The following is a 144179-nucleotide window of genomic DNA, read 5'->3' as shown; positions in this document are numbered from 1 at the left end:
TATAAATTAAACCAAATATTTCTCGAGTGGGGATCGAACCCACAATCGGTCGATTTTGCAGTCACACTTTGTGCCTCTGCGCCACGACTGCCATCAAAGCCTTTTCAGCTTTGACACATCTATCTATTTATTTTGCTTGTTCTTTCAGTTGTAGTACTTGTAATTAATCTATATTATTTAAGTAAACAATATTTTAATTAACGAATACGGAAAAAATGTAATTAAAAAATTTAATTGACACCATCAATGTTTTCTTATGTTGTTATGACGTAAAATTTTCGTTAACCGACTTCACAGAAAAATAATTTTTAATAATGCAACCACACAAAATCACTCTATTACATTAATTTACTCAAACATTTCTAAATTAGCAACTACTTTTCTAGCAAAATTTCTGCGGGTAGAGCCCCAATTTTTTAATGGAACCTGAGAAAATATTAAATAAGAGTCATTGTCGTCGTCATTATCATCAACCTGTCTCCGTCTACTACTGGACAAACACAAGGCTGATTGTTTTGTATAAATAAAACGGTTCAATATAATTCTAATAAAATAATAATAATATTTTTCGTAGCAAGTAATATTCAAGGAATTCCTCTATAAATCCCTCGAGGTAATTATGTTTCTTCATTTGCACGAGTCTTGAAGCTTAATAAGATATCATGACGTAGTATAATTTTGTATTTTTTTATTTTTGCCTTATATTATATTGATTTGATATATTTGTTTAAATACAGACATTTTGTCGTCGACTTTTCTGCGTTCTCCGCTTTACACTCGAATTTGAGACACTGTGTTATGTGGCAGAACTTAACGCTGTTATCAATCTCAATGAAAATACTCAAACGTTGTGAAAGTGGTAATGGGTTCAACAATGGGTTATCTCCGAACATTATCCGTGTCGAAATGTATGAATTAAGCTGAAAGAGTCGCAAAACTTGTTCTCTACCTTATTTATCTTGGAGAGTATTCTGGGGAACTGTTAGACCTGTTACCTGCCCCCGAATTTTCTAACCGCACAGTACGTCACAACAATCCACACCACCTGGATACGTGGCACTCCACTACTGTGTGGTTTCGTAGGAACTTATTTCCACACGCCTCGCAACTGTGGAATGGCCTACCTGCCACAGTGTTTCCACGACGATTATGGACGATATCACTAAGGTGCCTTCAAAAAGCCGGCAACCCACCTGTAGCTCGTCTGGTGTTATACGAGGTCATGGACGGCGGTGATCACTTACCATTAGGTTAATCATAAACCTTTCATATATGAAATAATATTAAAAAATAAATTTATCATTATTGTAATAGGTAAAAGCAACTTGATGCATATTATATACATATATGAATTAAAAACTCAGAAGAAAAAAGTGTAGACTATACTAAAAAAAATAATAATAACCTATTCACAAATAAATTGTACAGCTAGAAGCGTATACTTAAAAGTTTTATATTTTCTATTTAACCTGCTTGTTAAAGTAAACTGGCCTGAGTGCTAGCCTAGTTACCTTGTTTACTCGACCCGCGGCGTCCGACGTCAACTGGGAAATTGGAACTAATTAAAGTGAAAACCGCGAATAAATAAAAAAATAATTCAACAGCTGCTCTATGTTTGTTTGTCGACTGCTTTGATTATTTTTGATGGATTTTAAAGTAATGTAAATTTTGATAAGTAAACGAGGATCGTTGTGATTGATTTTAATTTATATATATTAAATACAGAAATTGTAATTTAAGTAAAATAATGGTAAAAAAATATCTTTTTAATACTAAAACAATTACAATTTAAAGAAACAATGTGTGATGATAACAACATCCATTTTTAGTTTAAATTTCAAAATCTACCACTCAAGCCTCCAAATATGGTGGAAAGTGGGGAACGTAGTGCTTTAACACTATGTTCCTTGTGGCTACCCTGCCAGGCTTTTGCCCGTTTAAATTTAAATTTCGAATAAACTATTCGAAAATGCAGTTCAAATGCAAGAACAATCACTCATCACAAATAAGGTCACGGGTGCTTAAAAGGAAGCGTCACACAGTTCTACTCACCCGCGTTCCACTTCTGAAAGTGTAGGCTGTAGTTTCACATCTCTAAAGACTTAAGACTTGAGAATTTAATATTCTAGCCTTTTCATTTAAATTTTTAGTTGTTTTCTATAGTACTAGAAAGAGAATGATAAATGAAATAAACTCGCAATGTAAGTGATAAACAGAGACGTAGCAGCATGACGTAGAATTTCGAATTTTGCAAATTAAAACGCATTTTATATTTATTTATGGAAAATGGTATATAAATCAATAAAAGACAGACTATATATTTGAAAGATACGTCTTTTCCATACACACTATATTGCTCATAAATTAGCTGCTCATAAATATTAAGTAATATTTAAAATAAATTTCATTAAATTTAACGTCCCTAAGATAAGTAAATAGAAAATTCCATTCTAAACTTTGACCTGACTCAACATATTTGTTACTCTCCTATAAATAAAACGTCAGTTTCAAACTTATAAGGCTTCTTTTGTTTCGAGACTGCGAAAGCGGATTCCACTTTGATTCTAAACTCGGACAATCATTTTTAGTTTCATGAAAGTCCATTCTATTGCTGATTTATATATTTTTAAAAAAATATATTAGCTTCCCGCTGTATCCCGTACACAGCAGGGTAGGCAGAGGGAACCTCGTGTTAAAACACTCCGTTTCCCATTTTCTGTCGAATTACAAACTTAATATAAAACCAGACATTTTCTAACAACACCACGATTCTATTTTTCAAACAAATCGATACAACTTCACTTATGTCAAGAAAAACATCGGCGCATATATTCTCTTTACGGCTCGTGTTCCATCATCCATCTATATGAAGCTTCAAATCCGGTAGATTGGAAAAAACGTACGCTAATCCTTTTGTGAGAGCTTGTAAAGTGGAATGGACGTTACTTTTCATATAATCGTACGAATACTTTCACCGACGCTTCTTGATAAATATGGAAAGTAAATAACGTTGAGAGCCGCCTACATAATATATGTATGTATTATTTTATTCGTTCATTGCATATGTAGGGAATGTTGTATAATTCTTATTCGTATTATATGTCTTTAATCAGTTTAATCTATTAAAGATACTATTGTTCTAGAATATTAATATCTTTAAATAAAAATGTTTCCTCTTTATAATATTGGCATAGATAAGCAACGAAATTGTAAACTCAATATTTATAAGAGCAACTGTTGAGTTTGTTATCGGCTCTTCTAGTGTTTATGTTTTTTGCTTCCGAGCCGGTGGTGGCTTTAGGTTCAAAAGTGCTTGTAAAAGTCTATTTGGATAAAGAGTATATTTAATTTTAAAATGTATATAGTTCAACCGGCAGGAATGCTCTAAACATTATTTTACCTTCATGCCTTTTCATTGTTATTATTACCCGACTTTCTCCGCTTTTTATCCGATTTTGAGAATAAGCGTGTTGTGTGAAGGAACTTAACTCTGCTTAAGCTACTTAGAAACATAAAAATTATTTAAGTGTATTCGATTAAGTTGAGATCGCGCCCCCAACGATCTTATTTACAGTAATTAGGTTACACTAGTGGCGATAGGCTCTACAACAATAAGAAAAATATATCAAACAAGGCATTGTAATAGAAAATCACTGAATATGAAACTCCTTTGAATTTTCTCTTAACATAACGAAAACAATAGACACGTTTGAATCGCTTAATAATCAAAGAACAAACGAAGCTACGAAAGGATATTTACATAATAGCGTTTGATCTCGCGAGATGCATCAAAACACCGATGATTGCGTAAAAGCTAAATTACCTTACATATAAGTATAATTCAAAGAAAATAATTTTCCTTTTATAATATTTTTATATAACCTTAGAAAATTCTTGATGTGAAACTTTTAATATTTTTTAGGATTCGGCGTATACATGAATTTGAATCTGTGGCCTTTATTTTCATTGTTTAAGCCGATTCTAAAAAAAATGAAAAGTACTATAATTAATTTCTCAATATAAACCTAACACTTCCGTATTTAATCAAATAGATCCAGGATTGCTTCAAAATTACATAAAAATAAAAAATAAAAACTACAAAATTTAAAAACTATTTTCAATATATAAAGGAGGTGAGGACTAAGGATGACAGACCTCGCCAGCCAAGGCTCTTGTGGGAACTTTAAATGAAATTGGATTGTCGCTTAGCGGCTAGACTACGCCAACACCTGCACGAGCTGTCTGCCTCCGGTTTAATAAAACTACAGAGATACTTGAATTTTAACTCTAGCAAATTTCAGATTTCTTTCTTTATTATGTTCTTGTAGCAAGTCTTGTAACTTGTTAACAATTGTTATTAAATTTTCTACCTTAGAAAACAATTTTCATCAATTTTCGTAAAATTATCGGCCATTCCCGAAACACTTGTCTTTAAGAGCTCCACATATTGGATGCATTAGTTCGATTACATTTCGAATTCTATCTTGATTCAACCGCCCGGTTGACATGTCGTTTGCAAATTATCACTGAAATAGTATTGGTATTACATACAAATTCTTCGACTACCCATGCCTAGGTAGTTATATTTCGCAATATTTCTTTTTTACTTTACTCTACAGTTAAGAGATTCTTAGAATATAGGCAAAGCTTTTAAAATCAAAAATGTAAAAGATTACTTTAAGTTTAAATTTACTACTTGTCTGGCATTCAGGTCTTTTCTCTTGTAATCAATTAATTATAAGTAACTATTTTAATTACATTAAAATGTGAAAAAATGAAAGACTTTGTAAAAGTAGTACACTATAAAAAAAATAAACTACTAAATTTATAACATCCAGCAAAACAAATAAATATATTAAAAAATAAAAATTAACAAATATACTTAAATGTAATTCCTTCATTTTATCCATATAAAATATCAACAATATTAAAAGTTGGATTAATTTAAATTTAAATAATTTAACTTTACTTACTTGATGATTGAATTGCAACTGATTAAGTACAAGCTGATAAAACATTCCATATATATCAAAATTTTAAGAATAAGCATATTTATTTTGAATTTAATTTTTAAAATAAATTTAAAGAGAGAAAAAAAGCAATAAAACATGTTTAATTACATCTATTTATTAGCAGTAATTCCGTTAATTCCGTTAATGTTTGTGGTTCACAGTAAACGCTTTACGATAGCGATTGCGCCATGAGGTTAACGATACCTCCGGGATCGAATACGAATTTCCACTTTTGTTTATATCTGACCGACCCACTTTATATTTTAGAATACTGATTCCAGCCACAAAAAACACTTTTGTTTCGACATAGATTTTATTTCGAAATCACTAAAGCGATTTTTACAAGGGTTCCTTTTTTTCTTGAAAAGTACGGAACTCTAAAACACTCCATTACCCACTTTCCTTCCTTTCAATAAATGAAATTATAAATTAATTTTTAAAATCGTTTCAGTAGTTTTTTGTAATAGCATAGAAGTATAGATGTGTAATCTGTTTCGAAATAAGAAATATACGTATTTTTAAATTTGTTACAAAGCTACAAATTTAAAAATATACCTTTTATCGTGTGTACACGAAGCTTTATTTAGATTCTTAAAAAATATTTCAGCTTTTTACCGTGTTCCCGAATAACGTACGATATCGAAGAATCGAAAATAGTAGTTCTTTGTGATTGTCGAATTTATGGATGGAAATAAAGTTTACTTCTATTTTAAAAAAGCCAGTGTAAAACTTTGTGCTCACAGAATTCGATTGAAAATAAGCAAAAAGTCATCAAATTGGCTATGGAACGGAAAAATGAACCTATTTTCTAGTGTACTCACAAAGAATTCTATTGACCTATTACTTTCGACGCGGCACTGGCTGTTTTTTCAGTTCCATGCTGTGTCCTGCACATAACAGGGTAGACCGAGTGAATTTAGTGTCAAGATTCTCCATTCTTCTTTAGTGGAGAAAATCAGTGTTGCTTTTTTTTTATATATGCTATTTCTTCCTTACTTCTATTGAGTGTTTTATTGCATTTCTCACTTTATGTCTCTTGCTTGTACGTTTTTAGCACTGATATTGAAATTACACAGCGAGTAGATAAATGTACGTATTTAGATTACAAATACCGGAAATGAAACCCTTGCCCCTGTCTTGCTTACAAATTATTAACTGAAACACAAAGTAACAAATTTGAATTTACATAAATGCGCACTTGAGTGTTTTATTTAGTGCAGGCTAGGTTCGGTTTTGTATAAAAATTACATGACCTAAACTGAATTTCAAAACTGACAAATTTGCTGCGGGAATTTTCTATATTCGTTTTTTTAGTATTTTTCTTTCCCAAGTGAGGAATATCAGTTTAATAATGTTAAAAAATAACAATTCATTCCCCCGAGTCAGGATCGAACCCATAACCGTCGTTTTGTTGGGTCCGCCTCGACGGCTTCAATTCTTGCCGATTTTTTTTTCAATATTAGTCCCAAATTTTAATTTGGAAAAATATATTTTACTCTGAAACATTAATGTTAAAAAAATGTATACTTGCAAAGTTTTCCATGTAATCTTCGAATATATCAATTGTTATTCGAATGCAATTGTTATTCATATTTATATTATCTATATATATATAAAAGGACTTGTCCTCACTGACTGAGGTAAGACGCACGCACAGCCGTAACTGCTGATGGTAGAAACGTGGAATTTGGACAGATGTTTACTTTTGTAATCTGGACATCCACTAAGAAGGGATTTTGAAAAATGTTAACCCTAAAGGGGTGAAATAGGGGTTGAAAGTTTGTATGGAAAAAATCTTTAAATCGCCACCGATTTTTATAAAGTTAGAAATTTAGACTCTTAAAAACATCTCATTGAACACATGTTTTATGGTTTATTAGAATTCAGCCCCAAAATACGCAAGCGAAGCTGCGCGCGTCCGCTAGTATTCTATAAGTAATCAGACAAAAAAATCTCCAATAATACTTCATTATATCAAATAACTACCAATTTTATTGTATGATTTGCCTTATCATTAAATTTTTCTTATTTTTTTTTTATTTTTTATTTTAAAAGCTACATCCACGGGCGCATAGTTGCCCGTGCCTTTTTTTATTTTAAGAAAGTTTTTTTTTTTTTAATGTGGCGTACTTGATTTTGGGACAATTTGAACTGCACTTATATCTAGAGCTTAAACTAGAGGGGTTGGATGAGACCCCTACCGACAATTTTTTTTTTTTTTTAACATATATTATTATAGTATATTACATATATAATTGTCTTTGATATAATTATTTTATATATTTATATAGCTGTGGAATTTTAGATTTGGCCTGGTATTATAAAGATGGCTAAGTGTCTAAGTTTGGAACCTAAGGATTATCCGAAATTTCGGAGTTAGTTTCAAAAGTCATCAAACATCCGCCATGCCATCCATGATAAGGGTGTAATAAAGCAATTTCCTAACTGTAATCAACCTTCAAAATCACTGTTTCCGCTTCTCAATTGGTTTAAGACAAGGCACTAATTTATATCACATATTTAAAATAAAAGGCCGTCGTGGCAAAGCGGCACAAGGGCGTGACTGTAACGCGACGGTTCTGGGTTCGATCCCCACTCGAGGGAGTGAAATATTTATTTACGTTTATATTTCCATTTGTTCGCTCTAGTGTCGAGGCGAAACGCGGTGTTGAGTTCTGCCCCTCAACACGCAATGCCACCAGAATACGGCAGAAAGTGGGGAACGGAGTGTCTTAACAATAGGTTTCCACTGCTTACCCTCTGCTATTTAAAATTTAAAATTAAATCTATATCTCAAGGCTACGTTTGTTGTCACAAGTGAAATAAATATTTCATCGTAAAATTGACTTAAACTCTCGAATACTTTTTCTTTAACTTTTATTCCAAGCGACCCGCTCACGGCTTCGCCCGTTTGAAGTACATAATTAATAATTTACATTAGTAAATTATTTATTTAATTATGCATAAATTTTGTTTTCTAATCAATCCAGAACTATAGAAGAGTAAACTTTTAGTCAATTCAATGAAACAGTTGTTTATACAAAAGCCAACATTTTAAAGATATGATCAAATAAATTACTTAGAATAATTTATACATATAATATTTTTCTACACTATAATAAAAGAGAGAAGAAAGAGTCTGTACACAAAATATATAAAGAGAATTATTTGATATTATTTTTCAAATAATTACATAAATAAAAATTTGTAATTTTTCATAAAATATTACATGACGATGTTCTTTAAACATCGTTGGGTTATTCTAATTGATTGATTTGAACTTGAACCCTATAGTTACTTTGACCTCATTTTTGAGTCTATTGTATTAAACATGATAGAGATCGAAAAAGGCCCTGTAACAAAATTCAAGATGGGCTTAAATCGACCTTTTGAATCGAAATTTTAAAATGGTTTGTTTAATTCATTAATTAAGACATTAGTATATGAATTAAAGATCTAGCAATAGATAAATGTGTATCATTTAAAATAAGTTTCCCAGAAGTGTAAATTTAATTTAAAAATGGTTAAAAGATAAAAAAAATATTTCGTATAATATTATCGTGTTTATTAATTTTTCGTTTATCTATATATATAAAAGGACTTGTCCTCACTGACTGAGGTAAGACGCACCCACAGCCGTACCCGCTGATGGTAGAAACGTGGAATTTGGACAGATGTTTACTTTTGTAATCTGAACATCCACTAAGAAGGGATTTTGAAAATTTTTAACCCTAATGGGGTAAAATAGAGGTTCAAAGTTTGTATGGAAAAAAATTTAAATCGGCACCGATTTTTATAAAATTTGAAATTTAGATTTTTAAAAGTATTTAATTGAATACGTGTTTCATTGTTTTCTAGGATTCTCCCCATAAGAGTGCAAATAAGGGGTTGAAAGTTTGTATGGAAAAATTCTTAAATCGGCACCGATTCTTATAAAATTTGAAATTCAGACTCTTAAAAGTATTTAATTGAACACATGTTTCATGGTTTTCTAGAATTATTCCCCTAAGGGTGTAAATAAGGGGTTGAAAGTATGTATAATTTTTTTTTAAATCGGGACCAATTTTTATAAAATTTGAAATTCACACTATTAAAAGTATTTAATTGAACACATGTTTCATGGTATATTAGAATTCACCCCTAAACACGCAAGCGAAGCTGCGCGCGCCCGCTAGTGCTATATATAATCACATAGTAGAGCATATATCGTCTGGACGTCTTGAACGGCTGGCAACACTGGCCTAGGCAACATGTCAGATGAATAGTTCCTTGATTTTAATTATAAAATTTGTATTAATTAGTATTAAAATATATAATTTAGTGTATATTTTGTGAAATAAACCAATTAAGTGTCATTTGTATATAAAATAAGAAGAAAAACAAACAAACGAAGAAGAATACGAACGTTAAATTGTGTAACCGCCGTGAGCTATCGTCTGTCAGTGTGCTAACGGAATGACTTTTAAAATTTCTAAAACCCGGGGAGTATTTGTTTCTTAGTTTCTTAATTCCCACAAATATCTTCACAAAATTCATTTTTATAGTGAGCTACGTCCCTTCTCACATTTTGGCATTGTATTATATATAGTAATAACATTTGGTTATTGTCTCACTTTGCTTGACAAGTTGGAAGCTTAGCTGCAGACATACATATTTGCCTCAGACAAATACACCAATACAAAAACTATACAGTGCTCAATTATGTATAGACACTACTATAAGTTCATATCAATTTTAAATAATATTCAATTATAATTAACATGTAAATTGGCATCCAAAATTTTACTGTATTAATTTATTATTTGCCTACCTACCAGTAATATTATTTATTAATAATTTCTAAAGTGGGCTAATAATTGCTACCATTGTTAATATTTACTAATTTTACTACTTAATTTTCATTTTTTCTAACTATTTTTTTTTTTTAAAAGTATTTTATTTATTTCAATTTATTTATTTTCTTTGTACTTTTTATATATATAAAAATAAGTTTCCTCTTCTTTATTTCCTTATAGCCTATTGCTTTCCATTTTTCAGCATATTAATAATAGATAAGCAAATCCTGACCCGCAAAGCCTCTGCAAAGGACCTAGAAGGCAAACAGAAGCAAGCCTTACAAGAACTTAAATCTTCCCAAGACCTTTGTAAGCAGCTTCTTCAGGAACGTGAGGACAGTGAGGAGGAAATTGCCATTATCATTAAAAAAAATAAAGAATTGAAAAATGAACTCGCTGAATTGCATGCAAAAAATTTAGAAGTAGTGGCACAGCGGGATCAACTACATAGTATCTTGGGTACATTTGACCAGTGCAGCAGTGAACATGAGAGGGCTCTGGACAGAATTACAGAGTTGCAAATTCAATTAGGGGAGGCCAATGACTCAATTCTGAAATTTAATAGTCATGAAGCAAAAAAAGATTTTGAAAATACCTCATGTTTATATGATGAGCTGGTTTTACTGGAACTCAATTGTGAGTTCCTGCCTAAAACCAGTTTTGATTGATTTGACAAAGGATGATTCACATGTTGAGCAAAATATTAAGTTTTCATCAAAAAATAAATTCAAGAAATATTTTAAAATAAATAAATTCATTAAAAAAACTAGTAAACTTCTTAAATTAAAATTTCCGGCTAAGCAAATAAACATATTAAATAATAGTAAAATAAAATTAATAAATAAACTAAAATCTTATAATAATAGATTGATTCAAAGCAGGTTTATGTATGACCGAGACACATTCCAGCTGCAAGATGAAATAAACAACCTAAATAGCTCCCTCAGAGCACTAAGTGAGAAATATGATTTCTCAGAAAATCAAATTAAAGAACATATTTTAGCTGCAGGCGATTTGGTTGACCTTTGCAATTACAACATGGAAAGATTTGAATCACTAACAAATAAACATAGTTGTGGTTGTTCAGTTGTAGGTTCCACTGAATCAATTGCTTCGCAAAATATAAACAATTCTGAGGTTGTGAGTGACTCGGCCATGCATGATATACTCAATAAAAATAAGAAAAATAATTTACATATTGTCAATTCCTCCCGCTCCTCATCAAATAATATTATTGTTATATCTGATAAATTAGGTCAAGGCTTTGGGTCCCTACTTAGTCACCACTTTTCAAATGTATTTAACGCATGTTCGCCTGGAGCCAGTTACCAGTTTAATATTAAGAAAATTATGTCCATGAATTTAAATGAGCATAGTACTGTTGTACTATTACATGGTCATAGTTTGTCAGTGAGGAAACAAGATATTATAAAGAGTAAGGTAAGTGACGGTAACTTCGTGATAGTACGTGGTTTCGTGAGTTTTGCTTCTGGCAAAAATAATAAGCAATTTAAGTATTATTTACGGAAACTATATATTGGTATATAATCTTTATACTTTCAACTGTCTAAAAACTAAGTAACAATATTTTAATGATAAAATTGAGCGTATAGCGACATTTTAAACGCAGAGTTGCCTACAAACTGCATTGTAACGTGTCTGCGATGCTTGCGACCGTAAGACTAGCGTAAGAATTTCTTAAGGTTGTAGAAAGACAAAGGTAAATTATTCGAATAAAACATCGAATATATGCTTTTTTGTATTCTATAAAAAAACATTTTATTGAAAAAAAAAATAGATGGAAGCATAAAATTCTTTTAAAATTGCAATAAATCGATTCACGAAATAGCAGACATTTTATTTATCAAGTGTCCGCTATTTCGTGTAACTACCGAATTAGGGAAATCTTAGATACTTTTTAATAAATTTATATTTATGTTATAAATAAGATAATTTAAATTTATAGCTTAAAATCAGTTACTGTATTTATTAAAGTTTCTCGTGATCGAAATTCGGTATATGTTTTGTCCACTTAAATTTCTATATTACTATTTTAAAGGTAACCTGAATTGGTAATTTTAAGCTAAATTCGTATAGGTACTGCCAATGTAATTTTATTTTTTAATCAACCTTTATAATTTATTTTTGTGTATTTTATCGAATATACGTGGTAGTTAATGATTACTTTACATAATGTAAAAAATACTGAATAAACAGAACTGCGGAAGTTACTAAAATCAGTAACACGAAATAAGATCCCCTACATTTCATTATTTTCTCTAACTTCGTGACAAATAAATCTACGTAAAATCAGCACATTGACTTCTTTGTCTTTGTTAATAGTGTTTATCTTAGTCTTGTTATAAGTCTAAATAAAGATCTTTTTATTTTTTCAAGAATTTTTCAGGAATATAATATATACCTACTAAACACAAAACGCCGTACAAACTGGTTGCGAAAATATATAGTTCTATAAACTGGCATACCTAGCTTCAAAAAATTTTACTTGAATTTTGAGTTTTTTTATATATTTTTTATAAAAAAAATATATAAACGTTCAAAAATGTAGTTTTTTTAAAACTGAGCTTATATAATTTGTAAATTATAAAAGTTGGGGCTACTCGTGGCGCAGGAGTACAAAGTGTGACTGTAAAACCGACTGGTTGTGGGTTCGATCCCCACTCCAGGAGATGAAAATAGGAATAGTATAGAAAATAGAAAATATTTATTTAAATTTATATTTCAGGCAAAGCACGGCGTTGAGTTGTGCCACTTAACATGCTGTGACTCCGAAATTCCGCAGAAAGTGGGGAACGGAGTGTTTTAAAAACACTAGGTTCCTACCTATCTACCTAGGCCTATCCTGCTGTGTGCGGGATACAGCGTGAAGATGATTTAATTTGATTTGATTTTTTTAATGAAAGTTTTAATGTCGTTAAGCTGATCTACCTATTTTTTTTTATTTACAAATTCTTTACAATCCAAACCAATAAAGGTGTTAATTTTTTTTATTATAAAACCTCACTCGCGAGGTAAAAACTTGTGACCCGAAATAGGGGACACAAACTCACGAAGTTAGAAACAGAGCTAAATTTTATCACGAAGTAGGGTTCAATTTAGAGGTCCACAAATAAATTAATATAAAAATTAAGCTTAAGTTAAACCGCATAATTCACACATTAAATTACTGTCAAAAGACCCACTTTGATCACACTAAAATTTGCAAATTCATATAACCTTTAATAATGTATTTACAATAGTTTAAAGTTATGATAGCCTTAAACTGCCGAACTCCCGTACATTTACCTTATAGAAAACTTGCTTGACGTACATAGTAAAACTAAATGTAAATTTATTATATGCTCTTTACCATACTCTTCTTCCCTCACAGAAAAACAAAATAAATATATATACAACCTGAACTTGACATTATATAATACGACAGAACGTCATAGCGACGCATTATTTTATTTAGATTTAAATAAATTTATTTTTAATAGCTGTAAGTTGACAGAAGATACATTGTATCTACCTTTATATTTTAAGAAACAAATTGCTACTTTAGTAGCATATAATATACAAAACCCCGTTGTACATGGTATAACAAAAGAAATTAAATGTACTAATAATACTTCTATAAAGTATAATGATGTAAGTTCCAATTTAAACTAGACAATAAGACAACGCCTAGGTCATTTAAATTTAACATTGTACATCAGAATATGCAAGGCCTAGGAGGCAAAGAACTGGAACTAGAATAATTTCTGAAAACAATTAATATACATATAATGTGTATAACTGAGCACTGGATCTCGAGATGTAACAATACAGTAAATATAGAAAACAATACATTGTCAAGTTCATTCGTTAGAGGCCATCCGCGGCGGTTCGCTTATATTAGTGAGAAATGACATACGTTATAAATCGCGACCAGATGTAGTAGCTCTCTCCGACGAAGGCTCCATTGAATTGTCCTGCGTTGAATTCAATAGACATTATAGTATGCGTGTATCGACCCCCCTCAGGTAGTTTTGAAGTATTTGAAGAAAAAATGGAGGATGTTCTGAATAACTTGAGTTCGAATAGTAAATCTTCAATCGTATGCGGAGACTTTAATATAGATATAATACAGGTGTCATCATTAAGCCTTCGTCTTCTAAACTTATTTAAATCTTTTAATTTGTTTAATATTTTCTCTGAACCAACTCGTATAACGAATACGTCCGCTACTTGTACAGATAATGTTTTTTGTCATTGTGAGACTGTAGAAAAACAAATTGTCACTAATCTTAGCTCGGATCATTGTGGTCAAATGTTTTCGGTAATAGATAAAACAGTCGCAGAACGTAAACAAATATCAATTAGACCAATTACCGAAAATAAAATTAATCTTTTTAATAATAAAGTGAGTGAAAAAATAGCAACTTTAGAAATGACCGGATTAAATCCGGATCAGGTATATTGAAAAGTTTTTAATTTACTCACTACAGAGTTTGATAACATTTTTAAAGTTAAACAAATATATAAAAACTCGAAGTTAACTTTTAGCGACTGGGCAACTGTTGCTATATACCGAAGCAGAAACAAACTATATGAATTATATAATATGAGGCAATGGAATCAAGATCCGGCGTTCTTGTTAAAAGTTAGAAATTTTTCAAAAATATTTAAAAAGTTATGTGTCCAGGTTAAGTCTATGTATATAAGAGCCAAAATTTTAAACTCTAATAATAAAATTAAAGCTACATGGGATGCTATTACTACTGTAACTGGGAGATCTAGAGCTGTCAGTGAACCTATTAAATTAAAAGTTAATAATATAATCTTAAATTCAGATTTAGAAGTGGCAAATACTTTTCAAAAATTTTTTTCGGATATACCTATCGAAGTAACACGTTCACTGCCATCACCTCCTTCGGAAGCAGAATTAATACTGAAAACCCATGTAAATAGTTGTAGACAAAATTTTATGTTTAAGAATGTGTCACCAGATGAAATAGTTAAAACTTTTAAAAGCCTTAATTTAAAGAAAACTGGTGACCTATGGGGCATAAGGTAAGTGACGGTAACTTCGTGATAGTACGTGGTTTCGTGAGTTTTGCTTCTGGCAAAAATAATAAGCAATTTAAGTATTATTTACGGAAACTATATATTGGTATATAATCTTTATACTTTCAACTGTCTAAAAACTAAGTAACAATATTTTAATGATAAAATTGAGCGTATAGCGACATTTTAAACGCAGAGTTGGCTACAAACTGCATTGTAACGTGTCTGCGATGCTTCCGACCGTAAGACTAGCGTAAGAATTTCTTAAGGTTGTAGAAAGACAAAGGTAAGTTATTCGAATAAAACATTGAATATATGCTTTTTTGTATTCTATAAAAAAACATTTTATTGAAAAAAAAAATAGATGGAAGCATAAAATTCTTTTAAAATTGCAATAAATCGATTCACGAAATAGCAGACATTTTATTTATCAAGTGTCCGCTATTTCGTGTTACTACCGAATTAGGGAAATCTTAGATACTTTTTAATAAATTTATATTTATGTTATAACTAAGATAATTTAAATTTAAAGCTTAAAATCAGTTACTGTATTTATTAAAGTTTCTCGTGATCGAAATTCGGTATATATTTTGTCCACTTAAATTTCTATATTACTATTTTAAAGGTAACCTGAATTGGTAATTTTAAGCTAAATTCGTATAGGTACTGCCAATGTAATTTTATTTTTTAATCAACCTTTATAATTTATTTTTGTGTATTTTATCGAATATACGTGGTAGTTAATGATTACTTTACATAATGTAAAAAATACTGAATAAACAGAACTGCGGAAGTTACTAAAATCAGTAACACGAAATAAGATCCCCTACATTTCATTATTTTCTCTAACTTCGTGACAAATAAATCTACGTAAAATCAGCACATTGACTTCTTTGTCTTTGTTAATAGTGTTTATCTTAGTCTTGTTATAAGTCTAAATAAAGATCTTTTTATTTTTTCAAGAATTTTTCAAGAATATAATATATACCTACTAAACACAAAACGCCGTACAAACTGGTTGCGAAAATATATAGTTCTATAAACTGGCATACCTAGCTTCAAAAAATTTAACTTGAATTTTGAGTTTTTTTATATATTTTTTATAAAAAAAATATATAAAAGTTCAAAAATGTAGTTTTTTTAAAACTGAGCTTATATAATTTGTAAATTATAAAAGTTGGGGCTACTCGTGGCGCAGGAGTACAAAGTGTGACTGTAAAACCGACTGGTTGTGGGTTCGATCCCCACTCCAGGAGATGAAAATAGGAATAGTATAGAAAATAGAAAATATTTATTTAAATTTATATTTCAGGCAAAGCGCGGCGTTGAGTTGCGCCACTTAACATGCTGTGACCCCGGCATTCCGCAGAAAGTGGGGAACGGAGTGTTTTAAAAACACTAGGTTCCTACCTACCTATCTACCTACCTACCTATCTACCTACCTACCTACCTAGGCCTATCCTGCTGTGTGCGGGATACAGCGTGAAGATGATTTAATTTGATTTTTTTTATAAAAGTTTTAATGTCGTTAAGCTGATCTACCTATTTTTTTTTTATTTACAAATTCTTTATAATCAAAACTCGCGAGAACTCACTCGCGAGGTAAAAACTTGTGACCCGAAATAGGGGACACAAACTCACGAAGTTAGAAACAGAGCTAAATTTTATCACGAAGTAGGGTTCAAATTAGAGGTCCACAAATAAATTAATATAAAAATTAAGGTTAAGTTAAACCGCATAATTCACACATTAAATTACTGCCAAAAGACCCACTTTGATCACACTAAAATTTACAAATTCATATAACCTTTAATAATGTATTTACAATAGTTTAAAGTTATGAGAGCCTTAAACTGCCGAACTCCCGTACATTTACCTTATCTGTTAAAGTTCTTAAAACAATTATACCTAATATTGCTCCTTATCTAGCTTTAATTTTTAACAATTGTGTAGAATCCGGTACTTTTCCTGATTTAATGAAATATAGTAAAATAGTGCCGCTTTACAAAAGTGGAGATAGAACGGACCCTGGAAATTACAGACCGATCTCTGTTTTGCCATCTCTAAGTAAAATATTTGAAAAAATAATATTTAACCAGCTCACAATTTTCTTAAATATTAACAATTGTTTTCATAGTGAGCAATATGGTTTTACCAAAGGTAGGTCCACTACGGATGCGGGTGCTGCACTCCTAAAGCACATTTATGACGCATGGGAGAAACAGAAGGAGTCACAGAATGCTATTGGAGTGTTTTGTGATTTATCCAAAGCCTTTGATTGTGTAGACCATGAAACTCTGTTACTAAAACTATATCATTATGGTATACAGTAGACTGCTCTTGATCTTATTGCCTCATATCTAAACCGAAGAATCCAGAAGGTTAGTAAAAATAATGTAAAATCATCTGGATCTCCCCTAAAGATGGGCGTTCCACAACGATCTATACTTGGTCCCCTTTTATTTCTTCTTTATATTAACGATCTGCCTTTTTATGTGAAGAACATATGTGATATTGTACTTTTCGCGGATGATACCTCTTTAATATTTAAAGTTGACAGAAATAAAATAAACTATGACGAAGTGATTAGTGCATTATCGCATATTCTTCGTTGGTTTGATGTTAATAATCTATTGTTAAATGCAAAAAAAACGAAATGTATCGAGTTTGCTTTACCAAATGTTAAAAAATATAATTTTAATCTAATAATTAAAGGAGAACCTCTTAATGTGTCGGAATCAGCTATTTTCTTAGGTGTTACTATAGATTCCAAACTCCAGTGGAACGCTCATCTGGAAGCACTTGCAGATAAACTCAGCTCTGCCGCGTTCGCAATTAGAAAGTAAGACAAATGACGGACGTTGAAACTGCCCGACTAGTCTACTTTAGCTACTTTTATAGTATTTTATTTTATGGAATGCTGTTATGGGGCAGTGCTTCAGATATCAATTCAATATTTATTCTCCAAAAAAGAGCCGTAAGATATATTTATAATCTAAGAGCTCGAGATTTTCTGCGAGATGTTTTCAGAGATGCAGGTATTATTACAGTTGCTTCCCAATTTATATACTATAATATTCTCTTTGTCCGACAAAATATACATTGTCATAGAAAAAATTGCGACAGTCATAAGATAGGAACGAGAAATAAAGATAAGATTATTACTCCAAATTTTCGCCTCCAAAAAGTTAATAAATCTTTTATGGGGCTGAGTATACGTGTATATAATAAAATCCTCAGTGTATTCTTAGTTTGCCACTACCAAAATTTAAAATATTTGTAAAAAAAATTCTAACAAGTAAAGCTTATTACACTGTTCAAGAATATTTAGAGGATAAACATGTATGAAATTAATGTCTATTGAATGTCAGGCAGGACAGCTGCCAACTAATGTAATAGTAAAATATACCATTGACTTTGAAAAGAGCAACTGTTGAGTTTCTTGCCGGCTCTTCTCGGCAGAACTGCCTTCCGAACCGGCGGTAGCTTTTTGTTGACATGTACATTCGACGATTCAAAAGTGCTTTTATAGTTTATTTGAATAAAGAATATTTTGAATTTAAATTTGAATTTATAGACATGAAAAAACTTAATTATTTAAATACTTATTGTATATTAGTTTAAATATTTAAACTATTTGCAGTCGTTTCATTCGTTGTGCATTGTTTGGTTAAAAAATTAAAATTCTTAGAAGGAACATCTGTTACTTTATCAAAAATATTATGCTCACACAACTTTTCTTTTACAACATTTTATAATGTAGATAATAGGACGAATACATAACATACATTTAAATTTTAGTACAGTAATAATTTTTAAAATAATAATTAATAATATTTTTAAATATTTTTTTAAAAAAATATATAAAACACATTCAAGAATTTGCAATAGTTGCTTCATTTATTATATCGGCTCCCATTTACCCGCTTCATTGTTCAATAAATGTTAATAAATAACAGAATTATAACATTGGTAAAATATTAGGAAAAAACGTATAAAGGTGGTCGATAAATTAGTCATCATTATTATCGGTTTCTTCATTCGCTTTTGAGTCGCACAAATGTTCCTCTTTGATCATATCTGCCCCCATTTCGCCTATCATAACTGATGGAGCTTGAGTATTTCCACTGGTTAGGCTTGGCATAATACTAGCGTCTATAACACGCAGCCTTTTGGCACCATGGACTTTCAAAAAGTTATCTACCACTGCGGTTTCAGCACTTGGACCCATTTTACATGTCCCCACAGGATGATACACGGTAACACCTACATTTGTCACGAAGCATTGCCAATAATCGCTGCTTGGAAATTCAAATTTATTACATTGGGATATATTTACTCTGTGAACAAATGCATTAATAGATTTAAAATAAGGTGTGTCTACTATTTTTACTAATTTTTCAACCCCTTCCACTGTTGCTTCCACGTCTCTTTCATCTTCAAAATAGCTATATTTAATGATAGGCTTGTCATAAGGATTTTGTGATCTTAGATATATTGCTCCTCTTGAAAATGGATGCAAAAGATGAAAAGCAAATAGATATAGCGCTTTCTGTTGAATATATTCCAAGTAAGAATTAAAAGTGTCATCTTTGTAGCCTGGAATGTGTTGTTTAGCTGTTGTTGAATTTTTCCAGATAATTGTTAGATGATTTTGGAATTCAGGATATGTCATATTTTTGTCCCGGGAATAAAATGCACATATATCGCTTAAGCTATTCTGTGCAAGCAACCCGCTTTTATTATACATATATTTTATAATCTCAAATTCATAAGCCTTTGGATGCTCAAATCCAGGTTTATCTCCGTATATAGGAATAGGAATATAACTATGATCTTGTAAATTCTGGCCTACATTACCTAAGTTAATTTGGCATGAAATATTTTTAGACAGTAAATGCTCTTTGGGCCCTATTCCAGATAACATTAATAAATGCGGAGAGTTAACAGCTCCGCCACTTACTATAACTTCTTTATTGGCATAAAATATTTTATTTTCACGATTTATAGTTACTTCTACTCCAATTGCTACATTTTTTTTATTAAGAAGAATTTTAGTCACGAAAGCTTCAGTAATTATTTTTAAGTTTTTTCTTAACTTAGCAGGTTCTATATACGATGCATATACACCACGTCTTTTGCCATCACCAGCAGTTGCTCTCATTATTCCTGATATACCATTTCCTTTAAATTTTGCCGAGTTAATATCTTTCACGTTTTTGAATCCAATGTGTTCCCATGACTCTAAAACTTTCTCAGTAATTTTTCTATATGTACTATTAAACGTATTTATGCTCAATGAACCATTATGTCCATAAAATTTTTGTATATTTGGGTCTTGTAATAAATTAATATCCTGAAAGTTTTCTGCTTTTTTATAGTGTAAATTAACATTTTTTGGCGTCCAACTAGGATTTCCCTCGTCTACCCAAGATTTAAAGTCAGCGTCTCTGCCTCTTACGTAAAACATTGCATTTATAGAGGAGCACCCACCTAACATTTTCCCTCGTGGCCATGGTATCGATCCACTTTTTAAAGCTTGATGAGTTATATTATCATTTTCTGTTGCATACTGCCAATCATATTTGGTATTCTGAAGTAGAGGATCCAAGTTGGGTATCTACAAAAAATATAAATATATTAAGAAGTCAATAAAAGTAAAACAGGTTATTTTAGTGTGTTTTTTAAATTATATAATATTATAAATAAAAATATAAATAATAATGTTATTATATGTAATGCTTACTTCAGATTCTATAGGTGGTTTGTAACCTGCTTCCAACAGTAGGACATTCCAATTTTCAATTTCGCTAAGACGATTGGCTACTACACCTCCAGAGGTTCCTCCGCCCACGATTATAAAATCGTATTTTTCTAGGTCTGAAATCAGAAAAACACAGTACAGTGATCAATAAGCAGTCGTTTAACTTCAACTATGAATAAATAATTGTGTATCTTAATTTATTTATTCCAAGTATAAGAGGTCGATCGTTGCCACACAGTATGACTGGAAAATCAACTGGTTGTGGGTTCGATTCCCACTCAATGGAATAATTGATAATTGTATTTCTTCGGTCTGGTGTCGAAGAAAACCACGCCATTGAGGTCCACCACTCAACACGCAATGCCTTAAGAATTCGGAAGAAAGTGGAGAAAGGAGTGTCTTAACACTAGGTGCCCTTTGCCTACCCCGCTATGTGCGGAATACTGCGTGAAGCTGACTTTTTCTTAAGTAAGTACATACGTAGGATTTGTTTATGGGCGTTCTATATGTAACTGCATTTCTATATAACTGCATTTCCCAGCCTCAAGAAAAAGTTTTTGTTGAGGAGAACATTATCCATAGCTCTCAAATATGAACTTAATTTTACATTCTGCAAAACTAAGAATGTGACAACACAAAAATACATTTTTAAGGAATGTTTAGGAAGTCATACATTTTTCAACATAAAATATTATCAATATAATAGCCCAAGATCCCAGACCCGCCAGACCTACGTCATTTTAGCAAAGCTGAAATTTTGAGGGCTTTTAGTATAATATGTACTTTAGACAGTATGCCTACTCACTAACTTGAAAGTCCTTTTCAAAGATAGCGCCAAATAATGAAATATCTCTGTCTGGGAAGATGCTTGAGCCATCGGATTGGTCTGGGTGCTTGAGGGGTCTAGAAATAGTCCTTAAGTTATATATTTAAAATTAAAGATTGATAGTTTAATGTAATTTGCCCTAATTTTAAACAACCTTTAGGATGTCTGGCAGGAGTTAAGGCCGACATAAAGGGTCTGGTGTTAATAAATATACATTTTTTACATTATTCTTAAAAACATATAAAAAAATGAGCGTTTCCACTTTAACACAGCTATACGTATACCTTAAGTTGACGCTATATCTGAAAGGTGAAGATCCTCAAAATTTCAGCTTTGCTAAAATAACGTAGGTCTTGGGGCCCTGGGATCTCAGTCTATAATATTTTTAATACTTACTTCCTGTATAATTAGTCGGTGACTCCGGTACGAAACATTGTGTTGCAGCTAAAAAATTAATCGCTGATTCAAAGAGAAGGGAAGCTGCTCCTGTAGTCACGGAGCAATGTTTTGTGCCAGTGCTAATAGAAAAAAAATGTTGTGAAAAATTCTAATTTTAAACAAAATTCTGAAAGTGGAGGACAGGGTGTCATAAAATTGTCATCATGTCATCCCAATGTCTACCCTGCTGAGTGTTTGTGAAGCGTGAAGCTGATTCATTTTGATTAAAATAAAGTATGAAGAGAAACTTAATGTATTTTCATATATTGATATTAACAATTTTAGTCGCGGTTCACATTTCACTTGGTAAGACGCATTGAATGCACTATCATGTATTCTAGTAGAGGATCTTGATGTACTAGGTTTATTTTACTTACTGTCGCTTACGTGATACCGTTATAAGAGAAAATTAAGCAACTATATTATAGTAGTATTAATGTGTGCTAATTTATTTTCCCTTTATTTATTTATTTGTTATATATCTTACGTATATAATCAGTGTATGTATAGGAATTTGTGTATGTTTGTGTGTATATGTATGTATATATATGTGTATGTATGTGTGTATGTATATGTGTATATATATATATATGTATGTGTGTTTGTATGTATGTATATATTATATAATTTATTTATTTATTTTATTTCTTTGTTTTCTTATTTATTTATTTAGTTATTTTTCGCGTCACTTTGCACCGCATTATGCCCGCACTTTTAATTATATCCTTCCGGAATTTGGTTGTCTGGAAGAGATCACTTGTAGTGATAAGGCCGCCTTTGTGCATTTTGTTTTAAGAATTTATTGTATTGTATCTTTTTAAGTGTGCAATAAAGGTCTTTATCTATCTATCTATCTATCTAAATTATATTTTTTTAATTAAAAAGAAGCAATTAATGAAAACTTGCAATTTTTTCGATAACAGCTTGCCTTGCTTACTTTAGTAAATTTCATAATATTTACTTTGGGATAATACAGCCAACAAGCTTTTAAGTCATATAAATTGTGTAATTACTAGTAATAATAAGGCGGAGTTCAACGCCGGGGTTTTTGTCTTGGTGCCAGAGCGGAGATAATTGATGATGATTTAGTTGTACACGTTACACACGTCTTAGGATAGGATATTTTAAATTCCTGTCTATTTTAAATTCATTTAATACTTAACTATGACTGTGACTCTGCATTAACATATTGTAATTTCTGATGTAAATATACATTTAAAAGTACAAAAAATACAGTCTTCAAGTGCAGGTGTATGAGGCACACAATTAATTAAAGTAAATTTATGAGTTACTGCTACATTTTAAATAACAAATTTAAATTAGTACATGTTTAATTTTAGTATATCTATTATTTATTTACTTTTATTGTTATTTTTTTTAGTTTAACATTATATCGTAACAGGGTAGGGGTGCAAAGGTAACTTAATGTAAAAATATTCTGTTCAGCGCTTTCTGCCGAATTTTTGAGACATTGCTCGTTGAGGAAGGGATTATTTTTTTTATTTTTCCCAGCATCCCGCATGTAACAGAGATTGCCTAGTGTTAAGACACTCCGCTCTCCACTTTCCGCCGAATTCTGGAGAATGCCTCTAGCGTGTGGAGTGATGGACCTCAACACCGGGATATTGCCTGGGCGCCAGAGGGAAGAAATAAAAATATCATTATCATTATTTCGTTTCTTTGAGTGCGGATCGAACCCACAACGCGTTGCGGTATTATTAAAACAATAAAAATAATTACGTTCACAGAACCTCTTTCACGTTAAATTGTATACAAAAATAAAATGGATAATTAATAATTGTAATTAACTTAAATTTCACTTTGATCATTGTATTGAGAAAAGAACCGATTTCTCTTCTCTCAGGAATAAATAAAGAAAAGTTTTTAATGTCATTAAAATTATAAATTTTAGTTAACAAATTAAAAATATTTCAAGCACACAATCGGGCACTTACAATAACATTTTGAAGTACAGCTACCACCGACAAGACACGCGCAACTGTAATAGAATAACATACCTATTCGTTTATATTTTGTAGAAAAACAAATAAATCGCCATTTAAAGTGTTTTATAAATTAAGTTTTTATGAAGGTACATCTGTTTCGTGACCTAAAATTTTGGTTTCTACAAAAAACTAAGTACGAGATATAAAAAACTAAAACTTAGTACATATCAAGTTTTTGATATGTCCTAAATCAATGCGAGAATTGGCGCAGGGGTACAAAGTGTGACTGTAATCGACTGGTTGTGGTTCAATCTCCACTCGAGGAGATAGAATATTTATTTAAATTTATATTTCGACTTCTTCGCTCTGGTGTTGAGGTAAAGCGCGGCGTTAAGTTTCGCCACTCAACACGCAATGCTTCCAGAGTTCGGAGGAAAGTGGGGAAATGGAGTGTCTTAACACTAGGTTCCCTCTCCCTACCCTGCTGTATGCGGGATAGGTCGTGAAGCTTGATTTAAGTTTTTGAGGAGTTTTTGTTGAGATATGATAGCCCATGCAAAAGTATGGTATGGTATGCTATGGTAATTCAAAATGTCTGCAACGACGTTTGCGGGCATATGATGAAAAGGGGTGATTGTAACGCTGTAAAAACTGCCTTGATTCTTCTGGGCAGGATAGAAGAAGACCATAGGAAACGGGCAGAACCATCGCGAAAGATATGGCGCAGTCACACTTAAATGTAAATAAAACCCAAGATCGTCCCCGGAATTCGAGTAAATAAAGGGAAATGTTAGTTAATGCTAGTTTAATATACGCAAGCGAAGAAAAAAACCTCATTAACGGATAACGACCAAATACACCGAATAAAATTTAAATCAAATAAAATAAAAAATATATACCTAAATAATATGGCACTGCAAAAGTTACCCAAGCGTCAAATAGACTCATTATCATTATCCTTAAAGTTAATTATGATTCCTCAATCGATGCAGACGGTGATAAAACGTCACCTTGTTAAACAGGTTCTGTTAAAAAACATTAACGGATATCACCTTGCATTTGTCTAAATTCCAATTTTAATTCTGAATAACTTTTTTCTAAATTAGGCCATCGGGAAAGCACAGGAATTAGGCAAAGATGGAAAGAGGAGAACGAATTTTAACAACTTGGGATATATTATCGATATAGATAGATAAATAGGTAGATAAAATTCTTCATTGTATACACAAACTATAAGTATAATAAAAAAAGAAAATCGATAGCTATAGTAATATAACCTTATCTTAGCGATATACTGCACTTACATTCAATAATTTAAATTACACAGCTTACATTCAATAATTTAAATTGAAATTGCCGAGGACATTGAAAATGTACCTGTATCTAATGTGCTAAGTAAGTTGTGATATCGAGAACTGTTGTAAATTAGTTACTAAAACTAACAACAGCTTAAAAATAATAACGCAAAATATACGTAGTGTTGATCGGAACATGTCTGAATTAGAAAATCTAATAGATAATAATAATCTTAATATTGATCTAGATATTATTGTACTGACAGAATGTTGGATTAGCGATTCTTCATTTATACCAAATATAGATGGTTATACATCTTTTAAAACAAAATGTTACCGAATAATTATAATGATTTTTTATTTTTTCATTAAGATTTCAATGCCGATATTAAAAATATGCAAGGTAGGTCCGAAAAAAATTGTTCTGATGCCATTGTAGAAACTCCCCTGTATTTTTATTAAATGGATGATCTCTTATCAAAAAATTCTTCAATGAAAATGTTTTCAGTTACATAAAATATAATAGATAGAAAAGACAATATAATAATAGATGATTGTATCTATTTGTGTGTTTTAAGCTCACTTTTATATTAGATAGAGAAATATTAAAAATAAAAAACAAACATCCTTACACTATTTATTAGCAAAATACTCATTCATCAATAGTTTACATATAATTATAATTTTTACTTAAAAAACTTCGTGTATTTCATATTGAAGATTAATATTTATACATTTTGTTAATTCTAATTTAAAGTTAAAATAAATAACTGGTCTATAATTGCATATTTTTTGTTTTTATAATACAATTAGAGACTGTTTATATTAAATATCACTTATTGTAAATATATACATAAAAACGTTGTTTATATTTATAATTTCCCAAGATGATCATATTTAATCATATCAGCTCCCATTTCACCTATCATAATGCACGGAGCATTGGTGTTTCCACTTGTCAACGTTGGCATAATACTAGCGTCTATAACACGTAATCTTTTTGCACCATAGACTCGTAAAAAGTTATCAACTACTGAATCTTCTGGATTCTTACCCATTTTACATGTTCCTGCTGGATGATATACTGTAATACCAACATTTCTCAAAAAACATTTCCAATAATCGTCACTTTGAAATGTTAGGTTATTACACTGTGATATATTTACTCTGTGAACAAATGCATTTATGAATTTAAAATAAGGCGCATTTACTATGTTTACTAATTTTTTAATACCCTCTGCTGTTGCGTTCACGTCCCTTTCGTCTTTAAAATAACTGTAATCAATTATGGGCTTGTCGTATGGGTTTGATGATCTTAGATATATTGCTCCTCTAGAAAATGGATGTAAAAGATGAACACCAAATATATACAACGCCTTGTCTATGTTATGTTCTAAATAAGATTTTAAAACTTCATCTTCATATGCAGGGAAGTGTTGTCTGAATGTTGTTGAATTTTTCCAAATAATAGTAACGTGATTTTGGAATTCAGGATATGACATATTTTCGTTACGTGAATAAAATGCACATACATCGCTAACACTGTTGTGTGCGAGCATACCACTTTTATTATACATATACTTTATTACTTCAAATTCTAATGCATTTTGGTCCTCTATTCCCGGTTCATCTGCGTAGATAGGTACAGGTATATAATTATGATCCTGTAAATTTTTTCCAACACTTTCCAAATTGATCTTACAGGAAATATTTTTTGACAATAAATGCTCTCGAGGACCTATTCCAGACAACATCAATAATTGCGGTGAGTTAACAGCTCCACCACTTACTATAACCTCTTTATTAGCATAAAAAGTTTTCTTTTCGCCATTAACATCTGCTTCGACTCCATAAGCTTCGTTTTCTTCATTAATAAGAATTTTCGTAACAAAAGCACCTGTGACAATTTTTAAGTTACTTCTATGCTTAGCAGTCTCTATGTACGTTACATAAGTACTACATCTTTTGCTATTAGCAGCAGTTGCTCTTATTATTCCTGAAATACCGAAATCCTTAAAGTGTGCTGAGTTGATATCTTTGACTCTTTTAAATCCAAGGTATTCCCAAGAATCTAATATTTTCTCAGTAAGTTCTCTGTATGTACTATTAAATGTATTTATAACTAAAGGACCTTCGTGCCCATAAAAGTTTTTTATGTCTGGATCTTGTAATAAATTCATGTCTTGCAAGCTTTCCGCTTTTCTGAAATGCAAGTTAACGTTTTCAGGCGTCCAACTAGGATTTCCTTCCTCTTCCCAAGATTTGAAGTCAGAATCTCGGCCTCTCATGTATATCATCGCATTAATTGAGCTCCCTCCGCCTAGCATTTTGCCTCGGGGCCATCGTACTGATCCATTTTTCATTGCTTGATGGTTTATACCATCATTTTCAGTTGCGTACTGCCAATCATAACTAGAGTAGTAAAGAGAATGATCCATATAGGGTATCTATAAAAATATATTTTGTTAAATAAATAGAGAGATACAAAGGAATATAACTTTATATACCAGAAGTTAATATAATTACCTCAGATTCTATACTTGGTCTCGGACCTGCTTCCAAAAGTAATACATTCCAATAATCAATTTCACTGAGACGGTTTGCTACCACGCTACCAGCTGACCCTCCACCCACAATTATAAAATCGAACCTTTCATAATCTGAAACATAAAAGAAAAATATAATTTTATGGGCTTAAAATGTTTATTTTAATTTTATTTTTTTTGTAACAGTTTTAGCTACTACCTACTTGTCTAATAATAATCAATTTAAGATTTTTTTTTAGTCTCTATTTTGATTCACTTTTTGAGATATATTTGTTTAGTAATTTAGAATTAGTATAATAGAATATTATATTAGAATAATAGAATTAGAATAATAAAGAATTTTAATCAAATATATATAGGTCCATGTCTATTCTCTCTGCTTAAACCATTCCGTGTAGATAAAGGCACTTAGAGCTACTTGTGTTAAATAAAGTCCAAAGTAAAATACTTACTTCTGTCATCGTTTTTGGGGTTTTCTGATACAAAGCATTGTGCCGCTGCTAGAAAATTGATTGCCGATGCGAAAAGTTGTGAAGCTGCTCCTGTAGTGGTGGAGCAACCACCGATATCTCTAAAAATACAAAAAAAATATGATAATATTTCCGAGATTTGCATAATTAACAATACCATATATTTAATAATTTTAGGAGTCCGTACCTCAAAAGGTAAATACGGAAACTGAAGTTTGACGACTATATTTATCGCAAAATCAAAATCCATAGGGTACTTCCCGTTCACTTCTAATTATGAAACGTCATAAATTCATCCAAACAGAGAAAAAAGTAAAAAAATGTAATTCATTATAGCTCTTAAGGGTTATATAAATGTATATATAAAAAATAAAGATAATTTTGTATTATTATTCCTTTCCTTGTTATGTTGAAATTGACAAATCAAGGTATAATTTTAATGAGGTATTTAGTTAGTAGTACAATTAAGAACGAATTGTTGGATTAAAATTATAACGACCTCATCGATTAGCCTATAAGAAATGCACTTAATTTGCATTTTGTATATAATTATTAAATATCAGTTTACTGTCATAAGTTAATAAATTCCTTTGAATTGAATAATTCAAATGATAAATAGAATAAAATATCAATTTAGATATAAATTATCTTAGGGCACGTAACTATAAAAAAACGGTTAAGTGCGAGTAGGACTCGCCCACAGAGGGTTCCGTATCAATTTCAGGTTTGGTAGGTCATCGGAAAGTAGAACTTAAAAAAATCATACAATCTTTTTGGTGTTTTTCCTTTTGTCATAATGTAAATTCTCATTTTATGCCAAACCTGATAACTGAAGGTTTAGATTGGCAGGCAAATTTTATATAAAATGCAGCAAAAACGATGTATAAGTGCTCACATCTTTTGATCACATTGACTTACAAGCTTAATTTTATTCTGTGAGTACAGGGAGAGATCTGAGTAGATCTAAAAATTTAATGTTATTTAATCTTAATATATTAACTTAATCTCGAGATAAATGGTCTTAACAGACGGATTTACTTTTGCTGTACGGAACCTTAAAATACTGAAAATAACGTTTGGATCGAAATATATTAATAAAATCTTCTTCTTGAAGATAAATCGATATCAGCTTTACGCCGTATCCCGCATACAGCAGGGTAAGGCAGAGGGAATCTAGTGTTGGGACACTCCATTCCCCACTTTTCTCCGAATTCTGGAGGCATTGCGTGCTGAGTGGCGAAACTCAACGAGGCTCTTTGCCTCGACACCAGAGCGAAGAAAATAGAAATATAAATTTAAATAAATATTTCAAGATATCACAAAAAAAAATATTACATATGATAAAAAACTATTGAAATAATGTTAGATAGTTACACTAATTAAATAAACCAATAAATATTGAATTTGTTTTTAGACAATCATAATATATATGTTAAACTTGGAGCAGTTATTTCTTATTAAAAAAGTAAAACCCGAAGAAATAAAAAGAAAATCATATTAAAATTACTATAACTCCACTGCACATGTAAAGGTATATCATTAACATTAGTTGAGCTATTCTTTCTACAATTACAATAAGAATTTCACAATAATTCTGTTCAAAACATAGAAATTGGAATTGGTTTTAATTTAATATTATTCATTCAAAATACTCAACAAGAAAATTATGCAATTTTAATTAATAAATATAATTATTATTTACCGAGATTTTATTGAGGCCAATCGTGCCGCAAGGGCACTATCGTGGTATTGTAAACGCGGCAGGATGTAGATTCGATTCTCGCTCGTGGAAATAATAACTAGTTATTAGCAAAGCGCGGCGTTGAGTTCCGCCACTCAACACACAATGCCTTTAGAATTCGAAAAGTGGGAAACGGAAGTGTCTTATCACTTAGGTTCCCATGTTCCCTCTACCTGACCTGCTATGTTCGTAATATAGCAATTACAAAGCTTAAAATTCAATAAACGTATAATTAATATGAAACAGTTATTAATAACATGCAAAACTGATTTAGGCACTTACAATGACATTTTGACGTACTCGTAAGTACGGCTTTGGTCGGCGAGATAATAAAAACAACTGTAAGAGAATCGCTTGTCTTTCTGTTTATATTATTTCAAAAATAATTAAATAGTCATTAAATATGAGCAAAAATTATGCAACCTTACAATTACAACGAAAGTTCAAAACTTGTTGTTTGGCCTAGAAAATTATATAAAAAAAATATTTTTTAATCTCCAAGTTTACGCTTAGCTTTATAGAGAGTTTGAAAATTAATGGATACATTAGAGTAATTATTTTCAACATAACGCTTTGATTTACTTACATATTATATAACGAAAACTAGAATAATTAAATATACCAATTATTAATAAATGTATTCATTAGAGAAATAAAATATTCAATAAAATAATAATTAAAATATCATCATCATTAAAAAATATTTAAAAAAAAATAGCAAAATATAACGGAATTGCATTAGCCAATTATCTAAAATAATATTTAAAAAAAACAATATTTTATTGCAGTTTTGTGCTTGCCGCCTCATAGTTGTTTAGGATGGCTTTCATTTAAAATGATTAATTAAATTTAAAATAAACCGAGTACCTTCTCTTCTTTTCTTTCATTATTCTCACTTCAATTGGGAAAATAACGATTTTATTTGCGGGCAAGTGGTGAATCCAATAAAAGAAATAATATTTATAAAAGTAGAAGACAAATTATTTAAAAAAATATTTTTAATAAAATATCTTTACACTTAACTTTACCTTCGAGTGATTCCGCCTAAATTTTTTATTGTGGCACAATTTTTTTTTAAATTGGATAATGTGTAAAACAATTTCACGGTACACTCGGTAAACAAACATTTGACATTTGAATTTTAAAAAATTGTATTTGGAATCATATCTACTTTATGTAATGCAATCAAAGTGATTCTGTTCTCTTTATCACCCCACTTTATATTAATATCACAAAATATTTTATAATATTTTGGCGTGAAAACAAGAAAATACTATGAAGAATCATATAAAAACTATAATAATGACAAAAGCGATATTTTTTTTATTTTTAATTGTAACAGTACTTATTTATTGCCAGACTGCGAGTATAGTAATTTTTTTCTTATTTAGTTTCATAAATAAAATTGTAAAAGATTTTTTATTTGCATTTTTTTGGCAATTTTATTTTAAGATTTTTGTAACTAAATGTTTCCGGCTGTAAATTTATTACATAAATACCTAAGTACTTTTTAAAATAGAAATAAATCTGTGTATAATGAAGACACTCCGTTGCCCACTTTCTTCCGGATTCTGGAGGCAATGCGTGTTGAGTGGCGGATCTCAACGCCGCGCTTTGTGCTTTATTTAAAAAAAATGTTAATTAATTTATCTATCGGTAGACGATAGTACAAATGTATTTCCTGCCGAAATTTTGACCCTACGGACAATTCTGCGATAAAGAATAGTATAAAGATGTTGCTCCATAACTCTCTCTTTTACAATCTTTCATTGAAAGCCCCATTAAAATTGATTCAGTTGTTCTGGTGATTAGCCTGGACAAACAGACAAATATTTATTTATTTATTTATAAGGCCCACCAACAATTGATACAAATATATTAAAACAATTTTTGCTTGTGTTTTAGGACTTACATGAACTTGCAAACTCACAGACAAATACTTTTAAAATATTTAAACCGATAATAATTACTAGATAGGTGTGATGTGTGCCAAATTCAAACTAATTTGAGTTTCCAAATATAGTTATGAAATATATTAAGCTACAAATCAGTCACTATATTTCAATGATAAATTACATTATATTTTTAGAATAGGTAACATATTACTTGTTAGTTAAATTTATGAAAATTACGTTACAATCGGAAGTAGCTATACATTAGTGCTAAATTACGGTGACATAAACTTCATTTCATTGCGGGGTTTAGATTTTAATCCACTTTATGTAAACATTGGCAGCGCTGTGTTCTCTACGCGGTTCATAAAATGGACGTTTTAATCTTATAAGCTTGACTTAAGCGGATTTCAGAATAGTTTGGAACTATATGTCAGGTGAACGGAATGTATTTCATTCATTTGATGATATTGTTAGAAATATTTTAATTTACCTACTAGTGTTATCGATACAAAACACTACCATTTCATAGTTGTATGAGTTTGAAATATTTTATCCTATATGCTGCTCCCGTAAAACAAGTGCAGACGCTTCCACCCGTATATTTAAAAGATTAACCTGTAACTAATAATCGTGAAAAATTGTGTCTGTCTATCAGATGATAACTACAAAAAGCAAATATATATTTTTATAAGAAGTAAAACAAAACATATAGTATGTGCATTTAGACATCCCTCAATTTCCATGGGATTTCACCATCAGATAAATTTCAGTTTAATTTATAGAGTATCTCTAATACTTCCTACAAAACAGACTTAAACAACTTCTTACGTAATACGGACGGACATAAAGTTTGAAAATGGGTTCTATGATATTTGTCCCGAATATATTTATTTATTTTATGTTTTACTTTGATATCTTCTATGTCCGATCATTTATGATTTAATTATAAGTATATGTATAAAAAAAATAAAGAACACTAAAAAAGATTTAAACTTGATTTAATTCACAATAACTTTTAAATTGTTTAAGCTAGCTTACTAGCATTGAAATATTAGTTGCTGGAATTTCAATGATTGTAGGTCAATGAAATACTATATTAAATTAAATTTATGTATATTTGTGTAGTAACAATATTATATCATTGATGAAATATTAGGAAAAAACTAAATTATGTATAAAGGTGGTCGAAAAGTTAATTCTTACTGCTGGCTTCTGCATTCGCTTTTGAGCTGCCAAGATATTCCTGTTTGATCATGTCAGCTCCCATTTCACCTATCATCATTGATGGAGCGTTAGTGTTTCCACTCGTTACGTTAGGCATAATACTAGCGTCTATAACACGAAGTTTTTTGGCACCATAAACTTTTAAATAATTGTCTACAACTGCATTTTCAATGCTTGAGCCCATTTTACATGTTCCTACTGGATGATCTACAGTAAGAGCAAGGTTTCTCAAGTAACATTTCCAGTAATCGTCGCTTTGGAATTGGAGGTCATTACACTGAGTTATATTTATTCTCTGAACAGACGCATTGATAGACTTAAAATAAGGTGCGTCAACTATCTTTACCAAGCTTTTAATACCTTCTGAGATTTTTTGGACGTCCCTTTCGTCTTCGAAATAACTATATTTAATTATAGGCTTGTCGTAAGGACTTGATGATCTCAGAGATATCGACCCTTGGGAAAGTGGATGTAATTGAATAACACTAAATATATACAAAGCTCTTTGATCATTAGGTGCTGCAAAAGATGCTGCGACCTCGTCTTTATATTTTCCAAAACGTGCTTTTAGCCCTGTAGTATTTTTCTTGAATATAACAAAATGATTTTGGAATTCAGGATACGAAATATTGTTGGAAAGAGAGTAAAATGCACATACGTCGCTAAAATAATTCTGTGCAAGCAGGCCACTTTTGTTATACATATATTTAATTACTTCGTATTGGTTAACGTTTGGATCTGCTTCTAAAGCGGAGTCTCCATAAATAGCTATGGGTGTATAACTATGGTCTTGCAAATGCTTGCCTACATTGGGTGAATCAACTTTTACAGTTATGTTTTTAGCCACTAAATCGGCTTGAGGCCCAATTCCCGACAACATCAATAGCTGTGGAGAGTTAACAGTTCCACCACTTACAATGACTTCCTTATTAGAATAATATGTTTTGTTTAGACCATACACGTTTGCTTCAACTCCGTAAGCTTCGTTTTTATCGTTAAGGAGAATTTTAGTCACATAAGCTCCGGTGACTATTTTTAAATTACTTCTTTGCTTAGCGGGTACTAAATATGAGGAATACACACCACGCCTTTTGCCACCAGCAGCATTCATTGATATTATTCCTGAAACACCAAATCCTTCATATTTAGCTGCGTTAATGTCTTTCACTCTTTTAAATCCAATGTAATCCCAGGAATCTATAATTTTTTCGGTAAGTTCTCTGTAAGTGCTATTGCAGTTATTAATAGCTACAGGACCATCACTTCCGTAAAAGTTTTTAATGTCGGGGTCTTGTAATAAATTCTGATTTTGCAAGCTTTCAAGCTTCTTGTATTTAGAGTTAACATTTTCAGGCGACCAACTAGGATTTCCTCCATCTTGCCAAGATTTAAAATCAGCATCTCTGCCTCTTACATATATCATAGCGTTAATTGCACTGGATCCACCCAACATTTTTCCACGTGGCCACCGAATCACGCCATTCTTTACTGCTTGATGGTTTACACCGTCATTTTCAAGATCGTATTGCCAATCGAAATAGGTATTGTAAAGTTGAGTACTCAGATTTGGTATCTAAAATGTAAAAAATAATAAAAATTAAAATTATATCCGCTAGCTCTTGTTTGGTTCAATATGTTTTAAGTTACTAACCTATACTAAATAATCTTTCTATTATATAAAAAATATCTTACGTCGTCGCGGTAGACTTTTATAAAATTTTATATTGAGTTTAGGACCTTATTTTATTTTTTTATAAATTCATTTTAAAACTGCTTTACACCCGAACATCTGTGTATGATGTACTTAAGATGTCAAATTAACGCGCTTTATTATGTTAGTGTAGATAATAACTATATATTATTATCGATTATCATGAGTCTTACCAAGTACGTCGCGATGATTTACACGTATCTACTCGTTCTAAAACTCTCTCCCTTATTTTAATACTGTGATGGTCTCTAAAATATTCATGTTATTGATACTCTGTTAAAGCCCAATTTGATCTATATAAAACGTACAACGTATCTAAGGCGTTTAAACGAACGTTTTAAATAATTTCTGGATATAAGTTATTATTTTTTGATCAATGAGGAGTTCGCGAGCTCCTCTAATAATTCTATAAACTAATGAAAAGGTAATAAATTTTATATATAGCTCTTACTTCAGATTCTATGGGTGGTGTGAAACCTGCTTCTAGCAGTAGCACTTTCCAGCTACTAACTTCACTGAGGCGAGCTGCTACTGCACCTCCGGCAGACCCGCTTCCCACGACAATAAAATCGTACTTTTCACTTTCTAAAATAAAAATGGTACTTGTAAAAGAAGAAAAAAAGACGGCAAAAATAAAGAAAATTAGTAAAGATGTGGTTATTTTTCTTTAATTATTATTTTTAAAGTTTTTGTTTTATAGTTAATAAACACTGTTACAATTAAAAATAAACAACATATTAGTGACGAATTTGGAATCTACTATTTTTATATACGACCCGAGATAGTTCCTCAATTCATCAGCGCTGAGTAATGCTTGTTCTAAGCACCATGATGATTTAGAGTCCCTAAAACAATCCATACGATTGGTAGTGAAAATTTTTCCAATAGAAGAAGTACGTGTTACTATTTAATAACTGGCCTCAATGCTTAAACGGAAGATTTTACAGCCAATGAATACCACTTCGAAAAATCTTTATATATTTTTAATAGTCTTACATATAATATTTTTTTTTTCTTTCTAACAATATTTATGGCAAGATTTAGTAGTTTTACTTTAGTCTTACCTCCTGTATCATTAGTCGGTGTCTCAAATACAAAACACTGAGATGCAGCTAAGAAATTTATTGCCGACGTGAAGAGTTGGGAGGCTGCTCCTGTGGTTGTGGAGCAACCGGTAGTGCCGGCGCTAATAGAAGAAAGATAGTTCGTATTTATTATTATTGCTATGTATTATTAAACGTATCATTTAAAAGTAAAATTTAGGGAAGAAGTAAGAGAGGATGTACCGAAATTCCTATTCGAATTGGGCAAATGTTTATTTAGAAAATTAGGCCATCATTCGTTCAGAAAGAAATATATTATTAAGAGTGAGACAGTCATTAATTTAAGCAAAAACATTAATAAAATAATTAAAGTTAAATTATTTCTTAGACACAATAATGTACTTACAACAAACACATCTTGAAGCTTCACCCAGCGAGCTAACAGCAACTGTAATTGTCTCACCTGTCTTTTCGTTTATATTACGTCCAAAAACAAATAAATTGACATTAAATACATAGCAATAAAAAACGTGAATATATTAAAGAATCCACATCTGTTTTGTGGCCTACAATATAACAATTAACATATTAATAACATATTTACATATTTTTTGTTCCTTAATTTATTATTTCTTTCTTAAAAATGTGCTTATAATTAATTTAAAAGCCGAAGAGAGTTGAAGTTTCATTTTGGCTGTCTCTTCTGAGCCTCTTGTGTGCTCAATTTTTGAGATTCCGTACCTCAAAAGGAAAAAAACGGAACCCTTATTCACTTCGTTGCCTGTCGAGACTACATATCTTAAGATTCCGTGGAGAAAGCTGAAATTATTATTAAATATTAAAGTCTATAAATTTTAAAGACTTTTAGGGCACAGGAAAAAATCGTTTTTAAGGCAACACAATCAAATACGTATTTGCTGCATTTTGTAATCAAAACCTATGGGGTGCTTCTCAAGAGCCTACATTTATGAAATTTTGTATCAAGTGAGAACTTGCAGTACAAATAAAGAAAAAAAATCCAATATTCCAATATCCGATATTTCACAGAAAAAACATTACACATTTATAATGGTTAGAAAATTAATACAGGGTGAGTCATATTGAACTTTCCGGTTTTGGAAGGACGTTGCACGAAGAAGGGAAGGAGTAGAAGGGTGGGGATGGTGTCATTAGACGCGCCATGACATGCAGTTTTAGTGTGAGCAATGGCTTGGTCGGGACAACATCGTGCGTTCGTAGTTGAAGAGTTTATTAAAAATGGCGGCTCCGTGATCACAACACAGCGTGCGTTCCGTTTACATTTTGCTATTGGTCGACGTGATCCCATTCCCACTGGACCAACAATCAGAAATTGGGTATCAAATTTTAGAGCAACATCATCAGCATTAAAAACAAGACCACAAGGCCGAATTAGGACGTCAACGTCAGCGGAAAACGTGGATAGAGTGCGGGCTTCAATTCAACAATCCCCTCGGCGTTCTGTTCGGAAACATGCCGCTTCACTAGGATTATCTTTCAGTAGTGTCCGCAGAATACTGCATAGAGACCTTAAATTTCACCCATACAAGATTCAGGTAGTGCAAGAATTAACAGTTAGAGACTTAGACACACGAACAAATTTATGCCGCGACATTCAGCAGATCCCCCGCACTGCTGTTTTGATCTTCAGTGATGAGGCACATTTTCACCTCGCCGGAACTGTCAACAAACAGAATTTTCGATACTGGGCTGAGAATAACCCACGAAACCTACACGAACGACCACTTCACAGCCCTCGAGTGACAGTGTGGTGCGCTATTGCAGAGTTTGGTGTGTGGGGTCCCTATTTTTTTGAAGAAGATGGTCAAGTCGTCACAGTTACCTCTGCTCGGTATTGCGACATGCTTGAAACTTTTCTGAAACCGAAATTGGAGGAATTAACGCAGAATCATGACAACGATAACATCTGGTTCCAACAAGATGGTGCTACAGCCCATACATCCAGGCGTTCAATGGAAATCCTGCGACAAATGTTTCCCGGTCATCTCATTTCTTTGCGAGGTGACGTTGGGTGGCCGCCGAGATCACCTGATTTAACCCCCTGCGATTTCTTTCTCTGGGGTTACCTGAAGGAAAAGGTGTACACGCATCGTCCCCGAACCATCGATGAACTGAAGGCTGCAATCACGGAAGAAATCAATGCTATTCCGCTGAATATGACTCGACGAGTAATGGACAACTTCCGGGAAAGGCTTCAGCAGTGTGTGGTCAATGGAGGTAGACATTTACAGGATATCATTTTTAAAACCAACTAAATTAAAACTGCATGTTATGTGCTTTCAAACAATAAAATAATTTTTACTGCATGTCGCTTTGTTTTTAATACACACCTTATTGAAATCGGAAAGTTCAATATGACTCACCCTGTACATACGTCAGCAAAATTAAAGTTTATCAACTGTTACAAATTGTACTTCCCTCTGATATAATATCCTGAAATTGATACGGTATGCTCGGTATACGAGTCCGACTCGCATTTGACCCATTCCTAAAGCAGGTCTGGCGTTCGCCAGGATTTTTTTACTAAGCGCGAGCTTTAACGTCCTCGGTGTCATCGCTTTTTAAATATATTTCAACTAAACACTACAGACTCGTGGTCCGTACCTTTTCTAGCTTTTCAAAATTATCAGTTTCAATTTTATTTTTATCTGTTACTAGGCTTCTAATTAGGTATAATTACGCATATATCTATGTATTTAATTCCTAAGAAAATCTTGTTTGTTTATTTGGATTGCCTTTTTATACATGTGTAAATTAATATCTATTAACTTTTTGCTTTGCTTAAGTGCCTGTCAGAAGATAGGGGAAGGAGGTGAAAGGTTTAACCAAAACAGCCGTAGCCTTTAGTATACTGGATAAGACCACGACATTTCTATCTTTAATATCTATTTTTAAATTGTATTTTACAATGCCTCTCGTCGTTGCTACCATGAGCTGAGGAGCAGCCTTTAAACTGTATCCTCATCGCTACTGCTGTAGCGATAACCTGTGAATCTGTCGCTATCATGTAATTGAAATGCCGACTTCGAGTTCTCTATTACATCCATCACTTTCGTCAGGTTTTGAATCATCTTGTGTACCTATGAGCTCTGTTGTACCACAAGGCTCAATATTAGGTCTGTTACTTTTTTAATATTCCTTAATGATATTGGTATCTTCTTCAAACGTTGCTATTTTCTTATGTATACTGCTGACTTGAAAATATACCGAACAATTGAATGCTCGGAAGATCGAGCTAAAATCCAGGATGTCATGGAATCCATTTAAAGTATATCAATAGTGTTGATATGGTATAGAAGTTCTAAAATGTATACATTTTAAATGTACTCATAGTCAGTTATCTTATGATTTGTTGTTAAACAAATTTGATTTACTAAATTTAGAGTCTATATTCTATTCGTTGTGGCATGAGAGAAAATGTAAACAAAAAATGTTGTTTCTCAAACTTATATGTATTTTTTTTTGTTTCTATTTAATTTATTTATCTATTTTATAAATGCATATATAAAATCGTTTATTATTTTGCAAAGTGAAATTTGTAGTGTTATTGCTTGATCTCTAACATTGTAATGTTATAATAAAAGACCTTTGTATACAACAAGAAACAACGAAAATGCACAAGTTTTACTAAAACGTTCTTAACCATGTAAATAATAAAACTAAATGTATTTATTTCTTCATTATTTATTAGAATTCGGAGGATTCTGAGGAACTGTCGCCAACATTAACCTCCACCATATTGTCATGATATATGATAAATTTTTGCATCTTTTGCTCTTCTTTTATCACATGGCCACGCACCTTTACCAAACTTCTGCTGTAATATTTTTTATTACTAACGACAACAAAAGTAACAACAGAAGCATGAAAACTCAATGAAAATGGCGGATATAATCTAATGGATGACAAAATATTTAAAAATATGACAAGATGACGAAATGTTCGCTCATTGCAATTACAGTGCTAGTAATCACAATCTGTAACTTATCTTTATTCTATTAAAATGTATGTCAAATTTGAGAAGTTGGTTCTTGGGCGTTTTTACATGCCAAGTATTTAAAAATAGTTATTTAAAATGAAGAAAATATAATAATTTAAAGTGTCTATAGTAATGGGTGAATAGAAACATTTTAAATTTTAAGATTACTTAAAATTTAAAGCGGGAATCCGCTGGATTCAAAAGGCGCAGGACCGGACGGAGTGGCGAGAATTGGGGGAGGCCTATGTCCAACAGTGGACGTTGAAAGGCTGATGGATGGATGGATGGAAGTTAAGGTTCAAATATGAAAACAATCTTTATTTTCTATTATTGTACTCGTTTCTTTTAACTTAATTACTACTTATTAAAAAGTGGAGAACGGTATGTCTTAACACTATGTTCCCTCTGCCTACCCAGCTGTGTGCGGTATACAGCGTGAAGCTAAATAAATAAATAATAATAATAAAAAGATCACAAAGGAGGTTTACAATAAGTCTTAAATCTAAGGTATAGTTACAATGTTAATAATTGTAGACACAATATCAGTGATATAATAAAATTAAAATATACAATAAATAGTTATTGAGAAGTGGTATATATAAAGCTAATATTTTTACCGATACAAATTAGGGAATAAGAGGACCAGTCAGCTAACCGCCCTACGGCAGCTAATTTCTTGAGTTCTAATTTGGGAGTGTCTACAGTCAAGTGACTGTGATTTAAATATTTTGATTTTCAATAAAAAAAAAATGTTTATATGTTTTTTACACATTTACAGAGTATGTTTTGTAGACCAGGGCAGATCAAATAAATAATTTTGTATATTTTTAAGCAATTTAATAAAAATATTAATAAAAACAATGATAAACTGTCAATAAAAAATAATTAAACATAACAATTAATTGATAAATTAATTACTACTATTGTTGGACACTTCACTGGCTTTGGAGTTGCCAAGATATTCTTGTTTAATCATATCGGCCCCCATTTCACCTATCATAATGCACGGACCATTGGTGTTTCCACTTGTCAGGTTTGGCATGATACTACCATCAATAACACGTAGCTTTTTGGCACCATAAACCTTTAGGAAATTGTCTACCACAGCGCTTTCAATATTTGGACCCATCTTACATGTTCCTACAGGATGGTACACCGTTAAAGCAACATTTCTTACAAAACATTGCCAATAATCATCGCTTTGGAATTGCAAGTCATTACACTGGGTTATATTTATTCTCTGAACGGATGCATTTATCGATTTGAAGTATGGCGCATCAACAATTTTTACCAATTTTTTTATACCTTCGGCTGTTGCATTCACATCCCTTTCATCTTCAAAATAACTATAATTAATCATAGGCTTATCGTAAGGATTTGATGATCTTAAAGATATTACACCTTTAGAGAATGGATGCAGGAGGTGAACGCTAAATATGTACAATGCTTTTTGTGCATTAGGTCCTATATAAGAAGCCGCAACCTCGTCTTTGAAAGGAGTAAAACGTGCTTTCAGGTTTGTAGTATTTTTTGGAAATATAGCAAAGTGATTTTGGAATTCAGGATATGACATATTTTCATTACGAGAATAAAATGCACTAACGTCGCTGAAATACATCTGTGCCAACAAGCCGCTTTTATTGTACATATATTTGATAACTTCAAATTGGTAAGCATTTGAATCAGAATTTCCAGAATCTTCCCCGTAGATAGGAACAGGAACATAATTATGATCTTGTAAATTCTTACCGACTTGAGTCGAGTTGATTTTGACAGTAATATTTTTAGATAGCAAATGGTCTTGGGGACCTATTCCAGACAACATCAGTAGCTGCGGAGAATTAACAGCCCCAGCACTGACAATTACTTCCTTGTTTGCATAATATGTTTTATTTACACCATATACATTTACTTCGACTCCAGTGGCTTCGTTTTGATCATTAAGAAGAACTTTAGTTACATAAGCCCCGGTAACGATTTTTAAATTACTTCGTTGTAGATTTGGTTCTAAATACGCTGTATAGGTACCACGTCTTTTGCCACTAGCAGCCGTTGCTCTTATTATTCCAGCAACGCCATATCCTTCAAATTTTGCTGCGTTAACGTCCTTGACTTTTTTATGTCCAATGTACTCCCAGGAGTCTAAAACTTTCAGCGTAAGGTCTCTGTATGTGTTATTGAAAGTATTTAAAACCGATGGTCCGTTACTTCCATAGTAACTTTTTATCTCAGGATCTTGCAATAAATTTAAATCTTGCAAACTTTCAGATTTTCTATACATTGACTTAACATTTTCAGGTGTCCAACTAGGATTTCCTCCATCTACCCAAGATTGAAAATCAGCATCTCTACCTCTTATGTATATCATTGCATTCATTGAACTGCCCCCGCCCAACATTTTTGCTCGTGGCCATCGTACTGATCCATTTTTTACTGCTTGATGGTTGATGTTATCATTTTCGGTTGCATATTGCCAGTCGTAATAAGTGCCATAAAGTTGAGGACTTAAATTTGGTATCTACAACAATTTTCACAATATTTTTTACAATTACAGATTAAATAAATAGCTTTTTACATAGGCCGTCCTGACGCAGCGGCACAAGGGTGTGACTGTAACGCGACGGTTGTGGGTTCGATCCCCACTCGAGGAAGTGAAATATTTATTTACGTTTATAATTCCATTTCTTCGCTCTGGTATCGAGGTAAACCGAGGTTCCCTCTGCCTACCCTGCTGTGTGCAGGATACAGCGTGAAGCTGATTATTTACATATACTACAAAGATTCTGGTTTTTGAAAGAGGAAGAAAAGACGGAATGTCAGATCAGTAAATAGTAAGATATTAGAACAAGTGAAAGAAGTGGTATATTTGTAATTGGAAGTACTCGTATGTTCAGTAGAGATGGAAGATACGAGATGGATGTAGAAAAGCGCATTGCTGCCGGTAACAGGGTTAACGAACCCGTACCTGCACTGATGAGATGACGATACATCAGCACAGCTGCGCGTTTGGCCGTACACAATGCAGTGTTGGTGCCGACGCGGTGGATATTACAGAAGAAAAATGAAAGAAAGATGAATGCCTTCGAGATGCGATCTCTTTGTAGGATATGCGGTATCGGCTTAGCTGATCAAATCAGCAATGAAGAGATACACAGAACGACAGGTACTAGCGATGATGTTACGGTGAGAATGAAGGAGAATGTGCTCAGCTAGTATGGACACGTCGAACGAATGAGAGATGATAAAATGGCAAAAAAAAAATGACGGGTAAGTGAGTGGTAAGAGACGTTGGGGGAGACTTCAGTTGACTTTCGAAAACACAATATCAAAGATACTCGAGGAAGGTCACGTAAATAGCATGAGGACCCCCCGGAGGACATGCGGAGGTATGAAGAGGTTGATGACAGTAGACTAGGCGAAAGAGGTATATAGAGACCGTAGCCTTTGGCGCTCCTGACTACCCCGCCTAGGCATAAAGCGTGAAGCTATATATGAATGTATGTATGTGTGTGTGTATTTACATATGTTATAAAAAAAGGAATATTCGCTTACATCAGACTCTATGGGTGGCTTGGCACCCGCTTCCAGTAGTAGCACTTTCCAAGCGGCAACTTCACTAAGACGAGCTGCTACAGCAGCTCCAGAGGATCCTCCTCCCACGATTACAAAATCATACTTTTCGAAATCTGAAATATAAATACAAAGAGCCTATTGGTAACATAGAGTGTAAAAAGTCTCCGCTCTGCTCACTTCACTCAATAAAAAAACATATCCAATCGTAATAAATTTAAATATTCAAAATAGAATGGTAAACTAACTTCCTGTATCATTGCTCGGTATTTCCCATACAAAACACTGTGATGCAGCCAAAAGATTAATTGCCGACGCGAAGAGCTGTGCCGCTGCTCCTGTGGTTGTCTCGCAACCAGTTGTCCCAGTGCTAATGAAAAATATATTTTCTATTAAAAAACTGTCATTGTTATATGTACTTAAGTAATGAAATTAAATGTAATAATGATTGGTCAAGGTGCAATTGTCAGTATTAATGAATCATATAGAGTTCACATCAGGAATCACAAACATATGTTATAGACAATACAAATCTATATATAAAAGGAGAAGTTCCAATTGACTGAGGTATACCGTAACCGCTGATGGTAGAAACGTAAAATTTGGACAGATGTTTATTTTCATAATGTGAATACCAACTAAAAGACATTTTGAAAAATTTTAACCCCGAAGAGGTGAAATGGGGGTTGAAAGTTTGTATGGAACAATCATTAAATTGGCACCGATTTTTATTAAATTTGAAATTCAGACTATTAAAAATATTTCATTGACCACGTGTTTTACGGCTTATTAGAATTTACCCTAAACTGTATATAATCTCATAAATATATTTAATAAATTTTCGTATAGCTCAAGCGGGTGAAGCCGCCTTAGTCCGCTGGTATTACATATATTTAAAAAATATATCATCAAGTAGAGTTAAACACTTACAACAGCATTTTGATACACAGCTATGGCCGACGAGCAACTGTGGATGAATCCTTTAACTTTTCGTTTATATTCTGTCTGAAAATAAATAAATCGTCATTAAATATATAATTATGTAAAGTACGTTATGTTAGTATCGACATCTGTTTGTGCCTTAGTAAATAGTAAATTAAAATTAAATATAAGTACATATATTTTTCCGTCGTGGCGCAGCGGCACAAGGGTGTGACTGTAACGCGACGGTTCTGGGTTCGATCCCCACTCGAGGAAGTGAAATATTTATTTGCACGTAAATTGTGTTTCTATTCCTCTCTCACTTTTTCTCTATCTTCTAATCTCATGTGGCGTTTTAGAACTGTTATAAAGAACGTGCCTCGACGAATCCTGTCATTGCAGAAGATCTTAAAAGCCCAATCGCTGAGGAATAAGATAGTTATGCAGGTAAATGACTTCTACCTAGAACCCAGAGCCCTTTTGATTGATGGGCTGAGTGTTTTTTTGTTAAATAAGGAGTTCTGTAAGGGATGACCCCTTGGCTGGTGCACCCCAGTGTTAGCTCGACTCATCATCATCATATAATAAATATTTATATGAAGTTTACTTGCTTTATTTTATTAACTTTACTCATTTGACTTATAAGAGTAACTTAAATCTTACAAAAGACGTTTCATCTTTCATTTCTATTATGTCGTGCAGCCAAGTAAATAAAAATATTCGAACCGAATATATTTGGCAATATAACCGAATAATTCAGCCGAATATGAATATTGAAAAAGATACCAAATACACCGAATACCGAATACCTAACGAATATTTGGCGCATCTCTAATTACGATCAATGATTAAAAAAAATCAAATAATTCTCATATTATTCAACTCCCTTCAAATAATAATAAGAACCATATATATTTCTCAGTTTTCATGTAGACCATAGTCTAGAATGGGATGAAAACATACAGCAGTAAAGTAGGGGTACAAAGCTATCCTCGGCTTGTTTTGCAAAAGTCGGGTAGCGTCAACCCTAGCCACAGGCGTGGTTCGAGTTTGCTATTTTGCGTCGGAAAGTAGCGGGCGATGCAGCGCAGGGCCAAAATTTGCACCATACCAAGAAATTTAAAAAATCTAACTAATACTCGTATACTGCTCGTATATTGAATAAGCTAAGAGAAGCAAAAAATATAAAATATTTGTAATTTTTTTTTAAATTTTTTAGTTCGTTGTTTGACATCGGTTTTTCTTTTTGTTAAAAATTAATTTATTCAGCTTCAAGCTGTATCCCGTGTGTGGCAGGATAGGCACTCCCCACTTTCCACCTAGCCCAATAGCTTTCAATTTTCCAATTAATTAACAATTGAATTTTTAAGTTTTTTGTAAAATAAATTAATTAACATATTCTTTTCTACAATATAGTTTTTTAAATTTGTGGAAATAGGTCTAGGTTTATTTTTTTTATATTATTTTTTTGTCGTCAAAGTCCACTCACGATTGAATGTACACCTAACCTACATACTCATAGTTACACGCGTTTGCATATTATTTCATAGCGTCTTCAAAAATATTTAATAGTACTAATTCATATAATATTTTTATAAAAAAATATAACATATATAAATATATAATATATAATTTTGACAAAACATTGAAAAAAAAGTATTACAGGCTCGCATACAATTATTAAGAGCCATATGAGCAAATAACTTCAAGGACTTGTGAGTTTGTTATAAAAAAACAACTAATTATCACGGTTGCCGTCTGAATATTATTAACTTGGTAAACGTTTATATTATTAATTTTTATTTCACATTCCATATTTTCATTGTTATTATAATTTTAATAATTAAATATGCTTAAATAATATGCGTCAATTTCGGCCTCCAATAACAACGCTGAAAGACAAGTTGAAGGACAAAAAAAATATTTAATTTAAATTATTTTAGGAAACGCATAAAAAAATTTACGCAACGAAATTTAAAAAGTGCGCCTTTGTGAACCCCAAAGTGGCAAAAGTGGGTTTAAATTCCGATATGTTCAAATGATTTTTTTATTGTTTTTTCAGTACTTAATTGACAATTTAGATCATATCTCAAATCTTTACATTTGGGCCCAAAAATTTCCGTCTCTTTTATATTTCATTTCTTCACTCTGGTGTGCGCAATGCCTCCAAAATTTGGGGGAACGTGGAGAACAGAGTGTTTTAACACTAGGTCCTGTCGGCTTACGGTGTTGTGTACGGGAAACAGCGTGAAGCTGATATTACTTCTTTTAATATTTAAAAATAAATAATATTTAAAAAAATCTTTTTATCCTTTTTATTTCATTTTAGCTTATGGTCGAGTTTAAAATAGCTTTTGGACGTCCATGCATTTTTATTTTGTTCATATGCATAATATAACCAAAATGATGTCTAGACAAAGCATTCTTACTCAGTCAGTGTCATAAACTAAATGAAAAAGCTTCTTGTTGATTAACATTTCAAATTAAGAATGTCGTATGTAACACTTTGCACGGTTAAACTTATATAAAACTAAAAATATTTTAGTTCAGGACATCGTAGCCCAGTAGCACAAGCGTGTGACTATAAACTGAACTGTTGTGAGTTCGATTTCTACTTGCGGTAATGAAATTTATAGTATTTTAATTTTTTCGGTCTAATAACTAGCCTAAGCGTCACTGAGTTCCACCACGCAACACGCATTGCAAAATAAGTGGCGAGCTGAGTGTCATAACACTAGGCTTTCTCCGCCTACCCTGCAACGTGTGGAATATAGTGTAAAGCTTAAAAAAAACTGATGAACTTATTGGGGACATTTGCTAATGTAATGAAACCTAAAATAATATTATATTTTAAATTTTTTCAACGTTTTTTACTCAATGAATCATTGTGAACGCTAACCAGATTAACTTATTTTTATGTAATTTATCCTTATGTACCTATGTCTTGTAGTAAGCTTTCCTTAACATTTAATGTTTGTTCCATATTAATCAGTTTATAAATAAAATAGTTCTATCAATTTGCTTCCCCATTTATATATGTTAGAGTCGCAGGTATTTTTTTGATTTTATTTTTTACAAAATACATCTTAAACTAACATGAAAATCCATAACATCCCATTTTTTAGCTTTATTATGTATCCTGTAATTGGCAGGAGTAGTCACTTCCGTTCCCCAGTATCCGCCGAATTCTCGAAGTATAGCCTGTTGAGTGGCGAAACTTAACGCCGCCCTTTGCCTCGTTACCAGGATAAGGAAATGAAAAAAATAAAAACTACATCAATCTACTGAGAGAGAATCGACCGCACAACCCGTGCGTTTACAGTCACACGGCCTCAAATAATTTGTTTAATGATTGAATTTGTTAAAGAATTGAAAAACGTATTCTCAATAAAAGGTTACTTCCTTAAATTATTTATAACAGAACATTGCCTTTCAAATCTAAACCTTATATAATTGTAATAAAGTATGTTTTTATTGATTATTTTTAAATAACTCGAGATGAACATGGCATTTAGCTGGGACTGTAAAGTATAAACTGTGGAATCAAATGTAGTAGTCATCTATCAAATTGAATTTTGATTGTACCGCTATTAAACGTTATTACGCTAGTTTTAGAATGTTTAGGCTTAAATATCTTTTGGCCAGAAATATCCTTCGTGCAGTACAAATTTTAATTACTTACTTAAATAGACTGGCATTTAATAGGTATTGGATGAATTACTTGAAGCTTTGTTTTGTTTTAAGGGAAATAGAGCTATTATATTTTTCTGATACCAATCTTGTATTAAAGCTGGGAAAATGAACATCATTTAAACATAATAATTTCTCTATGGGAGAATCGAACCCACAATTGTCGCAGTTATAATCAGACGTTATCCTATAGTGTCATATCAACCCCTATCACCAAAATTAGTTTAAATTTTAAGATATTTAATTTAAGGTCGTTTGCAAATAGTTTCCGGTCAAAGCCTCCATTATTATTATTTGGCAAAGTCCCAAATATCCAAACTGTATCAACTTTGCGTGATCATTTATCTTGTGTCGATGGTTCATGCCTCATAAAACCTTAACTCTGTGGTGGTATAAAAGAAAGATAGATAATAAAAAGGATTCTCACTATGTGTTTCTTTTCTTTTCTTTATTTAAGTAATGATTCCCATAATTACGTCATTGGCAGTAATAACTGTATGGTATTATGGTAATAGCGTGCTATTACTCAACAAGAAAACTATTTTATTTTGTATTATAACTATAATATTTTACCATGTTTGTTTTTTTTTTGCAGTTTCACGTACCATGACACATGACATGTCACATGACACATCGTCAATTTAGAGTGTAAACCTGCTGAAACCATTTTTTGTGGTAATTTTTTAAACTATTCGAAAGTATCTGTAAAAATACAAAATCGACATTAATTTTATTTCATGTATAGTATAGGATATAAATCAATAATATATGTATGTATACAAATAAATTTAAAAAAATGTTTTTTATTTCTTTTAAGAATTTAATTATTTATTTTAGTTCTTTAAATCTTAGATTAGTTAACGTATTGCTTAACAGCAATACGTTATTGCTTAACAGCAATACGTTAACACTCTAAGCCGACGGTACGTAGAGTGACGAAGTAAGAAAATAATTTATTTCCTTGGATGGTATTCGAATCGACACCAACTGTGTTTAGTAGGCCTGGTTCTCCTGCGCTACGAAGGCTTGATAAAAAATAATAAAATCGAATGCGTGTACTCTCCTTAAAGAAGGCATAAAAATAACCACTATCGAAATAACAGTTGCAAATTTATAGTAACTGCTGCTCAAATAAAACACATTTATGTACTTATGTTAATAAAAATATTTTATATATTTTAGTTAATTAGCAACTTTAATTATACAGGTGGAATATGTGTCAATACAAATTCGTTTCGAATGATTTTTAGAGTTTTTTTTTCTATTCTATATATCTATATTCATTAACTATATATTTTGTATGTTTGTCCGTCAATTTCTCCGGCATTTGTGGAAAGATTTTAAACTACTTTCTTTGTTTGACAGAACAACATCACCACCAAATCAGGATCCGGATTTTATAGGATCGTTAAATCAGCTTCACGCTGTATCCCGCACACAGCAGGGTAGGCAAAGGGAACCTAGTGTTAACCTACGCTTCGTTCCCTATTTTCCGCCAAATTCTGGAGGAACTCACAACCTTCGCAGTCGTACGCTTGGGTGCTCCTTCCTCAAGAACAATATGGAAAAATATATTTTATCTAATTCTACCATCATTTATTCATTTCTCATCTACAAGCAAAACGAATTCAACTATTTTTACATAGTGTGTGCATTCAGCAGCTAATTTAAATCGTGTATATTTAGCGTAATGGTCGCGCGGTAACGAGGTTTCTACTGTTCCCCTCTTTAGTGGCAAATAACTGGTACATTTGTGTGTTTAAGCTAGCTTTGTTTTGTATGTAATCCTTGGTATTACTTTTAAATCTGTTTTTATAGTTTTTGGTTTTGATGATGATGATAACAAGAATTAATAAAAACATGATTATTATAAGAAATTATATGAAACACGTAGTACATACGTGGCTATAAAATTCTAGGGCTTCTCTCGATTTCCATGGAAGAAATGAGACCAGTAAATAAAAAAAATCGGTCCAAAATTGACGGAGAAATCAGCAGATAAACAAAATATGTATATATATGTAGGAGCATCAGAAGGGGCCTCATAGCGGTCTTGGCTATCACTATTCATTTGTGGGCGTCGTAGCAACAGAGATGTTTAAATAAAAGTCACACTTATATTCTACAATGTCTTATTTCTCGTTTACATAACAGTTTTACAATAAATATCACAAGATTAACAAAATTACAATAGATTAGGAGCCAATAGGTTAGTTGACAACCAATGACATCTGCTATTACTCGTGGCTACACCTATTATTCGGGGTTACCCGATACAAAAATCAATTAAAATCGAAATGTAATAATTGCGAAATTATAATTAAAACTAATACAAATATATATATTTTTATATGGGTTGTTCCTCAACTAAATATTTTCAAAATGCTTATATTTTTTCTGTAACATAGAGCTGTTAATATTATATTTATGTATATTTATTAACAATAGAAATACTAAGTATGTCTCTGTTGAATGAAGTCAGTGTCATATTTGGTTTCCATTTTCGGTATAAAATCGTTTAAAGAAACGTGAAATAAGGGATCTTCTGTACCAGGTTCAACTTTAACATGTATATATGGTTCTGTATTTTCATTTGCATTGAATATTTGGGACAGTGAAGGCTTAGTATCATGTTGCTCAAACGGTTCGTCATTGTTATCAGAACTGGAGTGCGCTATATCAGACCCATTTAGAGCAGAATCAGATAAAGCATTATACTTAAGCGGATAAATTTCACTTCTTCTAAATCCTTCAATAGCATTTGTAGGTGTGGCAACGTGCATCCATGCGTTGTGTATAAAGATTCCAGCATTATAAGGGCTTAACTTTTCATTTGGATGTTTGCTCATAAACACATTAGTTTCATGGTTGAAGAAAGTTTCAAATGGTTTTAAGACCGCTATATCTATTGGTTGGAAAGGTAAAGTTGATTGACTGGGTAAACATAACAAAATAATGTCGTTATCGAGAGCAATTTGCAGCATGTCTGGTGCAGATGAATGCGACGAGTGCTCGTCTAAAATAAGCAAAACCTTCCCTCGTGGCTTAAGATCTATGAAGTGTTCCGTAAACCATTTATAGAATAGATCAGTGTTTATGTATGCTGACTTCTTATTCATGTACACTTTTGAACCCAATGGTAAACCATTCTGGAATTCTGTTTGCTTATTCACTCCTTCCATGATTATTACTGGAGGAAGAAAATTTCCAATAACATTACAACAAGCTACGATAGTCAATGTTGCGTTACTTTCCTCAGTTGTTAATGAATTATTTAATTTCGCACTTTCATCTGCAACGTCATTCTCAGTTTTGTTAAATTGGATAATAGTTTCGTCCATATTATAAATTCTCTCAGGTTTATCTATTAGGTCATTGTCACATAAGACTTTAACCAGAAGTTTATGGAATTTATTCAATTCTTCTCTTTTAAGATCTTCTTTAAATTTTTTAATACTATTCATAGATTTATCTGTATAGTCAAATAAGCATTTGGTTTGTTTTAAATCTGAATTTCGCTCAATAAAACTTTGTAACCATTGATGCCCAGCTATATGTTGTTTTTTATCAAAATTATGTTTAATGTTCATTTTTTCAGCAAAGTGGTACGCTAATGTACGTATAGAAAGTCTACTAATGGGAAACCCTGCATCACGAAGCTTCAAAATAAGCTCTACTAACTTTCTCTCATTTTCAAAACCTAGTACAGGATGTTTTCCCAGAGTCAACTTGCTTTTGTTTCTTGTAGCATAGCGCCGTCGTAAGGTTCTGAGTGGAATTCCAAATCGCCTGGATATTTCATTAATTCTTACTTCATTTTTATCAATTTCTTTGAAAGCTAACTGTAGCTGCTCTGTTGTCCAAGAAATTACTCGAGCTTGTACACCTTCTTTTCTTTTGTATAATCTTGGCATTGTTCACCTACAATAAGCAATGTAAGTATGAATAAAATATTTAAATTATATTCAAGCCATATAAATATTAGAATATCTATTAGAAAGATCATTCTTACGTTACGTATTATCTATTACGTATTATCTATATTCTTATATAGATAATACGTAACCCATTTCGAAAAAGATCTTATTGTATAGAGGGATAGTAGCCCATACACCTCAATCCTTAGCCCTTAAGCTCATAGTCCATAATAGTAGCTCCCCGAGTTTTTAACCATCCTACCTTTTTAAAACTCGGGGTTCGGTCGGGGCTATTTTTTATGCTTGGCACCCAAGGGCATCTAAAGCCACGCGCTTTGGATTTTGTGTTAAATAAAAGTAAAAATATGTTAATTGAATTTGTTGATAAGTTGGTTAAAAAAATCTTCTATAACTATAATAATCTATACTTGTAATAAAATTGTAAGAGGGTCGGTGTCTGCACTTGGTAGATATTTAAAAAAAACGTTATAGGGAACCTTTATTGACCTAATAGAACCCAAAACAATGATTTTTAAAATTTTTGTCTGTTTGTCTGTCTATCGCTAATCTCAGAATCGACTTAACCGATTTAGATGCGCATTCACTATTGGATTCTGGCAAGCTTCCAAAAACATATAGGGTTTATTTTATTACAATCGGTTCATAAATAAAAAAGCTATATCAATTCAAAGCAGGTACTTAGTTCGACAAATTTATGCTAATTATCGTAATAGTTATTTTATACAACTGGTTTACTGAATTGACTGAATCTATAGTTTTCAATTTCTTTATTAATATTTCTATTTCAAGCGGGCGTAGCCCCGCACGGGCCCACTAGTTATAAATATTATAAGAAGCAGTACTTAGGTATCATATTCTCGCTGCTCATCAAATACGAGCAAATACGTCCACTCCGCACAACAGCTAGCGAGTCACTGAGGCGGGGGGCGTATGCGAGGCCATTACTCACAATCGGGGCATCTATCCGGTTTTATTCTAAGCATAGTTTTTTAGCGTAATAACGGGATTAAAATAAAATATGAATCATCACTAATTAGAAATATTATGAAGCAGTGCTTACCTTTTTATATTGGTGTATGTAGCGTCCAATGAAAATTATTTATATAAAAGCGAAAAGAAAATGACGTCCGCACCGCACTACAGTTCGCGAGTGAGTGAGGCGGGGGGAGTAGACGGGCATCTATCCGGTTTGTTTACTCTATAGCGAATTGCCGATACTGAATTTAAAATATAAACTAAAAGTGGTTTAGTTGCCTCAGTGAAATATTTGTTTTGATTTTGTATGATTGTAAACGCAATGGTTATAGGTTCTACTCCCACTTACGGCAATGATTTTTTTTTCTCGCTTTGGTAACAAGGTAAAGTCTCGTAATGTCTCAAGAATTGGAAACAGAGTGTTTTGGACACTAACCTTGGCTTAAGGCGTGAAGCTTATAAAATATTAGATACAATAAAGTAAAATATTAAATAAAATATTAGATATAATTTTACGGTTAATTTTACATAGTATCTTAATACTAGGTTAACTCTGCCTACCCTGTTATGCCATGTAATATAATATTTATAAGCATAGTCAAACTAAACTTAGTTGTATGAAGTATATAAAACTTTCGAACTAAATCGAAAATGACATGGAAAAATAATTAGTTAATTTTTAAATTCTTAGGCCTAATAAATATTCATTTATTAAATTGTAATAGCAGCATGGTAACGGGAACCTGGGAGTGTTAATTCACTCCATCTTTCCCTTTAAGGTAAAAGCCGGAAGTATCTTAATGAGAAATGTTATTTTATGTTAAATAATTATTTTTAGTTAATTAAACAGAGAGCATTGTTCACTCAAGTCAGTATACTCGTATTTAGAGATGCGACTCTTCATGTGAAGTCCTCTAGAAAGCTGATATATACTGTGACTTACAAACGTTTAATTAATTAATTAATTAATTAATTATCTTATCCACATAGATAATTTTCTGTGTTTGTTGTTAAATAATTAACCTTGATTAAAATAATTAACCTTTTTCGCATTTGGAACCTTTTAATACACTAGTTCAGTCGTACAATTAGAAAATATCAATAAATTTGAGGCATTTGAGGAATTTTGAGGTAATATAATCGTAAAATATTAAAAGTCAGTTCGAATTAATTTTTCGGAAGCTATTCTATAATAAAATTTATATTTTACATAGCTCTAAAACTTATATTCTATTTATTTTAAAGACAATTCTGTAGCAGAGTCAGGCTTGTGTTATAATATTTTTATTGAAGAGTTACTTTATCTATATATATAATTAAGATAACCTTACTGAGTACATTCTGTATGGAATTTGTAATTTTAAACACAGCTTTTGCGAATATAAGAAGGCTAAGTATGGCTTGCTTTCGTGGAAAAGAAGACCCGGCGTTTAGTTCCGCCACTCAAACCGCAATACCAACCTATAGTATATTTGAGTGCGTGATATATGTGAAGTGGTTGGTACCAAAATTTATCAAGGGCGCCTTTATTTTATGTAAATGATTGTTTCACTTAAATGAAATGATAAAACTTGGAAGCGGTGCGCATGGACGTGTAAAAATAGGCCTATTTTTTACACCCCTTTTGTTTGGACTTGCTTGTTGATTTAATTGAAATATTTTTCTTTTACTTTTAATCTGACTAATACATATATATTTTTAGGTCCCTGGAACCTGGGAACCTAATATTAAGATACCCAGTTCCTATTAAGACTTCGTCTATATAACTCGTTATTCATTTTCCGTCTAAATATGGGGGCATTACGTATTGAATGGCGGAACTCTACCTGCGCTCCACCTCGTTGCCAGAGAGAAAACCAGAGAGAAAAATGAAATTATTAAATAATTAATTTCCTGGAATGGAAAAGAAGGCCTCTAAGAGATATGTTTTATCTAAGAAATCGTTTTGTTTAAGTAAAAATGAACGTTTTTTTCATGCTTTTGACATATTTGTATTGAGATGCGGACTCTACACCCACATTTAGTCCCTAGAGCAGTTGTAGAGGTTTCAACATGTAATAACAATAATGTCAATATTAATTGATATTACCTAAAGATAATATCAATATTAATTTATATTATTTGACCTTATTCAATAGATTTGTTTAATTGTAGGGATATAGTAACTTTCAGATCTCAAATCTCCTTTTGTCTTTTAACAGCATACATATAAACTATGGAAATTAAAAACAGAGTGTTTTCTCACCAGATTAATCTTATGACATGCATAAAAAGTGAAATAAAAAAAAGGAAGTTAGTATAATTTTTTTATAATTTTATATATTTTATGATAGCAATCTATAAAGGCCGTATTAAACAATGTACTCAAAGCCGAAATAGCTCAGTTGGGAGAGCGTTAGACTGAAGATCTAAAGGTCCCTGGTTCGATCCCGGGTTTCGGCAACACTTTCTTTTTATAAAAAAATATGTTTTTTTTTTCACGAATATGTTTATCAAGCACTATAATATTTAAGAAGAATGAATTTTTATTTCTTATATATGACAAAAATCACTGTTAGTCGTGGCGGAGGGGCAGAAGTTAGTGTCTGTAAAGCGACAGGTTGTACGTTCGATTCCCACTCGGGGAAATGAAATATTAAATATTTTTATTTCTTCGCTTTGGTATCGAGGCAGAAGAGTACGAGGTTAGAATTTAATAGAAAGTGTGAAATAGAATAGAAAGTTTTAACACTAGGCTCCTTGTGCCTGTCTTGTTACTTGCGAGATACAACGCGATAAAAAACACTGTTACTATTAAATAATAACATTTAGTAATATAAAATAGCTATATATGATTTACACTAATTTCCTTATCAATGCAATTATCTATTTTTAGATATCCAAAAAAACAGCGGACTTAATTCTCCCGACAACTTCCTGACTCATGCTTTTATTAATAAAAAAGGTTTACTGGCCTACATTTGATAAGGTTATGACCGTGAAAACAAGTTGGTATTGATAATTTCGAAAATATAATATGTTTTGAGTTGACTTTCAAAAAAAGACACACATGCCCATATAATAAGGATATGCATATTCTGGAATGTTTTTAAGAAACGAAAATATATTGAATAAGGTCTTTAGAGCGTAAAATTGACATTTCAATAATGACATATAAATCAATTATTACCATTTTGGAAATATATAATTTTAAGTGATTGTTTTTTAATTTTAGAGATTGTTATAATAAAGATTTGAAAGTATATTTTTTTTAGATTAGTTCAGAGCGCCTGGACGGACTTTCAGAGGCGTGGCTTCGAGTACCGCTACCTTTAAATTTATATACGTTTTCCAAATATTAGTTAAACAAGAGTTATTAAACAAGAGTTGATATAATTAACAGGTACAAAAGGATACATCCAAAACGATTAATATGTAATAGCTTTCCTCAATAAACTATTTATCCAACATAAAATAAATTATTAATTTCGAACTTATATTTGGACTAGTTCCCGAGATTAGTGCGTTCAACCAAATAAACTGTGCAGCTTTATTATTATAGAACCAATAGACAGTATAGTTTTTTCAACTGCACGTTGTATTCTGCATATATATAACAGGATAGGCAGAGGAAACCTAAAGCTAGTATTTAGACATTCCGTTTCCTAATTTCCACCGAATTTTCCAGACATTGAGTGTTGAGAAGCGAAACTAAACGCCGCGCTTGATCTTGCTACCAGAGCAAGAAAATGAACTAGTAGAGTAACTGTACTTATCACAATGGAACTTACAAGCGTCTATTTAACATATGAAGTCTATATACATATATTTAGAAAGTATTCTAAATATATGAACGTAAACCTTCCTTCATTTCACACAGCACAAATTGATTCTTTCCAAATCATACAACTCCATTAGTCATGCTATAAAAATGAGCCACGAGCCTGTCAGTGATAAAAGGTCGCGATTGTCAGGAGGGACGGGTCGAGAACGGTTGTTTGATATATTTACGTGGTGCTCATTTAGTGAGGTATATATGTACGACGAGATACGACGTCTGTCGTATATATCTCAGAAATATTTAGGATTTTTACTGCTTTATGTACTTATTTAATATAGATAAAAAATATTTGATGTTATACATAGGTGTGATATCTATCAGTTTTTAATTGATATAGTGTTTGTGAAATCATTTTTTTATTGTATTATGGTATTAATAAAATTTCCGTTTATACAGAAAGAAGGTAAACAAGGGAAAACCTAGAGACCTAAATAGCTTTCCCTACTTTCCGATCTAATTCTAAATGTTGCGTTGATGCATGAGTTGCTGAACTCAATGTGACATTTACACCAGAGGTAATTCGACGAAAAAAGGGGAAATTGTCGTCTTTTAACGGGAGCGCATGGTGTTAATAGTAGGTTCCTAGGTTCCTTCTACTTATTTTGATATGTGTGGGATACAGAGTGAAGCAACAGCGTAATCCTAAATAAACATTTTATACAAAATGTATGCATAAATGCTCGTATCATTTGATGGGTTTCACTTAAGAGCTTGAATTTTCTATGATTCATGGGACCATAGACCGTAGGCCATACTTGACTAGACTAGTCCTGAGCTCCGCTAAACAACACACAATGCCGCCAGAATTCAGAAACGGAAAGTAAAGTGGAAGTGTCTTATGAGAACGGTTTCATAACACTAGGTTCCCAGGTTCCCTTTATAGCGTAACGCTAAAAAAAAGTTTTTTCAAATAAAACTATTTTAACCACAGTCGTAATTATAAGCCTCTACAAGCTAAGTAGCGCTAGATTCTTGTTAGCATGCAGTCGTTTCGCTAAATATACGCGGTTAAAATTAACCTTTAAATAGTGTATTTAAAGGTTAATTTTAACGGCGTAAACCTATATAAATAGTTGAGAGTTGGTAGGAAATTTTAGAAATACAATAAAATTATATTAAGAATAGCTAAGCATACGTTATGTGGGTTGCTATTGTTTTTTTTCTTATTTTTTACAAATGAAATCAAATCATCTTGACGCTGTATCCCGCACAAAGCAGGGTAGGCAGGGAACCTAGGGAACCTAGTGTTAAGACACTAGTGTTCCCCATGTGTGTTTACCATCGAATTCTTGAAAAATTGCGTGGTCATTGGCGGAACTCTGCACCACTCCTAGGTACCAGAGCAAGGAAATATTAAATATAGCATTCTCGCAAATGGGAATTGAACCTACACCTCTCGCGTTCAAAATCGCACGCTTATGACTCCGTGCTAAAGCTATAAAAATAATGTTAATAGAATAGAAACGTTAATTTGTGAAGAAACTACTTTGAAAAATAAAACTTAAAACTTTTAAGAGCGATGGTCATTTTACGTAACACTATTAAAAGAAGGCTATTGGAAGTTCAAAAACAAACAACAGCGGGTGTTGTGGCACGGAAAGTTTCTGAAGAGAATATAATAAATGAAAACTTCTTCAAATGTTCTTTATTATTACAAAATCTCGTGGACAGGCCTACATTAGGTTATTACTATGTGAATATCTATAAAAAAGCATAAAATCTTTTTTTAGAGAAAGCTTTAAGAGTTTAAATTTTAAAAAAATGTATTTACAGGTAACTATCGTATTGTATGTAGTATGTGTACTGTTTTCCTTTTTTTATCTATATACTATATATAGCAAGGTAGGCGTATGGGACCCAGACTTAAAACACTCTGTTCCTCATTTTTTGCTTTATTTTTGTGGCCGAACTCAACGCCGCGCCTATTAATTCCACACCCCAATTGGGAATCGAACTCACAATCGTCGCTGGTACCTACTATCACTTATAAATTATAAAAATAATAGAAATTTAAGAAAAAAACTACAATATGAACAAACCACAACGTTTAATTGAACAATAAACGTTAATGAAACAACAGCTGGGCGGTTTGGCAATTTTTATTTATTCACGGTACGGATTTTAATTACTTCCGATTTGGACACCGGATCCCTAGCGGTGAAAATACAAAGATATAAAATGAATAATTGGACTTCTCATATATATAAATATACTAGCAGCCCGCTCGCGGTTTCACCCGCGTGAACTATGTTATTATTAATTTCTGTTTCCATGGCTACGTCCTAGTGACGTCTATGCAAAATTTGAGACTCCTAGCATTTGAAGTAACGAAGTTTCATACAAACTTTCAACCCCAAAAACAACCCCTTAGAAGTCGAATATTGCAAATTCCCGTCTTAGCGAGTACCTACGTCCTATAAGTAACTCCTATGCAAAATTTGAGATTACTAGCACTTGTAGTTTCTGAGATTTCGTGATGAGTGAGTGACCTTTCGATTTTATATATATAGATTTAATGGTATAAGTTTGTCTCGGTTTGCCTCTATGTTTGTTTGTCTTAGCTAATCTCCGGAACAGCTGAACTGATTTTTATATGTACCTTGTGTGCCTGTAACGCGACGGTTGCGGGTTCGATCCTCACTCGAGCAAGTGAAATATTTATTTACGTTTATATTTCCATTTCTTCGCTCTCGTGGCGCACTGCGGGATACAGCGTGAAGCTGATTATTTAAACTATTTTCAATTTATTATCTGTACGTGTTTATGAATTTAATTAATAAAAAATTGTATAGCTTAATTACTGTCATCATTATTTACTACTATACTTGTACTATAATCATAAAAATAAATTTGACGAAACTTAGACGATTAGCACTCGAGAGTTTATGGTGACGGAGTAAAAAGACAACAAAGTGGTATAACGACTAAAGTTGTTTTAAACATTACTCAGCTCGATATTAGGGAAGTAATATTTTAAGAAACCTGTAGGTACCTACCTACCTTTGTATAGTATGAACTAGTGTTATTTTTTTTTTAGTATAATAGAGTAGAGAACTAAATGTTAAAACACTCTTTCCTCCAATATCTGATTAATTTTAAAATTTTCCTTGTCACCAGTTATTTCTGGGTAACTGCTTATCGGCACCAGATACTTTAACATTGAGCTTATATTCATTTAAAAAAATTACCTTGTACGCTGTATCCCGCACTTAGTAGAGTTGACAGAGGGAACCAAGTGTTAAAACAGTCTGTTCCCCACTTTCGGCAGAATTTTTCAAAGCATTGCCAGTTGAGTAGCGGAACTCAACGTTAGGGATTTGCCTTGATGCCAGAGTGAAGAAAGGAAAATATTTCAAAATTATAACTTATTTCCTCGAGTGGGGATCGAATCCACAATCGCGTTACAGTCATACCCTACCACCATAGCCCCTGCGTCGCGACGGCTTATATTGAATAAACACACCTAAATCAATTTGATATCAAGATTTACGCAACATACAAATTATTATATGAAACTACTTAACTAATAGTGCTATCAACTATAATTAAAATGGCAGGATAGCCGGAAGCATTACACTCTTCAGGATATGAAAAGTATGAAGAATCGTTTGTTCTTCCAACACAAGTCAATATGACAAAAGAAATTGGGTATTTGTCACGTTTCTATATCTTACTTTCAAAGCGACGTAAAAGATAAGGATGAAAACCCCCACAATGTTGCCGGAAAACCGCGAAGTCGAGAAAAAACACAATTTTCCTACAAAAGTAACAACAAAAGGAAAATGTAAATACTAGTCATGTATCTTAAAAGGATGTGGTAGAAATAAATTTATGGCAATTGACTTTTTGTTTTTTAACTGCCCGTACTATTCTTTAGCAATCCGTACTTACTTTGGACTATTTCAATTTAATTTTTCTGGACTGGAATCTGGACTGTCTCCAGTAAGAAATATTTTACAAGAACTAAATAAGCGACTGCAGAATTTAGTTACGTACGATCCTAGCTTTACGTTCTAAAATGCAATTTCAGATCTACAAAGATGTTTGCAAAAATTTAAGTAAATGTAAATAAAAAAGTATATACGAGTATTAACATTTTATATTTCATTTAATATCTATATATATAAAATCGAAAGGTCACTCACTCATCACGAAATCTCAGAAACTACTTGTGCTAGGAATCTAAAATTTTACATAGGAGTTATTTATAGGACGTAGATGCACGCTAAGACGGGAATTTGCAATATTCGACTTCTAAGGAGTTGTTTTTTAGGGTGGAAAGTTTGTATGAAACTTCGTTACTACAAATGCTAGGAGTCTCAAATTTTGCATGGACGTCACTTATAGGACCTAGATACTCATGGAGACAGAGAGAAATTAATAATAACTAAAAATTAATATTTGAATTAACATTATAATATAAATTAATAATTTATTTGTCGTCCAACTAATTATGTTATAACAAAATCGTTAATTATTGAAATTATCCATTTTATCGCTAAACATTGCTGTATTGTATCTAAACTAATAAAATGTTTAATAGCTCGTAACATTGTTTAACTCGCCAGTATTTGAAAAGCGTTCGTCCTAAAATCCTAATTAAGCCATTCACCCCACATTCACGCACAGAATTTTTATATATTATTTAAATATTAGCTGTATCCTGCACGGTAGGCAGGGTAGGCTGAGGGAACTTAGTGTTCAGACACTCCGTTCCCCACTTTCTGTCGAATTCTGGAGGCATTGCGTGTTGAGTGGCAGAACTCAACGCCGCGCTTTCCCTCAACACAAGAGTGAAGAAAATGGAAATATAAACGTAAATAAATATTTCACTTCCTCGAGTGGGGATCGAACCCACAACCGTCGCGTTACGTAATAATTCTTAGAGTTCTATAAAATTCAAATGGGTCCCGACTGTTAATCCTAATGGACTATATTGGGCTTGTTTTTTTTCTTTCTAGTTTTAAGCAGTTGGGTTCAATAAATAAAAATATATAAACAGCTTTTGTTAGGCAATGAACTAAATAAGGTTGAATGACAGCGAGTGACTGACATGACTGACGTGCCTATCGCAGACAGGAGGGAAAATAGATCTCAGCTGCGCCATGTGTCAATGCTCCTTTTTTTGTATACGAGTGTGAGAGATTCCTTGCCAAACTTCTGAATATCATACTGTTTGGATGATAAATATGAGTTGAAAGTGCCTTAGGAATGATTTGTTATAAGAAATCTTTTATTTCTTTGCTTACTAACATTTTTTTCTCTTCACGGTCTATATGGGGGACTTTTTTTCCGTTCCCCATATCCCCCCAAATTCTGGAGGCACAGCGTATTGAGTGGCGTAACTCAACATCACGCTTTGCCTCGACGCCAGAAGGAAGAAATGAAAATAAACGTGTTTCAGTCCTTCAAAGTAAAAGCAATCTTACTAAAGTAAAAGCTTATTAAGTTTTATCTTTTGCCAATGATAAATCAATAATTGTTTTACTTTTATTTACAAACTGATATTTTCATTTTACTTTGATTAACTCTAACGTTTCGATTAACCCTCGATTCATTAAGCCTGTATATTTGTATAAACAGATTTAATGAATCGAGAATTAATCTTTATTTTTTCCCTATACATAAATAAAAACATAGATTATAAGTAAAAGCAATTTATCAATATAATTAGATTTTGCGGGATTCACAGCGACGGCGACGTACAAAAATCATGTTAGAGTGTCAAAGCGACAAGGTGGGAAGGGTGGCGACAAATGAAAACGTGAATCCCAGCTGCGCCACGTGGTTATCAGGGTAACAAACTTAGTTTCAAAATTCTGCTTTTCTGTATATCTGTCAAATTTTTAACTAGACATTTCTTGAATTGATGATTATGCGAATAAAATCCGAGGTGCCTTTCTAGTTTAAAATGTAAAGTATTTTTGCAAAGAACACCGGTTTTTTATTGATGTCTTAAAGTGGAGTACATTGTTATAAAATATTTCGAGACTATAAAATACAACCATTTCGGCTGTGGGTTCAACCCCTTTTAGGGGGCTTGAAATATATTTTTGTTCCCACTCTAATGGGACGACGTACGGCGATAAGTTCCGTCACTCATAATATTTGAATTAAAACTTAATTTTCTCTGCCTATTTTTCTCTATTGAAATGAGTTTATAAATTATGTTTTTATTCCTTTTGTTTTCAACTAAGAGTTAACAAGGTCTACAAGTTTATGTTTTACGTAGAAACCCGTGTATATTTTGCTTAGATAAACAAAACTTAGTAATATTAATTAGGATAAAACCAAATATAATTCCCATTCATGTACTAAATGTTTAATATAATAATTGGACCGGACGAGATTATTCTTTGTTCTTTAATTTAATGGAAGTCAGTTATGTATTAAAAACAAAAGTAAGTCAAAGAAATACAATAAGTGTTTTGATAGACAGGCGTAGAGTGGAAGATGGTGGAAGGTAAGAAAAGAATTCAATTATACCTTTTAAGATGACGGAACTAAAAAAGATATCCATTTGTGTTTTTTCTATGTTATAAACAGTCACATGTATGGCCGCAAATTTAATGTTGCCATATCAAGATTATCAATACTTAAAGTATAAACAACCCTGAATTATTTAAATTATAACCAGGATGACCCAAAGCTGGGAAGGGCGTGTTTTACCATATTTAATTGTCCAGCTTACGGTTATCAACCGGTAGCAATATTCATAAAAGCAATTTCGAAGTCGGGAACCGTTCATAATCGTGGACAACCAGGTTTTATGGGCGTTAATTCTAAGTAATGAGCCTTATAGCAACTCCAAGCTTTGAAAAGAAAATTATTTCCAGAAATGCTTTGACCCTCGTAATGACGTCATTTGGCTCTATCATTTCCATCTATAGGAGTCGTCATTGCTGTCTATTTCATATAATAATACCCTAAATAGAGTTTCTAAAGTATTTAATAATAGATAATGATATGGCAAAATTACTTAACCGTATTTATATTATAATTAAAAGTATATAGAAATAGTTATGCTTAGAGACAGAGAGATCCCACATTTCGTCGTTGAAGATCTTATTAGGCCAGAAGATACCATGGATATGCCTAAGACAACGGCCGATTAAGACCAGCATACGCTATATATTGATGCTAGGGCTAGTATAGTCCGCAACATCTAATGTGGAACTCTATTGGACTTATAAACAATAAGAATTAAGGTAGGGTACTTTAACAAAATTGTACAGTCTGATCAATAGTTTTTTTAAGTATAAAAAATATACATAGGCACCACTGGTTAAGCCACCCTAGGCTTAACCAGTGGTGCCTATGTGTAAGATAATTTGATTATAAGTATACGATAATTGTGTGAATTTCGTAGATGAAGACTGATTAATCGAAATAAAATAATGGAAAAACTTTAATTTAAATTTTATAATTTCGCAAGTTATAAAGGAAGAATAAAAAAAAAATGAAATAAGTTAAACTACGGCGAATCCAACAAAATCAACATGTATTGTTTAATATTTAACTCAAACATAAAGCTATATTAAAGTTATAAGTGAAAAATGGATTTATTTGTTGACAATAAACAATTCCCTTTACATCGTCGTTGTTATCCTCTGTATGAGCAAACAATAATTAAAAGTTGATAATAAAATACTTTTGCCTATTGAAAAGGATTTTTTTAAAGCAAAATCACCTTTACGACTGTGAAAATAGAGTTCACAATACGAATTTAGTATAATTTAATTTTACGCCCCAATTACGTATTCTAGTGTGGCGTTTGGAAGGTTGGACATTACAACTGCCTTGTGGAAAGCGATATTGGTTCGGACAAAGAACATTAAAGGGGAAGTAAGTTATGTCCTACACGAGTCCCAGATTTGATGCAATATTAAATTTTGAATTTATGAAACCAAATTCAGTACGTATGGAGAAAATATTTTAAAATTATTGTTTTAAGCTTGAATAGTAATTTAGTTTGTTGAATATTTTTTAACTGACTTCAAAAAAGAGAAGGTTGTCAATTAAATTTTTCTTTTTGACCCTTACATATATACACATTCAGATAATAGGTTCGAAATTTATAAAAAAAAAACCAAAACAACAGATAATAAAGTAACAATTAGGTTTCAATGCAAATAAACATGTGCAAAAATTAAATTAAGAAACAAAATAATCACCTGCAAACATTAATAGTAAAAATTAATTAAAAAGGTACTCACAGAATGACAATCTTGCAAGTACCTACATAAATCACTAGCACTTAAAATATTTGAGGGATGTTCCCTCGATGACCGCCCGCCGTACAATGAGTTTGTACATCACTGACCGCTTGTTTTATACATATGGAATGGTAGTGATGAGTTTACTTCCATCCATCCATCCATCCATCAGCCTTTTAAAGTCCACAGCTGGACATAGGTCTCTCCCAATGCTCGCCACTCCGTCCGGTCCTCCGCCCCTTGAATCCAGCGGGATCCCGCTGCCTTCTTGAGGTCGTCAGTCCACCTGATTGGAGGGCGGCCTGTACTCCTTTTGCCGAGACGTACATAATTACATAATTCATATTTAAAATCTGTTATTTTTGCTAGCCAAATAAAAAATTACAGGGATAGATACTTACTAAATACAATATTGTTCTTTTGTATGAAATGCTTAAAATATTTACTGTATATTTTTTGTTTAAGTTGTGCACATAGATATAGTAATGTTGGTATTTCTAATTATTTTGATTTGATTCTGTCTAATTATTTTGTACAAAATGATCTAATTATTTTGTATTCACAGAGTAACTACCATCGTCTTTGAATGTCATAAACTATATATTATAAAAATTCTCTACATTATAAAAATAGAGAGCTTGTATTCCAAAGCAAATTAAAATGCAGATTTTTCCAAAGCTTGTTATTAGGTCAGGAGGCAAGACTTCACGAGGAAAATAACGTGATAATGGACTTGTGTATTTAGCAAAGCTATAAATTGTAAAATCTAAATAGCTTACTCGATTTCGAATACACTATATTAGAAACGTTAATGGCGATGGTCTGACCACCGAGGGCGCAAAAGACCGTGCAAAGTGGAGTAGGTTGAGTAGGAAGGCAGACCCTGGTAATAGCCGGGAGTAATGCCAGGAAGAAGAAGAAGAAGAAGAAGGAACGTTAATGGCGATAGATCTTTACTTTAATTGTAAAGACTCTTCTTACAGACCATTTTTTGTCATAATTTAATTTATAAATTGCCATAAAATTATCAGCATAGATGCACAGGTTTCGTCTGTGAGCAAAAGTCATCCGCGACGTAACTTCGACACCCATTGGCTAATGTCATATTGAGGAATAATTTTTGCTGAATATTTTTAACGTATTTACAGTTCTGTCAATAAAAATGAAGAAATAATAATATAACCGGAATATTATTAAAAAGGAACAGTCAGACATCAATAGTCGTAAAAATGTAATTTATAAAAACAATAACAAATACAAGTAATTCATTGACGTAGGTCTTTTGAGAATAAGAATTGTAAAATTGAAATATGTTTAAAGAATTTATTCTCATAAAGAAATACACTTTCACTTATATAAGACCAACACAATAAATGTAACAATTTTCATCGCCATCACCATTAACGAAATAAAATATTTCACATAGTTTTTAAAATATGCAAATTGTGTAATCGCTGTAGAAATTGTTATTCTCTGAAATATATTTTGAGAGTTGAGACATAAATTCTCGTATATATGAAAGGACATGCTCTCACTGACAAGCAGGCGAAGCTGCGCGCAGCCACTAGTTTGTTATAAAGTGGTGCTCCTTCAAATGTAATATTTTTCTTAGCAAATTTGGTTCTGATTTTTGGAAGATGGTAGATGGAAGGTAGATGTCAAATTAGAAAGTATCAATTTACTTATAAACAAAGTTGGATATCCAAAAAGTATTTTAATAATTTTATTTTGTTTTCTTTGAATTGCTTGTAATTTTAATTTACCAGTATTACTCCAAATTCCTTCGTTTAGTAGATCAATTGATTAGCATTATATTCGTAATTTTGGATCACTAAACAAAATGAATATAAAGTCGCTCACAAAATAACATTTCAAGTTGTATTTTTTATTTAGATGTCAACTTAAAGTTTTTGGTTTAAAATTCCCATTGCCACCGAAGGCGTTAACGCCGTCGTCCATTTTACCATGACATCCACACTTTGTCTTGGCATCGTGCCCATGGAGCCTATTGTATTTTTAGTAGCGAACTCAGGCTTTGGGATAAATTATTCACGCCTATATAATGAATGTATTCGTATTTTTTAAACTGATTAGGTATTCTATGTCGTACAGCTACTGGTCAATTCAAATATTTTTTTACTATCACGTTTAATTTCCCAGCTCTGGCAAGACAAAACGCGAGGTTAAGATCCGCCATACAATACACATGTTTGGAGTTCGGACAGAAACCAGAAACCAGGGCCTTTTTATTAGGTTCCATTTGCCTACCTTACTATGCAACTCCTATAATTCAACAAATAGAAAAATTACCTACAGTACAAAATATTTTAGATTATTTTCTGCCTGAATTAATCAATATAAATAAGTATTGTGTTTTCTGAGTTCTGCCACTTAACACGCAATGCCTCCAGAATTCGGCAGAAAGTGTTAAACACTATGTTCCCTGAGAGTCTGAGTGTCTTAACACTATGTTCCCTCTGCCTACCCTGCTCGGTGCGGGATATAGTGTCAAGCTGATCATAGTGTTTTTATTTGATTTTTATAACAGTTCAAACAATATTGCATTCAAAGTGCCTTGCAAAATATTATTCTGGGTCCTAACTTTTCAATACACTATATAGTTTGATAGTTTACCAGTGCACTCTACTGTGTTTTAAAGGCAGGCAATTTTGCCAATCCCACTGGGATAGTACCGTCAGTGAAAAAGTTACAGTTGCAGGTACGATAACAGTGGGTGTATTTCAATATTATTTACTATTTTTGTATCTAAAAAAAATTGCATACTTTTTCCAATTGTAAAAGTTATATTGTTTATTCTATTAGACTTTGGGAGTTTACTCCTTAATATGTTGTATGCTTTACAGCCCACCAGTGGGCCTAGCTTTAGTGGGGTTAGCATTTAAGGCCTTTTTTATTATATTTTATTAATTTTAGATTATCATTCAAGAAATACGATAATTTATAAACTTTTTAGTTCTCGTATTTATTTAGTTTCAGTAAAGAATCTTGAAGAATAATAAGTGAAACTATTAATACTTGTGTAATACTTATTTACTTTTTAAAAGCTGTTATATTTAAAGTCGGTGTAATATTAAAAATATATAAATTGTAATAATATTTAAAAGATTATCGATTGACTTCTAATTATTGAATTTTAAATGTTATCCCCTACCACCATCACGAGCTCCGAGCTTAAAATCTCTCCATAAATGACGGAGAAATCGACGGAAAGACATAAAAAACAATAAACAAATAGTCAACGAATAAGGAACCTCCTTTTTCAAAAAAGAAGTCCATTAAGAATGCATAGAATTTGTAATGTAATCTGAAATACAGCAGATTTTCATCAGTTACAGTAAAAGTCAAGAGTTTAGTTTCAATTTAGGCCTGGCTTAGAGCAATATATCAAGATGACGCTGCCCAGTGATTTATGAATAAGGCGAGTATGAAAAATTTTAAAAATAATTTATTTCCCCTTTTTTGTACTTCAACAAAGAAAGGGATTTGTTAAATCTCTAAGCGTTCTCTTTTATTTAATGGTTCAGTACAAAAACTCGACTAATATACCGGCTTCTGATAACCAGACCTTTCGGTTAACCCAAGAGTTGGTTAATATATCTTGGGTAGCGTTTGATGAAAGGATGAAAATTCAGTTGAAATCAAATGTGTATGACCCAGTTAAAATTATTTATTTATTTATATGTATATAAAAAAAGACATGTTCCCACTGACTGAGGTAAGACGTACACACAGCCGTAACCGCTGGTAGTACAAACGTTTATTTTTGTAATAAATTCCACTAAGAAGGGATGAAATAAAGGGATAATAAAGGGGTTGAAAATTTTGTATACAGTTTTTTTAAAACTAGGGAACTAGAATAAAAGACTAAATCTAGGGAACCTAGTACTAAGATACTCTGCTCCTATTAAGACAACTACACTCCCCTCTTTCCGCCGAATTCTGGAGGCATTGCGTGTTGAGTGGCGGAACTTAACGCTGCGCTATCGACACCTGCCAACACCAGAGCGAAGAAATTTCCTAAATTTAAATAAACATTTCATTTCCTCCAGTGAGAATTGAACCCAGAGCCAGGCGCATTTGCAGTCACACAGTTGTGGTCCACAACTAACCTCAAATTGAATATAAAAAAAATTGTTCTCTTATGAAAAGAGGATCTAAAAATCAATTTGTAAAAAACCACAAAATTCAATTAAAATTCAATTCATTAATGTTTTAATTACACTCATATATAGACAAGTTTAAACTTGTCTCTTCTAAGCTGAATACACCAATTTATATATGAAGAACAGTCATTGTAAGCATATACCTACATATGTATATAAATAGGAATTAGAATGAAGGATTGGAGGTTTGAATTCCTCCCATTATCACTAACATTTAATGATGATTAATCGTGAATTCTAGGTAATTAGTTTAATCTAACTCGTTATAGCTCGCCTTAATGTAATATGAAGTTATAATGTTCCTATTATTTTCATTATTCTAAGCATTTACGTTACGCTACGCTTCACCTTACTTACTAAATAGGGGATGTATGTAGATAAAGGGAACCTAGTTATAAGACATTCTATTCTCCATTTTCCGAATAATTTTCGAGACATTGTGTATTGAGTGACGGTGCGTATGACCAGAATGAAAAAATGAAAATAATCTCCGGAGTGAAAATCGAACCCATAATCATCGTATTCGGCGCCCTCAAAATATAATTACTTTTTTTAGATTCACACTGTACCCGGACATAGCAGGGTATACAGAGGAAACCTGGGAACCTAGTGCTAAGACATTCCGTTCCCATTAGGACACTTCCGTTCGACCATTCCGCGAAATTTTAGAGGCCATGTGTTGAGTGGCGGAATAAAATTAGAAAAACTAAACGTTTTTCTAATTTTATTATTTTTTTTGTTTCTTGTTATTTGAACTTGATTTTATTAAAATAAGTTATTAGAATCTTAAAATATTTTTTTCTTTGGATATTTAACTCTAAAAATAAAATGGCAAAACCGTTTTTTACTTTGTCAAAGTTTTTTCTTTCAATTCTTATTATGAAAGGTTAATTGGAGTTAGTATTATGAGTGCAAAAAATTATTCTTTTCGGTCGGCTAAAAAACATTCTTTATTATTACTAAGTCATTTTATATTCGTATGTAATATAACATTAAGCAATTTAAGTTATATAATATGTTTTTTTTAATGTTTTTAGACATATTATGTCAAAAAACTTAAAATATAAAGCAAAATATGCCATCGTGGCGTATGGCACGAGCGTGTAATTGTGAACGAGTTGGCTATGGTTCAATTCCCACACAAGGAAATGAATCATTAACTCTAGTAACGAGCGCGACGTTGAATTACGCAGCTCAACACGCAATGCCTGGAAAATTCGACAAAAGCTGAAAAAAAGAAACAAAAACTTTAAGTATCTACCCTGGTATTTATTGCCGGTAATTTATCATTAATTTAAGTAACTGTTATAAAAAGCTTAATGCTATGACGTCACATTTCTAGTTAAAGTCTATAATGATAGTAACTTACTTAGGTAATAACTTATATAAAAGCTAATGAATTCATTATATTACTGCTTTATGTTAACTTTGCGTATTAAGGTCTTATGGAATTTCCATGTGTCTGTCAAAGGGTATGCAAAGGCTTCATCAGCCGATATCATAATCAATACTGGAACCCTGAATGCATTATAGAATATAATAGTAATGTTATGATGATTCTAACTAATTAATGTATGGATAATATTGTACTATATTAATGTTATTATGTTATAATAATTGGAATTGGAGGATTTCAGAAATAATTGGAGGTACTTCTAAACAAAAGTAACTGCAACATTGATTTTCAGCTATTAATACAAAAATTTGCCTCAGAATGAATGAGAGTGTTAGCACGAGGTTGCCTCTGTCCGTAAAGCTGTCAATATCATTACTAAGTAATAATTTAGTTCAAAACAAAAGAAGTCTGATAATATATTATCTTTTTGCATAAAATTTTATCAAACACTATTTTTTTAAAGCAGGATAGGCAGAGGAAGCCTAGTGCTAAGACACTCCGTTTAATATTTACCACAGTGTTGAGTGGCGGAATTCAACGCCGAACTTCGACGCTAGAACGAAAATCTTAAATAATAGCGGCCCGCTCGCGGTTTCACCCGCGTGAACTATGTTATTATTAATTTCTGTCTCCATCTCCATTTCTACGTCCTAGTGACATCTATGCAAAATTTGAGACTCCTAGCATTTGTAGTAACGAAGTTTCATACAAACTTTCGACCCCAAAAACAACCCCTTAGAAGTCGAATATTGCAAATTCCCGTCTTAGCGAGCACCTACGTCCTATAAATAACTCCTATGCAAAATTTTAGATTCCTAGCACTTGTAGTTTCTGAGATTTCGTGATGAGTGAGTGACCTTTTGATTTTATATATATAGATAGATTTTATTTCCTCGAATGGGAATAGAGCCCACAACCTGTCGCATTTAAAGTCATACGCTTGCACCTCTGCGCCACGAATGGCCTCATCTATTATTAATATAATACTGTTTAAGTTCATGAGTGCGTGCGCCTTTACACAGCATATTACTATATAGTGTCGCAATGCGTCGTTTTGTTGTATTTGCTTCAACATTTGTTTAGTATAATTATGAATTTAGTCGTTAATTTTAATTAAAATTATAAATACGTTTGTTTCTTCCCATAATAACGTATTTTGCTTAATAGGCCTAAATTGTATTATTTCAGAATTGTCTCTTACTCGCTTTCCCCACATATATAGCAATAGTGTTGAGACATTCCGTTGTCCACATTTCGCGCAAATTTTCAATCTTCCCAGGCATTGCGTATTAGATGACGGGACTCAACGCTGCGCTAGTACGCGTTCCTCGTTACCAGATCGAAGATATGAAAATATTAAATGTTTTCACTCCCCCAAGTGGGAATCGAATCCATAGCCATAGCCATCTTTTATATGTGTTGCCGGCACTCCCTGCTTGGCGATAATTTTATACAATTAATATAAGGATAACAGATCTGAATATTTTCTATTAATTTCAGCGTAATACGAGTACCTCCAGGCGATCTCGAGATAAATACTCTTTCTTGACAGCCGTTTTTACTTTTTGAGGTACGGAACTCTAAAAGAGAAAAATACTACGTATATTATAATAACGTAAATGAGAATGGTATAATATAGCTTACCTTTGGATCATCTCTATCCTATTTTCTTGTTAAAAATAAAGATGTAACTAAAATGATAAGGTTTTAATATAAACAAAATCTATTTTGTGCAATAATTTTAATGTAAATACATGTACCACATAAAAATTTATCTGTACATTGTTTTTTTTATTAGGTACTTACAAATAACAACCAATTCGGAGGTCAGTCATTTAAAAAATAAATCAAATCGGCTAGGTACTCTATTATATTACATATTTTGATATTAATTTTCTATCTCCCAACTCATAATTATATATTTATAATCCACTATTGCATATTGTAAATCGTTAGTTTTTTTTTGTACCGATCATAATCATGGTTGTGGGTTCGATTCCCAGTAGAGAAATAAAATATTTAATATTTTCATTTCCTCGATCTAATAAGCAACTACAGCGTGGTGTTAAATTTCGCTCCTCAACATACAATGCCTGCAGAATTCGGTGGAAAGTGTGGAACGGAAGCGTCTTAATTGGGTCGGAGTGTCTTAATACTAGGTTCCCAGGTTCCCTCTGCCTAACGTGATAAGTACGGGATACAACGTGAAATAGGTAAAAAAGGGTTTAGGTGTAGCATGTACCTCTACTTGTAAATTTACGTTATTTGAGAATATTGTTTTATTTGTGTAAACAAAACGAAATATGAAAAAAACATCATTTTTTTTCATTAATATTATTCGATTCGTGACAAAACAAATCTTTTATATAAACGCCCGTTTAGAATGTAAACAAGGAAAAATAAAAATAAGAACGTGAAAAATTCCAATTGAAACTTTTTTTTGTAGTTTGTAAGCTCTCAAGGTGACGATTTTGCGGCGTTGACAGTTTATAGATTGCATACAATATGTACATCGAAGAAAGATAGAAAGAAAGAAGTGTCAAGACACCCATTACAGTGGCGTAACTTAACGCTGCGCTTTGTCTATCTAGATCGGGGGTTCCCCGATCCAACCCGAAACCATTGAGTTTATAAATTGCGCCGTTATGGTCTCATTAAATTATTGTGAAATGAAAATTATATAGCGCTCTCAGACGCCTAAGCTTATTAATTCGACAAAAAAAAACATTATTTATAGTATAGGAATTTATGATTAACTTTAAACATTTAAAAAAAAAATTACTCAACAAACTTAAGTCCATGTAAAAATACGAGTATACCACATACTTATCTATGCATAAAATAAAAAAAATATATAATACGAAACTACTTTAGAAAACCATACAAAATGGCGAAAATGATAAAAGATATAGGCTCGAAGCAGCTGGCAATCTCAATACATTTATATCAGGAAATACCTAAGGGATCGATATGATCTTCACTTCAGAATTTCGGATGTTACCTTATAATATATGTACGTTTGTCATTTTCTTTAGCTTCACGCTGTGTCCTGAACATAGCAGAGTAGGCAGAGGAACCGCCAATCGTCAAGGTTCCCAGGGTTCCTAGTGTTAAGACACTCAGGTCCCAATAGGAAGTGCGTGTTGATTGTTAGAACTAAACGTCCCATCATTTCATAAAATAAAACTAACACGTTTTACAATATGCAATAGTGTCCACACTTAAATCAATTCTAGGCTCATCTAAACATTACATTCAATGAAGTAATTATTTTAAATTAATCTTAAAATTTAAAAAAGATCAAACATTCATAAATTATTTTCATTTTTAACTATTTTCACATGTCCCTTTACTGTTGAGAAATGCGCTGAGTTTTTATCTATAAACGTAAAAGAAATTAATTTAGAAATAATTTAATAACGTTAGTTACAAATATAGTAACTTCGAGCTTATCAAATTTATTAGTCCTCTGTATATTTTGACAGAGAGCTCGAAGTGACTTATCACCTATCCTGTGCCTAATTATCGGTTCATGAGATACGGCTTGGTGACAGACGGACAGGCAGATAGGAGAGTCTTGGTAATAGGTTACCGTTTTACCTTTTGCATGCAGAACCCCAAAAAAGAATCTACAGTAAGAGAAATTACCTCCCAACTCGTATTTTATTTCCAAGCATAAGTACATTTTTTTCATAAATATTGACCAAACCACTCGAATGAATGCCAATTATATTGTATTGTATAGATTTTTCTATTTATTCAAGTACATCCATATTTCATATGGAGTATATCATTGCTATAAACTTTTGTTCACGATGAAAACATATTTTGTTGTTATTTCTAAGTTTTAAAAAAATTGTGATAAAATAAAACTTAAAACTATAATTGAAAGTATACAGTAAAGTTTGTATTCATATAGCAGATGTAAAATTGATTGGTTCTGTTCTGTTGTGTTCTTCAAAAAAAGAAGATTGGAGAATGGTAATAATTTTAACCCAAACCCACGCTTCAAACCCACAATCCGTATCTAATAACATCTAAAAATTCACATATTTGATTAAATTTCAACAAATCCCTTAAAAAAAAATCATCTGGGCGACAAAGATTGTATAAATTAAATTGTATAATGACATTTAATATCCGAAAAAGAAATAATTTCTCGACTAACTTAAATGAACAGCGTTATAATGTTGTCAGAATCAGGGGGCCTTTCTATAGAAATGTATACTAGAAGTTTAATTTCAAACCTCTGGAGGCGATCTCATCACTTCGATTTAAGTTCATAATAATAATTTTGTAATTTGTTTTGTTAGTTTTGGATTTTTATTTATGTCTATGTATACTTTTTAAGAAATTAAGGATGGAGAAGAAAAGAAATACAAAAAGATTGAAAATTCTCTTTTTAAAATATAAGCGAAATACCTTTTTTCTATGTTATGAACGAGAGGTTCGCAATCAGGTAATTAGTATTGTTTTATAGAACATACAATAAGATTTTTAAAAATATTTTTATATTATGATTAACTATAATATAAATAAAAGAAATGAGAAGTTTTAATTTTAATTAACAATCTTGATAAAAACACAGCGCTTTCCATGTACGAGTATGTAGTTTGAAAACAATTCTCAGAACAATAGGAAAGTTTCAATTAATATCACAGTTTCTGTATTTAAAAGTAGGACAATATAAAGTTCTTCCACTACACTAGAAACAGTAAGTCCTCGAGACGTCCGACGACGCACACTGCGCGTCTTGCTGTCACCCGAAGTAGTACTGGGCGTTTGAATATCGATATAAATTTCTGGAGTTGGGGTCGGTCTCGGTCTGCATTTGAATGCGAGGGAGGGTCTTGACCGCAACCCCGCGGCCTAGAGTACCGTGAGGAATAGTTCGTAGAGGCATTTCTACGGGGAATTCCGCTACCTGGCCGTATATGTTGGTACTTACGTGCGGATACGTATTGGGTACCGGTCGACCGACATATCTATTGATTTTTGGACTTAAATTGGTCACCATGCTGTTGATTTGCATTTCTGGTTTTAGACTTGAGTCCACGGTGTCCACTGGTCCAGATAGGCTGGTTATGTTGATGTCATTGTCGACTTCTGAGATGCTGTCGTTGAAGCCGTTTGGTATGTCCGTGGAGGCTGACACGTCTGGACCTTTTGCTTGCTCGTTGGTATTTTTGTGCATTACACATCGAATAATACCGATTATAAGGCACAAAACACAGATGCCACCTGCCGCAGCGACTATATATACGTAGGTCATCTCGAATTGATCTGTTGAAACATATTTACTATTAATATTATTAATCTTTATTATGTAGCAGTAGTGGCACAGAGGTAGGAATTGTGACTGTAAGTGCGACAGATAGTGGATTCGATTTCCACTCGAGGTGTTAATTATTTTCATTTCTTCGTTCTGGTGTCGTGTAACGCTAAAAAAATCTTTATTATTGAACTACTAGCAATTTTTATCGTTATTTCAACTTTTAATAAAAAAATAAATGAAATACAAATACATTCGCAAAGTTTTATGAAAGATTTAGGGCCAGTGTCAAAGTAAATTCTAGCACAAAAATATCTCGTAAAATATATAACTAGAGCGAGCAAAACAAAACAGGCCGAGTTTTGGTTTATGCGCCACGAAGCAAATTCAACCATGTTTTGCGGTCTGAAAAGGGTAACCATTGTCCGCAAAGTTTATATACTCATAGTTAAATATTTACTGAGCTGATACGTTTTCAGTATAAAACTGTACGTAATCAAAGGACGGAGTGTCTTAACACTAGGTTCCCTCTGCCTACCCTGCTATGTGCGGGATACAGCGTGAAAACTGATTAATTAAGTACTTGAAGTACTTTGCCATTTTAACGCCTAGAGAATCTGGCGTTATTAAAGAAACCCTAAAAGGCTAACGGAATATAATATTAATTAACTTGAAGTGTTCTTAGAATACTTAAAATACTTCAAATGGTAAAATTGTTATTAAGGTAACAATGTGTAACTTATATTTGTTAAATTTAGCTTCAAAATATTTATTTTAGAATAGAATGAAATAAGGTAAAATACTTTTTAGAAAACTTCCAAAAATTCTTTTAGACTGTTTCCAATAGGAGTGGGTTCATATCCGTTCAAACTCTTATTAAGTTTTCTAAAAAGTATTTTCATTTCCTAAGTGTGGAATAACATTTTAAATACCTTAAAAATATGAAATCAGTTAATAAGTACTTTTATATTCGTCTATCAGTATAATTTATAATTATATATTGAATGAAAAAGATTTCATATTTATTGCATGAAATTCGAAAGAAAAATGTAAAACATTTTAAGTACTTGAGCGGTCTGAGGTTTCATATAAAGAATTTCAATATACATGTTGAAACTAGTACGAGAATAACCCGTACAGTATTTTTTCTGTCTGCGGCTAAGCGGGTCTGGTCTATCTAGCTATTGCAAGTGCAGATTTTTCCTAGAAATATAGTAAAATTCCATTTTCATTTTTTGAAACGAAAGTTTTATGTAATAAATTAAAATGAAATTAAATCAGGTTCACGATGTATTCTGCATACAGTAGGATAGACAGAGGGTATCTAGAGTTAAAACACTCCGTTGCCCAGTTTCCGGCGAATTTTTCGAGGCATTACGTGTTGAGTGGTGGAACTTAACGCCGCGCTTTGTATCGACACCGGGACTGGCCTTATTATCTAGTATATCATTTATATTTAGAAGCAAAAATGGTGTGTGTTTGTCCATATATCTTACCCTCTTTAGGCAAATGATGTCTGGGAGGTGATATCGAAGGTTCTTCCCTAGTGAAGTTCGTTGAAAGTGAAGGTCGCTGAGGTGGAACAGCAGCGACGGCAGGTGCTGGTGGAACTGCTGATTCTCCCCACCATCGATCATTGGACTCGTCTGAAACAAATTCAGGTTTTAAGTAAATGAAGGAATACGTTCCCACTTTCCGAAACATTGTTTGTTGAGTGGCGGAACTTAACGCCGCGTTTAATATCTTAAAAGCGGAAAGCTTTATCTCCACTTCGAATTATGGCACAGTATTTTCTGTTCTAGCTTCCAATAAACTGTGGAAGATCCGTTACTAAGTACAATTAAAAATTTTCTTTATGAAAAAATATGAAGACTATAAAAGCAACGGTTATAGGTTCGATTTCCACTTAGTGAAATTATTTTTTATTTATTAATATTTTATTTTTCTTCCTTACTTTTTCTTTTTCTTTTTCTTTTTGGTAACAAGGCAAAAGCGCGGCTTTGAGTTTTCAACAAGAAAACACTAGGTTCCCTCAGCTTACCCTGCTATGAGGGAAAAATCAGGAAACTTGTATAACTTTTACATATTTTTACCAAAATCATAAATTTTGCTATAAATAACATAAAAAACCATTATAAAAACATTTTAAGATAGCATCAAAACAGATTACGCGAAGAAATATTATCTCATAAGATATTACATCACTAATAGATTAAGAAGACGAGCGTGTTTCCTCAAAGGGATTTTAGGTTACATGATAACGGCGTACGTTAAAAGCAGAGGCAGTGCTATGATTTACAGAAAAATAAACCTTTACTACTTCCACTTTGGTAACGAGACAAACGGCGGCGTTTAGTTTCGCGAGTCATGAATGTTATAAAAATTACGTGGTGGGAAAACAGGTGGTTTTTTTATATTAGGTTTCCTCTGCCTAGGTATATTATGCGAATTAGATCGTAGAGCTAAAAAAAAAAATGAAATTAAAGTCGATAATGTATAAATTAATGTTTGCACTATAAATTGGGAAATGTTAAGATACTCGTATGTTCTTAAGGTTTTAGTGTTAAATTCATTTAGATTTGCCAAATTTAAATATATTATCGATTGTTCTTCCGTTGTTTAACCTTAAAAGATGTAAGTGACATAGCAAAATAAAATAAAAAATTGAAAAAATCCAATACTTTTCGTAGCTTCGCTTTTGTCGAAAAAATAGCTTTACGTAATAGCAAAAATACAAACAAAAAAATAAATTCTCCAACGATACAAAGCGATATTTCGCTTCAAAAGCTATAATTTCGTGAGCGAATACTTTACTGAAAGCTCCAAAGCTTCTCAAAGCGACTTAATCCGTTTTTACACGGTCAAAGTAAAGAAACCGACGTCTACAAACAAATCCCAGCAAATTGCACGAGTTCAAATTAAGATAGGATTATACAAATTTCCTAGATCGTATCTCCATAATGCCTTAATAATAATGTTGGGATTGCAAATTACTTGTGTCAAACGTAATAGGAATTACCTTAGGCGTTGTAATGATTATTATTGGACAATTATTTAAAATTACTTTGTTTTTCAGGTTCATAATGAACCCCCACGAATCGGGGTACCCGCATAAAAGAATCAGCATAAGGTCGATATATAGAGAGAGAAGTATAAGCGACGCCGTTATCCATTTTCCGCCCAAATTTTAATTTAACGTCGAGTTTTTATGTTGTATCCCACATATAGCAGAGTAGATAGAAATAATCTGGGTCCCCAGTGTTAAAACACTCCGTTCTTCACTTTCTGACGAATTCTTGGGTCATTGCGTATTAAGTAGCGAAACTCAATATCATGATTATACTTTGGTACCAGAGCGAGGAAATGAAACTATGAAATATTGAATTCCCCGTGTGGGAACTGAACCTACAACCGTCGAGCGTACAAGTGCATGCTTGCACCCTAGAGCCACGACTGTCTCTAGTCTAATTTAAACCTTATAAAATCTCGAAAAGCATAAAACCAACGCCTAATGAAAACAAAGTATTAATTCATAAAAAAAAATTACAATGGTCTATTTGCTATGAGCATTGTAAAAGCTTTTAAGGATTATCCGTATCGTAAAAAAATATTGTTGTTTATTTAAATAACGTTAATATTATGAATACTCTATCTTGTAGGTATACTAATTACTTATACTTTTGTAAGATAGCTAATTATTTTTAACCGACTTTCAAAATAAGCAGCAGCATAATTCGTCGGAATCGTTTTTTTTAATGTTTTTCACCGATGATTCGAAGATGCCTGAATCGATTTGTTTGAAAGGGTATATATACCCTACAGGTGGTCCCATGGTGACCGAGTTAAGATCTGATGATGGAATTCTGGAGCTATCGAGAGAACTGGAATGCTACAACAACCTTACTACAATATCAAATTAGTAAGCCTGTTTGTTTTACTTGGCACCGACTTCATAATTATAAAATCTTACTTTAATTATATTTGTTTACCAGTCCGTTCCCCACTTCCCCCCCCCCCCCCAAATTTTCGAAGCGTATTGAATGATGGAATTCAACATCGCGCTTTTTACCTTCGTGCCAGAGCGAAGAAATGAAAATATTAATTGAGTGGGAATCGAACCCATAAGTGAATCAATCGTTACAGTCTCTCCCTTGTGCTCCTGCACCATAAGTGTCTCCTCATTAAAAGGGTAACCTCATAACAAAGAATATTTATTGATTACAAAACTTTAATTCCATTTACAGTTCTCATATGCAATCATAAAATTAGACAGATGTTCCATTTAACCAATTATAATAGAGTTATTATAAACATATTTAAAGTAGACCTAGTTACCGCAAGTCCATAAAAAATACTGGACGCTAGAGCAGCTCATAAAATATATAAAAGTTTAGTACCACCTGAACGTTTTATAACATAGCCTGCCTTATAAAACATTTAGAATCTCTTTATGTGTTTTCGCCTTTATTGGTTTATTAAGAGCTTAAAGCTAATGTTTTAAAAGTTATGCTTGGAATATTCTCACAGTGCCTCCTGTAAGTAGAGAAGTCGTAGTGGCTCAGTGGGCAGCGTTTTGGCAGCGTTTGTTATATTTGTGGGTTCGCAATTCCCTACTTATTCCCCACTACTTTACCAAGATCACAAGCATGGGATTGTTAACGCAACAGGTTCTTGGTTCGATCCCCAGTCGAGGAAATGAAATATTCATATTTCCTCTGGCTCTGGTAACCAGGCAAAACGCGACGTTGGGTTCTGGTGGAACTCAGTTACCACCTAATGCCCCCAGAATCCCGTGGAAAGTGGGCAACTAAAGTATCTTAATGGAAACGAAGTGTCTTAACAATAGATTTTCTGGTTTTCTCTGACTACTCTTCCATGTGCGAAAGAAATACAGAAAGTGAAGATAAAAGTGATTCACAGTATACAATGTTGAAATTCTCTTGGGTGACATTGAAGAGATGAAAAGCTATCTTATATAAACGCTTACGTTTCAGGTTCAATTACTTTTTCAATTTATGAAAAATTTCAAAAAATATAGACTAAAATTGAAGTTGTGAGATTAAAATTTACTTGAAATATTTTTTATAAATTCTAGTAACATTTTCGCTTGGATTTATGACGAGGAAAATTTAAGACACATAACCAATCGATTTGAGAAACTCTTCTTTTTCACAGTCCGTTTTTAGTTTACTGCTACTGAACCCTTCGTAGTCGAGTCGGACTCGCTCTTGGCTGTTTTATTTAATTCTATGGCTATAGGGCACATATAATGTAAATTAGAATAAATATTCAATATTAAATCTCTTTAGAATATAATAAACGTTAAATATTTAACAAGAGCGCTGGAGCGTTAAATAATAGTATCCGTTATAAATAACAGAGCAAACAATAAAACTTTACCCAATTATTATTAGTACAAACAAATAGAACGATGTACAAAGGAAAGTTCTCTAAATTGTTACCCGTATTGTTGTTTGCATTTGTTTATTATTAATATAATATATTAATAATATATATTATTAAATACCGAAAATATCATATATTATATATTCTGGATGCTTTTAATATACAAACAACTGGCCATCTCTCATTGATTTTTGTCTTTTGGAAACAATTAAAATTTTTCTTTTTGGTATTGTCCATGGCATTAAAAATCAAAATTAAATAAGCTTCACCTTGTATCCCGCACACAGCAGGCTAGACAGAGGGAACCTAGTGTAAAGATAGTCCGTTCCCCACTTTCCACCAAATTCTGGAGGCATTACGTGTTGATTGGCAAAACTCAACGCCGCGCTTTGTCTCGACACCAGAGCGAAGAAATGGAAATATTAAGAACTAATAATTATTTTTTTCGAGTGGAGATCGAACCTACAACCGTCGAGTTTGGCTCACCCTTGTGCCCCTATGCCATGACGGCTTCAAATATCGAGAATTATATTGAAAATATCCTGACTACGGCGATTGCAATAATATAATAGCATATTTTATATAATAACATCTATAGGCAATATAATTTAAATTTAGATTGAGTCAGAGTCCTTGGGGTCCAAGGAGAGTATAGGCTATAGGTAATTGTATGGCTTTCTCGTTTTATTCCTGTATTATAATTTTATTTTTATTGGCTATGACGAAAATATAATGTAAACTGGTAAATAAATGCTTAAAAAAAACGATTAAGCATTTTATGATGAGAATTCAACGATGCCACAAATTCCACGACCTCTACCTTTATAGGTATGGATTAGGTTATTGAATAAATCAATAGGTATATTTCTTAATAGAATAAATTACCTAATGTTAGGACACTCCGTTCCCAATAACACACTCGTTTCGACGCCAGAGCGAAAAAACGAAAATAATAAATTTCAGTTTTTCCAGTGGGAATGGAACCCACGACCTGTCGCGCTTATAGTCACATATTTGTGCCTTTCCGTCACGGCCTCTGACCTGGCCTCTAGGTATATACCTATAATATATATATTATATATACGTATATATTATATTGTGATAAATATGAACAATATGGGGTCAGAGCCCGAGAGTTTTAACCATGTAGACGGTTTAACGGTAGTCTAAATTCAGTTTTGACCTCTCTCTATGTTTTGGTTCAAAGTGAAAATATAATGATTTTCATTTAGAACTTAATAAAGTAAAAAACATGCAAGTATTTTACATAATAAAAAAAGTTTTAAATTTTTATTAAAAGCTAAATAAATTAACTTTTTGATTGAAATAAAAATACAAAATCATTCGCTACTCAATTGAATTACGTTCGGTCTCGTTTCATCGTTTTAAATTGCATTTTGTTCGAATTCGTCATATTTATATCTTTTTTTACTATTACATTGTCTTTATTCATTGAAAAATTAAATATTTTATATAAGTAATTTGTGTAGTATAGCAGTGTTATTAAACGATTTCTTTTTTGAAAAAGTAAGAGGTTCTATATTCATAAACTTTATTTTTTTGTCGATTTCTCCGTCTTCTTTTCCACTCCAGTAAGCATTTTCATTCTTCATAAAAAGCTACCAATAAATTTACTAATTAATTAAGAACACTATTTTCTAGATACGTAAAAGAGTATTTGAAATTTTTCAACTTATTTATATTCAAACCTAAATTAACACAAACACAATATACGTATAGTATATAAGGAAAAGGATAAATAAATAAATAAAGAAGAACAATCTCATGAAAAGCTCTCGACAACCCTTTGGAAATTTGAAGAATGCCAACAAAAATTCACATGTTGGGACGAGCCTGGGACCTATCTATATTCTTGTTATGATTATTTCGCTATTTTCCTCTGCGATTTCATCTTGAATATAAAAAAGATCATTTCTACGAATGTTTCAAACTCGAGTCCTTTCGAACGGGTGACATTGTTATACTTTATGTTAACTGTAATGGAAGGTAATAACTGCGGTGTTTGGTGGCGAGGTTACGACCGCGATTAGAATATTTTCCTTTCAACGTATTCTTGTATATGTATGGTGGAAATGTCAATGTATATTGTTGTATAGAAAATACAAACAAAATACAAATAAATATATAAAATATATATGTTTTTATTATTGATTTAATATTTTAAACTCCTATGCTAGACCAAGGGCGGCGTTGAGTTTCGCTACTTAACAAGGATGAGGTTTTTTAGCACTAGTTTTCCTGTTTTATAAATAAAAATGAAAATCTAATTATTTTCTATGAAATTTACTATTTATTAAGCTAAATTTGTTAAAAGGCATATTACATTTGTAAAATAGTACATTTCTTAAAGACGATAAATAACTTGTTTTAAGGATAACGTTGTGTTTTATTTTGTGGATTCAATTTCGATCTCAGTTTAGTTCAACTCTTAATTGATAGTTGGGCACTAATCATTTTGCTAATATCACGTTGTATGGAGAAGATTGTACGGTAAAAAAGAGAAAAAGGAGAATGCATGGCAAAAAGAGGTCCAGTTAGAGTTCTGCCTTCACCCATAAAATTTAAATAAATATATTTAATTAGAATATATATATGAATATGTTAGTTTATAGTTTAATATTGTTATATCTAATATGTTTAGATAAAAATTTACAAAATGGACTATTATTATTTAAAGCGAAGAAATGAAAATAATTCACTTCCCCTATTAAGGATCAAATTTACAATATGACATGGTCTCACTTTACGATGGCGGTTTTCATTTATGTATTATAATGTATGTACATTTTTCCGTATTTAAAAAAAAAATACCATACCATACGTACCACACAAATTTTACTATACCATACATACCATACAAATTTTACCATATTTAAAAAAAAAAACAATTTTAATAAATAACAATTACATACAAAAATACGATCAACCCTAAAATTCACAAATTTATAACACCAAAAACCGACTTTTCCACATTCATAGTTCCATAAAGGGTTAACTAATATGACAGCCTATAGACATAGCCTAGATAACAAAACCAAAGTAGACATTATTTTAGTCATTTTACGTTAGCTCCTAGCAAATTTAATTAAAATTTTAGGCAGGGTAATTGGATAAGAGGATGGTAATTATCACATGAATATACCGTGGGTTCATATCTCATTCATAGGGCTCATAGAGGGCTGGGGGCGGTCTCGTTAAGCCAGGGTAATTACAAACTCCATGTTGGTTGAGTATGAATGAAACAATGCTTTGCTAACTATTGTTGATATCAGTTATACTTAGGTTTATGGGAGATTGGTTTTTTTATGTGTTTTAGATGTTTAATGATAGTGTTTATGAAGTTTTGTTTTTTTTCTATATCACTATGTTTTCTGTTTGGTGGCGGAACACAACGCTGCACATGTTCTAGTTGTTTCTGTTTATGTTTTTTCTCCATATTTAAAATTATGTTTTTACTTTTAAATTTTATTCCGATTAAGACAAGATAGGCGGAGAGATCTAAAGATTAAGATAACGCCACTCAACACGCAATGCCTTCAGAATTCAGCGGAAAATGGACATCAGAGTGTCTTAACACTAGATTCCCTCTGCCTACCCTGTGTGCGGGAAACAGCGTGATTAGATTTTTTTTTATTTTTGATAATAAATCAGCAAAACAATAAGAAAACTTGTGAATAGTTACTCCAAGTAAGATCCCAATCAAATGATTCAAAGTGTTATTTTTAAACTATGTTCTAAACTTGGGAAACACTTACCGACATCGTCGTGTTCAAGATCTGATGCATCATGAGTAACTTCGTCCTCTTCAGGGGCGCTCTCGTACCTCTCTTTTAGGACAGTCCGCGGCACTGCAAGTAGAAAAGCACTTTAACACAAGGACTTAAGATAACAAACTCTTTGACAATGTTATTATTATAACGGACGTTAATTTTAGAACTGGAGGGTGATTTATATTTTGGAACGTTGCGTTTTTAGCGTACGTGACTCAACCGCGATTTGTCTTTTTGTTTTTAATGTCTTCCTAAATAAAGTATTTGGGGGTTTTTTCCCCTAAAATTTTTAATGGTTATCCAACTTAGCGTGGCTTTTATTCGATGGATGAAAAATGAAAGAAATACTTTCATTTTTTTTATTTTTTACTTTAATCTTATTTAAAAACATCAAATATAGGGATAAAGCGTGAAGCTATGTATGTATCTTATTTTAATTTTGAATTGGGAAGAGACAATATCAATTATTAAATTTAGCTAGAAAATTTGAGAACTTGAGGAAAAAATCCAGAAAAAGAAATTTAGAATAATTAATAAAAAATATTACAAAATTATAATTTTACTTTGCTTTATACAAAATGAATGCATATGGATGCAAACTTAAGTTTGTCAACATTAATAAACTGTACGTTGGCGTACAATCCTGAAATTGGTACGGAACCCTAGGTGGACGAGTCCAGCTCGCACTCGACCAGTATTTGATCCTTATCCCACTTATCCCATTCTATATAAGGAACATTAAACATAATTCTTAAAACTATAAACTCTAGGTATGCGCAGTGAACAATGGAATCAACTTAGCAAATATCTCCGAGTCCATTTTGTTCTACAAAGTTGTAGAACAATAGAAAGGCAATAGATGTACTATGTTAATCTCAATATCTTTGTTGGTCGTATTATATAGTATTATTTTAATAGCACACATATATTAACTCTTTGAACTCCTTAAAATATAAATGTATGCAAGGAGTTTCTTCTACAAAATGTTAGAATTTTAATAAGGTGTTCTACACATGACGTGTTATGAGATCGATATTCACATTCACATTATTTAATTTTTTTTAACTTCGTATAGCAGGGTAGAGGGAACCTGGGAATCTCGTAGGACACTCTGTTCCCATTAAGAAATTTCCCAATTTCGGACGAATTTTAGAGGCATTGTATGTTGAGTGGCGGAACTGAACGCCGCGCTTTGCGTCGTTATTCATACGTACATACCAATAAATATATATAAAATAGTTGCATAAGCTTATTATAAAAAATATTAAGAAAAAGTGTCTGGTAGACTATCAGAGAGTTTATATGACATACATTATTACATACATATACAGGGTGTCCCAGGAGTCAACGATAAAATGAAACCAGGTGATAGACCAAGTCGTGACAGTTATGAGAAAAATATAAAAAAAAATCTTTGTCATGTATTTTTCATATTATTTTGATTTTAAAAAATATCGGAAAAACCGACACCCTGTGATGGTTTTTCAAGTCCCAGGACTACAAATATTACTCTTTCTTCATTTTTTTTTCTGTAATGTAATCATGAGTAACCCTTCTGTGAATAACAGTTTAAGATTTAAACATACCTGCATCAGTTTTCAATAAAATGTGGTGTTTTTGCCAAATATTAAATTCAAAATATTTACTACACCCAACTTTAACCGACTGTACTATAAAAAAAATGTACTACACTCTTTTTGCAAGTAACTTTAAAAGTTGGCGCATTTAATCTGGATTCCGAAATGGTACAACACTTGCTGGATTACTTCTTTGTTGAAGAGAGAAAAATCGAAATACACGATAATCGGGATGACGTTCAGCTTTTTGGTATCTTTTCCGATACATTCTAGCTGCAGCATTTGCGTTACATAACCATTCTCCATGAATGAAATGCATATTGGCAATGTGTCAAAGACCGAGTATATGGTCTGCGAGAGCCCGGACTCGAGCACTATCCTTATAAGTCCTGGGCCATCCCCTAAGTTGGAAAAGTTCAGGTACCTTGGATCCGTCATGCACGAGTCTGGAGGCATCGATCACGATCTCCATGGCCGGATAAGAGTTAGGACGGTATTCTGCGATCACAGACCACACCAGTGACCTCCCGCCACTTAGCCCAGGCAACGCTTATCCGATTTAGGGGCTGGCCCAGGACTTATAAGGACAGTGCTCGAGTCCGGGCTCTCGCAGGCCATATACTCGGTCTTTGACACATTGCCAATATGCATTTCATTCATGGAGAATGGTTATGTAATGCAAATGCTGCAGCTAGAATGTATCGGAAAAGATACCAAAAAGCTGAACGTCATCCCGATTATCGTGTATTTCGATTTTTCTCTCTTCAACAAAGAAGTAATCCAGCAAGTGTTGTACCATTTCGGAATCCAGATTAAATGCGCCAACTTTTAAAGTTACTTGCAAAAAGAGTGTAGTACATTTTTTTTATAGTACAGTTGGTTAAAGTTGGGTGTAGTAAATATTTTGAATTTAATGTTTGGCAAAAACACCACATTTTATTGAAAACTGATGCAGGTATGTTTAAATCTTAAACTGTTATTCACAGAAGGGTTACTCATGATTACATTACAGAAAAAAAAATGAAGAAAGAGTAATATTTGTAGTCCTGGGACTTGAAAAACCATCACAGGGTGTCGGTTTTTCCGATATTTTTTAAAATCAAAATAATATGAAAAATACATGACAAAGATTTTTTTTTATATTTTTCTCATAACTGTCACGACTTGGTCTATCACCTGGTTTCGTTTTATCGTTGACTCCTGGGACACCCTGTATATATGCTCTTAGTATTTTAGTATGTAAACATTAAGGAGAACGAAAAAGGAAATAGAATAATTTCATATCGATATAATGAATATTTGTTTTATTTGCTTCCTTCCTTTGATCATAACTTATTTGTTCCAATAATGGTTGCCAACACCATGATTGTAATGATTTCTCTTGTATTAATTAGGGATATTGTTTACTTGTGAAACTCGCTATGGATTTTAGAAACTTGAATATTATTCCCAGTGGCAGTGGGTTCAATTCCTACTTGGGAAGTAATTTATATTTCATATTATTTTAATTTCTTCGGTCTGGTGGCACTGCAAAACGTTGAGTTCCGCTACTCAACACGGAATGTCTCGAAAATTGGATAAAAAGTGGGGAACGGAGTGTCTTAACGAAAGGTTCCCTGTGCCTACCCTACCTTTATTTTTTTAGCATGAAGCTGAAAAAATTTTCACAAAAAAAAAATCTAACTTTTTTTACTTTACAACTGCACCAAATAACATTACGGGAAGCAACAGCTCTCAAATTATAAGAAAAATAATTAGAATCAAAAAAAAATTGAAACAAAAAAAAATCAGTCGAATTGACAACGTCCTGTTACAGAAAACGCTTAAAAAGAAAGTAAATATAAAGTGTATATTAAAATATCAAATTGAGACATTAAAGTTCTAACGTAGTTAGCTAGCTAGTCTTAAACAGGTCTTTTAATTTTCTATTCATGATTTAATTCCTCAATTAAATTAAATTAAAATTAAATAATTTAATGATTTAATTTTAAATCATAATAGCGACCGGATGTGCCCCAATATCGGCGCTTTCAATAGAGATGCCACAGGATTGTAGTCAAACACCCGGATGTCGTATAAAGCTTTGCCGGCATTTCATATTATTAACGGTTGGACTATCGAACTGAATCGTACCGTTAAACGGATTATAAGAGGCTTTTGATGCATATCGATAGTTTGGAATTTAATTTTACGTAAAATAAATATGTATGTATAATTAAATTTGTATAACTGTTCTATTATACTATGTACGTTCTATTATACTTTTTATACTTGTATAATTTTAAAGATCTATAAAAAACTAGTAAAATTTTCCGTAGACCGTAGATTTAAATATTGTGTATTAATTTCAGATCGATACATCCACGATTGATAAATGCTTTTATCAGGCGGACAGACAGGCAAAAAAGGTAGTGTTCGTATAAGAGTTCCATTTTGTCCTTTTGAGATACGGAACCCTAAATAAATAATCAGAAAAAAACAGCTTCACGCTGTGCGCATACGCCCTTTGCCTCGACACCAGAGTGAAGAAATGGAAATATAAATTTAAATAAATATTTAATTTCCTCGAGTGGGAATCGAACCCACAACCATCGGTTTACAGTCACACTTTGCGGTGCGCCACGACTGTCCTCTAAATAAATAAATAATAATTTTATAAAAACTATGAATTCTTCTTTAAAAATAAGTACTTGAATTAGTCAATATTAGTTGACTAGACGCATTTATCTATATTCAAAATGCGTCTGGTAAGTTAACTACATTGGCATACTAAGCTTAATAGTTTAGAGCTATAGATTCATTTACATTCAAATGGAATATGAAATCACATAAAATTTCAAATGAAATAACATAAAATTTTACATTTCTTTTTGATATGTTCTCTATATTAGTAGAACAGTATCTGACTGTACATCGGCCTTCTTTGGAATCCTCCACCTTGAAAATTCATTCATTCATCATTTAAAATTCATTTCATTCTTCGGATTTTACAAATATTTAATTTTTCACCTAAAATAAGCTATATTATGTTAATTTCAACATTTCAGGAGGTTCCTTGAATTATAAATATTTCACCTTTCGATCTGAATTCGAATCCACAATTCCAACAATAGTCCAGAATAATAACCACAAAAAAATATTATTATTAACCAAAGACAGACCAAAACAAACAACGCTTATACCGCTCATATAAAACTAAGTATTATTAGAGAGAACGAGGGCCTTTCCTATAACGTTTCCTATTTATTTATAGAACTACTATATTTCGTTAGCAAGCGCTCTAACAGTCGTTGAGATAATAAAATAAGATAGACTGATGGGATCTGTGATCTACCGTTTTATATTCGTGATAGACGCCAGTCGGACTGGAATTATTGATGTGGAGACTCCTTAATGTGCTGAACCAAAAAGCTCTATAGATTCTGTTACATAAATTTGAGTAATATGAATATTGAGGCACAGTTGCTGCTTGTTAGTGTGTCGGTTGTGGCATTGGGTTTGGTTTTCGCTTGGGGTATTGAATTATTTTAATTTTCTCTCTCTGGTGAGGCAAAGCTCGACGTTGAGTTTCATCACTTCTCCGAATTCCAGAGGCCACAGAATTCGGTGGAAGAAATGGAGTGTGTACTATGTTCCATACTATGTTCCCAGGTTCCCTACCCTGCTGTGTGCAGGACACAATGTAAAAAATTGTAATTTCGCTTTATTATACAAATAAATTCCCAACATTTTTAGTTTATTAAGGAAATGTATCTTTGCCTTAGAAAATATTATGAAATCATTGATTTGGAGACATATCTGATGTTAGTTTAGGATAAACCAAGTGTATTGGAAAAATGTATTCTGAATTTCAGTTTATTTCAACTCTACATACAATATTCGAAATAAGAAAAAAAAAACAAATAAGATATTGTCGCTAATAAAATAAAATTTTCGCATAGTTTTAAGGCGTTTACTAAACCACGGCGCTGAGATCCGCATCTTGACTCGCCTCGAGCGACAGACAGCGAAGAAATAAAAATATATAATATAAATAAATATTTAATTTCCTCGGGGATCGAACCTAAAACCATTCGATTTACAGTCACACATTGCCCACTGGCCAACCTACCTACTACTTTAAATAATATTATATAGATACTTAAATATTTTTTTATTACCATGTATATAAACAAGGGATATAATGTTGTCAGTGCCTAAAGCAATAAATGTAAGTAAGTAAACAAAAGCTTTATGAGGGAGTTTATTGAATACTTCAACGGGTTTGGGAAATTCTAAGAGAAAAACTATTATTTGTTTTGAAATACAATTCTAATAGCACTGGAGGCAAACCACGTTGTGTTAAATAAAAAAAAATCATCTTCACGCTGTATCCCGCACACAGCAGGTTAGGCAGTAAACCTAGTGTTAAAAGACTCCGTTCTCCACTCTCTACCGAATTCTGGAGATATTGCATGTTAAGAGGCAGAACTCAACGCGCTTTACCTCGACACCAGAACGAAGAAATGGAACTATAAATTTAAATAAATATTTCGCTTCCTCGAGCGGGGGTTTGTGATTGTGGGGAACAAGGGGTTTTAATACTAGGTTCCCTCTGCCTAACGTTACTAAAAGTAACTGTAATACAATAATGAAGTGTAATAAAATAATAATAATAATAAATATTCGCGAAAACGCGTTCGCCAAAACAATACAACAAGAGTTGTTACCAACATATCGATATAATACGAGAAAAACTTTTTGACTGATCGTTCGTAGGAAACTGAAACAATGAAAAATTGTACACTCCCCGACGTCAAAACAAAAATGGATTGCTTTTGGAACAAATTCCAATTGGCTAAGCCAATTATTTCTATAAAATAATAACGAAAAAAGAGGCCAAAGTTTCTATACATTTATAAGCTTTTTAAGTTTTTTTTTATATAAATAAAGCAATTCAATTGAATTATATTGATTATTAGCAATAGAAGATATTCAAAAGAATATGTTAAATCAATTAATAGAATAGGAATATATTTTTTGTAGCTTCATCCCTTATAACAGGGTAAGCAGAGGGAGTCTAGTGTTAAGACTGAACTGAAGAAGAAACGAAAATAAAAATATTTCATTTCCTCGAGTAGAAATCGAACCCACGACCAGTCGTTTACAGTACACACCCTTGTGCCCCAGCACCACGACTGGCTTCATAAATAATTAAAATCTATAATATTCTATAGTAGTTCTTACCGCAAGTATAGACCACTTTCAGGTAAGTCCGGCTTCCCGCTCTGCAAGGTTTTCCAAACATTTTGCTGTCAGCTGACAGGACACAGCGTCTCTTCCCGTGACACTCCCTCATCGCTGTTTCTGTCGCATACGGCTCTAAACAAGCTGTCGTCAGGCATAAAAATATTTGTATTATTAAAAAAATACAATATTATACTTATTAATATTAAGATATAGTTCGATCTTAGATAATTTATTATTAATGGCGTGTATTTCTATTTAGAAGGTAAGAAAAAAGTGCCATGAAAAGAATACAATATAACAATAGATAAATAAATTGGAATGCTAAAAGCGGTTTACTTGAACAAACTAATTGACAAGATAATTTACTATTAATTAATAAATTATTAATGCAATATACTAACAAAGTACGAAAATTTCAAGCTATTATTATTTTTTACTATAATAAATAATTATTTAAGTTAAATACGTCTTCATAATATAAAACACAAAAGAAGCACAAGAAAAAATAATTGTATATAGAATTAATCAAGTATCAGTATAATATAAAGAAAAATATATATTTAGACAAATATAACTTCTATCAATTTCAAACTTAACGCTAAGAATCTAAGCATACCTCAACCTACCCTAAAAATAAAAATACCCTAAAAATCTAAGCATACCCTACCCTATGCTCTACAACGAATCCACAAGGAAAAAAATCACCAATATCGTACGCAATTCCATCAGATGCTTTCATAGAAAACGTAACAACTCCAGGGATACTCACTTTCCTCTTTCATCCCTCGCGGCTGAGGGCACTGTATTGAATCGTACTCCGTCCGTCCGTACTGCGCGGAATATATGGCCACCCTCGAGTGTGGGTTACAACTCAAATGAAGCACGTCGTTCTCACAGCCCACTTTACTTCGAAACTCGTCTGCCAAACCAAATGTTATCTTATATGTTTGTATCAAATTTCAAACTGAATTACTCTAGCTTTGTTATCTTTAACGCTTTTAGCAACTTAGTCTTTTCTATTCGTTTCGACGATGTTTTAAAGAATTAAAACTCAGCACCGGGATTACTTTGTGTGCTATAACGAGATACTATTTAAAATGCAAATGATATAAAGTTTTTAAATTACATATAAGTTTTTGTTTTATATTTATTTTTCTAGTTTTATTCTGAATCCCGCACATAACGGGATAGGCAGAGGGAACCTGGGAACTTAGTGTTAAAACAATCCATTCCATGCTTTCTGCCGAATTCTTGAAGCGTTACATGCGGAGCAAACTAATGAAAATATTTAAATTTTCATTCTCTCAAGTGGGAATTGAACCCACAACCGCCACGTGGCCTTATACTTAGTATTATTAGATTTTCCTCTTATAATCCATACCTATATTATAAATTCGAAAGTAACTCTGTCTGTCTGTCTGTCTGTCTGTCTGTCTTTTACGCAATCAGGCCCAAACCGCTAATTTAATTGTGATATAATACTCATATAGAGATACTTGAGGGTCCCGGGATGAACATATGATACTTTTTTTCTCATATTTGTAATATTTTCGATATATACCATTATATTAAAATAATTAATTTGACATGCTATTTATTCCGCCATGTTAATAACAACGTCGCTACGCGTTGCTAAGCAACGGCTTGGAATGTTTGTTGTTGTAAGAAAACGTCACCCAAAGTGAGTTTGCTTAATCCATACATGGCGCGCGCCGATATAGGTTTATTTATTAACAATAATTAGATGATTTCTATAATTTGATATTCATCCTTATGAAAATAAATATAATAGTCACTTTTAGCATTTCATCTAGATGGAAATTATAGTTTACTGTATAACATACTAATAATTAAGATGTCACTGATTCCAAATGACCTAGCCTACGAGTGGTATAGTATGACCGACGCGAACGGGCAGATGACTTTGATGATTTTGTAAATTTTTATATATTTTCGAATTACTATTATATTTTATGTAATTATTTGCTGCTTATAATTAATTTATCTCAGTTCGGTTATCTATACCGATGTTATACACTTAAAATATCGTAATTTTAATCATTTGGGATTTTATTTAATATTATTCGCAAAAATTAATAATTATTTAATATAGAAAAATGTTTAGTACGCGCGCACGGCAAAGTTTAGGTACTTTTTCTAATATTAAGAATTTCCTTTAGTTACTTTTACTTCCTTTGTTTGTTCATTTCGGTTACTCAGATATTTTTTCTAATAATAAATCTCCACTTATTATTATTTTTTAACTTATTCAAATTATTTAGGCTTATATTTTCGCGGGCGTAGCCGCGTCCGGGCCCACTAGTATAATAATATATCTACATACACGTACATTTATATCGAGAAAAATACAATAAACTTTCATCCAATTCTATATTCAAATATTATAGCAGAATTCAATTCAGTTTTAAGCGATTTCCATTAAACATTACAACTGAAAGTATAAAATCACAGCTTTGTATTATCGGTCCAGCAGCTCGGCTCTTTTAGAGTTGCATAGAATTTTATCTGCAATTCCCAAAAGTGGTTCAGGCTTGAGGCACGAATTCCATCACGGAACAGCAGATTCAAAATTGTGGATGTACTACATCCAGAGGTTAAATATTCAAGAGACTTTCAACCGAATGGTGGTTTTTTAGAATTTTTAAATTGTACATTTTTTTTTACAGAACAACTACCCTCACATGTTTTTAAACAAAAAGCTAACTGTCGAAAATAGCGGTGCCAAAGAATCTGACCTGCTCGGAGCTTTGCCAATCCCGTTCAAAGCTTGCAGGCAAAAATCTTGTCGGTTTTTAGCTATCTTAACATATCTACTCATTATTATAGATTTTCAATTAGTTTTGCACGTAAAAATTAGTTTTACGGTATACTTTGTAAGTAATATAATTGAAATGGTAATATTCTCAGTCTACAAACTCAAATCGTAATTACTATCTTCTATTTGAGGCCATCGTGACATAAGAAACGCGACTGACTGACTATATTTCCTCGCTCTGGTAATAAGACAACATGTAATGCCTCAATAATTCAGTATAAAGAGGGGAACAGAATGTCTTAATGCTAGGTTCCCTCTGCTTTCCTATCCTGGCGTTTGCGGGATACAACGTGAAGTAAAAAAAGATTAACTTACATGGGCGGCACTTGTAGGCTACTTCCACGAATCTCCTAGATCCTGGACATGGATCCACGCCAAAAGCCTTCGGGCTCGTGTGGAATTTACACTGACGTTTCTTCTGGCAAGCCTCTACCACAGTCTGCAACAGGGAATACTAAAACACATTAGTTAGTATGCCGATTCTACTTTTGCGTAATTTAATATAATAGAAGAGGCTAGTAGTGGCGCAGGGGCACAAGTTTTTGCTCTGGTGTCGAGCCAAAGCGCGGCGTTGAGTTACGTCACTTTACACGCAATGCCTCCAGAATTCGGCGGAAAATAGGGAAAAGAGTGCTTAAATAGGTTCCCTCTGCCAACTCTGTTGTGTGCGGGATACAGCGTGAAGCTAATTATTTTTTTTAATTTAATGAAGTGGGTAGGTATAGGATAGCAAATATTTTAAAGTAAATTTAATAATGCAAATGTAAACGCGACGATTGTGGTTTATAATTCCATTTGGGGAAATTAAATGTTTGTTGTTTTCATTTCTTCGCTCTGGTAACGAGGCAAGAATAGGAATCCGGTAGAAAGTAGAGAACAGAAATGTCTTAATGGTAACGGAGTGTCTTAAAACTAGGTTCCCAGGTTCCCAGGTTCCGCCTGCCCCACTATGAGCAGGATAGAGCGTGGAGCTAAAAACCATTTCAAAGTTTTTTTTCTTAATACAGTTGGTCCTCGAAATGAATATCGAAACCAAAATCATCGCAATAATAGTCAAACGACCACTGCGCCACTACGTTATATACTCATATAATATTACACTTTCAGTATAAAGTAAATATTTTCATGTTTGATTAAATATTTTAGACGAAAACCAATTTAACCTTTCATCGAATAAGTCGATAGTTATATCCGCTTCATATTGGAATAATGGATAAGGGAAAGTTAGTTACTGTTCAAATGAACGTAAATCTCCTTATGAGAATAGCCCAGTTCATAAAATCTTTTTTCTTTCAGGTACTATCCGTCCGAAGAGCTGAGGATCGAGTGTGGTGGCGAGAATTGGGAAAGGCCTATGTCCAACAGTGGACAAAAGATGGCTGTTGATGATGATGATGATGATGATGATAGTACTATACAACTTTTTTGTATACTATGATGATGTTCTATGGTGACTTAAAAAATTAAATATCCAGCTTTTACACCTGAATATGCAGATATGCTTGCGGAATCCAGGTGTAATAGCAATTTATGAGGTGGAGGTCGTCGTGTCGTGCGATTTAATTGGAAAAGTAGGAAAGTGAGTATCTCAACACTTTTGTTCTGGCGCTATATAAAACGTGAATATAGAATTTTTTAAATAACAGTTAGTTACTTATATTTTAAAGATATTTGGCTTTAATTTAATTGATGGTTCAAATATATTATATTGCAGAATTCTTTATAACTAGGTTTCTTTTCCAATATAATAATAATAATGTATTATTTTTATATGGAGTACTATTTCAGAACTAAAATAGCTAAAAAACCAACTATCCATACCTATATTATAAATTCAAAAGTAACTCTGTCTGTCTGTCTTTTACGCAATCAGGGCCAAACCGCTAATTTAATTGTGATAAAATACTCATATAGAGATACTTGAGGGTATCGGAATGAACATAGGATACGTTTTTTTTCTCATATTTGTAATATTTTCGATATATACCAATATATTAAAATACTTATTAACTTGACATGCAATTTATACCGCCATGTTAATAACAACTGTCGCTATACGACCGTTGCTAAGCAACGATTTGCCAATTTTTATTGTTAGAAAACGTCACCCAAAATGAGCTTGCTTAACGCATCTCTTTATTGAAAACTGAAAATAACTTCATAAATATATTTAATAAATATTCGTATAGTTCAAGCGGGCGTAGCCGCGTTCGGGTCTACTAGTTACCTAATAAATATATAAGTGTATATAGCATACTATTACCATTATATCATCCGCGTAAATCTTATTAAGGTAACCAACTTGGCGCAGCTACCATTTACGCCGGTAGACTACAAGAAGCTTCTTCGCTTATTAAATCCTCAGTCTTTGCTGCTAATGAGCGTAAATATATTATAACGAAAAACGACTAAATTTTCTTTGGATATTTAGTTTCATTGCTTAATGAGGATATAGTTATAAGATATTTAAAAATTAAATAAATCAGCTTCACGCTGTCTGAGGCTGAGAAAAGTGTTAAGACACTCCCTTCCCTATTTTCCACCGAATTCTGGAGCCATTATGTGTTGAGTGGGGGAACTCAACACCGCGCTTTGCCTCAACACCAGAGCGAAAAAATTAAAATATATATTTAAATAAACATTTCAGTTCCTCGAAAGAGGATCGAACCCACAACCAGTTGCGATTACAGTTACATACTTGAGCACCAGCGCTACGAATGGCCTAGATATTTATTAAGATCTAAATTTAAGCACGATAGGATAATCCCCTATAAAAATATTTTCAATAGAGTCATTAGACAAAGTTCTTTAGACAATTAATTCTCTACTTAACCAATACTTAAACCAAGGATCTCTTTTTGTTTTTATTGTAATATAATGAAAAATAAAATATATAAAATACTTAAGTACATCATTTCCCAATTTCATATACATTTTCAATAGCAGAACTTTTATATTAAAAAAAAAAGTTTCCGAATTGCTTCTCTGTAACGTTTACAAAATGTCAAACTCATTCGTGCTCCGATTACGACAATTTGAACTTAATGGATATTTCCCATTGTCTTAAAAGTCATAAACCCAAAAGTTAAATTCTTTTCTATTGTTAAAAAGTAGGCTTGATCCATTTTATATGGGAAATTTTAAAACGAGTAATTACTAATATTAAAAATGTGAATGTAAGTTTGTCTGTAACGCCTTCACGCCGAAACTACTCAACCGATTATCATGAAACTTTGTACTCATATTCTCAGAGTTATTAGAAATGACATAGAATACTTTATAAAAAATATCTATATTATCCTTTAGTTATAGTATAAAATAAGCTGACGCGAACGAAGTCTCGTTTGAGTCTCTAGTGTAGATTGAAACTTTATTAAATATGCCATCTGAAATGAATGTAACAAGAAACAAGGCAGTCTTGAGTTCTGATACTCAACACATAATATCTCAAAAAGTGGGGAAAGAAGTTTCCCTAAAACTAGGTTCTTTCTGCTCATATGTGGGATACGACGTTAATTATTTTTTTATTTTCTATCAAGAAAAACTATTGAATAACTTTACCTAACTTCTTTTTGATTTTAAATAACAACTATTTATTTGTATCTACCCTCGTATTAGTATTATCACAATCTACTTACGTAAATACAAAACCACCTCATTCGTTGAACGTATACCTTTGTATGGGTAATGTGTCGCCAATAGATTAATGGGGGCGTAAATCTTTTCTTGAAATCTAATTTTATCAGCAATTCTTAAGTGTAAATTCTTCTGAAATATCGTAGGTTCTTATTAAATGTTTTGAGGTAGGTATATATAAAATATGATATAGTTTATTTTTGAAGAATTTGATGTCCGAAAAGGGATTGTCTTTAGAAGATTGAGCACTTAACAAGTTAAAGCTCGATATTTCCTTTGAGTGGTCTTTAAGACGGAGAGTTTTGTTTCTCTTGTGCTCGTAGAGATTTTGACAATTCTTCACTTTTCAAAGATGGTTTTTTTTTTAATTTACGCGGTACCCCGCATATAGCATAGGAAGGTAGGAAGATGGAACCTGAGAATCTAGTATTAAGTCACTCTGTTCCCATTAACATACTTCCATTTCCCACTCTCTGCCGAGTTCTGGAGGCACTGTAAGTTGAATAGCGTAACATCTAGTTGCCAACTTGGCTACAAAGAACCTTTGATAAACCTGTCTGTTACTGTCAGTAAAATACTGCGATTACTATAATTATGTTTACATATTTGTATAAATTATTGAAATTTACGTAAATCATTCACCAAAATCCATTTAACTATTGAATAAGTGAAATATATTCATGAATAATAATGTTCTCCATATTATATTCAATAATATTATAATGATTTATATATTGGGGCCAGTCATGGCGCAGTGGCACAAGCACCTGCCTGGAAACGCGACTGGTTGTCAGTTCGATACCTAGTCGAGGAAATAAAATATTTATTTAAATTTATATTTTCATTTCTTCGATCTGGTAACTTGTGGTAAGTACATACATACATGGATGTATGTATCTAAAGAAAATATTAATAAAAAAAATCCATGAATGGAAAAGTGAGCGGTAAGAGCGGTAAGAGAGGTAGGGGAGACCTCGGTTGACCTTCAAAAACACAGTATCAAAGATACTGAAGGAAGGTCACGTACAAAGCATGAGGGCACCCCGAAGGGCATGTAGGAAGAGATTGATGACAGTGGACGAGGCGAAAGAGGTATGTAGAGACCGTAGCGTTCGGCTCTCCGTTCTCCATGTAGCTATTCTGGTAATTAAAAGTTAAAAATAAAATCACATTCTCAGTTATAAAAATGCTGACTCATTTTATTTGGCAAACCTTACCGTAAACGAACGTCATAAACGGATCTAAAAAGGAAAAGACATGCCAGCGACCGTTCAATCTACGTTAAAAAATGTCGTGAAAGACCTATTCTGTGACTTGCTGACTGGCCACCCGAAAATTACTTGCGGTTTCTTTGTTACTATGAATACTGCCAACGAAGTCGAGATTAGGGCACATTTTAAGGGTGCATATTGTTTTACGTTATTATTTTATATAATAGTAAATTTTTAAGGAATATTTTAATTAATTTTATTTTTTTATTAATTGATCTATTTAAACAACATTTACTATGTTGTATGAAAAATTTTAAAATAATATTTTTTGCTCATACAGATTAATGATATGTAGAAACAGCTATTAAATATTTAACATATCTCTTTAATTTTATATATTTAAATAGAAATCAAAAGTAGTACGAAGTTATACTAATTATTACATACAAAAAAAAGAAAGCAGTCGTAGCGTCGGCAGTAAACGAGGCAGGTAGTAAGTTCGATTCCCACTCGACGAAATGAATATTTTTGTTGAATTCCGCCACTTAACTCCTAATGGCACCTGAATTTGACGTATAACCTATATATATAGTATAATCTCTGCTTACTCTGCATAGTGGTGTCTAAAAAAAAAGATTTTAAATTGAATTGATTCTAAACAATAAGTCTAATTTAGTACATCTCATATTAATTAAACTTTAATATTTCATATAACAAAAGGTTCAAATTCAACAACAAGTATATTTATGAATATAAAACCACATTAATCCGCTATCATTAAATCAGATCTAGCTTTATGAAAATCAAAGAGATTAAAACGATTAAATACTGTATGTATAAATGTTTGTTTTTGTGAAATAACTAATGAAATATTTAATACATATTTAATTATTATATCAACTTATATAAATACGACTAGCTTACATAGTTTTTCTAAAATCTTTTAAGTGTTATTCATTTTAGAAAGCGCGTAAAAAATTGTCCGATTCGGTAATTTATTATTTCATATGAAATCTATTAAAATATTCGGATACACTAGTTTCCCAAGTTTTTTCAACCTACCCTTCTATGTACGAGATATAGAGGGAAGCTAAAAAAAACTAATATATGTGTCGCACAATTTTCTACATTTTCAAGGATTAAAATTCTGCTTTATGGTATTCAAGTAATAAAATATTTTATAAAAAAAAAATCTTTTCAAAACCAACATAAAGGCAGTCAAAACTAGAATAAGCCGAGTAAAAGGGTCGTTGTGAATGCAAAAATTTCTATATAGTACGCTCCGAGAAAACTATTAACAGTTATGAGCGAACTCCCCTCTTTAAGCAAACATAGAAGCTGCTACATATTAGCTTTTCGATATTTTCCGTATGTGGCATGGTAGAAAGAGGAAATCCAATGTTAAAACACTTCGTTCCTCATTCTCCCTCTAATTTGCGAGATATTACTTTATCGAATGGCGGAACTCAACCCCAAGCAGTCCACAATAGATTTAAATATAGTCAAACTTCGTCTAACTGCCTCAAGAAATAAATTTTATCTTAATTTTTTTTAGCTTCACATTGTATTCCGCAAAGCAGGATAGGCAGAGGAAACCTAGGATTACCACACCGTTCCCCACTTTCCACCGAATTCTGGAGGTATTGCGTGTTGAGTGGCAGAACTCAACGCCGCGCTTTGCCCCGACACCAGAATGAAGAAATGTAAAATATAATTTTAAATAAATATTTTATATTCTCCAAAGAGGATCGCACCTACAACCAGTGACATTCAGTGCCTCTGCGCGACAACTGGTCTCTTTGTCTTGTCTTCTTGTCTCTGTCTTTATTAATAACGTAAACTAGCTGAACATGACTCTAGACTATGTAAACGATATTAGCATAGTGTAAACACTATAATACCGTAATATATATATATATATTATGTTAAATGTGCATGAACTAATTAATTTAACATCATTATAATTATTATCGAAACAATATAATGATAGGGGCCGTCATGGAGCTGTGGCTAAGGCATATGACTAAACGTAAAGGCAGGTAGGTGGGTTCGATTATTTATTACCCAAGAGAATGGATTATTTATTTTTTAATTTCCTTCATATGGTAGTAATGCCTAAAGGTTTGGGGGAGAGTGTCTACAGTCTGTTTTCTCTGCCTACCCTGTTATATAGCGTGAGGCTGATAAAAAACAAAACAAAATATATTAGTACATATCGAAATACACTAAATGTATATTTCAACCATGAACGTTTCAAATAGACTTCGAGACGTCCCTTGTAATTTTTGCAAATATTTGAGTAATTCAGAGAACGCTTTTATTAAATAACAATAAATAAATTTAATAAATTAATCACGAAGAGTACCAACCTCTACTATATTAGCTGAAATTAGAGAAAGAGTAAAATGGTAATAAAAACGAACCTGCAATGCACTAGGCCAAGTGCAAGAAGTATCACCAACAACTTCCACAGCAACAGGCTGGTACTCTGTCAGCTCTGAAGAACAGGAGGTTTGAGATGCTGAAGCTCCATATTGTGCCACTTGTATACTAATAGTTGTTCCTCTTGGACATATAAGTGTTACCATTTCTTCGTCACAGGCGGCTTTTTGGTGCGTTCTTAGTGTGCCGAGAAGTAATTCTGTGGATAAAATAAAGTAAAATTAAAAATAGATAATATAGAAAATATCGTACAATAAAATTACAATATTAGCTTTTTTTAGCTTCACATTATATCCCACATGCATCAGGTAGGCTGAGGGAGTTTAGTGTTAAAACACTACACTCTCCACTTTTCGCTGAATTCTAGAGATATTGCGGAACCCAACGCCGCGCTTTGCATCGACACTTCTACCACGACTGGCCTCAAGTAATAATAGCAACAATAATTACAAGCTTAATTGCTATTAATATTTGCAATTTACTTCAAACATAGAGTAAACTTCAACAAGCATGAAAATTTGAATACTAGTACTATAAATTAATTCAATCCAACAGAATCCGCAATATATGACAGACTATAATCAATATTGGATCTAAACGTTATCAGCTCAGAACGCACTACTGTCTATGGGCTCGTAATGTCTCATTACAACGTCCGACCGTAGCTGTTAGGCAAATATGCCCATTGCCCATTGCCCACCTGTGAGACAGGATTGCGGAAACCCAATATAAATTATGCAAATAAACCCAAGTCTGGGGTAATCACATCTGCATGAAACAGATCTCTGAAATTATCATTTATATTTATGATTTATATGTATTTTAGTATTTTACAGATTTACAGTATGTTGAAAATATTTGGAAAGAAAGCAAGTTAGATAGAAGTTTCGAGTCGCGTAACTCAACGCTTTGCCTCATTACTAGAGGGCAGAAATGAAAATAATAAATATTTACATTGTCCTTGGGAATTGAACCCACAACCATTGCGCTTACAGCCGTTTGATAAGTAAATAGTAGTTTTATATAATAGGTCATAGGTCATTCTGCTTCTATAATACTAGATGCTACTATATGTGCTTGCGTACTAGGTCATACTTGATTCGTTAGATATATATATTTTTAACCCCCAGATGAAAACAGAGGGTGCAAAAGCGTGTAACTGTAAATGGCACAGGATGTAGGTTCGATTTTCGCTCGAGGCAATGAAATATTTAATATTTTCATTTCCTCGCTCTAGTAACGAGGCAAAGCGTGGCCTTCAAGAATTCAGCGGTAAATGGGAACGAAGTGTCTTAACACTAGGTCCACAAATTCCCTCTGCTTACGTCCTTATTGCGACAAATGAGCGACAATGGTGTTTATAGGTTCTTATTTTAATCAGTAAACACTAAACTAACAGTTCGCATCGCCATTTTCATTCTTTTATAAAATACGAACGATCCATTACCTATTCATAAATAAGAGAATTAAGGAAAGGAAAAAAACAACAAAACACCAGACTTTTAGCGCTTGCTAATACAATATTACCAGATATTTTTCATAAAAAGTAGTACAAAGTGAAGTTTGTCGAAAAAGATAGCCATTTTTTACTCTTCCTATGATTCATGAGCCCTATGAGAGTGGAGACCAAACGATTGATCATTTTAAATTTACGATCGACGATTCTCTGCCGGCATGATTACTTGGTAATATGAACTCGGGGAATAAAATATGTTTGAAATTCAAAATTACTGTGTTGCCAAAGCAATATTTTACACTGGGTTAAGTGGTAAAGTTGGTAGAAAACAAAAACAGTAAGCTATAGGTTGTTAACTTGAACCTTTTAAGTATAATATGGTGAACAATGATGTAAAGCTTAGCGTCATTTTTAGAAGTTTTTGCAATATTGTAGTTTAAAATAGAATTTTCTGAAAAAATGTTAATGTCAATTATTAAAAAAAAAACCTAAAATTAAAAGATACGTTAAAAAAATATATTTTTAAAAAAATAATGCAGAAATAAAAATGTAACTCTTCCTATTTAAATTTCTATCACTTTTCAATATCCTTCCTTTTCAAATATTTTAAGCATACAGCTATAACAGTAACTTCTTAACGAGAACCGAAAAAAAAACAAAGACAATTCAACTAAAAACAAATAAATCATTTCACTAACATCAAAAGTCTCATACGTCTCGAGTATCATATCCACGAACACATATGCGGGCTATAATAAAATATTAGACTAAAAATATTTATCAGGAATCGTAGCACAGGGGCTCAAAGTGACTGTAAACACGACTGGTTGTGGATTCGATCTCCACTCGAGAAAATGAAATATTTATAAAAAAATATATTTCCATTTCTTTGCTCTGGTGTCGATTCAAAGCGCGGTGTTGAGTTCCGCCACTCAACACGCAATGGTTTCACAATTCGGCGGAGGAACGGAGTGTCTTTACTAGGTTCCCTCAGCCTGCAGGCATCTGATTTATTTTAAAATATTTATAAGAAGCAACTGTTACCCTCTCGCTAAGTCATTTAGACAACGGGTCATTAAGGGGTGTCATCTATTTATAGCTTACTCGTATTTCATACTCGACGAGAGGCGTAATAGGCCGCACGTGGCGAATGATCGACATTGCTTTTGGTGTTGAGTCCAATTTAAAAGATTAAACTTTTATTTTTTTTTTTAATTTTGTGACTGTCGTAGCGCAGCTATAAGCGGCTGACTTTAAACATGATGTTCCAATCCCATTGAGGGGAATTAAATATTTTCATTTTCTCGTCCCAACAATACAAAGGCGCAGCAGAATTACGCCACTCAACGCTCAAATGACCCACGAAACCCGTATGGGCGGAAAGTGGATAACGGAAGGACTTCATGCTACATCCCGCAAATATCCAGGCAGAGGGAAACTGTGTACTTAGTGTTAAAACACTTCTATTTCCCTCTTTACGCCGAATTCTAGAAACTTTTAGAAGTTTTAGTGGAGGTACTCAACACCGCATTTTACCTTGTAGCCAGAATGAGGAAATAAAAACATTAATTATTTTATTTCTTCGAGTGGGAATCGAACTCACAATAAATTTAATTATAAATTATAAAACAATTTTATAATGTTAAATATTTACAACTGAACTAAGTACTTAATGCAATTGGTAGGTGACTGACTGATCGATTCCAATCCTAGTATAACGTTATAAAGGACATAAAGATTTAACTCACCACGTAATATCTATATCAGACTAAAAAATATTTGTATTCAAAATTACATTTAAAAGCAATCTTAATTAATAGAAAGACATTTAAATCTGGCATATGAACTATAAACTAACACAATCATCCATTATCTCCTTTAACATTTTTATTTGAAGTATGTACTCGTACTCTCAACAAAAATAACCATCCAAATTTGGAAACACTTGTACCAAACAAAAAGCATCTGTTCTTGCGGTTAACATGCATCTACTTAAGGGGGAGTGTTCCTCGAATAATTAAAATATAATGGAATTGTATTTTTTTAGCTTTGCGCTGTACATAGCAGAGTAGGCAGGCAGAGGGAGACTAGTGTTAAGACACTCCACTCTCTACTTTCCGCTGATTTTTGGAGGTTTCTGATTGCGTGGTAAGGGAAATGGGAGCCAAGTTCAATATTGAACCATTCATCGTTCTTGATTTCACCGACAAAACAATCGTAGATCTATATAGTTGCCAAGTTTTGTGTTCACTCTTGAATTATAGCTCAAGTTTCGACTCATATTTTATGTATAAATGTTCTGTATTTATTATATTTTTAAGTTAGTGTAGCATATAATATACTCATAAATATTTACTAGTATATGTAGTAAGAATAGTTTTGATAAAAGATAAAATAATTTCGTACACAATTGCCTATATATTTATTAATTTGATTAAAAACATCAATAGTAAACGAATAAAAATATGGTAAACGACAAGAGGAACTTTTTTTTGTAATTTAAATAGACATTTTATAAAACGTTGACAGTATAGTCATTCCAACTCGATGCGGTAATTTACGTGGCTAATGTAACTTCTTTAGCTTCACACTGTATCCCCTAATAAGGTACGCAGAGGGTACTTTGGTGTTAAGACCTTCCTTATCCACGTTAAGCGGCGGAGCTGAACGCCGCATAAAGCACTCCTTACTAGAGCGAGGAAAAAAAAATATTAAATACTAGCGGCCCGCTCGCGGTTACACCCGCGTGAACTATGTTATTATTAATTTCTGTCTCCATGACCACGTCCTAGTGACGTCTATGCAAAATTTGAGACTCCTAGCATTTGTAGTAACGAAGTTTCATACAAATTTTCGACCCCAAAAACAACCCCTTAGAAGTCGAATATTGCAAATTCCCGTCTTAGCGAGCACCTACGTCCTATAAGTAACTCCTATGCAAAATTTGAGTTTCCTAGCACTTGTAGTTTCTGAGATTTCGTGATGAGTGAGTGACCTTTCGATTTTATATATATAGATTTAATTTCCTCAAGTGGGAATCGAATCCACAACCGTCGCATGTGTAGTCTGGAGGTCATAAAATAAAAGTAAACTTAGAAAACAAAGGATCACACAAAATATACAGAACCTACAACTTGCGTAATACAAACAAATCATTACCACTCATACATATGTCCACAGCCGGCTTTATATTTCGGCGAAGCGACATAAATCACTCAATGTAGGCCGTTTCCACTATGGACTGGCTCGTAAAAACTTTGATAGCATGACTCTTGCATTCCTCGAGCCTGGAACATTAATGTCACATCCTAGCGTTGTCAATTTTTTTTTATTTCTTTTATCAGCTTCACGTTCGCATACAGCAGGGTAGGCAGAGGGAACCTCGTGTTAAGACACTCCGTTCTTCACTCCACCGACCGCGTCTTAAAACACTAGAGCGAAGGAATTTCCTTTCCTCGAGTTCGAGGGGATCGAACCCAAAACTAGTCGATTTAGCAGCACACTTTGTGCCCCTGCGCCATCACTGGCCTCTTTTTTTTTATTTTTGTGAACATAAATTTGGTTCACCATGTTCCAGTCGAACTTCAAAGATGTATTGTTCGTTTAGAAAACACGCTTCGAGCCCCAGCCTAATAACTGCCGCTTTGATCTTGAGAGTGTTTTCAGGAATACAATTTAATAAATGTTACTCTTTGTATTATGTAAATTCTGTTGTCTAGTAAATGAGTGAGTAATGAATGTTGTGTGGTGTTTTGGTAACTTTATTTGGGTTGTAAGTTTTTTCTTGAATCTGTTACAAGTTTTTTTTATAAGCGCGTGTCTGTCTGTAAATGCGATGTTTGTGGCTTCGATTCTTTAATATTTTTATTTCCTTGGTCTGGTAGGTAACGAAGGAAAGTACGGCGTTGAGTTGCGCCACTCAACACACAGAAAGTGGGGAACGAAGTGTTTTAACACTAGATTCACAAGTTATCTCTGCCTACCCTTTGATAGCGTGAAACTAAAAAACAATTATCTAATTTTTCAACGACGTCAAGCTCTATCTTAGTGGAGTGCGGAAATAAAATTAATCTTTCTTCGAACTGAAATCGAATCCACAACTTTCGTGCTTACGTCGTCCCACTGTGCCTAAATGGCCTATGTAGAATCTAAATATAGCATAAACCCATTTCAACGTACAGTATAAACAAGGCATGCATCACATCGATTGCTCTTTTATGTCGATATCAATACTCTTTGGGTGGGCAGCTTAACGCCACTTTATATAAACTAACATATGAATTTTATGTATTTATTGATATTTCAAAACAATTTTCATGGTTTTAAAATTGATTTGATACTATAGAATATTTTGCTCGCAGTTTTATATTACATATTATTCATCTTTCTATATATATAAAATTGAAAGGTCACTCACCCATCACGAAATCTCAGAAACTACATGTGCTAGGAATCTCAAATTTTGCATGTACGTCACTTATAGGACGTAGGTACTCATGGAGACAGAAATTAATAATAACGTAGTTCACGCAGGCGAAGCCGCGGCCGGGCCGCTAGTATTCCATATTTAACAGTATATTCAGCAGAATTGACGCTATAGTTTACCAGATATTTCCCGTTATGAACAGAAATTGCACAAAAATATATTTTTTCATTACAAATATTTGTTATTATATGTCTCACACCAATACAATATACATAAAAATATTTCTCTCGTATCACTTTCTCTATTAGTGAAAACCACATCAAAATCTACAATTTTGATTAATACTAAGCATATTTAAAATAAAACTTGTTTGGCGTGAATATTTACCTTAATCTAGGTGTTTCTAGCCATTTTGCAGTTATACAAGTATGCAATTATCAATCCACTTCCAGAGAGCTAAATGTAGATGTGAAATTACTAGACGTATAAGATTTAACAGCTCTAGATGGGAGCGCAAAGTGGCAATCTATAGACATTATAATGTCTGGGTGTTTATCGATCTATTTCACTTAATATAAATTGTAGAACTTGACAGTCGATAGTTTAGTTTTTATATAGATATAGAGATTCTATGGTCTTTTTTTTCTCGCACGTGGGAATCGGACTGACAACTAGTCGCGGTTACAGTCACATTTTGTGCATCGGCGCGGCGTTTAATTCTGCCACTCAACACGCAAAATGGAGAACGGAGTGACTTATCACTAGGTTCCCTCTGTCTTCCCTTTTGTATGCGGGGTTCAGCGTGGAACTGATTAAGGACTATAAGGACTTGTTGCTGCACTACGAGAGGGTTTATCGAAATTCATTAGATTTTTTTTATTTTAATCATTCCAAACAAAGACACGGGCTACAATTTGTTAAAATATATAAACATAATTGATTACTGTTACTTTATAGACAAAAATTATATAACTGGATAGAAATTTCTATTAGAATGAGAAATGAATAAAAAATTGTAAAGGAAAAATAAAGTAAAATATTTTTTATAACTATTGTAGCCACTTTAAAGCAGCTTGAAAAATTCTATTAAAAACTATATTTCATAGTGGCACTCAATCTTTTTAATTTCTGTACGTACATTTTATTAAAATATTATATTTTTCCTTACAAATTAATTTTTGCTTCCATAGCATGAGCCCTTCCTATAACCGTACGGAAAAGTAAATAAATAGGTAAACTTGATGATATGCTATCCAATTTTTTATCTGGATCTGCCTGGCATTAGTCCCCAGCCTTTGTTACCAGGGTCTGTCTTCCAAATCGTTCTATTCTACTTAGCACGATCTTGAGTACTTGCAATGATTAGTCTCATCTTCCAAGCGTCTGAAGGGTCTAATTCCAGGGTCAGAAATGATTTTTTTCTTCCGACAGTTCCTAGATCAGAGCGAAGCGGACCTTATCATCTCAGGCAACCTCTTAGACCTTATCCACTACGCCACCGAACCTAAGACTTCGAACGAACGTTTTACGTTGGCGGTCAGACAGACATCTTCATGTCCTCGAATATACGAGTAAAGCTGAGTGCGTTTAGATAGTGCTAGCCATTTCATTCAAAATTTACTGTGTTATCGACTATATTATTATTGGCAGTTGACCTAATTTTGTACAAATATATAAATATTTTTTTCAATACTAATATAGCTTAATGAAGTTTCTGATTAAAAATGCAAAGGAAATAATTTCAATTTTATTTGTATACTGGTTTATTTGATGATACCTATAATGTGCTTCATCTATTCTATCTTTAAGAGCTCAGCATTAAGCATATGCTCTAAATGCATATATAAAGATATGCATTTAGGGGCATAGTACTATACACCAACGGCCCTAAAGTTAAAGTATCATTACTCCACCCACTCCACGAGTGGTTAGTGGAGAGCAAGTTTGAAAGAAAAGGCCTACTTTGCTACAATAAAAGCATGGTACAATTTCGTATTGTATAAAAATAGCTGTAAATCTACCTTTTTCTTTTAATTCTGCAGCTCTATTATAAAAAGACGACCTTAAAAGACAATAGCGTTTGATTTCTTTGGATTGTGAATGATCAAGAGATATAATGGATTTACTTTAAAGCAAAATATAATAATAAGTTATAGTTTATATTATAATTATAGTATTAGTTAACAATATAATTATAATAGTATAAATAAATAATAATAAAATTAAATAATGTAAACAAATCTTGAAAAATAAGAAAGCCTTGTGGTAGAACAATAAATTTCTTAGAAACAATTAGCCTTCGATGATATGTTTTGTCTATTACTTGACACTAGAATTGAAGGGGAGGCTGAATTACAGTAAATATTTCTGTCTATAGTAAACATCCATTTAACTATTATATATGAATACGAAGTTGTTACAAGCTTTTATTTAAGGTGCCTTGTTGGTTAGTTTTTTAGTATCCGATTAGGCTGAAATGGAACTTGCGTCCTGATGATCGTCCTCGAGTTCTGATACCCTGAGATCCGGCCGTTGAATCCTGCATAAACGAGTTTTCTTAATTAAACCTATATTAATGAATAATACATGATTAGTAGAACAGATTACACCTGGGTTGCCTGGAAGAATCCTGCCGCAATCACCTTTAATTACATTTTTTCGTAACTCGTTTTTGGAGAAAATTGCACCCATACGTTTTTTATATGAATCGCACATCATTTGAAAGATAATCGCATAAGGAATTGGAAAATTAAGGGTTGCCAGCTCTCAGTCTGCCGCAAGTCTAGGGTTGCCTGGTTTAAAGATGTCACTAAATGTTAATAATTTGCACTCATATGTTTTTTTAATGAATTATATATCAAATTAAAGCTTATTTTTTTCTGAACACTATAAAACAGGGTTGCCTGGAAAGTTCCTGCCGCAAACAGGGGTTGCCAGCGTTTGAAATATTTTATTCCGGTTCCGTTTGACTATGAGAATAGACGATGAAATGCGCGGTCTGCCTTATGTTTTAAAGTAAAATATTATATAATAGAAGGTCAATCTTAAAATCAATGTTTATTCTAATTGTTCACCTGTTAAATGATGATTTTAATCATATTAAGTACACGCAGAAAACTATTTAAAGATCATAGGGCAGGAGTAATCATCCTTATTTTTCAAGTAAAATAATGAATCTATAATATTGAGTCTTTGCAAAATCTATTTTCTAAATACTAATATTTATTTATTAATTTAAATAACCCTTTTAAAACAACTAAATTATCTAATTAAGTAAATGTTTACAAATATCGATGTACTGTAAGGTATTAATTACAACATGTTTCCTTTATATAATGAGAGGTGACAATTATTGCAGATATTTTTTTATTAATTAAGAAAATATGGAAAATTACATTTCAATAAACAATCTCTCTCTCTCTTCGCCCTCTGCTTGTTTGATTTGACAACGCCGTCCGTATCTGTAGAAAGAACTATGGCGCCCATCTTTTTGGTACGAATATTTACGTTTTTGCAAAGTAAATGAAAACTATTCAACTAATGAAAACTATTAAAAAATATAGAAAAAAAAAATGTCGCTAGCAAGAACTTGTCCATCTATGCTGATAGTTTTTAAGGCATTTAGGTCTGAAAGAATTGTTCTTATAATTATAATAAAGCGTAATCACTCACTCACGTCCCTAACTTAGTGTAATCAAAACTGAGGCAACTCCCACGGCCACAATTGTCTACATTTTATTAAACTATATAATATTAAACATTAAAGTATACTTACGTTTTGCATTAGAAAATAATTAAAAAATACTTCTTTATATTTTTATAGTAAATGATAACCGTGCATTGTGTCACTATTTAAAAAAATGTCACTGTATTTAAAATTCATTTTTTGGCGAAACAATAAGATAATTTTACACTTTTGGAAAGATTCCTTGTTAAATTCTATCACATTTTCACATCTTCATTTTTGTCAAGTAAAAACGTCTTTACTCCAAAACGAAAGGTAAGTAACTAAGTAATATGCTCAAAAACAACTCATTTGGCCATCTGTACTTTTATTGCATTTGGAAACAATACATCTTCGAAAATAATTTTATTGCATTTGGTTTGCTTTGTATGGCGCCGCAAAATGTTTATCTATAGTAAAAAATAACCAACTAATTGATATTTGCCGACTCTTGGTCATAAACCGTAAATAGCGTTTATTAGTCGGCATTACTGTCGGATTTTCTTCGAATTTATTTTGCTAACTTAGTTTTGTTTATTATAATTCTATTATATATATTTCTTTCCTATGCAAATTATTAAAAATTGCGTGAGAAAAAAAAATTGCGGCAAGCGTTGTCAAATCAAACAAGTAGAGGACGAAGAGAGAGAGAGAGAGAGAGAGAGAGTTCATTGAAATGTATTTTTCAATATAATTAATAAAAAAAATATCAGCAATAATGGTCACCCTTCATTATATTAAGGGAACATGATGTATATGTATGTATATTAATACCTTATAGTAGATCGACATTTGTAAACATTTATTTAATTAGATAATTTAATTGTTTCAAAATGGTAATTTAAATTAATAAATAAATATTAGTATTTAGAAAATAGATTTTGCAAAGACTCAATATTATAGATTCATTATTCTACATGAAAAATAAGGATGATTTCTTCTGCCCTATGATCTTTAATTTTCTGCGTGTACTTAATATGATTAAAATCATCATTTAACAGCTGAACAATTAGAATAAACATTGATTTTAAGATTGATCTTCTATTATATAATATTTTACTTTAAAACATAAGGCAGACCGCGCATTTCATCGTCTATTCTCATAGTCAAACGGAACCGGAATAAAATATTTCAAACGCTGGCAACCCCTGTTTGCGGCAGGAATTTTCCAGGCAACCCTGTTTTATAGTGTTCAGAAAAAAATAAGCTTTAATTTGATATATAATTCATTAAAAAAACACATGAGTGCAAATTATTAACATTTAGTGACAACTTTAAACCAGGCAACCCTAGACTTGCGGCAGACTGAGAGCTGGCAACCCTTAATTTTCCAATTCCTTATGCGATTATCTTTCAAATGATGTGCGATTCATATAAAAAACGTATGGGTGCAATTTTCTCCAAAAACGAGTTACGAAAAAATGTAATTAAAGGTGATTGCGGCAGGATTCTTCCAGGTAACCCAGGTGTAATCTGTTCTACTAATCATGTATTATTCATTAATATAGGTTAATTTAGGAAAACTCGTTTATGCAGGATTCAACGGTCGGATCCCAGTCTATGATGACCATGAAAGAATATGACCATATGATTAATATTGTTGTTAATGATCATTTTTTGGTCAACTTACCAGAAGCCTAAGCCAGAAGGTTTAAAGGATTTTATCCTCGTGATTTTATAAGCGAAGAAGTTAACATTAAAACTAAAATTAACGTATCAACTCAAATCTTATAATATAAATTCGATGTTAGAACAATGTATGCTGTCGAAGCCAACTAGCTGCACTCAATTAATTTCTGAGTAGAAACTGTATGATTAAATTTGGATAGTCCTGAGGGCTTCTTTGTTCCTCCCGAACAAAAGCTAATCTATCTATGTAATAAAGGTACTATTATTTACTTTACAACAAAAGGTTTTATAAGTTTGCTTCCCAAATCAATCAAATTAGCTAACCCAAGTAATTGTAAATAAATAGTTTATACCATTGTGGGTTGAGTGGCGTAACTCAATGCTGGGCTTTGTCTTGTTACCAGAGTCAAGAAAATTAAAATATTTTATTGATCCTAGTGGTATCGAACCCACACTCGTAGCGTTTCTAACGCACTTGCAAGATAATCACACATTTATGCAGCTGGACCAAAACGGCCTCTTGAAATTCCTGCATAGGTGATAGATTTAAATATTTTTTTGTATTTAGTTAATTTTGTATAATTATTACTGACTAATATAAATCAAAAATTTATTTATGTTTTTTACATTGCTATCTCAGAAAATTCGACAACCTAAAAATATTATTACTATTATTATATTTTTCTTTAATAATTCTGAGGATAGAAGGAACTTTTAAAAGTCTTGCCTGGTTTGACACAGGTCTAACCCTTGGAGGATATAAAAATGTTTTTCTGTGACGTATCAACCAGTGAATTCAATAAAACAGATGAATTGCCAAGAAATAGTCACTGAAAATGCGTGGAAAGTATATGGGAAACTAAGCTGGGACTAAAAAATGGGGTTTGTATAGACTGTCTACTAGGCCATTGAATGAGAACTAACGAACCTCTCCCATTTCAACAATCTCAAATTGCAAGGTTGGCGAACAGCGACTCACTTCCCTCTAGACAACCCATACAAAACGGCTTAATGCCTCGGGCGCAAAACCAGTGTGGTCGACTAGCACCAGGCTCTCCGATTCCATCATCACAAAGAACTCGTAAGCAGGTTTCCCCATATATAATAATTAATTTAATAACATTTTAATGATAAGCAAAAAATGTGATATTACACTCCACTACAAGAAACGAAAAGAAAAACGCATGAGACAATGATTTGTCTGTAGCTAGTGTCTATCTATCTTCCAAGACAGTAGTGGACTGTGATGAAAAATAGTAGAAAAAAAAAGAAATAATATAGTAAGCTCATATTTTAAGGACAGTCCTGGTTGTGGGTGGTTGACTGGTTGTGGGTTTGATCCCCACTCGAGAAATGAAATATATCAATTTTTATTTTCGTATATTCGCCCTAGCGTCGAGGCTCGGCTTTGAGTTCCGCCACTCAACACGCAATGACTCCAGAATTAGACAAAAAATAGGGAACGGAGTGTCTTAACACTATTTTCACTCTGCCTACCCTGCTTTATGCGGGATTCAGCGTGAAGCTGATTTAATTTTTAATTTTAATTTACAAAATAAAATAAAATATAGTTAGATCATATGTAAATACGAAGTCTTCATAAAACATTGTATATTTTAAGATTGCCGTAGGGCATTCATTCCGGACGTTGCAGCGCTCTACAATTTTTAGACAGTGTAAAATATTTCTATATTTTTAATTTTATACTATATTTCAAAGTAAAATAACACCTACGAAGGTATATTATATAAATAACTGGTGTTATGGAAAAGAAATATGCTACTATATTATGCTAAATGTATTGAAAATATAGATATTCATTTATTCATTTTTTTTCTACAAATTTAAAGTATTATCCTCTTATTAGATATTAAATGTACCACGTTATAGAAATATATTTCTTCCATGTCGATAAAACAATCGAGATTATAAATGAAAAAATACAGGGCCACCTAAGTAGTTAAATAAAGTAATTTAATAACATTTTTATTCTATTTTTATCGAACATTATTAAATATAATAATGAAATCTAGACAAAATATTATTAAAATTGTATCTAAATTATTTATTATACCACGAAAAATACTAAAATAGCCAGATAATCGAGGTGGTCTACGAGTATTTTGGCGTAGGCAGTTTATGTGTTACGCGTAACTTCACATTAGACAAGGGTAAAGTAATCTAAAGCGAGGCAGGCCCTCAGCATGTATTCATTACGTTGACAGGAGATTGCCTCTTATTGGAGCTGACTTGATGAAATAATTTTGTTTGACGTGCAGTTCAAATGCATTTATAGGAAAGCAGTGTTGGTAAAATTGTTAAGTATTTTTTAAAAATAGAGAGAGATTTGGGTACGGTACCCTTATTAGGATACCACGGGACCCTCTTACTAAGACTTCGCTTTTAGTCCGTTGTCTATTTGTTCGTCTATTACAAGGCTGTATCTCACGAACCGTAATAGACTGTTGAAATGTTAACAGATTATGTATTTCTGTCTTAAATGCAAATTTAAAACTTATGTAATTTTCTCATGGATCATTGGTAGAAATGGATCAAACTAAAATGGGATCATACGGGAAGTACTAGCTTTCAAATAAAAAAAGTATGATCAAAATCGGTTCATCCAGTCAAAAGTTCTGAGGTAACAAACCAACCAAATAGCGTTTGACGTCACAGGTCACTCACTACTGATAGCCAAGCACGTATATCTTTGCTACGGTTATCTTACTAACTGTCTGCCTACTTAGAGTCGCCTTAGGCATGAAATGTCTAAATATCAATTTGGGCCCACACTTTGGTTCATAGTTTACGCATTTATGAACATTAGATGAGGGTAAACTTCTATCAAGGAGCAAAGATCACACGCACGTCATCTCAAGATGAAATTTAGATGTCTTAAGTAAAGCGTAATGTAATTATTATTGAATATTATATGGAGCGAGGTAGTGTATTTTAGATATGCCCAAATAAAGGTGTAATTTTTTGTAGTTTCACGGTGTATCCCGCACATAGCCGGGAAGGATAGGGAATCTGGGAATGTAGTGTTGAGACAATCCGTTACTACTAAGACTCTTTCGTCTCCGAACGAGGATATGAAAATATTAAAAAAATCACTCATTCACAATCATTTTTATCTTTCTATTTTTTTATAATTATCAGTTTTGTTAAATTATATTTATTAGTTTTGTATTACTTAATATAAGGCCATCATGACATAGCGGGACTGCAAAAGCGACGATCGTGGATTTGTGGTTGATCCCCACTAAAAAAAGCTTGGCATTGTGTTCCGCCACTCAACAAGAGATATCTAAACACTAGGGTCGCCTTGTTAACGATACTTTGTGCGTGAAGCTAAACTAAATTAAAACAAAAAAAATCTAAATAACTTCACATTACTTAATGAAGCCAATCTCTAAACACGAGTAAGTACACATATCAGTGTTAACGTTCTCAAAAATTTAGGAACATAAAAAACTAGCATTTGGTTCAGCTATAAAATTTTTACAACCCCTAGAGCACTTGGGCTATGTTTTTATTAACCCGTGCACCCCACATGTCCAATGTACATGTTGAAAGAATAAAACTTAGAGCAAAGTTTATTACTTCATATACATTCTTTATAAAAGTTCGAGCGTGAGATTTTTAAATATTTCTCAACGGAGTGTTATAAACTTTTAAACTTAATTATGTAAAGTTGGACTCGTGATTTGTTATTCTCGTAAAATATATGATATCCGAGTGTATGACCTAGAAAAGTTTGCTGTATAAAGTCTTTTTGTTGTTTTTTTCGTTGAAATACACAGTATAAGTATAATACAGTGAAAATACACGGGTTTCTAATTCCAGCTTTCCATGTTTTTTTTCAGCTTCACGCTGTATCCCGCAAATAGCAGGGTAACCTAGTGTTAAGACACTCTGTTCCCCACTTACCACCGCGTTCTGGAGGCATTGCGTATTGAGCTCATTACAAGAGCGAAAAATACTACAATGAAAATATTAAAATTAATTTCCTATTTATACGATTTCTTTAACTATCCATCGTCGTAGGCCATCGTGGCGAAGAGGCTCAGTTTCTGACTCTAAGCACAATGGTTGTGGATTCGATTCTCACTCGGAGGAAGATAGTATCTTCATTTCCTGGCTCTGATAACGACATGAAGCACGGCGTTTATATCCGCCACTCATAATGCAATATCTTGAATATATGTGCGTGAGGAATGGAGTATCTTTACACTACATTCCCTCTGACCATGCGGTATACAGAGTAAAGTAACAAAAATATCTCTATTCGCATGAATAGAATACATTTAAAACAAAACTATTAAAATGTCAGCTCATTTACATTTTTAAATTTCAATCACAGCCTTATTATAAACAAGTTGATACAACGAATCAGTTCAGAATCAGGCCAGCCCATAAAATTAAATTACCATATTGACAACAAACAGAACATTGTTTTACTGACATTATTTATTTACTTTAAAATTCGTAATCGTAAATCATTGACATGTGAAACAATTACATCAATTAAAATAAAATATGTTGGTTATTAATATAGAATATGAATATTGATATATTATAAAACGTCTTCAAAGTCTAAAGTTATTGTTTTTAGGGTTCCGTACCTCAAAAGGACGATATAACCATGTCGTTTTTCTAGAAGCTTTATTTTTTCTATTCTCCAAGGGTTCACAGACCTGATATAGTAATCTTACTAAATAGTATTTGCATAATATTTTAATCTGTATACCTCTAAGAATGACTTCACATGTTTGTAGGACTAACAAAGAGTCATTCGAGTGTACAAGCATTGTTTGTTAACGGGAAGTTAGCGGAAACTTCCCCCACTCAAAACTTTCTAACTCGAAGGTGAAGGTGGAGATAAACCTCTGTCGAATTGTACACAGTAGAGTTGCTCTTGGAAAATCTATTTATTAAATGTTCAAGTTGCAGGAGTTGAAATTATAATTGATTTATTTAATCTGTACATTTTAAAATTTTGTGCTTATTTTCAAATAGCATATATTAGTAATTTTATGTTTGTTTTTACAATTTTTATTTTTATTATAACAGAAGTTTTTAGCAAAGTTCATTTAAAATTTGGTAACATGAGAAAATAAAATGAGGGTAGGTATACAAAAGTTCCAATTTAAAAATGGATGGCAGGATATTGAGTCGAAGACCGTTCTTTGGCCAGTAACGAGTGATGTAGTGAATAATAGAATATTCTGTTTAATATCAAGTTAATTAAAAACCAATGTGGGAGTTCGATCAGTTAACAGTGTGCCAAAAACTCCCCTACAGGTTTTGTATACGCGACGAATTTTACACTAAAGGCATCAGAAACGATGCATTAATATCCGTATCCTTTAATAGCGTTGACTTACGCTATTTTTTAGTGCTCTTAGGGATCGTAGACCTGAATATTTCATATTAATTTCAGCTTGATGAAGTAGGTAGGTAGGACTATAAGGAATGCGTTTTTTGTTTAGAGCTACGGAACCCTGAAAACGACGATACGACAGTCGTATTCAAAAGTCAGTTCAATTGATACAAAAGAATGGGAATCATATAAGAAAAATATTACAAAAAAATACACAATGCTATTGTGATACCGTTCTCGTGGTCTTGACATTGAAAAGTTGTTTTATGCTCTTACGTGTATATTAAATTCGAACTTCTACATCGACCTTATTTTATATCTGAACTAGCGACCCCCTTGCGGCTTCGCCCGCTTTTACTACTGGATTATTCATATAATGTATGTTTGCAAAGCACTTAAGATAATGTGAAAATTAATTAAACCCTAATGCAACCCGCATTTTCGTAGTTTCAATAAGGATTTTCCAATTGTTTTACACAGCAAGGATTTTTTAGTAGGTACCGTAATTTTAAATCTGTGCTACTAATCTTTTCAAGTACTTATGAAAATATTTTTAAATGGCTATTTTTAGATATTTAAATGACTATTTTTAAACGAAAGAAATTATAAACAAAAGCCTACCTACTAACAACTACTACAAAAAATATGAAACCAAATATATCGCGCTGAAATAATACATTCAACTCCAATTATCCAATACGTGCAAACGCATCTAACACTTCGCTGCTATAAAGGCAGGCGGGTTTTTTTTCGAGCTTGTGGTTAATGCTGAAGAGGGTATTCTGTCCCTGATGAAAAGCAAGCACTACGTGGCTGCCTGTGAGGAAAATTAAATAGAATGCATTGGCCGGGAATCGACCCGGGCCCGCGGGGCAGGCGAGCATTCTACCACTGAACCACCGATGACTGCTCATGACGCGCTTGTATAAGCAAAACGTGGCGGGGCGCGTTTCGCAGCAATGATTTTTTGATATTGTAACAATTTCTAAAGTACTTATTAAAATGAAAAAACAGTAAAAGACAGTTTTGATCTACATTAAATGGCCAACGTAACTAATATACTTATTTATATGCTGAGAGTAAGGGATAAGTAAAACTTGAGTCGGCACAGCTGATGTGTCAACGGCGTGATGTGTCAACAATTAAATGCGTTTTTCTCTAATACTATTCGCAATTTCGAAATAGTGTAAAAAGCAAATTTTACCTTCGTTTAACGTAGAAAATTAATAAAGTATTTTAAAGGATAAGGATTAATACCATTATGGAAAAATATCCCTCACAATAAAAAATATCTTGAAATTACTATTTTTAGACAGAAATATGATCACTACACGTTATCCTTAAAAGATAAAAATATGCTGTCGCGGACTTTTTTGTAGATCTTATTAAGAGAAACAGTACTCCAGTACATTTTTTTCATGTAGTACTTACCATTAAAGCAGCGCATGCGCGAAAGTGTCTCAACGGGTAGGACTTTAGACACATTTATCGTATTTATGTTAATTTACATAAGAATGTACAAATAATAAACTATATATAAACCTTCCCTGAGAAATACTCGACCTAATGGTGAAAACCGCATAAAAATCCGTTGGGTGGTTTAGAAGAAGAAGAGTTAGAAAGTTCAGACAGACACGAAAAGCGACTTTGTTTTATAAGATATAGGATGATTGACATTGTACCGATGAATCTATGAAATTTTATGCAAAAATTTTAGACGAATTTAATTAAGTATAATTTTTACGAGTATAATATGGCATATCGTCGAATTCATAATGATTGCAATAGTAAAAAAAGACTATTATAATATTAAAATAAATATTTTATTTCCTCGAATGGGGATAGAACTAACTATCAAGTCAGGGCAAAGGCCTCTCTCCACTTCTTCCATTCTGGTCTTTTTCGCGCTATTGAGCACCAGTCAGGCCTATAATGGTCCAGCTCGTCTCGCCATCTCCGTTTTATTCTGCCAATTCTCCTTTTAGAGCTTATACTACTATATAATATACTATATTCTATAAAACAATCAACCACCTCTATAGAACTCCTCACACGTAGCAGACTTGTTAAGCACCATCGTCTTACCTGAACCAGAACCAATAAGGCAAATATTGACATTTGCACAATACTACGACAGACAGACAACTTCTATTTACTAAGGTAAATGGGACACAAGTTACTGCCTTAGTTGATATAACGTGTAGGTCTTGGGTTCTAAGTTGAAATTGTAATAGAATTAAACCTTGCAAGTTTTAGTTCTATGAGTTCCAATGTTAGTTCGAAGTCCACACGACGTCTTGTCTAAGACATGTTGATAGTGAAAATGTTACTGACTTACTGTTTTGTTATGTAATACTGTGGTGCTAATATAAATTTGATTCTTCTTCAAGTTCTTCAAAAAAATCATCCATTGTAAAAATCGATACAATCTTTTTTGGCGTATTAACAAACAGATTTGATTTGCAAATATTATATATAGATAGTCCTACTAACTTAGCAAAAAAATACCTTTCTTCCTTACTTTTTGATGACGGTAGTATAGTTAATAATATAAATTATATATCAGATAAGTTTATTCATAAGTTTCTTGATTAATCACGCAGTACTTTCTCCGGAATATTCCGGAAGTATTCGATTTATACCGGAAGTATTCGACGAAAAGCGGAGAACTCAGTGTATTAAAACGCTAGGTTGCTAGGTTCTATATATATATATATAGAATACACCGTGAAGTTAGAAAAATCATAATATCCCTACATTGTCAACCATACCCACTCGGATCTCGTCGGACCACGGATCTCGTCAAGCAGACATTTTGGATAGAAACGTCAAATCCATATCTTTCTTATTTGTAACATAATACTCACTTCTTCTGTAACTGCAAGTGACACGCTGAAAGGGTCTTAATAGAAATATTGTATTGAGGGTGGGAATATTTATTCTGTCAATTTGACGTACACCCCCCCCCCCCCCCCCAACTTTCAGCGGCGTTCAGCATTTAATTTAAAATAATAATGAAATTGAGGCTTTGACAATGAGATGTTTTTGTTGTTGGCAATAAGATGTGATAGTTTTAGGATATATGAATCATTTTTGTTACTTGGTCTTAGTAAAAAACATGGCGAAGTTAAATTCTGTTGTCAACGTTCCGTAGACCTACAGCTATAGAATTATGCACGAAGTGAAAATAAACAATACAAATAAACGAAAATTAGCGAAAAAATAAAATGTATAGATATTTAAAAAAAAATTTACACTTTCATATTTGTAATACATTTGTTGTGTTTGTGTTTATACAACACTAGCGGCCCGCTCGCGGTTGCACCCGCGTCAACTATGTTATTATTAATTTCTGTCTCCATGACTACGTCCTAGTGACGTCTATGCAAAATTTGAGACTCCTAGCATTTGTAGTAACGAAGTTTCATACAAATTTTCGACCCCAAAAACAACCCCTTAGAAGTCGAATATTGCAAATTCCCGTCTTAGCGAGCACCTACGTCCTATAAGTAACTCCTATGCAAAATTTGAGTTTCCTAGCACTTGTAGTTTCTGAGATTTCGTGATGAGTGAGTGACCTTTCGATTTTATATATATAGATGAGACATACTTAAATTTCTCAAGTTCTATTTCCAGTCAACTTACAATCCTGAAATCGGTAACCCTTGGGCGAATCACACTCGCATTTAACGATTTTTTTTAATTTGATTTAAAATGAAGGCTGTCAAATTTTTAAAATATTATCATTTCTTTTTTAACAAAATACGCCACAAAACACTAAATATCTAAGTCGCTAGTACGAATATCACTAATGACTGTATTTTCTACGGACAGACGCAACGAGTCGTTGTTATTTAATAACGTGTCTAACTAGCACTTCTTTTTTAGGTCAAGCTTTGTATTGCATATGCACGCTGACCTAGATCTAGGTAAGACCTGGTCGCTGTTGGGATAAAGCAAAAAGCCTTAGACAGTCTTACTTTAAACTGAAAAAGGCACAGAAATGTTATTTTGTTAGTAGATTCTTTTGTACAGGATTTTTTTCTAAGAAATATCAATTTTTCTATTTGAATTTTATGAATTCTATAATGTAAATAATTAAGTATCTTAAACATGTATAAATAACTAACTAACTAATTTATCAATATTTAAGATACTTAATTACTATCTAGGTATATTAAACTAATAATAACAAAGAAAATCTTTACGTATAATAAAATTGAATTTTTTCGCTGTCTGTCCGTGTGAGATATATCCCATCAAAAACATAAATATGAAATGAGAGTCAAGTTAACCGCCAAAACAATGGGAGATCTATGAGGGTGCCTAATTTTATGTTTACTCGGAATAAAATTCTATTTATTTATTATTAATTTCACTTAACATTATTTAACGTTCAGATTTTTTAAAATTTGTAATGAACTATTAGGTTGATATTTGGCTTGGTGTCTGATGGGAACAAAATTGCTAAGTGAAATTTAGAACTTACATTCTATGCCAATAGCAACCTTCGCGTTTACAATCACATGGTTGAGCCCCTGTGCTACGACGTAAGGATGAAGATAAAGTATTGGCTAATCTGTAAAATTGTGGTTGATCTCACCAGAGGAAATTAATTATTTACATCGAAGATTGAACCCAAAACCACCACGTTGAAAGTTAGAAGCCATCTCCATAATTTTATAAATTGTAATTATTATATCATGAAAGCCCCGAAACAAAATTGATATTGAATTCTCATATAATTTTTTCAAATAAAATGATAAAATAATTTCAAAATTACTTCCGGCTCCTAATTTACATAAAAATATCAATTTAAGGAAAAATATAATATTATAAAGGAATGTTCTGGAACCGTAATAAATTTAACGAGCTATAAATTTCCGTGGAAAGTAACGGAATTTTATTAGTATGATTAACATGTCAATAAATCGTGAACATTTTTCTCTTATCGTTTGGTAAATCACATATTTTATTTACATTGCCAAATGCTCAAATATTGAAATATGAAAATGATGTCGTAAATAAGGTATATTTGTTAAACACAATTTATTTATATTAGCTTTACGCTCTACCCTACATATCGCAGGGAACATAGAAAGAGGGAACCTGGTGTTAAGGCACTCTATAATCGTAGTTTTTTCATGGCGTTGCGTGTTGAGTAGCTTAACACAACGCCGGGCTATTGCCTTGGTGAAAGGAATTAAAATATTAAAAAATAATAATTTATTCCTTCGAGTGGAACACGTTTCTTCCACAACTGTCGCGTTACAGTTACACTTAAATTTATTTATATTTTCAGCTTCACCCAAAACACAAAGAGAAGTCAGTGTTAAAATACTCTGTCGAAATCCAGTTTTCGCCGAAATTGGAAATATTTTATATTGAAGTGGAATATCTCAAACGGTTCGTTCTACCAGAGTGGAGCAATAAAAGTTATTCAACATTCCCAATAAGCATCGTACCATAGAGTTAAAAATTAATTTTAATGCTGTATTTTATATTAAATTGGAAAAAGATTTCATTATTTTCTGTCAAATCAAATTGTCTCGTACTTTTTTTTTATATAACAACTTTTTTATTAATGACTTCCATCGTATTTGAAGATACCCTACTAAATTTATATACAAAGTCGAAAACATACGAAGAAAAATATTATGAATAAGACTTTCTTTACTCACAAACCAAGTGAAAATAAAATTTCATAACTTCTACGTACGTAGAAATTTGATCAACGCCAAATATTATTATGATAATTTTACTGTGAATTTCTATCAATGAAACTCAGAACTTCAGTAGACTTGGGACATTTGTAAGACTAAGTTGGGCAAGAGTATATTTTAGTAGTCCATCAGTAAGGGCAAATTGAAGATAGAGTTAAATAATAAAATTGTAACTCATCGATTCTTGGAAGATATATGAGAAAATCTGTTATTAGTGAAATTTATTTATGTAGTAGAACCTAAAATATAGATTGTTTAAATTTTTGTCTGCTTGTTAGTTTGTTTGTTTGTCTGTGCGCTTGTGGACGCTGATCTCCCCTAAAATCCAGCTTAATCAAAGTTGGCTCAATACATTTTCAGATATATCAGTTAACAGGTTTAAATCTATTAAATTTTATAAATAACCAAAATACTTCTGTTTTTAATTATCACCAAATCTGAGAAATATATAACTCGAAAAAAAATTGTATATTTAATAATGATAATATATTTAAGCCACAAAAAATTTAAAAAGTTCATTTCTTTTATATTCACTCCATGTTTCATGTAAAAGTGGAAACTTTATTGGCAAATGTAATATAGATATGTAGTATACTAAAAAGTATTGTAAAAGCTGTTTGTTTCCCAATTTAAAATAAATAAAAATAAATAAATAAAAAACCAATATTTAGAATTTTAAGCTTGACATTATTATAGCAAAACAACCTTTCTATTTTATAACAAAAAAAGGGCAAGATCACGTTACTCTCTTATCAGAGAGCAATTGAGACATTTAAAAACCTATACAAGGAACATATTTTAAGAACAAAATACAAGAAGGACGAGCAGGGAAAGATTTCATCTCCACCATATATATAAAAGGGACCAGAAATTCGAATCTAAATAATGCTAAAGTATACTTATCGCCGTCATCTAACGGTCGAGAGGAGACGTGGTCGGTTAGATAAATTCGTACCATTATTTAGGCTCCTATCACACTCACGTTCAGTTCAGAGTATCAAATGGTCTTATCTAGGTCCATCTCAAACACAATTGTATATTTTAATGATATATCATATGAAAGATGAATGAAAACTGTTTCTTAGAGATTTGAGGGAAATATAAAAAAGAATTGTGCTGAATTATAATTTTGAGATTTTGCCTAGCTTTTATAAAAAAAGCAAAATATAACATAAACTAAATATAGAAACAAAAACACTGTCAAGTATTACTTAAATTTATTAAACTTATCCCTTGTGATGTGATTCATATAGATGGTATTTATATTATTCTTCATTTTATCGCATTAAAAAAAAATATGACGTAGAGTTCCGATATTAAACACAAAAAGGCTTCGATATTTGATAAAAAAAATTGAAAACAGAGTGTTTTAACACTAGGTCCTCTGCCAATCATGCTAAATGAGCATGAAGCTGACAAATCGTAAAATTAACACCACAGTGTGAAAGGACCCTAAGCCGATGTCACTATTTTACAAAACTATACGAAGTTCTTGTCACGTACAAGATTCTGATACAGTCAGAGCAGTTCATAGCGACTGAAAATGAAGCTCTTGGGGGCATATGAAATTATATAGGGTATAATATAATACCATTCTAGTTGTATTAGTATTGGTAGTAATTTAGTACTAGTGCGTTGATATTTTGTTATTATCATAATTTAATTTGTTTTAACAAGTATATTTTTTTTAGCTTCGCGGTGTATCCCGCATATAGACTCTTCTATGATAGAGAACTTGGGAACCTAGGGTGAAGACCCTTCGTTTCCCATAAGACCCTTTCTCCCCTCCCCAATTTGTTGAGTTGATTTGAGTGATATTTATTTACATTAATAAATATTTAATGCGTTATATAAATTTCAAGGCGGTTTTGTAGGTTATGAAACATTGTTAATTTCTTTCTTATTCCAGCCCATATTGTGAATGAAATTACATATTAAGTGAATCTCCTCTCTCTACCTGAGCCAGAAGGATTTTTTTTTAAAATATATGTAAGTTTCTGATATTTCGATATAGGTATACCTAGCTGAAATAATTGCGATACAAAGTATTACTAAGAATCGAAGCCAGTCGTGGCACAACTGTGTGACTATAAAAGAGACAGGTTGTAGGTTCCCCTACCACTTGAGGAATTTAAATATTTAATATTTCCATTTCCTCACTCTGGCGACGAGGCAAAGCGCCGATTTGAGTTCGGCCACTGAATAACCAATGCCTCCAGAATTTGGCGGAATGTGGGGAGCGGAGTGTTTTAACACTATAATCTCTCTGCCTACCCTGCTGCAGGATACAGCATGAAATTGAAGAATAGGCTGTAGACAAAATACAAAGTAACATGATATTATTAATTAACATACACAAACGAACAACATTAAACGTAGTACTTATGTTAATTTAGCAGTTTAAATAACAATTTGTCACGGCAGTGATTGCTTTTACTCTCATTTCATTTAATTATTACCGTAGTTCATTACGGAAAATGCTTACTCGGGAATATCGTTATTAAGAATTATGCAGTTTCACCCAATATGCTTCTTTAATTGGGTTAAGTAATATATTTAACCTACGAAAAATCCTGTTGTGAACCAAATATTTTTTTAATTAAATATATAACTTTTATGACGTAGTAGTTTTTACTGTATCTTGCAGGGAGTTAGAGAAATTGGCATAAGAATATCCATACCTATATTATAAATTCGAAAGTAACTCTGTCTGTCTGTCTTTTACGCAATCAGGGCCAAACCGCTAATTTAATTGTGATAAACTACTCATATTGAGATACTTGAGGGTCTCGGGATGAACATAGGATATTTTTTTTTTCTCATATTTGTAATATTTTTGATATATACCAATATATTAAAATATTTATTAATTTGACATGCAATTTATTCCGCCATGTTAATAACAACCGTCGTTGCTAAGCAACGATTTGCAAAGTTTGTTGTTAGAAAACGTCACCCAAAAAGAGCTTGCTTAAGCCATCTCTCTATTGAAAACTGAAAATAATTTCATAAATATATTTAATAAATATTCGTATAGTTTAAGCGGGCGTAGCCGCGTTCAGGTCCACTAGTAGGTATATAAAATTGATACAAGATCTAGGATAGCCTTCAAAAGTAGAATTTTCTTTAGTATAGTACATTTTTTTCCAAATATACAATTTAGGATTAGAACCACCAGCTTACTCTAGCAAAATAAAATGAAAATACAATTCCAATGAACATACTAAGAAATGTAATAATACTGATGTACCTACCTATATGTAAATTATATAATAAATTCATAAAATACCCTCATTCACTATCAAAAATTAAGTAAATATACGTGTTATTGACTTTAGGAAATTGGTTTACGAAGAGCTTAATTAAATTTACTCTAACCTGATTTTGGAAAGCAACTTAATCAATTTTCTGAATACCTGCTAAGATGAACCGTCCAGGATATTAACAATTAAGCGGGTCCTAAGCTAACAGTCCACCCTGATGATGTTCCAGTTTCAACTCGTTATAGAGTACTAAAAATTGTTTTAAATAGGCAATTAATAATAATTTTAGAAACTACCCAATGGCTAGTACATAAGGCTATCGTGGATCAGTGGAACAGTGTGACTGTAAGCGTGACGGTTGTAACTTCAATTTCCATTCGAAGAAACGAAAATTTTATTTGCTAGGGTAAATAAGCGTGAATCTTGACGTTAGTTCTTCTATGAAAGAAATATGGGTTCGATTCCCACACGAGGGTATGAATTATTATTTATTTATATTTACATTTCTTCGCTCTAGCACCATACAAAAGTATAGAGATCTCTCACTCAAAACGCAATGCTTCGAAAAATTCGTTGCAAACGGAGGAAACGGAGTGACTTAACACTAGGATTACTCTCCTTACATAACTATATGCTGCATTCATCGTGTAACTAATAAGATAAAAAAAATATAATGACATATTATACTGTAGATTTTACTATATATTTATTGAGGTTACGTGGAATGAATATAGGAGAGCAAAACTAATTATTATGTGCACCATTATGTACGAGCTGGTAAACAGTGGTCGCTCAACCGTTCCGAAACAATTTGTACTATAATCATTTATGGTTTGCAATAAAATGTCAAATAATAAATAATTCAAGGAATTTTATATATTCTTTTTTTACTTCGCGCTGTATTCTATACTTACTTAGCAGGATATGCAGAGGCAACCTGGGAACTTAGTATTAAGATACCGTTCCCATCAAGACACTACTGTCCCGTTTACCGACACACGATTGTGCCCAGCGCCAGGTCTGGCTTAAAAAAATTATGAATTATTAAAAAATCAGCACATCAATCAGTCTGTATACCGCCCAGCAGGTTAGGCGGAGGGAACCCAGTGTTAAGAAACAGTTCTGGAGGCACTGTGTGTTGAGTAATGGAACGCACCTCGCTTTGCCTCGACACCAGAGTGAAGAAATGAAAATATAAATATTTTATTTCCTGGAGGGGGAATAGGACCCACAAATGGCCGATTTTAGTCACACATTGTGCCTGGCCATAAGAATAATATTATTACGAATTATTAACAACCTAAATTAATTATCGTCTTGTCAATATATATTCTAGATTTTATGAGATCTAGACTTTATTTTATTGCGCTAATAAATTACGATATTCTATTCCAAATGTTAATATGTATATTAGATCTTCATGAATATAATTCGAAAATTATAATAATACGACAAACACATTTCGAACAGAAATTAAGATTAATAGCAAGAATAACTTCTGACAAAGACAATTGACAAGCCATTTTCATAAATTATGAGAAATGGAGAAATGGATAGAGTAATCCTGTAGGAATATATTACGATGCTTTAAGAGGCTTATTCAATTATAATATAATAAGATATGAGTCTTAAATCAACGAAATCGATAAATTATGTACATAATCGATAAACAGTTGCTGAGTCAATTCACGTCAATGTTTAATATTTTTTCAGTATCACGCTCTTTCACGCTAGGTAGAGGGACCTTACTTTGATAATTCGTTCGTTTCCTTTCGTTGAGTATTAGAAATAAAAGAAATGAAATTAATTAGTTGTTTCAAGGGGCAATCGAACTCATAACCGTCGTGTCGGGCACTGTGCTATTGCACCACGATATCCACGTTTAATTAAATTGAAATTGAAAAATTTAATAATCATTAAATTGAAATCGAATTCAATTATAAAATTGAAACATTGACTATCATCATAAATCTTATATATCCGTAGAAAGTCTAATAAAGAGAAAATAAAAAAAAATACTTACCTAAATTATCAGCTCGACGTAAAGGGATGTTTGCTATCCACAACACTATTAAAACACCAATTGTCCGAGCCATTGTCTCTGCGACTGTACTATAATTTATTATACATTTTTTTCAAGTCACTACACTGCTTTAAAATATTTATTTATTTATCTATATACAACATTGGTATTCTTCAAATTTCATTTATCTGAAGCGATCTGGAAAAAAAAGAAAAATACTTTAAATAGAAATATTATAAGATTTAATTATCAAATTATCTATATATATAAAAGGACTTGTCCTCACTGACTGAGGTAAGACGCACGCACAGCCGTAACCGCTGATGATAGAAACGTGGAACTTGGACAGATGTTTACTTTCGTAATCTGGACATCCACTAAGAAGGGATTTTGAAAAATTTTAACCCTAAAGGGGTGAAATGAGAGTTCAAAGTTTGTATGGAAAAAATTTTAAATCGGCACCGATTTTTATAAAATTTGAAATTCAGACTCTTAAACGTATATAATTAAACACATGTTTCATGGTTTTCTAGAATTCACCCGTTAAGGGTGCAAATAAGGGGTTGAAAGTTTGTATGGGAAAATTCTTAAATCGCCACCGATTTTTATAAAATTTGATATTTAGACTCTTAAAAGTATTTAATTGAACATGTGTTTCATGGTTTTCTAGCATTCAACCCCTAAGGGTGCAAACAAGGGGTTGAAAGTTTGTATGGAAAAATCTTTAAATCGCCACCGATTTTTATAAAATTTGAAATTTAGACTCTTAAAAATATTTCATTGAACACATGTTTCATGAGTTATTAGAATTCACCCTTAAATACACAAGCGAAGCTGCGCGCGTCCGCTAGTCTATATATATAAAAGGACTTGTCCTCACTGACTGAGGTAAGACGCACGCACAGCCGTAATCGCTGTGCGTATAAACGTGAAATTTGGACAGATGTTTACTTTCGTAATCTGGACATCCACTAAGAAGGGATTTTGAAAAATTTTAACCCTAAAGGGGTGAAATAGGGGTTGTAAGTTTATATGGAAAAAAATTTAAATCGGCACCGATTTTTATAAAATTTGAAATTTAGATTTTTAAAAGTATTTAATTGAATACGTGTTTCATAGTTTTCTATAATTCTCCCGCTAAAGGTGCAAATAAGGGGTTGAAAGTTTGTATGGAAAAATCTTCAAATCGCCACCGATTTTTATAAAATTTGAAATTTCGACTCTTAAAAATATTTCATTGAACACATGTTGCATGGTTTATTAGAATTCACCCCTAAATATGTAAGCGAAGCTGCGCGCGTACGCTAGTTTTATATATTACTATTGCTAGACTGCTGCTACTAGAATGCGATGGTTGTGAGTTCGATTCCCACTCGGGGGAATGAATTATTGTTTATTAATATTTCCATTTTTTCTCTCTGGTACAAAGGTAAAAGAGCGGCCACTGAGTTCTACCACTGAATTCACAATACCTTATAAATAGGTTCCCTCTACCTACACTGCGTTGCGTTTTAAATATATGCATATATTATTGATGCATTGAGGATCAAAAGTTAATTACAACAGATATCAGTAGATAGTTCAGTAGAACAATACTATAAATTTATAATTAGTATATAATCAATTAACATTACTACATTAATGGCGTTCTAGAATAGGAAAATATTCGATTAAATTACTATTGACATTAAACATTCACTTTTCCGTACAAAATTAGAGGTCTCGAGCTTTTTTTCTGAAATTCAAGCTCAGCTTAGCCAAAGCCCTTTCAACTTGAACTAGCGGTTTTAATACCAAACGATCTTATAAGGGTTTCATTTTTTAAAAAAAATACGGAACCCTAAAACTAAAAGATAATGCACACTTTTTATAAAATTAGCTATCTCTCAAGAAAAACAACAAAGAGTTCCGGTATTAACGGTATTAAAGTAACCCAAGGATCCGAATACATGGCAATACAAATGGTGGAAAAACTTCAAACAACGCCTTCCTCGGTTGTCTGCCTCGGTCGACCTTCGCAAAAAGAAATGGCGAAAACTGTACAACCATAAATCTTATAATATATCAACCACACCCTCATGTATTTTTGTGTGTATTTATATTATAATATTACTTTTGTTTGTGTATATTTATATCTATATTATATTATCTATATATATAAAAAATACAGTCGAATTGATAACCTCCTTTTCTTACAGAAGTCGGTTAAAAAGACTTTTCCTCACTGACTGAGGAAAGACGCACGCACAGCCGTAACCGCTGTGCGTAGAAACGTGAAATTTGGGCAGATGTTTACTTTCGTAATCTGGATATCCACTAAGAAGGGATTTTGAAAAATGTTAACCCTGAAGGGGTGGAATAGTGGTTGAAAGTTTGTATGGATTTTTTTTTTAAATCGGCACCGATTCTTATAAAATTTAAAATTTAGACTCTTAAAAATATTTCATTGAACACATGTTTCGTGGTTTATTAGAATTCACCCCTAAATAAGCAAGCGAAGCTGCGCGCGTCCGCTAGTTTAGATATAAATATATTAGTCGTCGTTTGTTCGGACCTTAAGCCGTAAAACGAATAAAATATTTTTTCTGTTCCCGTATAAGCTTAAAAAACTCTTAAGGCTCTACACTCTGCTCTAGCCATATATGCATATCAAATCACGTCATATAAATAACTATAGTTTTTTAATCTAAAATACGATTTCTAAAAAGTAACATAATTGACGTTCAGAAACATTTGTAAGCTTAAACATCTTGCATTAAACAGCGAGCTTTAGAAAATAAAATCGCTGTGGACGCCCTGATGGCCTCCATTTATACAGAACATCTCTCCATCCTTAAGGAAGGGAGAAATTAACGTCTATTTCCTAAAGGAAGAATATTTTTCCCCAAATTAGAAGTATGAGGCGGGTACAGTTGTTTTACGGTTGTTACATTTTGTCGTTACGATTTCATTACTTCGAACAAAAAAGAGTTGGTTCCTCCTTTATCGTTAGGGCGTTGAAAAAGCTAAATTAGTAAATATAAAATGGAAGATTTTTGTATTAGGGTCGTAGTGGTGAAGAATAGCTTTCTTGGGAGAATGATATATATATATTATTTATCATTATTTACCCAGCGCGGCATTGTGGCCATTGAAAACGTAATATTTGAAAAATGGTCAAAAAGTAGGGAACGAAACGTCTTAACACACAAATGATCTATTTTGTTTGTGGGTTCGATTCGCTCAGCAATTCATCGTAAAATTGGGAACGGAGTGCTTTAACATTAGGTTCCCTCTACCTACTCTGCTTTATGCGGGATACAGCGTGAAGCAGATTTAATTTATCAAATTACCAAATTCCATAATCCATCTTCATTCAGAATCAAGGCACAAACACCAATTTTCTAATAGAATACGTAATTGGCCACCAACTATTTAAATCACCCTTTCAGCATTTTCATTTTTGGGTTCGCCCTAATTATGCCCTAATTGTGCACCCTTTGCTTATCTATCAGTAATTTATGTAGCGTCCAGAGTTATTATCGGTTTTAAATGACTGGGATTTAATTTATGGTATTGCTGTATCTGATTTGTTTACTCGCCTGTGTTAATGGCTGGTGGCTAATGGCCACGTGATTTATATATAATAGAAAGATATAGGAAGCTTAGGAAGATATAAGACGCAACTAATATTATATATATGATACACATTTAAAGCCTACATTAGTTCGTAAATATTTGCGGACTCGGCTTTTGACTCGATCAAAATCAATTGAATAAAACATTACGTTTGTTATTCCCCCTAGTATAGAAGTAAAATTGTAGTAAAATAAATAATATAGAAAATTACAAAATCTTCCAACATAATACGCATTTGGCAGACTTCTAAGAATTAAGTCTATACATATTTGAGTTTATGGATCTAGGGCAGCTTTAATAAAATTTTACAAACTTCCAACTTTTGCTTAGGCTAGCTGAAATTTTCCATAGAATTTATAAAGGTCCTGCGCTCGCTGAAAATTAACCCTCCGAGATCTTGTTTAAACAAGCGATGGCGACGCTTTAATCTTTGAAAATATGACTCTATCAGCGCACATTTTTATTCTGTTATAATCAAAATCCAGGCACGTGAAAAGATGCTTAAAATTTTTGGATTTAATAAAATTTGTTAAGTAATTTTCGGTAATAAATTGCATTAAAAATATATAAAAGATAGGTATGGCTTAATTTAATTTGATTTCAAACAATATTTTCTTTTTATTTTATATATTCGGGTGTTACTAAAGTAACGCGGCAAATCACGGCGTTTACTTCCGCATCTCAACACGACCTACCTCCAGAATTCAGCGGAAAATGGGGAACGGTAATATCTTACTGAAAATAGAGTGTCTTAACATTAAGTTCCCAGGTTCCCTCTGCCTACCCAGCTATGTACAGGATACAGCGTGAAGCAAAAAAACCTCACCTATAATTCTAAGCATTCATATAAATTGGACTTCAATACATTTCAAATATATCTATTTAATCCTGTGAAGGACAAAAGGACAGACGCTAATTATAAACGAGGCGTGTCTCACTGAATTGATTGGTTGTTTGTTTAAACTCCTTATATAGTAACATTTCTATCTATAGTTAATTGAAGGATCTCTCTGTGATTTCTAACTGATTGTGTTTATACTTTAAAAAAAAACAAAGAAATCAATTAAATTATTTTATCTGTCTATAGATTTTTCTGTTTCCCCATGTTAATTTCCGAAACTTTTAAAAAAATATGTCTATGTATATAAAATATAGGGCTATAATGTGCACTTACTAAAATATATAAAAATATTTGAAGAAAAGATCAATTTTAACATGAATAATTTTAATAAAGTTTAAGAAGCAATTTAACCGCCTTTAGTATGAATAAAGCGTCACAAGAGAATCTAGATGCTAATGAGACAGGCGCGTACTGTACGCAAAATTTAAATTATTAATTATACCCACAATTAATGCAGATTACACGTATCCTTGAAATTGTGTTATACTCGTATATTACAACAATGACAAAAAGCCATATAATAATATCATAATATTATGTTTTGGTGTCATAGTAAAGATGAATTATGTTGAAGCTAAACATACGCGGTATTGAATACCAATACTTTTCTAGCGAAAACATAGTGATAGAATACTCTATTTTAAATACATATTTTAGTCTCGTTACCAGAGAAATAATTTATTTTCCCGAATGGGAAATTAATCCACAATTGTAGTATTTACAAGAGTCATACATTGTGCCGCGATGTCACAACGCCATACATACCAACCAAGTGTTACAACACATAGCAGGAAAGCAGAGGAAGCATTGTGTTAAGACACTCCGCTTCCCACTTTCCACTTCCCACTTCCCACAAAGAAAAGAAATGAAAATGTTAAATATTTCCTTGAGTGCGTATCGAATCCATAATATGCCTCGTATACAGTCTACAGGCGACTATAGGCTAAAATTGTAGTTCGCCATGTATATAGTGGAATGACGTCATTTAGTTCCGCATTAATATTGTCATATAAAACAAACATGTATGCATAATTTATGCTCAATCACTTGCGAAAAACTAATTTAAATTTCAAAACACAAACTAATAAGGTCAGTAAAATAAAGCATTTTTTTTTCATATTTTTTTTCACACAGCAATCCATTTATAGTAGGATATTCAAAGGGAACATAAGAACGTGTTTAGACTCTCCGTTCTTTATTTTCCGCTGAAATCTGGAGGCATTACGCGTTGAGTGGCTGAACTCAATCCCGTGCTTTGCCTTCACCAGAGCGAAGAAAATGGAAATATTAAATATTCCATTTCATCGAGAAGGAATTGAACCTGTGCCTACAACCTGTGCCATTTACAGTCACAATTTGTGCCCCTAAACTAAAACTGGCCGATTTATAGTCTATATACATATAATAAAATTGTACAGAACGTCCGTATAAAAGATATTCGAGAAAATCTGTTATTTGGTGGCCTAGATAATCCATTAATGTTTTAGAATCCAAAACAACTTTTTCCATTTTTTTCTGTTTGTCTGTTTGTTTATGTATGCTAATCTCAGAGACAGCTTAAACAATTTAAATGCAGTCCAGCAAACATCCCTTAACATTTAGTTTATGTTTGTTTTATTTAAATTGGCTTATAAATATAAAAAAATACCGATTGTGCGCTGTGTAGCGTAATAAATATTTTAATAATGAACGTAAAAGCTTTGAAAGGTCTTTTATGAATAGCTTGTTTTAATGAATGATTTAATTGAATAGTATTATTATTGACTTTTAAAATGAATTTTCTTTTAATAAATATATACCTATAGGTAGGAGTTATCAATATATATCATAATATACTCGTATATCTAATATCCTTAACTCATAAAACAACAAATATTTTAATTATGCTAATTAATTATAAAAGCTTATTAATTTTTGTATTTTTTTTTATCTTCACGCTGTATCGGCATAGAGAACCTGTGAGCTTAGTGCTAAAACACTCCGTTCCTATTAAAACATTTACGTTACCTATTTTCCTCTCAATTCTGAAAGTATTGTATGTGTAGTTTTTTACCATATTAGACTACTCTCACTTTACTCCCACTTTTATAGTACCTAACTAAAAATAATAGTAGACATTGAACCCCACACAAAGGAACTTTTATATTAAATATACTTGAGTGAAATATTTATTCAGACCTGGCTAGATAGAACGTTATATTAGGATTCCAATACTTGCCTCCCTTTGACTTCTAATGAGCAGAAATTGTAGAACAGAATGACAATCACTAGGCTCCCTCTACTTTGTCAGATGGTAAAATAATGAAAAAAATATATAAAAAATTTTATAATAAAAGAAATAATCCTAATATTTTAATCATATATTAAGTTTTTAAAATATATCTATATTTTTTAAAGTGTATACTGTAAGCTAAACATGTATTTATATAAAATATCTTTGTGGCGAAGGAGCACAAGCGTGTGATAATAAACACGACGGTTGCAGGTTCAATTTCCACTCGGGGGAATTATTTATTGACATTTCCATTTTCGCTCTGAAAATAAGGTCAAGCACGGCGTAGAGTTCCACCACTCAACACGCAATACCTCGTAAATTACGTGGAAGAGGAAAATGTGGAAAATACACTCTCTTAACTCTAGGTACTCTCCTAAAACATACATATGTATATTGTACATACATATATATGTATTTATGTATATATGCTATGAAATGAAGGACGAGAACAGACCTGGGTGATTAATCATCCGTACTACTGACAAGCAGGGAATTATGTAAATAGCTTATATTACCATATTATCAATACCAAGAGAATCGGTAACTACCGACTTGTTCAGGATACCATTCGATTATACGGATTTCTATTATTTTGAATGTGTTGTTTATGCTGTTTTTTAAATATATAAAAAATTAAAGCTTTTTGCCTTTAACCTTCTATAAATAATTTATAGTTAGATTTTTATTACAATATTTCAATGAAATGACAGGAAAAATATAAATATTTAGTAATAAAAAAAATATTAACACGTGCACGTAAATTTCAAATTCCGTATTTCAAATTTATATCACCCGTTTAAAAAAAATTTTTAAATAGAAAACATAAGGTTAACATTTCAAAATCATTTTTTTGACAAGTCAATTGATAATCAATTGTTATACCACGAATTAGAATAAATAAATTATTTACGAACGTATTTTTCACGAAACAATTGCACTAAACTTACATTTTCTAACACAATTACAGCAAAAAGCTCACCCAAAAATACAAAATAAAACAATTTAAATAAAACACTTACTCAAAAATGAAATCCATACACAGACACCAATACAAATTTTCTCACTTATATATATAAAGAAAATCAAAAACAATCATCACATTTGCACTTTATATCATAAACGAGTCACATGCACAATTACGTTTAAGTTTTCAGGCACGTAGCGACGACTGTCAGCTACGGCGGCGCGGTACAGACTGACGCCAGAGCTTTCAGCGACTCTACCGCCCGCCTAAATGCGCAAGCTTATATTGTTACAAGTTTATTAATATTTTTTTTATTGTAATACATATTTGAGATTTTTTTATGTTATTTATTTTATTATATTTTTTGTAGAAGTCAATCGTGGCATAGTAGCTCAAGTGTGTGTCTATAAACGTGATTGCTTATGGTTCTTAAGGTTGCTTAAGGTTCGAACCCAATGGACTCGAGGAAATAAATAAATAAATAAAAAGGTATACTCGAGGAAATGATAATAATATTTTAATTTCTTAATTTTGGTGTCGAGGCAAAGCTGTGTCAAGTTCTTTTACTCTTCACACAATGCCTCCAGAATGTTTTAGAATGAAAAACGGGCTGTCTTAACACTAGGTTCCCTCTGCCTACACTGCTATATGTGGGGTACAACGTAAAGCTGAAAAAGATAATTAAAGCAAAATAGATAGTCTCGCTGAAAATACTTTCTTTGGTTACTCAAAAGTGAAATAGGCGAGGGAACGATCTCCTCTAGTCATAGAATAAGAAAATGATTTAGAAAATTTGATAATAGCAATAATTATAGAGTTGGCTTAATGGTTTTATAAAAGCTTCCAATTTAAAATTGATAATATTGATGCTATTAATTATAGTTGTTAACACAATTATTGTAAATGCATTTTGTCTACTCTCAATAGGATTATTACAAATTACACATATATTTAATGTTTTTTTTAATAAAATATTTAATAAAAATAGCCAAAGAGTACGGACCGCTAACATCTACAGTCTTTGCATACCTCTTCCGCTTCGTCCAATGTTATCAACCATTATTTTATCTTTGTTTTATGTTTAAATTTACATATAATTATGTAGATACGAGTAATTTCTTTTCCCATATTACCACGAAGTTGTGTTTAAAAATGCATCGAATAAGAAAAACTTGAATAGACTGACTTGAGCCTATTCCATAAAATAAAAAATATGCATCAATATTGAACCTAGTGTTAAAACACTTCGTTCCCCACTTTCAACCCAAGTTTTTCAATATAAAGCAGAAAATGCTTCAAGGCGATGGAAATATAAAACTCTTCGAAATATATTTGTCAAATGATCTTATGCAGATGTTAGTTTCATCTTACTGTATATACACTTCGGCCACTCAATCGTAAAACTTATACATAGATATTCTTTTAAACGGTTCCTTTAAGAAATGATGCAAGACAAGAGCTATTGCCTCATCTTTATGCAATATTTGTCGTCAGCAAACACGCTGGATGGGGGGTGAGATTAAAGGGATTCATTCGAACGATGTCTCATTTCCTAGGTTATTTTATTTTAATATCTAGGAAAAGATTTCAATGTAAGCACGTAGAATTTAAGTTTTTATAATAATAAAATAAGATTTTAAAATATATTTAGAGGAGTACAAATTGTGACTGTATCGCGACAAGTGTGGGTTCGATCCCCACTCGAAGAAAGTATATATTTGACAATTTAATTAATATATTATTATAATTTAATATGCAATGCCTTCAGAATTTAGCGGGAATTTGTCGACGGAGTGTCTTAACACTAGTTTCCCTCATCTCATGTAATGTCTCAAATTCAAGCGGAAAGTTGAAAACTGTTACCACAATCTTCAAAGCAGTATGTATTTCATATTTACACATAACCCTTAAAGTTAAATACAAAATATAAAACACTACTTTTGGCATTCATAGCAATCAATCGTAATATAATACTAAATATTATTATCGAAACTTTTTTTATTATAAACAATTTTAGTAAATAGTGCACGAAAATTTATATTTGAAGCATTATTTGACCTGGTTTTCACGTAAACAGAATACAGATTTGTTTAATTTATACCCAGATTAAAATTTACATAAAAAATTTATAGGGTATTTTTATTGAATATAATTTTTTATCAATATTCAGCTTGCATTATGAAACATTCATGAAATAGTTAAGTGTATTATCGATAAAATAACTAGCATACGCGGTCTGGGAGCAATTATGATTTTTTTGGTCTACTTGCAACGTTGCCTGGTTTTGTTTCAGTAGTAACTTATTAAAAAAAAATCTTAAAGTGCGTGGAATAATTCACCAAAAGCTTGGCCATATCTGTCCAGCTCGGGACGTTTAAATTATGAGTTAAAAATCAGGAGATTTCTATTTTACAGTTTATTTGAGAATTCTAAAAGCATGCACATTAAAAGTTTTGAATTTCATATACAAAGCAACAAAAACGATACATAAACGTATCTTTAGATTGCGATGATTTAGAAGCTTATTTTTCTATGCTCCAAGAGATTGTGGACCTGGATTGGAGCTCCACCCGGTCTTGAAAAAAATGGTATTGATAGACGAACAGACCCACAAATATACAGGTGAACAACAAATTAATGCTATAAGGATGTCTTTCTATCCTTCGAGGTACGGAACCCTAAAAAAGTGACCATCTACCTATTCAACACAGTTATTAACTTCATTAACAAAATTATTAGAAAACAAACGCATATCGAATTCCACTAAATCAATATCCAATATAAGGGAAATGTATTATCAATTTATCACAAACACATACAAATATGAGGCCCTCATAGCGCAGCGGCACAAGGGTGTGACTGTAACGCGACGGTTGTGGGTTCGATCCCCACTCGAGGAAGTGAAATATTTATTTACGTTTATATTTCCATTTCTTCGCTCTGGTGTAGAGGCAAAGCGCGGCGTTGAAATCTGCAACGCAACGCCTCCATAATTAGGCAGAAAGTGGGGAACGGAATGACTTAACACTAGGTTCCCTCCGTCCTGTATGCGTGATACAGCGTGAAGCCAATTTATTCACATACAAACATACAAACAAACACATATATATTGCATTAATAAAGTCCCATACACTTACCGGTGGAAATAAAACGTTTTCCATTGGAACATTACAAGCGGATATTAATTCTGTTCACACAATAATGTAATGGGTTCATTTCAAAAATGATGTCCGCTTCATTGTTTAATTAAGGCTCTGTTTACACAATTGGATAACGTTTAACACAAATTATGTCAGGTTAATACTATTTCTTTATTGTGTTTTTTTTTAATTGAATTAAAATATAATATTACTTTTTATATGTTTCTATAGAAGTATATAATAGGTTTTTTATAAAATATTTAAAAAAATGAAACCGAAACGTATTAAGAACGAAAAAAAAATTTAAAGGAAAACGAAAATGTAGAAAATGATATTTTAATTACTTTAAAGTAAATAATAATAGTCCAAGTAAAGCACTTTTTGTTCATTTAATTCATTTATTGAGCTTTACACAATATACAAGTTAATATAGTAAAGTATAAAAACACTATTCAAGAGGCAGGAATTGGGCTTATCATAAATAGAGACCGTCGTGCCGCAAGAGCTCAAGTCTAAACAACTGTAAAGGCGAAGGTTCGATTCCCACTCGGGAGAAAAGAGAGAGGGAGTAAAATTCAATTCCACTGTCACTGAACGCGCATTGGCGGTTTGATTCCCACTCGAGAGAGGTGAAGTAAAATACAATGTCACTGTCACTCAACGAACATTGGCTCAATTATTTAGAAAACAGAAGTTTAATACAGAGCGGAGAGTTTTAACACTAGGTTCTCACGTTCCCTCTACCTACTTGCTATGAACAGAAATAAAAACAAAAAAAAAAAACAAAATTAAAATAAATATTATATAACGTCAGGCAAACATCCTCCTATCCTGTAGCCCACACAAAAATAGTTTATAATTCGATACGGATCTTTAATGAAAAAAGTCAATCTGTCTCGAGAGTTAACTGGACGTTTCCATTGCCGTTTGTAGATCTTCAAATAGCTTATAAATAGATTTGCGTCCGCTAGTTGCCGCTAGTTGCATAACACAGTTACGTTTTAGTTGGACGATATCGAGAGACTCGAAATTATGGTAAATGCTGACTTTTATTAAGGTTGCTTTTATATATTTTTTTAACAGCAAAAGATACGGTAAAATGTGGTTTAGTAAACTTAAATAAATAAATGCGATCGCGATATAAATGCTTTTGACATACGGACAGACTAAAACACAAAGGTCCTCGAATGGCGACTCCGTCTCGGCAAAAGGAGCACAGGCCACCCTCCAACCAGGTGGAATCCGCTGGATTCAAAGGGCGCAGGACCGGAGTGGCGAGATTAGGGGAGGCTTATGTCCAGCAGTGGACGTTGAAAAGCTGATGGATGAATGGAAAACACAAAGTGATTCTGAAAGGGTTCCGTTCCGTTCCGATTTGAGGTAGGGAACCCTAAAACCCCAAAAAAAAAACACAAACAGACGAATATAGTATAAGATTTAATTTTCAAATGAAAATTAAATCTTATACTATACTCACAAGTAATTATGTACAAAGCATTACCTTTGAAACGTCGAGGATCCCAGTATCAACTATGTTTGCATATTTGAAAACACTTCACCTGCATTGCAACTTTACACTACATTTACGAATGGAAATATATTTCTTTTGTTAAATTTTCACTCGCGTAAGTGAGGTTTTAATGAGCCTATTTAATGAGCGCTCGTATTGCTCTACCGGTATTTACCTTTTTTTGTGAATATTGAACAACCAGCTTAAGCTGGAGATGATTGTGGGTTCGATTTCTATTCGGGGGAATGAAATTTTTATTATTTTCATTTCCTCATTTCCACGCTTGTCTACGCCATGACCGGCCTCGAAATCTTTTAAGTCTTATTGATTTTATTTATTTACATTTTGTTGGGAAACATTTAAATTTACCAGATCCTTTGGTCCAAATACATAAATTAAAAGCCGATTGGCATTTTTTCTACGACACGAAGCAAGAAATGTGACAAAATGGATAAAGCTGTAATTTTTTACCTATATTTATACAGGTGTAACGCCATCGACCGTTATCTATGGGTAGAGGACCTCAGTACCTATCCATTTCACCCCCATATATGTTAGTCGATTTTCAGTGGTTCGGCAGATATTTGTCAATCAGAAATAAGATTTTTTAAAAAAATCGGCAAATACAGCCGTATTGTATCTGCGCTTGTTAGAATTACAGTAAATATAGATAACAGCTATATAGAGAAAGGTCTGAGGCCAGTCGTGGCGGGGGCGCTAATGAAAATATTAAATATTCCATATTCTTGAGTGGGAATCGAATCCACAACCTGTTGCGTTTACGGTCACGACTGGCCTCTGAGAACTATATATGTATATACAAGCCTAACTTCAACTTTCTTAGTCCAGCAGGTTCTTTTGTAAGCTATCCGTTACATTGTAATGGTAGAGTTCTATATATACATAAAACATATTATAAAGATAAGTATTTTAATACATTTCTAATTCATAATGAACATAAGCTTTTAGTGCTACATATGAAAATTAAAATATCCCAGTACTGTTGCCAACATTTATTCTGAATATGATGCACTCATTAAATTGCTACGAACACCTGGAAAAATAACTATAAAAACAAATGAAACATCGGTGGCATAGACCTCATACTGTAAATAACGTCGCGTTGAAAAACATGTCGCTTTATTACATTTTTCTAGTTTTGACGTTCTGTTTTATTATCAAAAATATTTGTCAGACTGCAGCTATGTAAGTTTAAATATGTTAGAAACAACGTTTCGAATCTCGGTTATGATAATGGAATTATGTAATTTTTTATTATTGTTTTTATTTACTATTTATAGCAATACGTATTAAAATTTCAATTAAATTGCTAAAAATAAATAAAATAAATCAGCTTAGCTTAGCCTAGGTAGGCAGAGGGAACCTAGTGTTAAGACACTCCGTACTCCATTTCTGCTGAATTCTGGAGGCATTGTGTGTTGACTGGCGGAACTCAACGCCGCATTTTGCCTCGACACCAGAGCGACAAAATGAAAATATAAATGTAAATAATTTCACTTCCTCGAGTGGGGATCGAACCCACAACTGCGTTACAGTCACACCGTTGTGCCGCTGCGACGACTATTATAACGATGCCATTCGTGGCGTTAATAAGTGTTTCCTCAATAATTACTCTCGTCAGACGTTGGAAAGGCGGACGTCCGTTAGTCCCCTTCTCAGTTTTTATTCCGTTCAAGTTCTAGAATGGAATAGAATATGGATACTCAGGCACCTCAGAGATAGATCCTGGTTGAGGCGTCACATATTTTGTCATTTTCTAAGACGTCTCTAGTATTTGGACCTGTGCCCTCTTTTCACGAAAGCTTTCTAAATTACCGGGTTTATTGGAACATGAGAATTATAAAAGAGAAACATAATAGGATGAGAAGATAAGCCAGTCTTAGGTAGGTACACTCTGAAATAATTGATACAATAGTATCTTTGATTTTCATAATTATTATACTATTAAATTTTAATAATGATTAGTTAGCAAATAGTCTAATAATGTTGTTTTTCAAAAATACACATTTACAAGAGCTCAAAACATCGAACATCCGTGATAAATAGTCGAATTCACTTTTTTTTATTATTTTGTGCATTGGATACCTATTGAACAGTCATAAGCGAACAATCGATATAGAAATGCAAATATTTGCAGTTCAATATTAACGCATCAATCCTGAAAAAGTCGAAACTGTAGTTAAAATGGAATTCTAATTTG

General features: G+C 32.3%; 6 protein-coding genes, 1 long non-coding RNA gene and 1 other non-coding gene across 8 annotated transcripts; 1 reads left to right on the top strand and 7 right to left on the bottom strand.

Annotated features, from left to right (window-relative positions):
• Positions 1-12407: 12407 nt before the first annotated feature.
• Positions 12408-16471, bottom strand: LOC146526455 (uncharacterized). The gene is made up of 2 exons (XR_014879412.1): positions 16323-16471; positions 12408-12691 (listed from the first exon to the last, which is right to left on the bottom strand). It is a non-coding gene; the product is annotated as an uncharacterized LOC146526455 (long non-coding RNA).
• A 1917-nt stretch (positions 16472-18388) lies between these two features.
• Positions 18389-23919, bottom strand: LOC146526454 (ecdysone oxidase-like). The gene is made up of 4 exons (XM_085207116.1): positions 23880-23919; positions 21883-22004; positions 20643-20776; positions 18389-20516 (listed from the first exon to the last, which is right to left on the bottom strand). Exons 1-4 carry the CDS (start codon positions 23885-23887, stop codon positions 18909-18911), a joined length of 1872 nt encoding a protein of 623 aa, XP_085063242.1. The 5' UTR covers positions 23888-23919; the 3' UTR covers positions 18389-18908.
• A 2077-nt stretch (positions 23920-25996) lies between these two features.
• On the bottom strand, positions 25997-27612 carry LOC146526453 (ecdysone oxidase-like). The gene has a single exon (XM_085207119.1). It carries the CDS (start codon positions 27601-27603, stop codon positions 26038-26040), a length of 1566 nt encoding a protein of 521 aa, XP_085063245.1. The 5' UTR covers positions 27604-27612; the 3' UTR covers positions 25997-26037.
• Positions 27613-33009: 5397 nt separating this feature from the next.
• LOC146526452 (ecdysone oxidase-like) lies at positions 33010-36212 on the bottom strand. The gene is made up of 4 exons (XM_085207113.1): positions 36202-36212; positions 35817-35938; positions 35204-35337; positions 33010-34614 (listed from the first exon to the last, which is right to left on the bottom strand). The coding sequence occupies exons 1-4, from the start codon at positions 36210-36212 to the stop codon at positions 33010-33012; spliced, it is 1872 nt and encodes a 623-aa protein (XP_085063239.1).
• Positions 36213-40723: 4511 nt separating this feature from the next.
• LOC146526451 (ecdysone oxidase-like) lies at positions 40724-44321 on the bottom strand. The gene is made up of 4 exons (XM_085207112.1): positions 44314-44321; positions 43632-43753; positions 43366-43499; positions 40724-42331 (listed from the first exon to the last, which is right to left on the bottom strand). The coding sequence occupies exons 1-4, from the start codon at positions 44319-44321 to the stop codon at positions 40724-40726; spliced, it is 1872 nt and encodes a 623-aa protein (XP_085063238.1).
• A 5791-nt stretch (positions 44322-50112) lies between these two features.
• Positions 50113-53079, bottom strand: LOC146526450 (uncharacterized). Its single transcript, XM_085207118.1, has 2 exons — positions 52993-53079; positions 50113-51915 (listed from the first exon to the last, which is right to left on the bottom strand). Exon 2 carries the CDS (start codon positions 51906-51908, stop codon positions 50448-50450), a length of 1461 nt encoding a protein of 486 aa, XP_085063244.1. The 5' UTR covers positions 51909-51915; positions 52993-53079; the 3' UTR covers positions 50113-50447.
• A 2197-nt stretch (positions 53080-55276) lies between these two features.
• Positions 55277-55349, top strand: TRNAF-GAA (transfer RNA phenylalanine (anticodon GAA)). The gene has a single exon. It is a non-coding gene; the product is annotated as a tRNA-Phe (tRNA).
• Positions 55350-74481: 19132 nt separating this feature from the next.
• Positions 74482-137524, bottom strand: LOC146526448 (uncharacterized). Its single transcript, XM_085207120.1, has 9 exons — positions 137364-137524; positions 129551-129748; positions 101905-102122; positions 94950-95088; positions 92568-92717; positions 91796-91939; positions 84978-85070; positions 77292-77441; positions 74482-75806 (listed from the first exon to the last, which is right to left on the bottom strand). Exons 2-9 carry the CDS (start codon positions 129621-129623, stop codon positions 75283-75285), a joined length of 1491 nt encoding a protein of 496 aa, XP_085063246.1. The 5' UTR covers positions 129624-129748; positions 137364-137524; the 3' UTR covers positions 74482-75282.
• Between the last annotated feature and the right edge of the window lie 6655 nt (positions 137525-144179).

This window comes from Heliconius melpomene, unplaced genomic scaffold, assembly GCF_056956725.1.
Source record: "Heliconius melpomene rosina isolate 202511_hmr_F unplaced genomic scaffold, ASM5695672v1 ptg000034l, whole genome shotgun sequence".
Lineage (NCBI taxonomy): Eukaryota > Metazoa > Arthropoda > Insecta > Lepidoptera > Nymphalidae > Heliconius > Heliconius melpomene.
The sequence above is the reverse complement of the archived record's forward strand: the minus strand, read 5'-3'. Positions and strand labels throughout refer to the sequence as shown.

Excerpts from the sequence above, each read along its gene's own strand:
- LOC146526452 (XM_085207113.1), bottom strand. Across the intron at positions 35,338-35,816 it reads ACCGACTAATGATACAGGAG|AAAGTGAAAAGTACGATTTT; the intron begins GTAAGACTAAAG and ends TTTTTATTTTAG. Across the intron at positions 34,615-35,203 it reads CACCACCCATAGAATCTGAA|ATACCAAATCTGAGTACTCA; the intron begins GTAAGAGCTATA and ends TTTACATTTTAG.
- LOC146526453 (XM_085207119.1), bottom strand. The coding sequence starts at position 27,603 with ATGGATCATTCTCTTTACTACTCTAGTTATGATTGGCAGTACGCAACT.
- LOC146526451 (XM_085207112.1), bottom strand. Across the intron at positions 43,500-43,631 it reads ACCGAGCAATGATACAGGAA|ATTTCGAAAAGTATGATTTT; the intron begins GTTAGTTTACCA and ends TTTATATTTCAG. Across the intron at positions 42,332-43,365 it reads AGCCACCCATAGAGTCTGAT|ATACCAAATTTAAGTCCTCA; the intron begins GTAAGCGAATAT and ends AAATTGTTGTAG.
- LOC146526450 (XM_085207118.1), bottom strand. The coding sequence starts at position 51,908 with ATGCCAAGATTATACAAAAGAAAAGAAGGTGTACAAGCTCGAGTAATT.
- LOC146526448 (XM_085207120.1), bottom strand. The coding sequence starts at position 129,623 with ATGGCTCGGACAATTGGTGTTTTAATAGTGTTGTGGATAGCAAACATC. Across the intron at positions 91,940-92,567 it reads GCGAGGGATGAAAGAGGAAA|CTTGTTTAGAGCCGTATGCG; the intron begins GTGAGTATCCCT and ends GCCTGACGACAG. Across the intron at positions 85,071-91,795 it reads GAAAGTGGTCTATACTTGCG|TGCCGCGGACTGTCCTAAAA; the intron begins GTAAGAACTACT and ends TTCTACTTGCAG.
- LOC146526454 (XM_085207116.1), bottom strand. Across the intron at positions 20,777-21,882 it reads ACCGACTAATTATACAGGAA|ACCTAGAAAAATACGATTTT; the intron begins GTAAGTATTAAA and ends TTCTGATTTCAG. Across the intron at positions 20,517-20,642 it reads AACCACCTATAGAATCTGAA|ATACCCAACTTGGATCCTCT; the intron begins GTAAGCATTACA and ends TATTTTTTGTAG.